This window comes from Heloderma suspectum, chromosome 1, assembly GCF_057233095.1.
Source record: "Heloderma suspectum isolate Gila_16-S chromosome 1, 16-S_ref, whole genome shotgun sequence".
Classification (NCBI taxonomy): Eukaryota; Metazoa; Chordata; class Lepidosauria; order Squamata; family Helodermatidae; genus Heloderma; species Heloderma suspectum.
The window spans coordinates 135,539,860-135,680,226 of NC_139458.1; the positions used below are offsets into that span (position 1 = coordinate 135,539,860).

Consider the following 140,367-nt stretch of genomic DNA (forward strand, 5'->3'; position numbering starts at 1 on the left):
TACGGCAGCCACAAAATGCCCCCCTCCCCCCGCTAAGTTGTACTGCTGAAATGAAGAACATTTGGGAGATAACCAGGAGTGGATTTTTGTGTGGAAGGGCTGTAACTCCCCCCCCCCCTCCACACCCACCCCAGTTCAATTCTGGTACTCAGAACAAATTCCTGAGCTCATAATGCTTTAATTCTAAGTGTATGTCTTTTGCACCTGGCTCTTTTTGTTGGATCTCCGGGTTCTACTGACAAACAAAATAGAACCTGGAAGCTTGAGGTCTGCCCTTGGTCTGCTACTTTCAAAATGTATCCTGGATGACAAACTTCTGTGGGTGGAGCTTGAGGCCGAGGGGTGGGTTGGCCTAGTTGCTAAGCACCCATTGTGATCTCAGGGCCCAGGATTCATCTCAAGTGGGCCCAGCTAGCTCTCCTAAAGAACTGGTGTTGTTCAAGCTTTAGTCATGCCCACCATGACGGTCTCCCTAGAGTTTGGCCTTGTCAATGCAGCCAACCGATACCTGACTGCCGAACCTTTCCGCTTCCAGGTGGCAGCCACAGGCAAGCAACTGAAGCCCCGCCAGGTGTGGGTACTACAGTTTGTGTCCCCACATGGAGCTGGGGCAGCTGGCCCAGGAGAAGGGGCTGGCCAGAAACTTCACCTTGTCAGTGCCCTGAAGCGCTTCTTGGCAGCTGATGCAAACGGCAAAGTCACCTGTGACCAAGATAAACCAGGGCTTCAGACCTCCTTCCTGCTGCATCAGTATCCAGATGGCAAGGTGCAGTCATTCAGGCACATGCAAAACCATCATCTCCCTGGCTGCATATCCACAGCCTAGTTATTTCCAGCGTTCTCCGGCTGGATTTCTGCAGAGACAGGGTGGATTTGGGGGAAGAGGGCAAAGAGAAATGTGAAGTTGTATAAATGGCATCCTGAGAGCTGGTCCCCATTCTCCCAAATGTGGGCCTTTCTTTTCAGCAGGCATGGGGAACCTCAGGCCCAGAGGCCAAATCCAGCCCTCCTGGAGTCCCAATTTAGGCCTTGAGGCTTCCCTACCTGGCCATGTCCCTTCCCCCGACTCTCTTTCCCCCAACTACTGATCATTTTGTGTAGTTTTCTGTCATTCTAAAAGGTTGAAATGGCCCTCCTAACAGATACTGGCAGTAAGAGCTTTACATTAAAATATGCTGTTATTTTTGGCCCCACCCCCTTTGCCTTTGGCCACACTCACCACTGGATGGGTGTGGTCATCACTGGATGACCCACCATTCCAAAGAAGCTTCTGAGAGCTTCTTTGAAATGGAATTCAGCCCTTGGGCTGAAAGAGGTGCCCCACCCATGCTCTATGGCTACGCGTGTATCTTTCCCAATTATCCTCTGCAGGAAGCAAGTGGGTGCAGGATTGTGCTGAGCTTGGAGACTAGTTTGCTGGAGCAGCGAGTAGGGTCCTTTCTCTGCTGCCATGCTAGTATCTGAACTTGAAGGTCAAATCTAGCTGGCAGCTTCTTGTGCTCTCTGTCTGATGCTGTAATGTGCAACTGGGACAAAGTGCAAAGTGTCCCAGGATTCGGCATGTACTTTCTCCCCTCTGGACAGCCCTGTGTTCTCCCTGGGGAAGTAACCATGCACCAAAACCAACATTTGTCCCTGTTGGCCAAGGGAGTGGTGATCAACTACTCTGTGCTGATGGGGAGGGATGTGTTGAAACAGCTCATCTGAGCTCCTGTGGTAGAGGTGCCTGGATCAGAATGTACCCTAGGATAATGTCACAGCTCTCTTTTCTCAGGTGAAACAACTGGGTGGGTGCGGCATAACTGGAATGATGTGACCACCCATAGCAGTTCCATAAACCACAAGGTTGTAGCGAATTCATGTTGGGATACCTGAACTGTTTTGGTGCCTCCTTCATTCTTAATGAGAACATTCCTGCTCTTCCCATCTCAGGTGATGAGGGCTGACTGGACACCTTTCCCTCCCTCCCTGGCAGGTATCTTTGCAGAACGAGCAGTCCAAGCGCTACCTGGGTGGGGCCGAGGAGAATGTCACTTGCTTCGCCCAGGCTGCCACTGAAACCGAAAAATGGACCCTGCACCTGGCAGTGCACCCCAATGTTGCAATGTACAACCCCAACAGGAAGCGTTATGTGCGCTGTGATGAGAAAGCTGGGTTGCTGCGCTGTGATCGTGACATGCCCTGGGGAGCTGAGTCAGTCATCACAATCTACTATGATTTTAGAGGTGGGTGGAGGCATTTTCCCACTTTACTCTTTTTCCCTTGCACAGGGCTTCAGTATAACAGTACAATATTAAGGGTTGTACTCACATAATCCAAGATATTACAAAATAAACAGAGTAAAATTGGTTGACTCATAAAATTTGGGAACAATGTGGTAGATAGGTAGGACTGGCTTATAGACAACTCTGTTTCCTTTCCAGTGTAGAACTCTTCAGCAAGCCAACACTTGAGCTTGAAATCAAATAGGCTGCAGTGCCTCAAGAAGCAGGTACATCTTTGAATCCCACCAAAAAACAGATTAAGGATGTAATCCTATGCATGTGTTGACCGAAAAATGCCCTACAACTCCCAGTGTTCCTCACCCAGCATAGCGTGCTGGGGAATGCTGGGAGTTACAGGACTTTTTTCCAGTCTAAACAGGCATAGAATTGTGCCTGAAATTCACAAAAGCATTTATTTTAAATGAAAAGTAAAGCCCAGAACATAAAATATAAAGGTTCAAATCCAGCTCAAGTTGGTCATAATTAAGACTGCAAGCCCAAACACATTCACTAGAGGAAAATATCCAATTGAAGGGCTTTCCTCTAAATAAACTTTCCTCAGGAAAATTTCCCAGTATTTTCCTCTAAATAAATGTGCAAGGGATTGCTCTGGAAGTCCCACTTATAATGGGCTTGAGTTAGGTGTGACTAACTAGAGCTATAGTGGAGCCTACATCTAGTGCTCTCAGCCATATTGCTGGTCTCTAGACTGCTATAAAGGAATGGGTGCAAACGAAGGTTGAGGTCTTTCTGCGCAGTTTGTTGCACACGAAATGCATTTTTTCCCACATTTGTTTTGCACATGGCCTGCACAACATCACTGAAATTGCATTTCTGTTACAGAGGAATAGCATTTTCCCTCCAAGCTGCATTTTTTTTGTGCATGGGGAAAATGCAGTCTCTCTTCCCGAAGCCACATGTCGTGGTATGCAATCGCTGTATCCAGGGTCATGGGGCATCACGACACAGATCACCTACTGAATACGTTTTATGATGCTGCTTATGTGCAATGCAACATTTTCACATACACACTAACAATGCCTACATCATTCTATGAACTCTGAAAGATGTATTTTGTGTTTGCTTTTTGGAGGCTTTATGCTTTTCTATTACAAAACTCTTAACACAAGGAGCACTCACTTAGACTTTTTTATTTTTAGTGTTCAAAATCAGGAGGGCTATTCTATCACCTTACTTCCTCCCCAGTGATAGTGCCTTGGGATTTTGTCATTTCTTGACCTGAGCTTTATGTTAACTGTGTCCTATTCTTGGCCTGAGCAGAAGCCCACGGGGATCAATTTAAAAAAAGGTAAAGGTATCCCCAACCAGTCGTGTCCGACTCTAGGGTGCGGTGCTCATCCCCGTTTCTAAGCTGAAGAGCCAGCGCTGTCCGAAGACGCTTCCGTGGCCATGTGGCCGGCATGACTGAACACCGAGGTGCACGGAACGCTGTTACCTTTCCCGCCGAGGCGGTACCTATTTATCTACTTGCAATTTCTTGCTTTCGAACTGCTAGGTTGGCAGAAGCTGGGACTGAAGACAGGAGCTCACTCCGTCACGCAGTTCAGCGTCTTAACCACTAAGCCACCGCGGCCCTAATGGGGATCAATACCAGGCAGCAAAGAGTCAAGGCACGAGTCACAGCACCCAGGACAGCTCCTAGTGAGCAACTGGCTCTGACCAAGTCTGAGGCCAGACTGAAGCCTTTTATGTTACAGTCCCAGACTCCACCCTTTCCTTCAGAATGGAAGCCTTAAAGGAGCAGGCACCTGGTTTGTAGCCTAGCACTCCTCCGTTAGCACATTAGCTTCCTGGAATGTGGGGCTCTTGTAGATGAGGGTGCTGGTCCAGTGCTGGGGCTAGGCTCAGGGGTCTCTGGAGGCTCAGGTTCAGGAGTCTCCGGCAGTTCTGCAGTGGTGTTCAAACCTGGAGTTTCCTCTGTTGGCACCACTGGATCTTCTGCTTCAGAGCCCATGTCACTCCTGGACTCTGGGTCATGACAAACTGTTCATGGGGGCATGGAAGGTTCCATGCCAGGGGAAGGGGCATGGTTGTCTAGATTTGGCCCCTGGATGGGCCGGATTTGGCTCCTGGGCTGGAGGTTCCCCACCCCTGCCTTCAGAACCTCTGCAAAAGATACTTCTGGAGCCATGGAAGTGTTTTTGTCTAGTTGCTCTTGACATGTACATGTGCATGCATACTCACAGTTCTCTTGCACTTTGGTCACTTGACAAAGTCCTTTAGTAGGTTTATACCAGGGGTGGGGAAGGTCGGGCCTTGGGCCAAGTCGAACCCTCAGGGGTTCTCTAGGTGGCCACGCCCCCTTTCCTGGCCCCACGCTTTCCTCCGACCACCAATCATTTGATGGTTTCCTGGCTTTTGTGAAGATTTTCCCCCTGTTCTAAGAAGGCTGAAATGCCTCTCCTAAGGCTCAATTACTGGCAGTAAGAGGTTTAAGCTAAAATTTGCTGGTATTTTCGGCCCCTTCCCTTTTGCCTTTGGCCTCACCCACCACTGGAATGCAGCTCCTGACAGCTTCTTCAAAACTGAATTTGTCCACCAGGCTGAAAGAGGTTCCCACCCACCCCTAGTTTATATAGTGCTGCAAGGAGTATCTGCAAAACTCCAAAATCCTGCAGAAATGCAATCAGCATGACCACACTCTCACATCCACACTTGTGCATGAGGAACTCCAGGCACTTGCAGATGGAGTAGGCGAGTGGATGGGGGTGGCTTGAGAAGATCGAAGGTGTTTGGAAAGGCAGCCGGAGTTCAAATTGTTTGAGCAGCACTGCCTTATTTACACGTTTGTGTCGAAACAGCTGTCAGGCCATCCATCCAATCACCTTCTAAAATAGTCCTCTGTTTTTGATGTGTGAAAAAGTTAAGCTTGAGTCATTTGCATCTCCTCAATAGGTCTGGAGTCAGAAGGCAATGCTGACAGAAGGCAATTTTCCCCATACGCACCAGGTGAATTCAAATTCTGTTTACCCAAGAAGTCACTGTTGATGGCACCACTTTTTATTTCCTTAAGAGCATTCATTAGCTTGGCTAACTGAGAACTACTGCTAATTATCATATGCAGAACTTTCCGATAAGACTCAAGTTAGATGCTAACTCACACGCCCTAGCGAGGCAAAAAAAGAGGAATATGTTCGCAGAAAACGCTTCCACGTACAAATTCTCTTACCTGAGTTTTTATTTATTTTGTGGATTTCTACTCCACCTTTGACCTGCAATGCATACTGAGGTGAGAGGCATCTGATGCCACCCCAATTTGTAATACATGTCTGGATAAAGGGGCACATCAATGCAGATGGGAACGCACATCCTCAACCCCTGTCTCAAGCTGCATGTGCCTTGATGCATCCAATGGTATCTAGACTGGGACCATATTGTCTAGCTCAAGGGTGGGGATGTGGCTCTCTCCCTGATGATGTTGGACTCCATCTCCCAGCATCCCTCACTATTGGCTATGATGGCCAGGGCTGGTGGGAGTTGTAAGATAAACACCTGGAGGGCCACGCATTCTCAATCCCTGGTCTAGCTATATCAAGAAGGCACACATGTAAATCCCCAAGTCAACAATGGCAGAAAAAATAGGATCTACAAGAAAACGGATGCAATGTTAGCACCAAAGTTGTGTCAAATTAAGTTCCATGGAATCTCAAGCAACATATTAAAATGAAAGACAGATCTATTACACACATTTTAAAAGGATTTAGGAGATTGTGGGTGAGGACAAAACAATGGGAAAGGTCAAGGGCAAACAGGACTAGAATGCTGGAAATTGTTTGGTACTGCAGGGTGAGCCTCTGCAGTCATTCTGCAGTGAAAGGAACATCAGCTGTGATCCTGCTCTGTAGGCATTAATTTTAAAGACTGTTTTCCAGGAGTGACCCCCCCAAGCCCTGTCAACTTCTCATATTACCTCTCCTGCCTTTGTCTCCAGTGAAGAAGTATGGATTGAGGAATGGAACTGGCAAACTGTTGGCTTCCAATGGTTCACTGGTGCCAGATGTCGCCCCACAAACTTTGTACTCCCTGGAGGTGAGCGGTGGCTTGATTGCCCTGCGGGATGATGAGGGAAAGTACTTGTCTGGGCGAGAGGGTGGCATGAAAACGGTAAAGATGGACAAACCTGGACGGGATGAACTCTTCAGCGTGGAATCCAGCCCTGCCCAGGTCTCAATGCGCTCCTCTTCTACTAACAAGTTCATCTGTTGCAGGCCAGGTGAGTCGGAGGAAGGCACTATGATCTAGATTTGTATGTATTTCACTTGTAGTGGTGACAACTCTGACACTGATTTGCTGATCTGGTCTGATGAGATGGAATGTTCATGGCCATTCCACCTGCTCAGGAAACAAGGAACAGTTGCAGTTGAGATGAAGGATGGGGAAATAGTCAGTTTTGCAGGGATTAAGTTCTTACAGGCCCTAGGGCCAGGACTAGCATGTGAGACAGGCTGAAGACTGGGTTGCAGAAGGTAGAGAAGCTAAGATTCTGGGACCCCAGAGGCAAGGTAGCTGTAGCTGGGTGCAGAATAGGCAATGGAGTAAGATGCAGGAATCGCAAGGAAGGATACATGAAGAAGTGTTGAAGGGCACATGGAATAGAACTAAGAGGGAAATAATAAAAAGCAGGATGTCTGAAGAAAAACCACAGCCTTTATGATGGGATGGGAGACAGAAGTGTAGGGGGCTGGCCGAAAGACAAGGTGGCTAACAGAAGTGGGACAAAGTAGGCTGTAAGCTGAAAAGCAAGGGCCCAAGGAGGTAAGTGGTGTAGTCATAGAGTTGGAGAATGTAGGGTTGGAACAAAACCACACTCAGGGCTTAAGAAACAAGAGAGCATGTTATTTTTTTGGCAGCAACAAGTGGACAGGAGGGGAGGGTTTGGAAAACCAGAGGTCAGGGAGTCCAGGGTATATAGGGTTGCTAGCCCTAGATCCTGAAGGACATTCCACCAGTTCTGGCCTCTGTTGCCACCAAGCAACCCTAGGAGGGTAATGAAGATCAAGACAGGAGGGTTTATTTCACATTAGTTTCACATATATTTGATATAATTAGGCTGCAGGTTTCTAGTTATAGTAACAATCCTGGGTGGGATCCAGACTTAGTCGTACTTAGAGTAGACCCACTGAAATCAATGAGACTTCAGTTCGTCATGATCAACTCCCTGTAAGATCAGATAGTTTGTGAAAGCCGCATGTGGAGATCTCCCATATCCAAACCCTGTGTTCTGCCTACCTCTCACCAGAGTTGGACTATGGCTGCACAGTACTGGCCCCATTGCATGCTGGGAGCTGCATGTGAGGGGAGCTGAGGCTGACAAATGACTTGAACAATGCAAGGCTATATGATGAATACATATCTCAACAGGGTTATGAACCCATGCTGATTTCTAACATTTTGCCCCCTTAAACCACACTGGCTTTAAAAAGAGTGTCATAAAGACAGGATCATTGGGGTCTTCCTAATGGAGTCTGTAACATGTAAGTATGGCAAACTTTGTTCCCATTCTCAGAGTATAGCCTTTCTATTGCAATACACCCAAGTACTGCAGTAAACGTGACTTCAGCCAGCAAGGGGCAGCAATGGCACGTGCAACAATTTTGAGCAGGGTGAGTTGGTGGGCTTCATTTGCTAGGCCAAAACCACTGTAAGCTTTTTCGCTGCTTTGCTGTCTTGGCAGGTGCTGACCTCTACGCCAACGCCATGGCTGTAGGCAACACGGAGATCTTCCAGCTGCTGTTTGACGACACCACAAAGAAGGTCTGCTTCCGTGGCCACTGTGGCACATACATGTCCTTGGTGAGTCTGCCTACATGTTGCACGGAATGGCGTAAACCAGGCAGGATCAGCTGTTTTGATGGGTCTCCTAACCATGTTATAGTGTTTGCCCAGTAGGAGATCGGGGCAGATGTTGCCAAGATTCCTTCTCTTCCTTTCTTTCTTGCTAGGCACAGAACTAAGGACATGTTCACACGATCAGTTTATCAGATTATATACACTGCTGTTCCCCCTGCTGGAGCATTCAGGTGAACAGCTTAGGTCAGCCTTCTCCAACTTGGTGACCTCCCCAGATGTGTTAGCCAGGTTGGCGGTGAATGATGGGTGTTGCAGTCCAACACATCTGGGGGTGCACCAGGTTGGGAAATGCTGGCTTAGGTGATGAAGTCTCCACAGATTCCAAGTGCAATTTTAGGTTGCATCAAATCATGAGCAGTAATGGTTCCATTCTACTCTGAGCTGGTCAGACCTCACCTCAGATACTGTGTTTAGTTCTTGACACCACACTCTAAGGATTCAGATAAACTGGAACCAGTTCAGAGAAGGGCAACAAAGACGATAAAGAGAGTAGACACTCTGAGGAAGTCCTGTGAGGAAAGATTGAAGAAACTGAGTATGTTTAGCCTTGAGAAGATGGGATGGGGTGGGGTGGGGTTGGCTCTGACATCACTTTTCAAGTACCTAAAGAGTTGTCACACAACTGCAGCTTATTCTCTTATCATCCAAGCCTGTAGGGCAGGAAATAATGGGTTTCAGTTACAGGAAAGCAGATTGCAGTTGAAAATCAGGAAAAACTTCAGAGCAGTCAAACAAAGAAACCAGCTGCCTAGGGATCGCCTCCCCCCCCCCCCGCGGACCCAAGGTAAGGGGGTTTCACACACCCTTACACTTACCTCCTGCTGTACAGCCCGGTTTCTAACAAGCCACGGACCGGGACCGGTCCATGGCCAGGGGGTTGGGGACCCCTGCTGTATAGGGAAAAAAGTTACTTCCTGTCTAGAAAGCAACACAAGGGGACATTATACCCAATCCTTCTTCTGGCTGAAAAAGTCAGAAATGTGTTTCTGTACATAAAACCCGTGTGAACAGTGCAGCAGTAAAGCACAACTTCCTGAGCAACCTCTTCAGAAAAGGCTAACTACTAAGGGCTATTTGGAGATGGCTTTTTTATGTCTGCAGTCCTGTACATGCTTAGCTGGGAGTAACCCTCACTGAATGAAGTGGGGCTTACTTCTGAGTAAATATGTAAAAGGTTGCACTGTAAGAGTTGGAGGCGGCCTGAGAGGGGCAGTGTTGTTCATGGGGTGCACACTTACCCGTATCTGGCTCCTGGTCAGTTTTATAGGACAAATCTGGCCCTCCGGGTTGCCCAGATGGCCATGCCTGCTTCCCTTGGCCACACCCTCTTTTACCCGACAAATAATCTTTTGATGGCTTCCTGGCTTCCACATGTTCCCCCACCCACCCTCATGCAAAAGGCGGAAATGCCTCTCCTAAAGCTTAGTTACTGGGCAGTAAGAGCTTTAAACTAAACTATCCTGGTATTTTTGGGTTTTTGGCCCTGCCCCTTTTGCCTTCAGCCTCACCCACCATGGGAATGCAGCTCCCAAGAGCTTCTCCAAAATGGAGCTTGGCCCTCGAGGTTCTGCAGTCCTGCTTCAAGACCTGTTTGTCTAGGGATGGTAGCTGAACCAAATAAACGAGAAACAATGGCACTAATGTATTAGCTTCAACCGTCTTAAAACCCATTGCCTGGCTTCAGTCTGAGCCATGGTTCACACAAACGCAGGTTGAAATGGGAAATCAGCATTCTGTAAATGCAAGCAAGTGGCTTCAGTCAATCTTCCATTCTTGCTGGTGCCAGAAATCCCCTCTTTGGAGGGAACCTCTGCTTGACTGCCCTCCTTGGCACTGGAGTGTTGGCCACTGAGAGCAGCATCTGGATGTTGCATCTGCTCTAGAGTGGCTTATGCAGTGTTATATTCTGTGTTGAAACAAGATATTTTCTGAGCCTTGATGCAGGACCAAACACCAAGTACTGAAAGATAAACATGAATTGTAAGATTAGGTTGCTAGCAGGAGGGTTCTGCCATTTATGGCAAGGTAGAAGTACTGAGTACTTTCTAGCTAATATGTTCCCTTTTTTTTGCAGGGTCCCAATGACTGTATCATCAGCAGCACCAAACAGGACAAGAATGTCTGGTTTGACCTCCTGTATCAGGACCAGAAGGTGTCACTTCGCATAGGAGACAAATATGTGTCCATGAGACCCAATGGACAGCTCCTGGCAATTCCCAAAGCAGCAGGTACAAGTTGGTGGAGGGCATAGGTGTGAACAAGCAAGCATGACTGAGTTGAAGAGGGGGGAGGCATTACCTCTGCCATCTGTGAATTAGCTTTAGATGGTTCTGGGGGTGTGAATGGGGACCCAGGGCCTTTTCTCTCTTGTTTGTCAGCCTTAGTTAAACTAAGGCTCACTTCCCTCTCGAAAGCCATCATGTTGGAAAGGTTTATAGACAGGCACACCAGGCTGGTCCTGGATTAAAAAATATTAACGCGAGAAGCCGACCCCAAGATCTTCCCATGCAGGGCCAGCCCAAGTTGTTTTGCTGCCTGAGGTGAAGGAGAAACAGGTGCATGATCCCCCTGCCATGCACAGAAACCGAACAGACTTGCAGTTGACTCATGCTTCAACGCTGGCTGCCTCTTCTGCACTTGAGGGCAGTAGGCCCACATGGGGGGTGCAGGGCAGGCTGTGTGGTGCACATGCAACTCTGTCCTCCAATGCCTCACTGCCAGTCCCCACCCGCCATGACCTGCCACACTCTGCCTAATGGCCCTGTGCCTGGGTCGTGGCTGTGGAGATCTCAGTGGCTCAAGAGACAGGGGCTTCTTGCTTGCCACCAGTAACCAGAAGTCACAGAACCCTCCCCTTGAGGGATGGGGCAAGCATCGCTTGTTTAGGTTTCTAGCACCCTCCTCCTTAGCCTTTGGAGAAGCTAACATGTATATATGTCTCATAATGAGTGTAGCGGAAATAAATAAGACACATTAAAGCTCTGTCCCTCTGTGGGGATAACCCTGCCCACAGAAGCCTGTATATTAAAGTGGGGTTAACATTGCTCTTGTAATATGATTTTTGGGGCAGCCACCAGCAACACCTCTCAAGCTGCTGTCTCCACTTGTTGATGAACAATGAACTTGAGAGACTAAATGCGGTAAATAATTATAAAAAAACAGAAGAGGCAATTTCATAGAGTTAAATCCAACGTTGCACTTGTACAAGTCTGCCAGCACAGTTCTCCCTCTCTCTTCCTTCCTGCAGTTCTCTGTGCTGCCCGAAAATCTGCTCCAGAGGGTTTCCCAGCCCTCCAGAGCAAATTTTTGAGGACACGTGGGGGAATCAGCCCCTCCAGGTTCTGCTGACGTAAGCTGTTATACCATTGGATCCAACCCATAGTATCTAAAGTCCAAGCCATTAAAGGCTCTCCAGGCCAAAACTGACACCTTGAATTGTGCCAGGAAGACTATAAGGAGTCACTGAAATATGCTCCCAGTGACTTACCCTGTTAGGGTGCTCATTCTGGCTTCTCCTTGTGGGGAGAACGTCTGTTTCTCAATCTCCTGACTTTCTCTGGAGAAATGCTTCTATCCTGTGAGCACAAGGGAGGGTTGGCGAGGCACTTCTGAGTTCTTGAAAGCTGGGTCAGATCTGCTCTGCCCTGTAGACTTGGCTGAACCTTATAAGAGGTTGCTCTTGCACCTGCAGGTAAAAGTGAAGATTTTCTGCTGCTGCTGGTGAATAGGCCGCTGTTGGTCCTGCACAGTGACGCCGGCTATGTGGGACTGTGTTCTGACATGAGGCGATTGGAAGGGAACTGTGTCACCTATGTTGCCAGCAGCCTGTCACTCACTGAGGAAGGCTACTACAATTTCCAAGTGGGTTAGTATACCTTAGACTGAACAAAGTCGCTTACAAAAGGAGGAAGACATGACATACTTGCAAATTATAGCCCCTATTCAAGGATTTTTTTTGAAAAGGATACTCTAGTTTATAGCTGTAGGACATCAAAGACTAAATCAGGGAGAAGAGGGCACCACCACTATTTCCCCAGTGAACTAAATTACTCCCATGGCCATTTGATTTGCTCCACGGCACATGGACACTGGCCTCCTAGGCCCAGTTAAAGATAAACTACTGTTCAGGTGTCATTTCTTTTCATGCTCTTCCTTTTTAAAGCCCCACTGGGCTTTTCCTAAATTATAATTTGTTAATAACATGTGCCATCACTAGTACAGCCTAATCATCTGAGATTCCTTTAATGAAGTGAATACCCTGAAAGTCAGGGAAATCCAAGAGCTTGGCTTGTCATGCCTCCATCTTCCCTGACCCTCCCATTTCCACTAACTCTAAGCTTGACCTGCAGGTAGCAAGTACTGGACCCTGGATAAAGATGGGCAAATTCTGATAACCACTGAGAATCCCGGCAATTTCACCATCCAATTTGCATCCTCCAGCTGTCTTATAATCAGAGCATCCAACAACAAGTTTTTTGTGGCTGAACAAGGAGGCAGATTCTGGGCTGGGGCTTTAGATCCATCTGGTGCAACACTGTTCCATTATTGAGGGCTGCTATCTCCACCAATAAACTTCTGCTGTGTGGGATCACTCAACACCTCCTATTACCGATGCCCAATTTGCCCTTGAGTTCTCTGCTGAATCCTTTTGCGCAGTTACTGTACATGATTTATAATGGCTGTCATCTTTCTTAGCACATGTGTATCTTTCTTAGGCTGGGCGGGGCTTATATTTCTGAAAGCACTACAGTCTTCTGCACTCCTAGCCAGTAGTGTAGTGGCAAATCCAGAAGCGCAGGGTCCCTTTGTGACAGTCACAGCCACGCCCCTTAAAGCCATGCCCCCTTCTAAGATTGTGCAACCTTGTAAGATATACCTCCTTCAACTGGGATCCAAAAACACTGCAGCTGAGAGTAAGGCAGAGCTATTTCCATTGAATGTCTGAGAAAAAAAATGCAGGGGTATTAGCTTCACCCTCTCAACTCAGCCGTCATGGACAGATCCCTTATTTAAACAGCCCCCTTGCACACTCCCTTAGTGCCCCAACATTACCCATTAGTCTTCCCTAAGCTCCTTCCTTATCTCTCTCCCATCCACAACAGAAACGTCCACACCCACCTTCTTTCTCCTCTCCCCCCAACTGATTTTTTTCTGTTTCCCTTCCCTCCACCAGGGTTTGTTTGCCCAGATACATGCCAACCTTGTTCCAAAAAGTGTAGCTGACAGAGCAGGTTGAATTTGGCAATTCTGCTTACTGTAGAAATTAATGTTCAAGAATTAACACTGCAATCCAATGGGTGTTTATTTCGAATTAAATTTACAGAGATCTTGGGAAGGCAGCTAAGGCTGCAGTCCTACGCACACTTACCTGGGAGAAAGCCCAACTGGCAATTGAACACAGTGGGATTGACTTCTGAGTAAACATGCATAGGTTTGAGTGATAAATCCTAAAAATTGGCACAAACCAGCAGCAGCAGCAGCACTGAACGGGTGGCCAGTGTTGCAGGAGACAAGGGCAGCACTGGGCGCGCAGGCAAGGAGCAGGGATGGGCGGAGAAGCCAAGAGCTTGGGGGGGGGGGCGAGAAGAGGCTTCAGAGCTCCCTCAGGCTCCCTCTCTCGCTCGCTCACTTCTTTTGTCTGGCCAGCAGCCAAGAGGCAGCCACTCGCACTCCCTCTTCCTTCCCTAGCAGACTGCGACCCGGCTGGGAGCTGGCTTCAAAAAAAGTGCCAGAGCGATGTCCTGCCACGACCCACCACCACACCACAGCTCCTAGCTAATTAGAAGCTCCACAAGGCTACAGTAGTTGAAAAATAAATATTTATTCCAAGGATACAGTAGAAAATCCAGTATTACAAATTTCCAAAACACACAACCACAACACTGTGTTAGGGAGGGGACACAAGGCCCCCTGCCCTGATACCCACCCCTTTTCAGGGATATGGCATAGGAGGTAACAACTAGTTAGGAAGGGTTAGACACAGATGGCCTAGCAAGAGTCACTGCACACATGCTAGATACTTGAGTGCACATCAGAATGCAACGCTCTGTGGAATCTGAAGGACACAGCTGCTGCAGGTAACATCTACTGATCAGGTCCACACTCTTCTGACTTGCAAGAGTCAATTTTCCAAGCTGCAAAGTTTGGAAAGATCAACCATCATCTTCTAGAAGGAATACAAGGGTGGTAGTGGGGATGTGTAGGGACATGTTTGGGCCTGTTATCTCATGATTGGAAATACTGCTGATGGCTCTCCACTTGAGCGTGTCTGAAGCAAAGAGTGTGGCTGTGTCTTCTTTCAGCTTGCCCAAGGAACTGGACCCCAAACCTCATCTTAGCCCAGCCATAGAAATGGAGGGTTCATGCAGCCTCTCTCATATGCAAAGAACACACAGTTCCACCCAGGCAGGTTCTCAGTATGAGTCCAAACTGCAGAAAATAAAGGGCATACGGAAAGTTATTAGCAATGGTAACCCCAAACACCTTACTCAAGAAAGCTGCAAGAAACTGAATCTCAGTTCTACCAGTCCCCTGCTTGAGGAAACAAACCAGGAGCCACAACAAATATATGAAAACTCATCTGGTGCCAGAGGTATACAGCTACCATTTTGAAGAACAGACAAGGAAAAGCCCAGCATGCATACAACAAAGCTAGGAATAATGCTTGGAAGCCTGTAGACTTCATTTAGTGTGTTAAAAACTACAGACTGTTTCACTTTCCCAACATTATTTTGATGAGAAAGGCTGTAGCTCAGTGGCAAGAGCACTTGCTTTGCATGCAAAAGGTCCCAGGTTCAATCTCTGGCAACTCCAGGGAGGGTTAGGAAACTGCCTGCCTGAACCCTGAAATGCCATTGCCAGTCAGTGTAGATGCTTCTGAGCTAGATGGTCTGGCATTGTATAAGGCAGTGTCCTATGTCCCTTCCTACTCTTGCTTTCACAGCACTGTAAAACTGGTCACTTGTTTGCCTCAGCCTTTTCTCCCTAGTTCCACATACTAAATGGCCTAGTCCCTCCATAATTTTGAGGTAGACTGCCTCTCCTAGATCCTGAGTACTGGAAGTATCAATCTTCCTCTTGCTTCTCAGGGCCATGGGGACGGAAAGCCAGCCACTGTCTTTAATAAACAAATCCAATGCGCACACAAAGTATTTTCCTAAAATACCAAGACGGTATGTGGGAAAAGTACCTGGAGAAGGCGGCCAGGGTGAGTATGCCCAGCAACAGCTCAACAGCATAGAAGAGAAGCAGGATAGCATTGAGGATGGCCTCTAGACGCAGCGCATAGGTCTGCAGTAGTAGATAATAGGCGGCCATCACCGCTGCTGGGAAGGTTAGTGCCAGGCTGATGACGAGTGGCACTTTCCGTTGACAGAGGTTCCCTTTTGAGCCTGCCATACACACAACAGGACAAATGAAGCACATAGGCCCATTCAGGAAGGAAGGCACAATATTCAGGGGTTTGAAGACAGGATACAAAGTGATTTACTCATCAGGAATAACCCTAGCTAAGATCAAGGAATGGGATGCTGCATTGTACAAGTTCATATACCATGACTTCCAGTCTGGTCCCAGGTAAGGAGGAATAGCCAGACTGGATGGATCTCATATTTACATCCCATTTCACCTAGTGGTGTCTTGGCTCATATCTATTTTTAAATTAGGGAGTGTAACATAGGCCCTTAGCAGGCAGGGCAGGCCTGGGGACATCATCCTCTTCCATTTCATCTAGAGCAGGGGTGGACAACTTGCACCCTCCGGATCTTTTGGCCTACAACCATCATGATCCTTCACCATTGACTATGGTGGCTAGGGCTGATGGGACTTGTAGGCCAAAACATCTGGAGGGCCACAAGTTGATCCTGATCTAGAGGCACCCATTCCAGCTCAGTGGGAAGACTAGAGAGGCCTGGAAATGATGCTGTCAGCGGCAATCACATTTACAGTCTACTCCACAGCACTACTCAGACCCCCACATATACACTGTTGTGGGAGAGGCAGAATGTATCTACTGATTGCTTGGTGAACTACATGAGGTAGGGGAAGCAGCTTATTAGTTTAAACGTCATCAAAAAACTCATACTTAAATGACAGATGAATAACATGCTCTTCCAGAGGGCATTATTCATTCTTTGATACTCACCAAAAAATATCCTGGTGACTTCAATCCCAAGGTAGAGGAAAAGCATAACTAGGTCCAAAGCCAGATTGGCAGAGGGATAGGGCAACAGGAGTCCTAAGGAGTTAGACAAATGGCTATGTGCATCAAAAGAAAAACAAAACTGGGTGCCTCTCCCACCTGCTGTGTTCCTTGAAAAAGAAAGAGTGCCTGATGTTGATTAACATCTAATGCAGCAGATAAGACTCACAACAACGATGCTGCAAAGGCCTTCAATCCTCAAGTGACTAAGGCTGGGAATAAATCAGAAAATACACCATTCACCCTGGTCTGCTTTTCAGTTTCTTCAGGTGAAAGCCACAAGATGTATACCTAAAACAAAAACTTTCTGAAGAGAAAGAACCCAGGCATACTCCCACACACTCCCCTCCCCAACTCCAGACCTGTAGCTAAGGCTCACCTTTATAAACAAATATGAAGATCTCCAGCAAGAAATATGTAGCGTAATACCAGCCATTGAGGAACAGCAGAATTTCCAGAGGGGTAGAGGAGAGTTGGCGATCTAAGAGGTGAAACCAGAATATACATACATACATACATATATATAGAGAGATGGGGTGTGCTTTTTTGTTCTACTCTCATTTTCTCTCACAGAGGAACAGAGCAAACTTACCTGAGGTGCTATATTAATAAGAAGTCATAGTTTTGTACACTGAAAACTAAATAGCAATAAACCAGTCTCTATTTAGTTCTGAACTCAGCCAACAAGAAAACATGTATAAGATTTAGCACAAGGATCTCTAAGTGGAAGCCAAGACTCTCTGAGGTGACAGCTGTTGCTAGGGGAAGCATGACAGCTTTCTGTGACCATTGCCTGCTAATGCTAGACAAGGGTACAGATTACAAGTCTCACTTACGCAAATGGACTCCTTAGCACATGGCGTGGAACTTGCTACCAGCCAATCCTTCTTTTATTTTGTCTTCCTTACTTTTGGGAGAATTTGTTTCCCATTGCCTTGGATTCCACACTAATTTAGAATGTCCTGGTTTCAAGATCACAATCAGGAACATAGATTAAAAACCTCATGCCACCACTATAAACTAGCTGAAAATGTGCAAAAATCCAGTCTTTTGCCATCTTGACAGTGACCCTAGGAGATGGTTAAAGCAGTGGTGCAGCTAGGCCTGGACCTTGGGGCTGAAGTCTAGAGCCCTGCAGCCCACCCCACCCCCCAAATTAACACCCAGAGTGGCAGGTAATCAGGGCAGCTGAAACAAACTCCATGTATTCCTGTAGTCATGAAGATGCTATGAATCACATCAGTTTAAAATGGAAAACTGCACATGCTAAGTGTTGTTTTTTTTTAAATCAGGGAGGGAAACTTTTTTTTTTTGCTCTAACATATCAGAAATGTAGAAGCTGTTGTAAAGCACGGAATGGTGACTGGGAACAAAGAGAAAGGTTAGTTGTGTGCTTCACAACTGAAGTAATACACATGGCCGTCTAAAGGGGCCGCCAGAAATCCATTAAGTCCAGGATCTAGAATGACCGAGCCGCTGCAACACTGCGTTAAAGGGGTGGGTGGGATCAGCATGAAGTGGTCTTGAGTCTACCAACCCCTGGCGTTATGATTAAGTGGGGGATCTCCAAGCTAGCTAGGCCTCGACAGGAGAACTACACCATCCGGCTCTCAGCAATTCCACTCTGATCCCTCTGCAGCAGAGCTCCCTTCGCTCCTTCTCGTGGCTGGGCAGCGCTTGGCGCGATGGATCCTGATCCCAGCAGCCACCTCCAGCGGCAGCCGGCGCCTACTGCCCCTCCACGCTCAAGGGCTCGGGGTGTCCTAGAGGTGGGGTGGTGGCGCTGGGGGCGGGGAGGAAGAGTCCAGCCTCCTGGAAGGGAGCCTGGCAGAGCTGACCGGCCGCATTCCACGGCGTTCAGCTCGGCCGCCATGTCCTTGTAGGGCCGGGAGCCACCGGGGCCCTGTAACACTCCAAGCCCCACTTACTCCGAGGCGCCATCTTCCATCTCCATGGACACCGCTACGCAGAAAATCTACTTCCGGTACAGCTCCCAAAACGGAAGTCGGGGGGGGTACAGCCTTACATCCATAGAGATAGGAAGATGGTTTTCCATCTCTATGGAGAGGCCCACACACACAGTCCAGACTTCCGACATCCGATCGAAATGGACGGAGTGGAGCCGCTCTATCCCTGGAATCTTCATGCTGAAAGCCTTATTATAATGGCAGTTAAGAGTGGCAAAAAGCTCCATGGGATACGAGAAGTGATAGTAAGGTCTGCAACGGGACTGCACCTTCTTGGGGGAGAGGCCCAGGCGCCGAGCGCTGCATGCATCGCCCTGTCTCTATAGTAACCTATAGTATTAGCCCCGCCCCTTCTCACTCCAGGTGAAGCGTGAGGGCAGGAAAGCAACGGAGGGGCTTCGCTCCCGCCCCCTCGATAAGAAACGCCCTCTTCTGGTGCCCGGGATGCCCCTTGGGCTTTGCGGCTGCTCTTTACTGGCAAGCGACGCCCCGTCTTGCAACCTGAAGAGAAGCTACCACAGAAACTGCAGGAATGGGCAGGGGGTGGTTCCATGCTGGTCCCTCACTTAGTCAACCACATCTTCGTCCCTATATTTCAACATTTCTTCCGCCCCCCCGCGCGCTTCAAAAGCATCCTCATAATCCCATCAGAGGCATGCCACTTCCATAACGTTTTATTACTTATACTGTAAAGGACTTCCTGGGTATTGTGTTTCAAAAACAAACTTGTGCCCCCCTCCCCCATCTTCTGTGATCTTGGCCATCTTAACCTGCTGCACAATGAAAGAATTTGTTTCTGTGACTAGATATAACGGAATTTTACTAAATTATAGTGTTTAGTTTAAGATCAACAGGGTTACACACATAGGGCACTGTACTGGTAATACATCAAGACTTGGGTGGGCAGTAACTCCTTACTACCAGGCATAAGAAAAAGAATAATGCAAAATAATCACACTATGGTTTCTGGAAAGAGCTGATTTATTTTCTCACAATTTATAAAAACACAAGTACAAAAGGGTAAGCTAACAAGTCAAGGAGAGTATGTTTGCCCAGGCCAAATACTGCAAAGCTAGAGCATAGTCCTTTTACACCTAGTCATACCGCCAGTGGTGCCAAGAAGGCAGGAGACCTTTTTGTCAAACAGAGGGGAACATGGGATAAGGGAATATTCCCAGGAGGAAACTGCACCATTCCTACTCATTGAGAGTTCTCAGCCGAATCCATTTGGCACTTCAGATTGTTCCTCAGTAAGGCTGCAGCCAAATCCAAAGAGTACAGTTTTCAGATCTGAAAGGAAAAATGTGGAGTGCTTGGAGGTTAAGAAGCATATAGCAGTAAACATGGAATCCACAGAACCAGAAGAGCAGTTTCATTGATGAGTAGTCTGAAGTGTATTGACCTTAGGAAAGGGATGAAGTCATCTGACAGTATAAGATTTAGAACCAGTCTATAGGAGACAAATTGTGGGAGGGCAAATTTGCTGCAAGATCCTGATAAGGTCTCCTTGACATCTTCAGACTGACCTCTGCTCCAGATAACCCCAAAGCAGTTGTCAACTACGAACGTGAGCAAACTCTTTCCGCAGCCAAAGAGAGTCCTGGTAGAAACGGGGGTCGCCCAGGTGCACAGCTGTCCTCTTATAGAAGTAATAGTAGAGCACAGCCACTGCAATCAATGAGAAACAAGTAAGAGCCAGCACAGTTCTCATCTGTGTCTACTTAATTGCTTCCACCATGTTCAGGTAAAGTTCACCCCTGCCCGTAAGGGAAGGAGCAGACTTCCAGCTTCCAAGAAGATGTCAATGCACTCTGCAAACAAAACATTTTCTTGCTCCTAGCTAACCTGTATGCAGAAGGTCCCAGGTTCAATCTCTGGCATCCCCAGGTAGGACTGGGAAAGACTCCTTTCTGAAATCCTAGAAAGGCACTGCCAGTGAGTGTAGACCAGGGGTAGGCAAACTTTTCAGGCTTGAGGGCACATTTGGCAATTTGAGAAACTGTCCTGGGCACCTCCACAAAATTGGCATGCAGAGACACCCATGGGTGTCATGTTGCCTACCCTTGGTGTAGACAATACTGAGTCAGATGGTCCAACTTTGTATAAGGCAACTTTCTAGGCTTGTAACCTTCTCCCTGTTCCATATGGGTTCTGTGGAGAAATGCAGACTGAGCAACCCTCAATGATAATTTCTATAGTTCTGCCCAGATGCCATGGCCCAAAGAAAAAAGTGAAACAACCTAACTCTTACCCAGTCTCTGGAAAACAAAGAGGGCTTGCAATCCATCTGTCCACACAAAGTAGTTGGAATTTTTCCAGCGGAGGTTCTGTGGGAAGAAGTGCATGAAACATTAAAGACAGGATATAAACTGTTCTTCCTCCAACTACACAAAACTACAGCAGCCATCTTTAAGAATTTTTTCACGCCCCATCCTTCTACCAGGCTTTCTACAAACAAGGCTCTCACTTCCCTACTCACAATATTTATTTCTGTAGTTGGGAAATAGCCACATCCATAAGACCTTCTGTGAAGAAATGCCATGTATATAACTGTTATTGTTCTGTAAATAATCTATGTGGCCTCTGAGAGGCTCTGTGTAGGCCTGAGGCCCACTGTTGTTACTGTGTTGAAGGCCTGTTTTAGTAGCAGCTGTTTGCTGACATTCCGAAACGGAAGAGAGGATCACTTGTAATATTTAGGTGGGGCCTGGATCAGGTAAATTCAATTTTGATTGGCTGGTGATTCTAGCTAGGTGGAAAAGAGCAGTTAGGAAAAGACAGTTGACAGTTAAGGATTCAGTCAATCTATTGTCAGAGTAAGGGAGACGATCTGCTGATTGGTGGGTGGTGTTATAGAAAGCCTAGGAGAAAGCTGAGAAGAAAGTGAATACCTAAGGCCTGAATAAAAAAACCTAATAAAAACATAATAAATAATTAAGCTATTCCTTGTCTGCAGAATAACTAGATGTGGCTGGTGAAGATCAGGAGTAGGGAGCAAGAGGCTATGTGATGCCAGGAGGCTGCCCTAAGATCTTACCAGAAGAAGATTACATAAGCAGGCATTAAAACCCAGATAAATGCTCCAAGCAGCCAGAAATAAAACAGGAGGAGCTTTGGGAGTCAGAGGAAGACTGTACCCAAGAGCTGGACCTGGTTGTGTGTATTTGGCTGGGGTAGAGGTTTAGGGAATTTGGCCTGAGGTAAAAGAAGTCATTGAGAGGCTTGCATTGGCAACAGTATCTCTTGAGTCCTCAAGTGTCAGCAAGCATTGTTTTGAAAACCCCAAAATAAATATTTGTATTCCCTTATGTACAAAATATCCCTTTAATAAATTAACTTGTTTAATAGTTCATTGTGTCTCTAGTGTTTGGTGCCCATCTCATGCCTAAGCCTCTTATACCAAGCTACAAGGAGGTTTTAAAGTATTATAAAAGAACTGGTGGCAGCAGAAAAGGGTCAGCTCATGGAACTATAAGTTATAGTGGCAGAGAGTTCTTTAGGCCCTGAAATATAAGCATTTGCTAAAAAGAAGAAACCCCATAGGTAGGATTGCTCAGTTTCCCCATAGGTGGTGACAGCTCTGGAGCCTCTTGAAAGTTTAGCAACGTCTATGATGTTGAATAATTAAACATCCTAGCAAACAAATGCAACAATCCAGACAAAGTTAGACATGCATAATCACCAATTATTTCCATATGACTTAAGAACTCCCAACTTTATAATACTTTGTGGCCAAACGTAAATAAAAGGGCACAATAACAGATTTTTCAGGCACCTAAGAATATTTTCTCTTGTTTTGAGACACGTAAGTGCCTTTCCCTCTTTCTGTTTCCCAAACACTTCTTATGCCAACTGTCCAAACCTCTGCGGTTTCCTAATGAAAGGAAATGTTTCAAGGCAAGCAAATGCTAAGGCTAACCTTATCTGGGAGTAAATCTCACTGAGTAAATCATATACACAGGACTGTGCTGTTAGTTTACAGATTTTGACACTGGAACATTCAGTGCTTCCAGACAAGGCTGTTATCACGCCATCGCCCTGCCTTATTCATGGAATTGTACAGGGCATCCAGATGTTGTTGTTACCATCTTGTACCCATCCCATGTTTCTCCATTGCTTCTTCCATATCTTTTTCTTCTTTCAGAAAATCTATTAAGGAGAAAAAGATGGAATAGCTGCATAATGCCTCCTTAGTAGTAGCATCAGCAGCCCACCCTCTGGAAGCATTCACTTTTGCATGGTTTCACTACTACCATAACACATTTGGTCTACTCTCACGCAACACTTTCATTTATTTTATATACTGATTCCCATACCTCCTCCCCAACTGGACATTAATTTCCCCCCACCCCAATCTTTTATTGTGAATTTTTACAAACCAAACCAAAAACATAACAAAACCTAAAAAAAAGAATAAAAATACAACATGTTCTAAAATCCTCAGTTGCAAATATTACAATATTCGAGAAAGAAAAAAAGGAAACAAAATAGGTTACGCACAAACTTCAGTAAACGCAGACCAAATATCCACATATAAGTCCATCTGCAAATTACGCCTATATATCATTCTTTCAAACATTGCTAGAGTTGTTAAGTCTTCAGTTCATTGTGTTATAGGCGGTGAGCTTTTATCCTTCCAATATCGTAGTATCAGTCTTTTAGTAACCAAAAGGGCGCAAAAAATCCATTTACGCTGACCATGTGTTATATTCCAAGAAGCAGGTAAATAATTTAAGAAAACATTTGCATCAGTAAATATTAAAGAGCTTTCCAGTACAAAATTTATCCATACAATAACTTCCTCCCAAAAGGAGGCAACCATTGGGCATTTCCAAAACATATGAATAAAAGAAGCACTGACTGCATTACACCTTCAACAATTAGTCGAATTTGACAAGCCTTTATTAAAAAGACGTTGTGGCATCCAATTGACCTGAAACAAAAGTTTCTGCTGAATAAGGTGTAACCGAAGATCCACTGAAATGTCTAATACAGATGCCAAAACGGCAGTCCATTGATTCAGCAAAACAGGACGTTCCAATTCCATTCCATTCCTACTGTAAACCACTTGTATCATATTTATTCATTAATAAATGTTTGTAAACATGAATTGTAGGTCGATATATCTGATCAGCTTCAATAAGTATTTCCAATAGTGAAGGAGACTCCGAGGCTGTAAAAGCAGCAGGACTGAATACCAACAAGTTTCCCTCTACTCAGCACTGGTTAGGCCTCATCTGGAGTACTGTGTCCAGTTCTGGGCACCACACTTTAAGAAGGATGCAGACAAACTGGAGAGGGTTCAGAGGAGGGCAACGAAGATGATTAGGGGACTGGAAACAAAGCCCTGTGAGGTGAGACTGAAAGAACTGGGCATGTTTAGCCTTGAGAAGAGAAGACTAAGGGGAGATATGATCGTGTTCTTCAAGTACTTGAGAGGTTGCCTGTCACAGAGAGGAAGGCCAGGATCTCTTCTCGGTCATCCCAGAGTGCAGGACACAGAATAATGGGCTCAAGTTACAGGTAGTCAGATTCCGGCTGAATATCAGGAAAAACATCCTGACTGTTAGAGCAATACAACAGTGGAACCAATTACCTAGGGAGGTAGTGGGCTCTCCCACACTGGAGGCATTCAAGATGAAGCTGAATGTCAGGGATGCTTTGACTTAGATTCCTGCATCGAGCAGGGGTGGGACGCGACGGTCTTATAGGTCCCTTCCAACCCTACTATTCTATGATTCTATTATCATTTTATCTGTCCAGATCTGCCATAAAAACATTTTCTTGCCAATTCTTAAATCTGGATTTCCCCATAAAGTCAATTTAGCATGGGAAAATGGATCAAACTGTAATTGACGTGAAATTATAAGCCAAACTTCCTTAACTTTCAAAATTGTGGGAGGAGTTCTGTCTACCTTAATAAGCTGAGAACCTAATGCCATCCATTTAAAGAGAGGCTCCAGAAGAAGATTCCAATACCAAGCAAGGATGAAAATCTAATCTAAGTGGAAAAGACCAAAATTTAGTAGAGGCCAGCAAAAAGGCCTGATGGTACATAGCTAGATCCAGAAAACCAAACCTGCCTTCATTAATTGGAAGTTGCATCCTTTTTAAAGTTATTCTTGGTGGAGAGGAACCCCAAAAGAAAGTATGAAACAAAGCATTAAGTTTTTGGAAATATTTGCCAGGTATAAGTATAGGGATCCCACGTACAACTGGACATTACTTAGCAAACTGTGATATTTGGTTCCTGTGTTCTTTGAAAGCTCATAGATATGCTGAACAAAATGAACTAAAATTGCCACTAAAGAGTCACTTCCCTCAAATATTCCCCACTCCACCCATTCAGGATTCATGAGATTGGAATCCTTCCTTGGGTAGTGACACATGAAAGAATGTTACTGTGGTGCAAGGAAGCAGAATTTCCCTCCTTAATTTGTTGTGAGGAGTTAATATCAGCCGATCCATATGCAGGCTTCAGGCCCCAGTTCCTAAACTTCAGTCTCAAGTTCTGAGCCTGCAGCTCTTCTTCCACTGCAGTATAAGATTTGCAGAACTCCTCATCACTGAATATTTTTGTGGCAGTATTACCTACTGAACTTCAGTTGGTACTTGCTGCTTCTGTAAAACAAAGCCCATTCTCAAATTAGGGTAGTACAGTCCTTGGCCAATCAGCTTCTGCCTTCCACAGATCCTTGCTGAGGAGGAAGGGAAGCAGTGAGGAGGACTGGAAAGTGAATACCATTTTATAGTTTACATGAGCAGTCTGACAGCAACATCTAGTTTGCTGAATGATTATTTTTAAATAGGAGCGCTGGGGACAGGAAATAATTGTTGACAGACTATTTAAGAACATAGGAAGCTGTCTTATACCAAGTCAGACCATTGGTCTATCTAGCCCAGTATTGTCGACACCGACTGGCAGCTGCTCTCCAGAGATTCAGGCAAGAATTTTTCCAGCCCTACCTGAGGAGGCTGGGAATGAAACCTGGGACCTTCTGTATGAAAAGCATGTGCTCTACCACTGAACTATGTTCCTGAGCTATGCTGATTTTCAGTGTGTGTATGTGTGTAAACAAAATAATCTTACATTAATTTTACAAAGGTGCTAGTGAGGGAGAAGAATGGATGAGAATCACAGAATCATAATACTGCAAGGGACCTGAACATTATGTAGTCCGAAATCCAGACCCAGTGTAAGACAGGATCCTCTGCATACTGGAATAAAGAATATGCTACAGATTCAGATATTGGGGGTTCTTCAATATATGTGGAGAATGTCAATAGGAAAAGGGGACAGAATTTGGAAGAGGGACAAATGGGTGGAGATAGTAAGAGCATCCGTCAGCTTTGGCTGTTATTTCCCTCGTGTTCATTTAGAGTACAACCCCTATATCCACTTATCTGGAAGTAAGCCCCTTTGAATTTAGCAGAACTTACTTCCGAATAGACAAGCACAGTATTGTACTGTTAACTGTAATGAGCATGAGTTGCACATGTTCACTAAATTGAAGCAACCAGTCATAGACCACGTAATGAAAAGCAAAACAAAAACACCACAACAGACTACTGAATCAGTGTTCAATTTCCTAGCCAATACATCTGTCTAATCAAATGGATTGTGAAAGTGGGGGGAAATCTATGTTCCACTTGTGGAAGAAAAAAAAAACAAAGGTTCCTGATATATATGTATGTCTGTATGTACCTTAGAATGGCTGAGAATTGGGAGAGAAAGATCTGACTCCTAACCAGGATACATTAATTAGGATGGGAGTAGGCAACAGAGGAAACTTGGTGGCCTCCAGATGTTTTGAGCTACCAATTCCATAATCCCTGACCGTTGGCCAAGCTGGCTAGGGCTAGCCCAAAACACCACAACAGGTGGTGCAGGAGGTTGCCTGTGTTAGGAAAATCTGCTAGAAGCTTGATGGGGCAGGGGTGACTTTGTGGTAGGAGAAGGAGCCACCTCCATGATTCATGGTCACATCCCCCCACCAACACAGCAACAAGAGAAAGCAAGAAGACCCCAAAAGTACACTAGTCCACCAGAAGTATACAAGCCCAACTGGTATGTAGAAGCTGGTCCCTATGGGTGAGGAACATGTAGCCCCAATGAGAGGGTATACTCCAGGTCACACTCAATGCCTTGCACGCCCATTTAGAAAATGTTGGGAGACCAGCCATCCTTAGAAATCGAAGGAATTGTCTGGCATTATCCTTGCCTGTGCATTATGAATTAAGCACCAATTTCAAAAGTTTTCAGAAGGAACTAGATAGGCTCTTCAATACAAACAAAACAGGAGCCACAATAGCCTCTTTACAAGAACTCACCTAAGAAACTGTTCCCACGTATTTTTTCAAGCTTAATTTAACTTATATGCAGAGTACATCATGAGAAATGCCGGGTTGGATGAATCAGAGGTCAGAATTAAGATTGCTGGGAGAATTATCAACAACCTCCGATATGCAGACGATACCACCCTAATGGCAGAAAGCGAAGAGGATCTAAAGAGCCTCTTGTTGAGGGTGAAAGAGGAGAGTGCAAAAGCTGGTTTGAAACTCAACATTACAAAAACGAAGATCATGGCATCTGGCCCCATCACTTCCTGCCATATAGAAGGGGAAGAAATGGAAGCAGTGACAGATTTTACTTTCTTGGGCTCCAAGATCACCGCAGACGGTGACTGTAGCCATGAAATTAAAAGACGCTTGCTCCTTGGGAGGAAAGCTATGGCCAACCTAGACAGCACAGTAAGAAGCAGAGACATCACCTTGCCGACAAAGGTCCGTCTAATCAAAGCTATGGTTTTCCCAGTAGTAATGTATGGCTGTGAGAGCTGGACTATAAGGAAGGCTGAGCGCCGAAGAATTGATGCTTTCAAACTGTGGTGCTGGAGAAGACTCTTACGAGTCCCCTGGACTGCAAGGAGGTCAAATCAGTCCATCCTAAAGGAAATCAACCCTGACTGCTCATTGGAAGGACAGATACTGAAGCTGAAGCTCCAATATTTTGGCCACCTAATGCGAAGAGAAAACTCCCTGGAAAAGACCCTGATGCTGGGAAAGACTGAAGGCAAAAGGAGAAGGGGACGGCAGAGGATGAGATGGCTAGATAGCATCACGGATGCAATGAATATGAACTTGAGCACGCTCCGGGAGAGAACGCAGGACAGGAAGGCCTGGCGTGCTATGGTCCATGGGGTCACGAAGAGTCGGACACGACTGAACGACTGAACAACAACAACAACAACAAAATACTTTTGCAATTATATGTATAAATAAAGTTTCCCACAGGTACAAACCACAAACTGATTCCTATTAAAATCAGTCATAACCAGGACCGTTCGTTAAGGTTACATAATGCACCTTAATTCAAAAGCACATGAGCCAAATGGGAGAAAGATGCATTGCTGATTCCATTTGGGAGTTCCTAAAAATTCATGTTCACAGTAAGAACAGGTTTCTCTCTCCTCCAAGTCTGTTGCAAAGGTTAAGTGTCCAGACACCACATGGAATGGGTGTGAGCACTAAGCAGCAGCTCAGGGAGCACAGAAAGGTTAATCGGATCAGCAGATTTATACAGAACACCCAGAGTTATTCTGGCTCCCAACAACAGGCCCCAGAAAATCCTCTTAAATCCCCTTGCCTGACCTAGCTAGGTCTAGGAAAGCAGTCAGACTCAAACATTACTCCAGACAAGACTGCTTCATTTAACTTCATCAAAGAGGAGATACTAAATCTCTGGACTCCTGAGTTCTGATCTCTAGTGAGCCATTCACTACTGATATCACAGGTCACATATTTACTTAACTACGTTATAAACCATCTTTCTGTCAATGCACGCAAGGCAGTTTACAGTTTAAAATAATGACATACAATCTAATGGATACAATACAAAAAGAAAAAGGGATGGGGATTGAAGAGAAAAATAAGCAAATATAGTTATTTGGGATGGAGACAAGGAAAAGTTGGGAGACTTATTAGGATTTGTAAAACACTCACTCCTCTAAGGGGCAGCAAAGCTTCCCGTAGGCCAGACTTCCCCAACCTGGTGCCCTCCAGATGTGTTGGACTACAACTCCCATAACCCCTAGCCAGCATGGTGTCAACCTGATACCCTCCAGATGTGTTGGGTCCTCAGCCAGCATGGCCATTGGAGGGCACCAGGTTGAGGAATGCTGCTAAAGATTCTTGAGCGGAGGAACTGGGCTGTTCTGGCTGTAATGGAGAATGGAAAGTTGGACTTAATGATGGTGTGCTTCCAGTCAGCCGTGACTGAACGCAGCAGGAAAGGATTAACTCCTCTTGTTCGAGAAGGCAGGGCCAAAACAAGTTTCTATTTCCCCCCACTGAGAAAAGGACCCCGCCCTCATTTGCAGAACCTGATGCCAGCAATAGAGCTCATACCTGAACTCCAAACATAAATGTCATCTACATGATCAATCCTCCCCCGGAAGTAGGGAGAAACAACAGCAACTGGGTAGAAGAGAGGCTAAGGCGGCCCTACCTACCTAGTGGGGCACTGCACAAATGCGAATACTGAACCTGCCCCCAAAAATCTCACACAGAACCCAAAGGGGGGACTGTTGGGTCCATGGTCCACTGATCAAAAGGACACTTCATGTTAAGTCCAACTTTCTGTTCTCGGTCAGAAGAGGCATGAAGTCAACAGGAAAGGAATGTCCAATAGCAATATCCCCTTCTATGGGTGGGCTAGGGGCCTCAAAACCTGCTGCAGCACTCCGTGACTGAAGAATGCCTCAGCTGAGGTGTATTTGTCAACCTTGTAATGTCGGACAGAAGCAGACGGGTTGGCCCAGGTGGCTGCCTGACAAATGTCCTCCAGGGTGGCATTTGTGGCCAATGCAGCAGACATCACTACCCACCTGCCATACACAGAACAGGCCGTGGTTCCCGCAGGAACTCACTCACTTGTGGACCAGTAGGCTGGGGCAATGCATTCTGTCACCCAGCAGCTGATGGTACTCCTGGACACCTGACAATCCCTCTCCCCCGCACATGACACAAAATGTCTGTGTGGACGTCTGCTGTCAAACTTAACAGGTTTTGAGTGCCCTCAAACATCTAATTTATGATGTTGGGGACAAAGGATAGGTTGGGACAAAAATCAGGGAGCACAATTTCCAGACCACAATGAAAGGCGGAGTTAATTTAAGATCAAGAGGGAACGTTTTATCATTTATGGTGGACTCGTAAAAAAGCTAAAACATTTTGGAAACGAATACAGTCTTTAGCTCAAAGTATATTAAAGACTACTATAGAATTAAAGCCAGAAACTTTTTTATTGGGACTAACTGATAAACATGTAAAAGAGAAGAGGGGAACCCTCTTTCTCTACATGACAACGGCTGCAAGGTTATTGTATGCACAAAAGTGGAAGAATGAAACAGTACCAACTATGAGCGAGTGGATCATGAAAATGATGGAGCTGGCAGAGATGGCAAAACTTACTATTATAATTAAAGAAGGATCAACAACTAAATTTATGTTAGATTGGAAACCTTTTATAGAATTTGTACAAGAAATAGAGAAAAATGATATCTGTGTGTGTGGATTTGGAACTTTGAGATGGTTCTCTTTTTTGTTGTTGTTGTTAAAATTGGGAGAGAAATGAGATAATGTGTGAACTCAATGTATGATATACAACTAAGATAAGAACTACATAATAATAATAAGCATTTGTTGTGTAAGGGGAGCCAAAGGTATATATCTTACGATCTTAAGAGATATTTTAGTGTATGTGTATTGTGTATTTATGTTGCTGTTGTTTTGTTTTTCTTTTTTAAAAAAATATAAAAAAATATTATTCAAAAAAGAAAGAAAGGTGGAGTTAATTTTTGGAATAAAGGCCAGGTCAGGGCAAAGAATTACACTCTCTGGGTAGAAGACACAGAGTTCCCCATGGACTGATAGGGCATGGAGCTCCCTAACCCTCCAAATGGAAGTGACCACCGCAAGGAAGACTACCTTCCTAGTTTGTTTATGGGAATGGACCTTATGGGTTCAAAGGCAGACTTGATGAGGGAGCAGAGTACCATGTAAAGGTCCTGTGAAGTGAATCGATGGGCAACAGGCAGGGAGATGAGGGATGTCTCCCATAGGAAACACTTGACCCACTAGGTAGGTAGTGCCTCCTTAGCCTCTCTCCTACCTAGTTGCTGTTCTTTCTCCCGGATTCTAAGGGAGAATCATTTGCAGCCTGGGGGTTCTCCTGTAGCTATCTTTGTCACTTGAGGCTCAGGTGGCCTCAGTGGCACGGAGCGCCTTCTACGGTTCTACCAACTTCAGTTGGTGGCCCAACTATGCCCCTATCTGGAAAGGGATAACCCAGCTTTAGTTTTCCATGCTCTGGTAACCTCCAAGTTAAATTATTACAATGAGCTCTCCATGGGGTTGCCTTTGAAGATGGTTCAGAAGCTGCAGTTTGTGGAAAATGTGCCAGCCAGATTGATAATGGGGACAAGAGGGTCTGAATACATAACACTGATTCTGGCCCACTTGCACTGGCTGCCTGTATATTTCTGAACCCAATTCAAGGTGCTGGTTTTGACCAATAAGCCTTATACTGTTCAAGACCACAATACCTGATGGAGCACCTCTCCTGGCATGAACCTACCCATAAACTACACTCATTTAAAGCCCTCCTCCAGGTTCCTCCTCCAAGGGAGGCTCAGAAGGTGGCAACAAGGGAGAGGGCCTCTTCGGTGGTGCCCCCTCCCCAATGAGGTCCACCTAGCATCAACATTGTTAACCTGGTGCAAAAAAGATAAGACCTTCCTCTACTCTCAGGCATTTGGCAGCATATGACAAGGTTTTAATCTGATCCTGGAGTTTCCTATTGTTGATTATTTAAAATTGTTTAGTGTGCACAGGCGTTGTCTGTTTATATGTTTGTATGTGAACAGTTTTTATACTATGTATAATACTATATTTTTAAGGTTTTTAATCTTTGTAAACCACCCAGAGAGCCTCAGCTATTGGGCGGTATAGAAATGCAATGAATTAATGAATGGTGAGACATGGGCCACAGAAGGCTGCCCAGTGCTGCTAGCTAGCGCTTCAGTGTTTTGGGGGCCAACTGCTGATGGAGTCCGGACTGCAGGAAACTCAGTAACTCTGGAAGATTTGCTTGGAGGGGAGGGATGTTATTTCCCATACATCTCCTCTGAAGACCCTCCACTTCATTTGATAGCTCTTGTTAGTGGAGGACCTCCTAGAAGCTAGGATGGTATTGACCACCCTTTCTGATAATCCACTATCTAGGACCTGTGGTTGTACAATCTCCAGGCACAGAGGTGGAGCCACTGCAGATCTGGATGGAACAGTGAATTCTGAGACAGGAGATCGGGGCATGCTAGGATTTTCCATGAAGGACATGTGCCAAGTTCCTTGTGATTGGAAAACCAAGGCTGACCAGGCCAATGTGGAGTTCCCATCAGCACCTGTGCCTTCAATGCTCTCACCTTCCATAGAACTCTGGTAAGGAGGGGGAAGGGAGGAAACATATAGAGAAAGAGAGAAACCTCATGTAGGGGGTGCAGATAGGAATATGGAAGCAGACTTCTGTTAGATTGATGGAGCTCAGGTAGTCTCCCAGAAGGATGGCCTCCACTGTAGACCTGAGCATCTCCATCCAGAACTTACGATAGTGAAGAAACCTATTCACGAATATCAGGTTCAGGATCGCCTGCCAATGTCTATTCATTTTGGACATCACGAATAAGATGGAAACACACCTGAAGATCTCTCTGCTTGAGGTATGGGCTCTATGGCACCTATGTCCAGCAGGTCTAGAATGGCTAAATGTATCTTCAGATGCTTCTCCCTGCCCTTGGAGACAGGAGCTAGGAAGAACCAGTCCCTGCGGTTAGACTGGAACTCGAGGGCATAGCCCAGTTTGATTGTCTCAAGTACTGTCCAACATGATCGGTTCCCAAGATTCCCCAAAGATGTGCAATCAACCCCCAACAAAGGGTCAACCGGCATCATGCTGTTGACTGATTTCCCTCACGACCTATCTTGGCTGAGGAGGGCTTGGAAGAATGACAGTAGGATGACAACTGGCTCTTGAAGGGCCTGCTTTGCTGGAAAGAGGAGGTCAGCCCTCTGGAATGAAAGGACTGGGAACACTTTTTCTTAGCTTTGTAGTTTTCTTTCTTTGAGACTGACAACAGCACCTTCTTTTTGTCTTTGGGTTCCATCAAATAGGGGGTGAAAAACTCATGAAATTACTTACCCCATAGAAGAGGAGTGGTAGACAGAGTGGCCTTGGACTGCTGATCCACCTCCCAGGACTTCAGCCACAGGCTGGGCTACTACATTGTGGTTATGACCCTGGCTGAAAACTGAACACAGTCCATGGCAGAACAGGTAAGGAACTCTGCCACCCTCGCCAATTTGTTAAAGTCCACCCAAAGATGTTTGGATTTGGGTGGAACTTCCAGTAACAAAGCCGATGCCCATAGGACCAATACCTGTGCAATCATGGAATTAGCTGCAGCCACTCTGATGGCCAAGGCAGAAGAAGCCTTGTAAACTCGATGGAGTGCTCCTTCACACTTCCATTCGCCAGGGTCAGTCAAGGCCTTGTTGCCTTCCTTTATGAGAACTGAGTTGGATGTAAGGGCAGCCACTGGATCATCAATGGTGGGCACCATCAAGTGGTCCATAACATCTGATAGAAGGGAATAAAGCTTCACAGCAAGTGATTGGGTAGACTTTTGTCTGGTTGATTTCTTCCATTATGCATTAAGGAGTTTGGTGCAGGATGAAGGGAAGAGAATGACCAGATCAGAAGGCGTTTCACAATGAGAAACCTCTGAGCCACCCTCCTGGGTGGGTGCTCTGAGGGGTTTTCTGCCAGATCCAAGGGCTTTCTTTAGCTTAGGGTGCAATCGTATGCATGTTTAGACAGAAAAAAAACATTCTACAACTCCCAGCATTCCCCAGCCAGCCAAAGTGGCTGGGGAATGCTGGGAATTGTAGGCCATTTTTCTGTCTAAACATGCATAGAATTATGCCCTTAAGTACCTTTAGCATTGTTCAGAATAGTAGGGAACAAGTTCTGCTTGAATAACCTTTTTTAGATTGTAAGCTTGTGGACAGGGGCTATCTTGCTTAACTGATTGTTTGTAAGCTGCTCCAGGTTTCAGGTGGAGTGTGGGAAAATACTTTACATAAATAAAATAGTCACTGCTGGGGGGAAAGGGCTGCAAGTTGTTCTCTCTCAGATAGCTCCCTCCTTTGCAGACTCAAGAGAGAAGGAGTTCCCATGAATGGGCTCTGAACCCAAATTAGAAGTTATGGCTGTCCAGGTTAGTTCCTTTTCCCATCCGCTTGGTTATTGAGGAAACAGACATGAGGGGGAAATGGGGGTCCTCCCTGACCTCAAAGTAATGGCCAAGCTTTTGCTTTATTTGATGTGGGGATTGTTGAGCTACATCATGCTGGGTCCCTTAGGGGATGATGAAGGCAGGGGGACATGCTGGACCTAGGGCAACCAGGTTCCCCCTTCAGCGGAAGGCAGAGGCTGAGACTCAGTAAGGCCACCGAGAGCCATGCTGGACTTCCACTGCTATAACAGTGATTTGAGGGTGGGGTGGGGACACACACACACCACCTGCAGAGGACGCATCACACCAAGTCTCTTTCTCTTCTCCCTATGCTGTCTAATCACTGACACAAGGGAAAGAGGTACAGGAGGAAAATGGACTGTTCTTTCTTTAAGGCCTAAGATCTCTACTCCAAGTGTTACCCAGGAGAAGCCTAGATAACCCTGCTCTTCTCCTGAAGGCAGAGCCAAGACGGAGGGGGTGTTTCTCCTCTCTGGGCTGAAATGGAAACTTTGTTTTGGCCCTGCCTTCTTGAGCAAGAGGAGTTAACTCTTTCCTATTGGCTCCACTCCTCCTCTGACCAAGGACATGGTTAATTTTGCTACAATGAATTCAGACCAATACAAGTGCTTCTTTGGAGCTTAAACTCTCTATTCCAAGAAACCAAGACAGCTGTACCTAAGATTTTTGTGAATTATGATCCTTTGGCAAAATAACCAACTACCACAATGCTAAACCATCGCCAGTACAAGGCATGCGTTCATGCAGTGGTTGCTTCAGTGTCCAAAACTTGTACAAAACTTGCGGTGATCATATTTCACTTTCTATAACTGTAAACGAGATCAGTTATGTGGATTCTTCTGAAAGGCACCTGGATAGTAACAGACACAAAGGACCATGAGCCCAGATTTTTGGTTGTCTGCAAGACAGATGATAAATCACAGTAGCTGTTGTAGTTTTAAAAATAGATCATTTCATTTTCATTTCACAGTCTACTGTAACAACACCAACAACATCTTAGCCCTTATGATGGAAAGCAATTTAGCAGCTAAAAGCTCAAAAATAACTGCTCCGGCAACTTCTGAGCAGCTTCTTGTCACTTGCAGTTACCTTGTAAACCTATAAATCAATAGGTCCAAATACATCTGCCCTCCTTCTCTTTAATTAGTCCAGATTATGTGGCTACATCCAATATTGTGTGAGTAGACTTCCACTCACATAACAGGACTTTCCCTTTCTTTCCTTCCCTGCTGCAGGCCCCAAAATCTGCTCTGGAGGGTCCCCCAACCCTATGGTGCAGATTTGGTGGGGTATAGGGCTGTGGGGGAGAGAAGAATCTGTTCTGCTGACAGCTGGATTTCACCCATGGTAACCTCTATTGAACTTCACAAGACTATCCAAAAAATCAGGGTGAATGATTTAACAGATATCAGAACTCAAGAGATGTGGGCTGTTTGTGGTATAGGACATATGCTCAGCAATACTACTCAGAAGAACAGGACAAACTTAGGAGATAACTACAGAACTTAGCAAGTATAGCCAGAACAGAGGATCCACTGTGCATCCCAGGATACTTCAGTGATCTAACAAGCCCAAATTAATCAGCTAATGCTGGAGAACAATTAAATAATGGAATGTGAAGAATGCTGCAGGCTAGAAACTTGTTTATACAAAGGATGAAACAGCCAATTATAAAAATTAGAGTGGTCATCGTTCTCTATGAAACAGTCACACCCCAACTTTGTGCCCGTAACTACAAGTACAAATCAAGTGTAAGTTGGTCATCACTGGCCCCCTGAAGCAAAACTGAAGACAAAATTTGGAAGACGAGTCAAAAGATACAAGGAGGGGCTAAGAGCATATCAACCAATATAAAGGGGACACCAGGTCTATACATTACATTGAAAAGATCACGGTATTGTACAACATGGTGATGAAGTGTATTGGAATGAAGGAACCAGAGAAGTCAGGAAATTAGGGGAAAATGCATATCAGAAGGAAGAGCTGCTGGCTATATAACTTCCAAATCAGCACAAAATAAGAGTCAATAAAGCAGGTCAAACAAAGGTTAACAACAATCCCCAAATTACTGGAAAAGAGATGCAGTCACATGTACACGCAAGGCCACCATTTAGAAAGACCAAAAAGAGGCAGACTGTGACAGAAGATGCAGTATATTAACTGAGAGTGCTTAGTATGCTGTATTATCATGTGAATTTGATATCAATGAGACCTATAACAGGCCATGTAAATGACAACTTATGCAATTATTGCAGGGCCACTCACTTTGCATGGATCTCAGACACAGATAAATGAAGAGAATTAATTAATTAAGGTCAGCAGAAGACACTCAAGGCAAGTGAAAGACATAGACCACATTGTGAACTACACCCATCAAGAATAAAACAAAAACTGTTTTATTCAAACTGTTTGTTTGAAACTGTCAAAAGAATAGGACAGAGCAGACATGGGACAAACCTTGGTCAGGGAAGATTTTAAGGAGACTGAATGAATGATCTCCTGGATCCAACTAACCACGTCAGTGGGGAATTCTAGCTTTACGGACAACATTCTGAAACGTTTGAAGCTGTTTCAGCAAGGGGGGGAGGGAGCTATGCTGCCAAGCCATACAGATATACTGGATTATAACAGGATTCTTTCCAATTTAGCTCATTTCAGACAGTTTTTTTTAATGCCAGGAGGTTTCTTTGAGTCATCTAATCAAATTCTTTTCTTATCACTAATCAAAGAACTCTCACACATAAGACTACCAAACCAGAGCATATACTCTTGTACACCTGGAGACAGGACACTAGGCCAGGAGTCTGCTATAGTACAAAAAGGATGACGTATCTGATGATCTGGTGGTTCCCGCTAGTGTGCAGAGGGGAGAATAACCAACGCTACAATTAATTCTTTATACCTGAGAACTCCCCAGCCCACCCAACAGGAAGTTTCTGGTCTACAAATTCTGCATACAATGACTGGTAGCTGGTGCAGAAACCCAAGACACTCTGCTTGTTTTAAAAAGAGATTATGGCTCTGGGGACACCTGTTCTTTTGTCGTGGCTTCCAATTTATTTGTCACTTTTCAGCCTAATAAACACTCAAAGCAACTTACAAAAATAACCCAAAATATACTTATGTTAACATTACTACCCTTCAGCAACCTCAGGTGAGAAGTTAGTTTGTTCTCCCCCATTTTTGCTCAGCATTCCTTCCATTACTATACTAGGTTTTTGCTTAGTACCAACATACACACATAGTGTCCCCACTTTAAACAGAGCTACACAGTACTGATTGGGGGCGGGGCAGGAGCATGCAAATAAAGAATGTCTCAACATGTTATATGTTTGCCTAATTATTTGTGTTCAAAATTTGGACTTCCTCAACAGCCAGTATGAACAACTCTTTTTTATGAGCCAAATGTAATCCTCTCCTGCCTTACCATGACCCAGATGTGGAAAGATATGCTCAAAGCAAGGTATGCTGCTGACAAAACGATGGTGCCTTTAAATTTGTGGAAGAGAAGATTAACCAGGCCAGCCTGGAAGACGAAGGTATTGAAGAACATGAGGAAGATGATGATGACATTGAAGAGGATGGCAATATCCTGAATGCTGTAGGAAGACAGACATTTTAATGAGACAGAGTGATGAATGCCTTATACATCCTGCAAAAAGTGGTTACCTGCTACATTAAAATAGCTGCTGAAGCCTCTTCTGCCCATCCTCCCAATGGGACATTATTCTATCACCAATCACAAAGGAAATGAGAGTCTCAAGGCTCTTGCTAGAAGAATACCATGGGAATAAGAGTCCACTCAAGCTACCAGCTTGCGTCTAGTTCTGTTTTTTCCTACTACTCATTGATTGTCATGATCTGTGCAACATATAGGCATAGAACTTTACATAAAGACCACTGAGCTACTACCCATAGGAGAAAAAATAAAATCAACGGACTATACAGCAACACCCTTGTTAACACATTGTTCAACCCAGCACTGCCTATTATCTACTGAGATTTCAGAAAGCCTCTACACATTTTAATATTAGAGAAAGAACAATCCTTTCCTTGATTTTTTGCCTTCTACTTTATCACTTCATATTAGTCAACCCCACTCTGGCTTCCTCTTCTTTCAATTTTCCTGAATGAGTTATCCAAGGAGAATAGAAATTAACAGTACAATCCTATGCAAGTGTACTTAGAAGTAAATTCCACTGTGTTCAATGCAGCATAGAATCATAGAATCAGAACAGTAGGGTTGGAAGGGGCCTACAAGGCCATTGAGTCCAACCCACCTGCTCGGTGCAGGAATCCAAGTCAGAGCATCCCTGAGAGATGGCTGTCCAGCCTCGTCTTGAATGCCTCCAGTGTGGGAGAGCCCACTACCTCCCTAGGTAGCATACTAATAAGTATGTTTAGGATTATAGAGTAAAACTGCCCTTTAAGCACACGTACTAGGGATCAAGTCCCATTACACACAGCTATACACATATTTCTAAGTGAACATCCAAGGATCTTGTTGTAAATATCTCTACTTCAAGTCAGTTATTCAGAGCACTAGTCTATAGTTCTATCCTACAAAGTATCTGGTCTCTACAACTGTTTTAAGAACTGCAGGCCTAGCTTTCACTATTTTTTTACTTTCTTCTGTTTTGGAGAAAAAGGCAAATAAGTTCTAAAAGTGAATAAAACAAGCATAACGTGTCCTGCCATACTCACATGAAGAGCACAAGCTGGATGACAGGGGCCATGCGCAGCAGTTCCGAGAAGGAGTTGACAAAAAGGTCATAGAACAGTAGTAAGAACTGCAAGGAGAGCACCAGGCTATAGTTGCTGGTCTGGAGCATCTTCCTTGCCTAGAGTTGTGGGACCTCAGTGTCTGCATCCCAAAGAGTGCCAGCTCATGCTACAGAGGGTATGCAATCACTCACCGCTCCTTATGGCCGAGACCTTAAACCTGCAGAAGTATGGTGGCGGCTGGTGGGGGAGTAAAGAGAGCAACACAATAATGGTGAAAAGGAGACAAGCCACGGCTAATTATCCATTGCCAAGTGCGCCACAAATCTGGGGCATGTCACTCACAGCCTAGTGCTGCACAGCTAAGGAAATCGATCAAGCAGAGGTTTTTTTGTAAAGGGACAAAAGAATCAGAGCCCTTTGCTCCTTTATAGAAATGAGATCCATTATTAGCCATTATAGCCTAGCACTGTCGTTACGCTTTCCAGTGCAGGACTTCATGAAAAAGACCGCCCATGAATTGCCTCCCATTTCTACACGACGAAGGCGAAATGGTCATAGGCACCTGAGGAAAAAGGCCTGAAACGCAGAATCCCAGGACAACCTCGGGGAATCAAAAGTCACGGGCCTGACCCTGCAGGTGCTCCGGGTGTGGGTCCTGCCTGCCGGAGGAGCTGCCCCCCCAAGCCAAGCGCTCTCCGCGCCTGGGATTCGATATACCCGCGCTAAGTCGGAGGAGAACATAACCCCAGCAACGGATCCCCGAAACACAGCCGCTGCCCGGTGACACCCGCGAAGAAAAGGACCCGACGCCACTCCAGCCCCCTCCGTGCGCCCCACGCTCGCCTCACTCCGCCGCCGCCCGTCACCGTGGAGACCGTGCAACCGCCGGGGGGGGGGGAGGCGTAGGAGACAGCATCCCCGGAAGCTCCGGCACTGACTGCCGCGACCGTAGACTCGCGAAGGAGAGCGAAGCGCACGATCTCATAGTTCGGGTAGGGAATTTCCGGGTTTTTGACTGGAAGCCATTTTAACAAACTTCCCCGTGGAGGAAGTGAAGGCTGCCCTTAGAAAAGACAGCAGCAGAGAGAGGAATTCACGCACTTCAGGCCTCATTTCGCGTGTGAATTTCATTGTTAGGTTTTAAGCGCTGGAAAAATCGCCCTACTAATGCAAGCGCACTCCGCTGCCCACACACAGGTGGGTGTGCGGCTTATGAGAGCCCTGCAATGTCGTCCACTGATGATATTGCAGGTCGGGGGGGGGGGGGCTGAGGTTTGGGATTCAAAAATCCCCATACAAAACACCCCTCAGAATACAGCAAATCGTCGCCTCACACAACCCCGACACGTTCTGCAGCCACGTAGCATTTTTACACGCGTAAAAACTTTTTTAAAAAATTCAGCCGAAACAAGGCCTCTTCTCTTTCCGGCCACCTTTTATTTTTCTACGGCAACACCTACCTCCCACTCTGAGCTACGGTAAAATCTTGGATTTCTCCATTAATACCTACGGGCAGCCCTCTAGGAAACCGCTCTTTATATAACGATCGTCGTCACTTCGTTTTCCTATCTCTATGGTAAGGATAGGAAAAAGACATCATTTTTTCTGTCTTTGCACTTAGCTGCTTGTCTAAATTTCCTTCTCTGTGGTGGATTAATGCTTCAGTGCGAGGAATTGCTCCCTCCTCCTCTTTCCTCCTCCTTTAAGTCCACTCAGTCAGCGCTTCCAACCGATTGTCTAATATATCCATATCTATTGCCTAAAGACAGATAGTTATGACCATTTAAAAATGCAGATGGTCGTTTAGTCCACTGTACAAAAAAGAAAGGCAGAGCAGCCGTATCCGAAACATATTTTACGTCGCAAGTTAGTTTTATTTATTTCAGTGGAGGTTATCTATTTTCCTATTATTATAGATTTTTATCCCGCCTTTCACCCTCCAAAAGCGGCTTGCGCGGCAATCGGTAAAGCAACAATTACAAACGATTAATATTACAAACTATTAAAACAATAAAATAGCAAACATTATTACTGCAGTCCTATACATGTCTACCCAGAAGTAAGCCCCATTGAGTTCAATTGACTTATTTCCAGGTAAGTGTTACACGATTACAGCCTAAATAACATTAAATAACAGCTGCAGATAAAACCAATCCCACACACCGCCCCGCCCCCGAAACAGACTGGAATAAACCAAAACCAAAGCCGCAGTCATCAAGAATTGCCTCTGGACAGACAGAGGGCTCCGATCTCGGTGCCCAAAGAGTCTTGGGGCACTTTGAAGACTAGCGAACGAACAAGGCTACTCCTCCGGCAATCGTTACAATGGAAGGCACCGGGTTTGGCAGCATGGAGTGAACTTCCATCAATCTCCGGAAAAATCTCGCCATGTGCCATAATAAATTCGTGGTTGCTGTACTGCAATAGACCGACATGGCTCCCCCCCCCCCTCCGAAAATTGGAATGCAAACGTTGTTAGGATTCTTCTCAAAGCCAACAAAGAGGGGGCCATACAGGTATCTCTGAGGAGGGTATTTCACAGATGGGGGATTACCACAGAGAAGGTCCTGTCCAAGCAAGTGCGAGTAGGATCGCAGCTACAGAATCCCACGTGGTATAGGGATATTCTGCAGCACAATTTCAGTAGGTTTAGGCACGCCTAACTGTGAGTAGCACCAGGCTGCTAATAATCCAGTAACAACAGCAACAACAACAGCGGCACAATGAGACCGCTCTTAGAATAGGTTGCCAACTTGGCAGGGCTCCTGTGCCTTCAATTAACTGCTGCGCGATGAGCAGAAATTCAGCACGTGACGCATTTCCCGTTAATGCATCGGCTCTCCCTGCTCAGTTTGGTATGCAGCGGATGCAGGAGTCCCTCTGAGGAGAAAAGTTCATATTCGAATGTGATCTTATGCGTGTCCCTGCTGGAGGGCATGTCTTTTTAAGGCAAGGGCAGGAAATAATGACCGGTGAACGTAGGCACGTAGGAAAATCATAAAGACAGAAGCAAACGAAGACCATGAAGTGTTTTCAAAGCGCCCTTGCAGGGAGAATCGATCCAATTTGTCTCCTTCCGTCTTCGCGAGGACTGGAGCAATAGACGGGCGAGGCCTCACCACGAAAACTACATTTCCCAGAAATCCATCGATGGGCAGGCCGGATGTGCTGATTGGGCGGGGCCGTGAACTGCGAGTCAGAGGGTCTTAAATGCTTAGTAAGAGCGATAGGCCGCCGTGTCGAAGGGTCTGTAGAACTTTGGGACTACTTTTCCCGGCGCTCCCCGCGTCTCAGGCGGAAGCGAGGTGTGAGATGCCGCTGGTGTGCTGCTCAGTTCTGCGGCTGTATGGTAGTAGCTGGCTTGCTAGTAGGAGGAGAGGTGGCGGTGTTTTCTCTCTGCAATCACTTTCGTAGTCGTATCTGTTTTACCGTTAACAAGCAGTAATCCCAGTAAGGGGTTATATAACGTTCCCACTGCCAATTTCGCTCGGTATCTTTACATTCTGCTTTGGAAAGCTTTCCTTACTGTATAAGCATTTGAGTAGCTTGCTGGTGAGGAGACCCTTTTCTCCATGAAACTCCCCGAGAGTTGCTAGCTGGCTTGCTGCTGTAGCACTCTGCTTTGCTAGGAAGTCTTAAATACAACTGATGAATTGTGTGTTGCTTCATAGGTAATTACATTAGATCCAGGATCTACCTTCTAAGGACAGAAATGGGTCTGCTCGTGGAAGGTGCCCCTGCCTGATTTGGGGGGTTCCCACGCACCACAGCTGGCCCCATTCAGCAGGGTTCCCTGACCCTCTGTGTAGCATTTCCAGGGGGCTGGAGGGGCTGTTGTAGGGTGGGGCGGGTGGGGAAGTCTGCTTATGCCTGCTCAGTTGCACATGCCTAAATCTGGAACCCACCCATTGTATGTCGTTGCCTATAAAAGGTGATGCCACCGTAAACCAATTTCTAAAATGCTACCACCTTTCTTCTTGGAATAGAGAGCAATGAACATCCCAGGGCTTTGTGCTTTATCATTCACTTCATGAGGCTGAAGCTGGTTCCTCGTTCAACACAGATGCATAAACAGCCTGAACAAGGAACTGAAGTTTGCACCCCATGCCTCTACAAGCTGCGATAAGCTTTGGACCACCCCAAATCACGTGCTGCTACGAGAATGTCTGCTGCAAGATGTCACAGCCCCGCATTATCTTTCACACAAAGCTTTCGTTTTTAGACTGTCATTGGGTCTACTGAACAGAGTGGCAATTAAAGTGAAAAGCAAATGGCCAAGTAGTGTACCACAGGCTAAATTTGTTCATAAGGCAATGCCAAAAACATCCTTATAAGGGTCTACTGTGTGGTGCTTATTGATTAATGGTCTCCGTGAGTGCTTCCAAATGGAGGTCTCCTAGCTGTATCAATTAGAAGGCATTGTGCAGCTATTCCATCTTTTTTTTTTCTTCACGGATTTTCTGTAGTAAGAAAAAAGACAGAAGTGGCGGGAAAACATGGGAGGGTTACAAATGGAATATGTTATCATCTGAGCCACCTGTAAAATTCTGTGAATGAGACAGGGTGATAGCACGATAAAAGGCTTGTCTGGAAGCATGTCTCTTTAGAAGCAAAGCTTGCCAAAAGCTGTAGCCTCCTATTAGTACAATAGTTCTCAAAAGGGGCTATTTTGCATGACACATGGTTTATTGTTCACAGCTTTTGCATGGTTTAATGTTCATGGGTTCTCTTATTGTTCCCATTTTCTGCTCTGAATATAACCATCAGATACCGAGCAGTAAAGTTAAGAGTCTCCTATGGGCTGTAAATAAAAAGGGCTTAACTGATGGCAAAATGATAACAGATGACAAAGAAAAGGCAGAGGTGCTCAATGCCTACTTTGACTCAGTCTTTTCCCAAAAGAGGGTCTATGACCCCCCTGGCAAAGGCAAAGTACAGGCTGAAGGGGCAGGATTGCAGCTTGAGATGGATAGGCATATGGTCAAGGAACACCTAATTACTTTGAATGAGTTCAAATCTCCAGGGCCAGATGAACTGCATCCTAGAGTCATAAAGGAACTAGCAGAAGAACTCAGAACCACTGTCTATTCTCTCTGAGAAATCATGGAGGACAGAGGAAGTGCCAGATGACTGGAGGAGGGCTAATGTTGTCCCTATCTTCAAAAGGTAAAAAGGAGGAACCTGGGAACTACAGACCAGTCAGTCTGACATCAATCCCTGGGAAAATTCTGGAGTAGATGATAAAGCAATCCATCTGTAAGCACCTTGAAACAGTGCAGTGATTACTCGAAGCCAACATGGATTTGTCAAGAACAAATCCTGCCAGACAAATCTGATCTCATTTTTTGATCCGGTAACCTCCCTTGTGGACTGTGGGAATGCTGTAGACATAATATACCTTGACTTCAGCAAAGCTTTCAACAAAGTGCCCCATGATATCCTGATGAGCAAAGTAGCTCAAAGTGGGCTAGATGAAACAACGATCCAGTGGATCCACAGTTGGCTACAGAATCGGACTCAAAGAGTGCTTATCAATGGGACCTTCTCAAACTGGGGAGAGGTAACGAGCGGAGTACCGCAGGGCTCAGTCCTGGGCCCAGTGCTCTTCAACATTTGTATTAATGACTTGGAGGAGGAGGTGCAGGGAATGCTGATCAGATTTGCAGATGACACAAAATTGGGCGGGATAGTTAACACCCTGGAAGACAGAAACAAAATTCAAAGTGATCTGGATAGACTGGAGCGCTGGGCAGAAAGCAACAGAATGACATTTCATAGGGATAAATGCCAAGTTCTGCACCTAGGAAAAAGAAACCAAATGCACAGTTACAAGATGGGGGATACATGGCTCAACAACACTACAAGCGAGAAGGATCTTGGAATTGTTGTCGATCAGAAGCTGAATCTGAGCCAACAATGTGATGTGGCTGCAAAAAAGGCAAATGCTATTTTGGGCTGCATTAATAGAAGCATAGCTTCCAAATCCCGGGAAGTACTAGTTCCCCTCTACTCAGCACTGGTTAGGCCTCACCTGGAGTACTGTGTCCAGTTCTGGGCACCACACTTTAAGAAGGATGCAGACAAGCTGGAGAGGGTTCAGAGGAGGGCAACAAAGATGATCAGGGGACTGGAAACAAAGCCCTCTGAAGAGAGACTGAAACAACTGGGCATGTTTAGCCTTGAGAAGAGAAGGCTAAATATCTCCCCTCAGTTGAGATATGATAGCGCTCTTCAAGGCCTTGAAAGGTTGTCACAGAGAGGAAGGCCAGGATGCCTTCTCCATCATCCCAGAGTGCAGGACATGGAATAATGGGCTCAAGTTACAGGAAGCCAGATTCTGTCTGAACATCAGGAGAAACTTCCAGACTGTTGGAGCAATACAACAATGGAACCAATTATCTAGGGAGGTGGTGGGCTGTCCCACATTGGAGGCGTTCAAGACGAGGCTGGACAGCCATCTGTCAGGGATGCTCTGACTTGGATTCCTGCATTGAGCAGGGGGTTGGACTCGATGGCCTTGTAGGCCCTTTCCAACCCTACTATTCTATGATTCTATGATCAAAAAAGCAAATCAACAAAATCATGTTTTATAATAATATAATTATAATAATACGACATTAGAATAGTAACTAGCATTTTCAAAGTTGCAAATAAATAGCATCAATATTTTATGTCTCCCCTCTTTCTGTCCCATCTGCTGTTGTTAAACTTCCTAAGGGGAATTTGGCAGTTGAATTCTGCTCTAGCCCAACATTTGTGATGGGTGTAGAGACAAACATTGCTTTATTTCTGTACCTGATGGTCTGGTGATCCACCCACATAGCTTCTGCAACCAATTGGTGTGACCTGATGCATCATTTTGGTATTGCCAACTTTAAATATTGTGTGGGAGGCACTGGGACAGGAAGGCAAGCACTGAGCATGTAAAATAGCATGCATCTCTTTTTAAAACATGGAATGTAATAGTTTACAGGTTTAGGTTAGCATTCTGTCTGGAACTAGAAATTCAATAATCATCCAGTTATGAACATGGATGGTCTGTGCCTACTTAAGGCAAGATTTTTCCCCTTGTGTTTTTTCCAGTGGCATTGTTGCTCTCCCATTCCAAAAAAAATTGATATGGGGGCCTTAAGGGAGCAATTCTATGCATGTTTAGACAGAAAAAAAAGTCCTACAACTCCTAGCATTCACCAGCCAGCATGGTTGGCTGGGGAATTCTGGGAATTATATGACTTTTTTCTCTCTAAACATGCATAGGATTAAACCTTAAATGGTCAAACGGTGAAATCTAGTGCAATGCAGGATGTCTTCAGTAGCGCAAGGTCAGTAACTCAGCCATAATAACTTTTTAAGGGCAGTTCTTCCTTATGCTGGAATTCAAGAGCCTGACGATAAACTGTGACATCTTTAAATATAGGAGCAGAGTTTGAGGTGATTGCTGGGAGTGTTGCTACCTGCACTTTTATAGTGTGGTGACAGTGGAAGGCTGGAAGAATGCAAGGATTGCAGAGTTGTAAACCTTCCTGACTAATTCTCATAACCTATGGCTAGGCTAGGCTCCAAGATCTTAACAGCCCTCAGGTAAGGCACTGTCTGTGGGCCCTTTAACCTGGAAGGAGCAGGTTGTATAAAACATACTTTCTCTTAAAATTTGACCTTCCTGGGTGCTCTGTGCAAAAAGCAATAATGGCAGGATGTAAGGTGGAGGCTTGGTCAGTCTTGGGGCCCCGGGTAAATGCCAGCCCTTGCCATCTGTTAAAACAGCCTCTGAGAAAATTAGTCTTGGATGATTAATCTGGCTGCACCAGAACTTTGTTATCACAGAGGGCACAGCTGCTAATTTGTTTTCACTCTGGATAAACCCTTTTGCATAAGCCTATCCTCATCTTGGTGTTGATGAGCATATATTTGGTAGTTTATGTACATCTCAATGTAGGTCTCCAGTTTCTGGGAAGATGCTAAAAGATTGGTCTTGTAGGTCAGAGAAAACAATTCTGCAATGTCTCCAGCCAGGCGTTCCAGTCTGCTGTATGGTTGAGAGAGACGAGCTGAGTTTAGGGAAAGGTTTTAAACAAAACGAGACTGTCCCCTCTTTCTCTCCAGACCAAAGGTGTGCTGGAAGTCAAGAGTGATGTTTCAGTCATTGTTGTTTCAACACACGCTCTCTGTTCATCTACTCAGTTCTGCTTTGAAAGCAGAAGTTGAGATGATCTCATGACTGTTGCCTCCCTACAGGAAGCAGTGGTTGCAGGTGCACCATCTGTGTAGGACGACTGGGTAGGTGGGAGGGGTTTGCGGTCTGCACCTTGGCTGTAGGGACAGCTTGTAAAGCAATCTGAAAACCCTAATGTGGACTGTTTCTCTTGCTCAGTTGGCTTTGGCTGGAACACATTTATGCCTCTTAGATCAAGCTGGATCCAGTAAGAGCTACTCTTAACTCCTCTTTGAGTGCCAGTGCCACTTACATAAAGGTCAGGGAAGAGCCATGGAAATCAGAATGGCAGACTTGTGTGGGCTGGTACACGTTCGCTACTTCTCTAGGTTTAATTTCACTTAAGTTGCATCCTGCCTGATCGTATAATGGATTCATTCTGGGTTCTTCTTCTTGATTGACAATTGCAAGGCTGACTGGAAACTTTGCTAAAATGGATACTAAGTATAAACTATTGACCAATGACCCTGTGGCTTGCCTTTGTGAAAGATGGAAGCAATGCCAATTACAGTCTGTTAGGTAGTTGTTGATTTTGGCTTTCGAGAGTACTGGGCTTTGGTTAGAATATGATCTGCTTTAATCAGCCCAGGGTAATCCTAGACGGGAGCTTTCTTCCTCCTAGCTGCGATGTTTGGTGTGTGTTCTGCTTGTTTGGTAATGCTCTATAAAGCAAACTCCTCTGACCCAGCCTCTGGGGCTCCTCCCCCTTCCAAAAGCTGGCAAAAACCTCACAGCAGTGCAGATAGATTCTAGGCTAGTCGGCACCTAGATAGTTTTTAGAGCTAGTCCTTGTCTTGTCTTCTCAGGTGTACTCCCTGCTAGCAGCAAGATGCCTGGCGTTCCATTCTTGCCATACTCCATTCTACTGGGAATTCTGGGGATTGTCTGTGTGGGCTTTACAGTGCATTGGAGCCAACACTGGCTTGGTGGCTTTGCCTGGGATGGTTCTTCTCATACGTTTAATTGGCACCCAGTTCTCATGGTGACAGGCATGTTGGTCTTGTATGGCATAGGTAAGTGGAAAGAGGTTCCAATTCCTTTCTGATTCTCCCCTACCCCACCCCTAAGAATCTGGGAGGGAGTAACTTGGTGGTTGTGGGGGTGCCTGAGCTGTCTTGGATCCAATGACTTCTCCCCTCCCTCCCCTGCAGCGGCCCTGGTGTATCGAATACCCTGCTCCTGGGAGGGGTCCAAGCTCCCATGGAAGCTGCTGCATGCAGCACTGACCTTGACAGCATTTATCATGGTTGTCCTCGGACTGGTGGCTGTCTTTAAGTTTCACAACAAGCAGAAGGTTCCCAACATGTACTCACTACACAGCTGGCTAGGGCTATCCACTGTGCTGCTCTTCTCCTGCCAGGTGGGTAAGAACCTCAGAACTGTATTTATTTATATATTTTAAAAACTTATATCCCCCACCTATTTTCCCGAGAGGGGGCTCATACATAATTGGTAACGTTGGAAATGATAGTTTCCAACCCCTTATCCAAAAAACAATTTGAAGTCCCAAATAAACAACTTGTGAGAACAGCAGTTAACTATCAGGGCTAAAAGAAGGGTTAGAGCTCAGTGGTAGAGCACTGGCTTTGTATGCTGAAGCTTCCTGGCATTTCCAAGAAGAGCTGGGAAAGACCCCTGACTGAACTCTAGAGAGCTGCTGCCAGTCAGTGTCAACCACGGATCAGCAGCTTGGTGCCCACAGGCTCTACTATGCCCCTAGACACACTTCTATGTGCCCTACTCCTCCCATTAAAAAAAAAATAACATTCTCACTGGCAGTTGGGATTGGTTCAAAGCAAGGTGAGGGCCTCAGCTGCTGCGCTCTTCATTTCCCATGAATGCCTCTGGGCTACACGGTGGGGCTCAGAGACATTCTAGGGAAATGAAGATGGTGGGTGACCATGGCAGCTATTTTGTGGTGGTGTTCAGGACAGATTCTTGAATTGCCAAATGTGCCCATGGGCCAAAAAAGGTTGCCCACCCCTGGTGTAGACAGCACTGAGTTAGATCGATCAGTAGTTTGACTCAGTATAAAGCTGCTTCCTACATTCTAACAATAACCAGTTAGGATACGGTCTAGTTAGCTCAGTTTTCTGTTTGTAGCAGTGGCTGGCCAGGTGTTTCTGAGCTTCTGTTGAAGCAAGACAGGAGATCTGATATTCATCCCATTTGTCCCCAACATTGGGTGGCCAGAAATCTAGAGAGAGAGAGAGAGAGAGAGAGAGAGAGAGAGAATGTGTGTGTGAACATGGACATTGTTTTCCTGCTACTGGGCAAATGACCACCTATGGGTTTAATCTCACTGAATTCATTCTAATGCTTTGAAAAACCAATTAGTCCATTGGGTCCTTTTAGTATCTTGTGGCGGTGTATTATACAGCTTGATCATGCATTGTATAAAGAGATACTTTTGTCTTAAACCTGCTGCCTGACAATTTTTTGTATTCTGAGCAGGTGAATAAGGGCACAATCATGGCTGGCTGAGGCATGTTGGGAGTTGTGGGACTTTTTTCTGCCTAAACACGCATAGGATTGCACCCTAATTTGTCTTCACAAATATTGTGGTCCCTCTTGGTCATCTGTTCTCAGTGATCCAAGCTGACCCTTCACCATGCGCGCACACAGTGTTTAAGTCTGTTTCAAACAATTTATTTCCATTTATTTAAAGTGTTATATACCCTGTTCCCCACCAAAGACCACAAAACAGAATCTTGATTTCATTTTTTAAACTGATAAGTGGTTGCTTTTTTTTGAGCTCTAGTTGCTTTGATAACATAGATTATAAAGCAGTTCTGAAATGTGAGGAATAAAATTAATGCTTCTGCAAATGCAGTTGCCATGCTACTTGCTTTGCTCTGCAGATCACATATGAATACGTTTAAAAGCTTCAGTCCCAATGTAGATACCCTGTTGCCTAATTCTTCTCTCTCCTATCCAGTGGCTAATGGGGTTTGCATCTTTCCTGTTGCCTTGGGCCCCTGCCTGGTTCCGAGCCATCTACAAGCCCATCCATGTCTTCTTTGGCTCTGCCATCCTCTCTTTGGTTGTGGCAGCCTGTATCTCGGGCATCAATGAAAAGCTGTTCCTCACACTGTGGGTATCATCATCATATTTATATCCCACCTTTTCCCCAATACTAGGACTCAAGGTGGCTTTACAACATTAAAACTTGTACAGTTAAAACCTATAAATAGAAGTTTACAAAAGTTAAAAATATAATTAAATCATCAGTAATATTAACATTGTATAAAATATCAATGTTAAAAGACAACAAGAAATATAACCATAGTATCCATGCGTTCTATTCTCACTGGTCCAGACTAGCTATCCCCAAAGGCCTTCCAGAAAAGGTTTTTACATGCCAGCAAAAGCATATCAAGGAAGGTGCCACTCTCGCCTCCCTGGGAAGGGAGTGCCAGAGCCTGGGGCAGCCACTGAGAAGGCCCTCTCCTGCATTCCCACCAGACGTGCCTGTGATGGTGGTGGGACTGTGAGAAGGGCCTCCCCTGAAGATCTCAGGGCATGAGTAGGCTCATAGGGGAGAATATGGTATTTCAGTTAACCTGTAGAGTTATCTGAGTAGAGGAACTTGGGGGTGTTGATCTGGGGAGCACATAGCCAATGGTACTAAAAGGAGCACAGAGAAAATGGTTGCTGATTTATTTAGTCTGAAGAGCATTGGTGGTCCCACGGTAACAACTAATGGGTGGGAAAAATGAGACACTAAAGGGAAAACTTAAGTGGCTTAACCCAGGGGTGGGCAGAAAGCAGCTCACCAGAAGTACAGAAGGGAAATGTCCCCAAAGGCCATTGGGCACCTAAGAAGTAGCTACAGGGATGCTACTGGGAATGTCCTTCCCACTGCAATTGATTTTCCCTGGCTCAGTTGCAACATCTAGAACTAATTACTGCCTCTGTATTTTGGGTTGCTCTAACCCTGTCAGTGACAAACAGGAATATGGAGCTGGTGTGTGGAGATCTGTAATGTGGTGCTGGAAGTCCCCACAAGAAAGAGACCTAGGTCTTATGCAGAATAGAACGTGTGCTCGAGCCCCAAGTCAAGACGGAACATCTAGGATGGCTAAAGGGCTGGTGGATCAACCCTCACTGATAAAGCAGGGGTGTGGAACCTCAGGCCAGGGGGCTGAATCCAGCTCACTTGAGGATCCAGCCTAGCCCTCCAGGGTTTCTCAAATAGCCCCACCCCCTTTCCTCTGACCATTGATCATTTGGTGGAATCCTGGCATTTGTGAAGTTCTTCTCCCATTCTAAAAGATTGAAACGTCTCTCTTAAGGCTTAATTACTGGCAGTAACAGCAAAAACAATATGCTGCTTTTTGGGCCCAACCCTTTTGTCTTCAGCCCTGTCCTGCACTGGAATTTGGCCCCTGAGTGTGTCCCTGAAACAGAATTCAGCCCCCAAGTTGAAAAAGGTTCAACATCCCTGTGGTAAAGGAAGGAAAGGGTTATATGACTTAAGAGATTCTTGGTACTGCCCAGGTATTTCCTCCTTTATTGGGTCTCTGGGGAAGTGTGTGAACTGCTGCTGGTCTCTCGTGAAATGTGCATTTTGTGTGTTCCCTTAGAACAAAGTCAGCAACACCATACTCCAAGCTTCCTGCAGAAGCTTGGTTTGCCAACATCCTGGGGATGTTGATCCTGGTCTTTGGGCTGTTGGTGTTGTGGGCTCTTGCCACACCAGCATGGAAACGTCCAGATGTGGATTCAGATGACACCCGAGAGGTGAGGAATTATGCTGCTGTGAAGCTCATGTCTGGAGAATTTGAGTGGTAGTGTGGACTAGCTTGGGCAAAGGATTTATATGTATAAAAGAGTATTTCTTTAATATGAAAGTGTTCTTCAATGGTCTGGTTCGCACATAGTGGTAACCCAGAGTATGGGTTGATGTTACATGCAAACCCAGCACTGTGGTTTAATTATGGATTGTTAACCATGAACAACCCAGGAAGAGAACCCATGGTTTGTTGTTGGTTGTGTAGTCTGGGTTGTTCATTCTTAACAACCCATACTTAAACCATAGTACAGGGTTCACACATCATGACAACCCATGATTCATACTCAACTTGTACTCTGGGTTGTCATTATGTGCAGACCAGGGGTGAGAATAGGGGATTGGGTCTAGGGATGTTGGATTCTGTCTGGCAGTGAAATCTGCTGAGCTTTCCACAGCTTGCCCCCCCCCCCCGACTCCGTTGGGCATAGCCCCAGCGGCAAGGAGGGAGGGGAGCCATGGCGCTGCCCTCTCTTCCTGCTGCTGCTGCTATTGCTACTGCTGTGAAGAATTCTCCCTGCTGGTGTTGACACCAGTGTTGACACCAGCAGGGAGAGTGGAAGAGTTGAGTGTGGCAGCAGCTTTACCTGTACAAATGGTAAAACATTTGCTTATCTTGCCATTTTTTAGGGGAAAAACAGAAGTCCAAGAGTTCCTGATGCTGGACATCCCCAGTTGGGTCCAACATTATGTGAATGGGCATCCACTCACACAACAGGATCTCCCTGTCCTCTCTTCCCCTGTGCATGCCTCCCAAATCTACTCCAGAGGGTCCATCAATCCTCCAGAGCAGATTTGGTGGCAGGGAGGGGCATGCAGGCTGGAAGAGAAATCTGTTCTGCCAGTAGTTTCCATTCTACTGCATCATTGGATCCAACCCAGTGGGCTTGAACTACTACCTTTATAAGTTGCAGCCAGCTGGACAAAGTGGGGGAGGAGTGGGAAGACTGAGAAGTCTTCTGGAGATGGAGGAAAGCTGAGGGAATTCCAAATGGATGGATATAAACCTGGTAAGGTGGTAAAAATCAGAAGCTTGGCTGGTCCCATGGAATCACTGTCCCAGTGGAACGCTTCATCATAAGCAGAACTATGCCTACTCTCTTTGTTGTTCAGTCGTTCAGTCGTGTCCAACTCTTCGTGACCCCATGGACCATAGCACGCCAGGCCTTCCTGTCCTGTGCTCTCTCCTGGAGCATGCTCAAGTTCATATTCATTGCATCAGTGATGCTATCTAGCCATCTCATCCTCTGCCGTCCCCTTCTCCTTTTGCCTTCAGTCTTTCCCAGCATCAGGGTCTTTTCCAGGGAGTTTTCTCTTCGCATTAGGTGGTCAAAATATTGGAGCTTCAGCTTCAGTATCTGTCCTTCCAATGAGCACTCAGGGTTGATTTCCTTTAGGATTGACTGATTTGACCTCCTTGCAGTCCAGGGGACTCGTAAGAGTCTTCTCCAGCACCACAGTTCGAAAGCATCAATTCTTCGGCGCTCAGCCTTCCTTATAGTCCAGCTCTCACAGCCATACATTACTAATGGGAAAACCATAGCTTTGATTAGACGGACCTACTAAACATCAAAAGGCTGCACAAAGAAAAGCTGAATTCTGCTTTAACATTATTTTGCTTCTGCTAATCATGGAACAAGGTGCTGAAACCCAGCCTGCTGACCCCCCTGGGAATCTTATTCAGTCATCCTGGCTTCTGAGACTTCACCAGGCATTGTTCACATAACTTTCAAGCCTGAAATGCTGAGCACAGTCCAGTATGTGATTGTGTTGATAGAACTGAGAAAATACAGAAGCAAAATACATAACTTCAGGTAGCCTCCAAGCAAAATGGTATAGGAGTGAATGGTGCCAGGCAGAGTGAGCTAATTATACACATTGCAATTCTGAGATTTGCAATGGGCGATGACTGCACTTACCAGGGAATGCAAATATAAATGCCAGGGGCAGGTGAATGAACAATGTCCTCCTGAGAATTCACAACTGAAGTTAATTCAGAAGGGAGCTTGAGCCACATACCTTTTAATAAATTGGAACTGGAGTGTTTGTTTGGGTGGCAAAGAACTGAAATGCCCCCAATCACCTTCTGTAGCTTGCAAAGATCTGACTGCTGTGAACAGATACTAAAAGAGGACAGAGCTGAGAAATGGGGTGAATACTTGAGAAAAACAGTTTGCTTTCCCTCTGCATCCCTTCTGGGGATTATATTGCAAGGACCATCTGTTGAAGAAACAGGGTGTTCATGGAAACCATGGGGCAGTTGTAAGGATAACAGAGGGATACTGAGTTCAAGCCTGGCAAAAGGAACCACCTATATTGGAGTGTTATGAGGGCACATGTGAGCTAAGTCCTGCAGGCCTGACCCCCACAGCTTGATGGCAGCCTTCCCCCAACCTCGCACCCTGCTGCTATGTTGGACAGAAATCCCCATAATCTCCCAGCCTGATTATAGGAATTGCAGTTCAACACAGCTGGAGGGTGCCAGAGTGGGGAAGGCTGACATATGGAATGAGCTATGAATGTTAACATCTAAACAGAGAAATGGTAAGCTTACAGAAGCAAGTTTTATTGAGATTTTTCTCCTGGTCCTCTTCATCTACAGCCTTTGCTACAGCAAGCCCAATGAAGTGTTATGAAGCAGCTGTGTGGAGTTGCCAAGATGTGGTGTGATGGCCACTTCTCCAGAGATCTGCAGCCTAGCTTGCTGGTGTCTTCAACATGGGAGTTTGCATCTTGCATTGGTGCAGCTCTTCTGGCAAGAAGCAGTTGGCGTCTGTTCTCTTGGGTCTGCTTGATAGCTTTGCTTTTGCTGGCTTGAAATGCTCTTGCTACTGTGGGCTGCTGGGCATCTAGCCACCTCCAAACAACCTATACCCTATTGGCTGCTGTGCCATCATAACAGATTCCTAGATTTGTATGCTTTTATGACTCACTGGAAACTTAAATTATTGACTAAAATAAATGACTCTCTGTAACTTGTCTGGTGTTTGGGTTTATGGAGGCTTCTGCACTAGCTATTTTGTCTCTCCCCCTCCTGGGTCATGATGCCTTGCCATCCAGTCATTGTCCTCCTGTATTGTCCCTCTGAGTTTAGGGAAAACACTTCTTTCCTGCAGTCCAAGGAAATACATCTTCCCCAGATTGCAGGAAGCCTAACTTGTTTTTTTAAGAAGTAAAAGTAACACAGCTTCTGTAGGTGAAAACAACCTTGCATTACCTTCGTCATCTTCCTTTAAGGGGCCAGGGTTTCAACAAAGGACCAGTGATGTATTCAGGCAAGTGAATCTATTGCCACTCAGCACACCTTCACTACCTGCCTTTCTTGTTGGTGCCATTTTATCATTCCTGTTGTTTACTTATTTTTAAATTAGTGCCAAGATATTTTCCTTGTTTTTTTAATGCTAAAATATGTACACAATAGCACTTAAATAAAAGCCATGTAGTGCTCCTTAAAAAATGTTCTCAATTGATTTGCCTATGGGCACAGATGGTACATAGCAAGGTTTACACACTGAAAAAAATGCAAAATCTTTGATCATGCAGAAAGTCAATTGCACTTCTGATTGTGGCGGAAGAGCAATTAGTAGTAGTGCCAAGAGCCACCAGTCTAGAAACAGCCAACTTCTGCAGTGGATTATTCCTGAAACTTCACCCTAGCAGCAGCAAGCTCAGTTTATACATACAGCAAGCCAGGGCATGAGCGTACAACATAGATGTTGTTTGTAACTAGCTTCACTTTGACCTGACTGGTATCTGTGCAGCTGCCACCTGATAACTTTTAGCCATCTTTTATTAGAGTGGGTGTGTGCACGTGTATATCTATGATACATAATATGTCTAGATTTTCTTACAAGTGTGAGCAGGATGCCTACTGCTTTTCAAGATGTCCTGAATCCTATTTTTTATTGAAGTTGTCACTTGCAGCATTCAAATGGAACTCCTTTAATAGGACTTTCAAGTTAACATGTGCTACTGCCTGCTTCTAGTTTCTTTCTGAACATTGGTTGATACCTTTCCCCCACCCCTTCCATTGTTAAACATTTAGATAAATTATTTTTAATAGACTGGAAGTGGTTCTGAATGGGGAACCAACTTTCATTTTATTGATACTGGGGGCTGTTTTCTCTTAAATGCTTGTTTCACTTTAACCTCTTGGTTCTGTGTTATTGGGGGTTTCTTTAGAAAGATATGCAGTACAATCCTATACATACTTACTCAGATATAAATCCCTTTAGGTTCAATGGGACTTACTGCCAGGAAATGTCTATGATTGCAGCTATAGTTTACTTCTTTTCAGTAGCAAACTAACTTAGCCCTCTCTTGAGTGGATGGGGACAAACCATGTCTTCATTCACTAGAAATCCAGTGCAGCATGATACACAGATGTGCAGGTTTATGGATGGTATATAGGAGAATATTCCGATTATTTTAAGCTCTTTATCATAGCCCCTTCTCCAGCATTCTTACATATGCTGTCACAGCAGCCAAACAGCTCACCTTCAGCTAGCCTGACATAAGCACTAATGAGATGGACATTTAATGTAGTGCCAGGGTATGAGACTAGTTCATGTAGCTTAAGTCCAATCACGTATAGGAACCTTATGATCTTTGCTTGTACATGTCTTTTATCTGGTGACCCAATTTGATTGCTTTTGTATCTTGGTTCGCTATTGTTCCTGTAACTACAACCACATTGGCAGAAGCATTTAAGGATAAAAAACAGGCACCTTTCTCCATAATTAACCACATAAGAGATTTTGATATTGAAGCAAGCCATGTCATCTGATTTCTTGGTTAAGGATTAGCCCTTGGCATGAAATTAAATTTGTGGCTGAATAATACTTAAATGTCAAATAATTGAGAAAGCTATGGTTTGTGGCACAGCTGTTCCAAGCATATAGTGACTGATGTTTTTTGTAAGCACTAGTCTTGATGCCATGAACTAGTAATGTAAGCCACTACAAGATACTTGGTGAAATAAAACACATATAACATAACATTCTGTAGAAGAAATTGGTGGATTTTGTGTCTAATTGGTTGACAGTTGTCTGGTTCAGACTTTCATATCTGGCTTGCTAAACCATAGTTTAGTAAGCCAGGAAGTATGTTGGGCCCACACCCTCCCACACAAAAATCTGGAAGTCCTCCCTTTGTATGATGATCATAGTTTGTTTAAATGGCAGTTCTGTTTACATCTGAAACCTGTGGCTTAATATGACATTTATTAATTAGTGGTGGCTGGTGTCCACTGAGGCTGTAACATAATTCCTTTTCACAGAAGGGGGAACCTGAGGCTCAGGTACTTTAAGGTCATGCCTGCAGCACAGAGCATGTGGTGGTGGTGGTGAGATCTGCACAGTAACTCATAAAAGCAGTCTTTGACTCCACAGCAGCCAGCAACCCGTATCACAGAAACCCATATAGTACTGAAGCACTCCATGTTTTTCTGCTTCACCAGCAACCCACTGCACAGGAAAGGGAAATTGAGGCATGCATGTTAATATAAAGATCAGGAGTGCAAAGCAAATTTTGGGGGGTATTTAAAAACAAAACCTCAAAGTGAAAAAATAGCCAAAACCACAAAGCAAGGTTTTAAAAATAGCACAAGCAACAAACATTAAATAGCCAAAATTTTAAAAATCCAAAATGATTTTTAAAATAGGCAAAAAAGCATTACTTGCTTTACCAGTCCAGATTCAAGGACATGACTGGTGCCTAGCTGATGGATGCTACTGGCAGGCCAATCTCTCTCTCTCTCTCTCTCTCTCTCTCTCACACACACACACACGCACACACACACACACACACGAATGAGCTCTCATTCTCTGCTGGCCTGGTCACTGAATTAAATAAATTGCTATTATTTATGCAGAAAAATCAACTAGAGGCTCATCTCTCCACTATTGATGCAATGTGCTGTGCTGCACTGTTCTCTCACTGAGGCTTAAAGGAGTGAATAGCTGCACTGGTTTGCTTTCTCTGTGCATGATAGTAAACAGTTGGGGGGAGGCCACATGGTAATTGGCTGTAGGCATTGGACTTCATGCCCATTTCTTCCATTGTTCTCTGCCAGTCCCCTGATTGCCTAGGGAAGCTGAGCACACCCATGTATGGCATCAAGGCAGGTCAAGGTTTCCATATATCCTGCTGGACTTGTTTGGAGGTCTTTTCACACCTTTCCTCCCCATCCCCTCCACAGTATCCAAGCAAGGTCTCATCAGTCAGTCACCAGGTTGACAAATTCCAACAGGCTCATTCTTGGTCCTTGCCTTAGGATGGATCTGTTTCTTATCACTGAGAGTGCTCTGCTGTACTCAGTACTGCAAAATCTCACAGCACAGGTGCACAGTGCTCTCTTTCAGGGCTACATTCAATTTCCCCTCTACCACCACCGCAGTGCACTGCTGCAGCTAGCCAATCACATTGCCTTTTGCCACCTGGGCTTCTCCCCCACCACAACTGACAGGCTGATTGCTCTTGTGTTCCCCTGCCTCCTACACCTTACAGCTGACAAGCAGCAGGTCTCCTCACCCCTGAAGCCTCCTCCAGCAACTCAGATCAGAGCAACCAGCCCACTGCTAAAGCAAACAAGGCAAAACTGGAACCCCTGCTTCAAGGGAGCAAAGAGAGAGAGAAGCAAAGAGATTAGAGGTGATTGGGAGCTGCCAGTGGCCCTCAGGCTTTGCAGCGAAGAACACTGTGTTACAGTATTTTTTAAATATGCCAGTACCCAGCTTTAAGCAAAGATATTCAACCGCTCCCATAAATAGGAAGATACTGTTACAGGTTAGGATGTAAGAGGGAGACATACAAGCAACTCCATAAAGGTAGGACCATATTATAGCCAAAATTCACAAAGCATGAGGAAAATATTGATCCCCAAACCAAGAATATAAAACACAGGCCTGTTCTCATCAAAGAGGTTACAGAAATAACACCAAATGCCATTCACTACAAGGAGGCCCTTAGGCAGGTAGTGTTAAGAGTTAAGTTACCGTTGGAACACCTTGCCATTTTGAAGGTACTGTGATTCAAGTAGAGAGCCCTGCACAGAGGAGGAAGAATCGTGGTGACATTTTAGCAAGTACTGAATTACAGTCCAAACTGGGGAAAGTGGGGCCACCATGTTACACTGTTTTAGCCTGTAATCCTTCCAATACTGCACGAAGAATGGCTGCAGCTGCTACAGCACCAGGGTCTGGCTGCTCTAGCCGGGCTGAGCTGATGTAACTGGCTCTGCCTGCACCAGCTTCCATGTTCTTTGTAGATTCAGCAGCAGTCTCTGCCTCCTGCAGAAAAGAACACAAAATGAGTGTAGTACAAATAGGTATGTTCTCATCACCTGTAAGGATGTAGGAGGACATAGGGATTAGCAAAAGCTTTCACATGCTTCTCAGTTTGAAACCAGAAGCCATCATTTGGATTCTAGACCTCCCCCTTTCTGCTGCTATACCCTTTAGCCTTCATGCTGTGAAAAAGCCACTGTAGGATTGTTTCTAATGGTGTTAAGTGTTTGGGGATTTTATCAGATACCCAAAGCAAAACTCTCCAACAGTTGCAAATGGCTGAAATCCTAACTCAGAGACCCAATGACTTGCCAGTGAGAGAACTACAGGTTCTGGATACCCAATACATGTATATAGCTTCAGAAAACTTACTTAACAAGCTCACCTCATTTCCCCCAAATGTACAAAAGTTATTAGTTTTGTGTTACATAAACTCACTTGTACAGCTTTGGCCAGAACTTGCAATGGATTAGCCTTAGGGTTCTTCAAGGCTCTGAGCTCTTCAGCAGCAGCGCAGAGTGAATCCAGCTAGCCAAGAGACAAGAATTAAGTAGACAATGTTATTTATTTGAAAATGTTATAAACTGTGCCTTCATCCCAAAAGGTATTTCATGGTGTACATAAAACGCCCTAATACAATACAATACAATAGCAATCTAAAATTTAACTATTAAAAAAATGAGACACATAACTATTTCAGCCAAGTAAAAAGATACAAATTTAAATCTAAAAATATAAAAATTTGAAAGTTTTAAAACGTCTATGCAAAAAAAAAAAAAAAGGTTTTCACCTGGCACCGAAAAGAGTGCAGTGGTGGGACCAGGCAGATCTCCCATGAGAGGCATTCCAGAGTCAGGGCACCACCACAGAAGGCACTCTCTTTTATAAATGTTCAATATACTTCTCTTATGGAAGGAGTACAGAGAAGGGCCTCCTCTGATTATCTTAATGCACAGGTAGGTTGATAATGGGACGAGGTGCTCCTTCAGATATTTGGGCCCCATGCTGGTTAGGGCTTTAAAGGTACACACCAGCACCATGAATTGGGCTTGGTAGTAAATAGGCAGCCAATGTAGCTCCTTGACAACTAATGTAATATGGCTTCACCTACGCAAAACAGCCAGAATTCTAGCAGTCAAATTCTGTACTACTTGAAACTTCCAAACTGTTTTCAAGGGCAGTCCTATGTATAACACATTACAATAATCCAACCTGAAGGTTACTAGACCATGGATCACTGTAGCCAGACTATCCCTATCCCAGAAAGGCTGATGAACCAGAAGGAGCTGGTAAAAGGTGCTCCAAGCCACTGAGGGCAGATGGGCATCAAGAGACAATGTTGGATTCAAAAATACCATCAAGCTGTACACCTGCTCCTTCAAGGAGAATGCAACCCCATCCAGAATAGGTTGTACACCAACATCCAGGACCCACCTACCCACAGTGCCTCTGTCGTGTCAGGATTCAGCTTCAATGTATTGTTTCTTATCCATCCCATTATTGAGTCCAGACAACAGTTCAGCACCTCCATAGCCTCACCTGAATCTGATGAAATAGAGGAGTTGGGTGTCATCAGCATACGGATGACACTTCACTCCAGATCCCTGGATGACCTCACCCAGTAGCTTATGTTAAAGAGCAAGGGGGATAAGATGGAACCTTGAAGGACTCCACAACTCAAATGCCATGGAGTTTAGCAATAATCCCTAGTGCTACCTTCTGAAACTGTCCCTGCAAGTACGAGTGGAACCGCTGTAACACTATAGCCCCCAATCCTAACCCACAGAGTCAGTATAACAAGATACTATGTCTGATAGTATCAAAAGAGATCAAGAAGAATCAAAACATTTTCTCTCCCAGTAGGTCATCCATCATGGTGACCAAGGCTGTTTCAGTGCCAAACCCTGGCCTAAACCCAGACTGAAATGCGTCTAGATTTATTTATAAAATTTATACACTGCTATACATCCAACAGAATTCCTGAGCAGTGTATAATAAAAAAGAAATAGAATCAAATGCAGAAAATATTTAAAGTCAGGTTATAATAATAAAACATGGCTGGTCAATCAGGGAAGTGTTATTTAAATAAATATGTCTTCTTAACAGGCACCAGAAAAAATAGTTGGTGTCTGCTTGACATCAACAAGTAGAGTTCAATAGATAGGAAGCCAATACGCTGAAGGCTCTACTCCGAGTGGACCACCAGGAATGCCTCATTTGATGGCCTCAGTGATTGGGCAGGCTGGTAAGGGAGAAGGCGCTCTCTTAAATATCTGGTCCCAAGTTGTTTAGGGCTTTATTCACCAATAAAAATAACTTAAACCTGGCCCGCCAGTTGATAGGCAGCCAATGCACTTCCCTCAGTAAAGGTGTTACATGCTGAAAAGGCGCAGCTCCTGACAACAGCAGAGCTGCTGCATTCTGCACTAGCTGCAGTTTCTGGACCAACCTTAAGGGCAGTCCCACATGGACCACATTGCAGTAATCCAGTTACTAGTGCCTATACTAAACGGTGCTAACGGATGACACTGATTACCAAATAGATAATCCATTTCATCCAACAGTGCTTGGAGTTGGACTACCATCACCCTCTCAAGCACCTTTTCCAAAAAGGGGATATTCATAACTGGGCGATACTTATTGCAATCTTCTGGGTCTAGTGAAGATTTCTTATGAAGTGGCCTCATAACTGGCTTGTTCAGGGAGGATGGCACCACTCCCTCCCACGATGAGGCAGTGATAACCGCCTAAATCAATCAGTCTCCTTCAGCTTGATATATTTAGCCAAGAAGAGCATGGGTCAAGAATACAGCAGTTGGACAAACCTCTCCAAGCACCTTGTCTACATCCTTAGGCCACATCAATTGAAACTGATCCTACAAAACTGAACCAGATGGTGCTCTAGCCACCTCCACAGGAACTGTATCAATAATGGCACCAAGGTCAGAGCAAATACAAACAACTTGATTCTCAAAAGTGCCTAGCAAAACTGTCACAACAGGCCTTTGTAGGTACCAACATAACCTTCCCAGGGTCCAGATGTAATAAACCATAACCACTTAAAAAAACTCTGATAGGTGGCTAGCAAAGGATGCAATGAAAGTGGAAAAGTAAAGTTGCTTTACTGCCTTCACCACTACAAAGCAGGCATGATAATGTGTTCTTACTGTGTCCACTTGTACTTGCTGAGACTTGCACCATTTGCATTCTAATCATTGTCCAACTTCTTTCATTGCCTTCAGCTCTCTAGTGAACCAGGGAACTGGCCAGGCTCTACAATGCTGGAGAGAATGCTTAGAAGCTATAATAACAACAGGGCTGTAACAGGAGCACTAGCTATGTCAACCAGAAAATCCCACAGAGGATTCCAGAATCCATCCATTTCCGTAAGTGTCTGGGGGTGGACCAACAATAATGGGCCTCACCACCCATGCAGAGGGGGAAAGCTACCATCCATCTAAACTTCACTAGGAAGTGGTTCGACTATGACAATGCAGTTAAAAAGACACCACCCCCACCACCCCCAATTCCAGACCACCAGCCTCCTGCTTGGTTGAAAATGCCAGTTCAAAAGTTTGTCCTGCAATGTGTGTTGGGTCTATGACATATTGAGACAGCTCTGTGGTTGTTGTCATGGCAGCCATGATGTCCCGATCAGGCCCTCCTATGGTGGCCTGAATGTGATATTGAAATTCCCCAGGACAAGTGTTTTCCAGCACCATACCCAAGGCCACCTCTGGCAGGGAGACTGATGGGTAGTGAGTTGGCTGGTACACCAGCTGAATCCCTGGCCTGTCTCTTTGGCACAGCGCCAGGTACAGTCAAACCTAGAACTTGACAGACCTGGTGTCCTGGTAAAGAAGATGGAATCCTTATAGATGACAGCAACACTTCCTCCCTGGCCCTCTAGCTGACGCTGGTGCTGCACCATATGCCTAGGTGGGCAAAGCTGGGAAATATCTGCTCCTCCCAGTCCATGCCAAGCACCTGGCATATGCAGTTGCATGAAGCATTCTAAAGTAGCCATTGTATGGTTTGCAAGCCATGGTGCTAAGTGAAAATAGGAGTGTCATCGCTTTTGCCTAGCATCATGGTAGTAGCAGAAGGAATCCAATGAAGGTCAATGCTAGGGTACATTACTCACCATGGTCCTGTCTCCAGGTGCAGCTCCTCCATACCTGTCAGAGGAAACAGTTGTTAGCATAGGCTGTGGGCGCGCATCCCATCCCAAAACTTGCAGACACTAATTGCATTCACAAAGCATCCTGACATACCTGTTTGCTCAACCTTGGCTCCTCCTCCTAGCACGAATGGCTAGAAAAACTAGAATTAAAAAGCTTACCATGAAGTTTGAACCCAAGATCCTGGTTTGTTGTGTCCTTTACAAACCAGGTTCACCCGTCAGTTTGTTCTTGGCTTACGAATTGTGTCTTGTTTGGGAGCAACAAACCAAGATCCCAGGTTCAGGCATCACAGTAAGCTTTCAGTTTCTGGTCAGTTTGGCCACTTGCACTAGCAGGAGGAGCCAAGAGGGAGTGAACAAGCTGCGTGCACCAACATGTTTCTCATTCACAGTAAGTCAGGAATCATAAGAATCCCAGCTTACTGTTCTGCAATAACAGAATAACTGTTCTACAAATGTGGCCACTCTCTCTCATGCAGCAAGGACAGAAGTAGTAAGGGAGCACACATCACTTTAAATGACTGTGCTACAGCCATGTGAGGGTCCCACTCACCGCATCATGGCATTAATGCCAGCGTCCATGGCTACTGACCAGGCTGCCACATCATCATCAATCTGTAGGGGCTGAGCAGCTGCTGTCAGAAACAGTCCATAGAGCTGTAAGGAAATATGAAGGTATTCCATCTCTGACTGAGTCTAGGGTAGTAATACAAGTATCTAATGTAGCACTTGTCTTTAATGTATCAGCATTTTCTCTCCCACCCACTCCTAGGCATGAGACAGATAATATTTTAGCCAGGAGTGTCAAAGTGGATTGGATACAAGGGCCAAAATGGCCCCTCCAAACTAACCCAGTGGGTGGGATGACATCAGGGGAGGGGCTTTGGGCAGAGCCCTGCACCCTGACCTCATCCACCCCTGCCCTGCCCTGCCCATTTTTCCTTTCTCCGTGCTGAGAGGGGGATGAAGAAAGGGACTTGGATGGTGCCTGGAGGAGTAGCTCCTCCAGGTGCCAACTGAGTCAGGTGCCTCCTTCATGCGCCGCAGGGAAAGGCAGCAAAATTTCCATGGAGTAAGAAATTGCCCTCTGCCTCCATGGTCAGTTCGCTTCTCTCTATGTGTATAATGGGGTGAATGTTTGTGTGTTTGTGTGTGTGTGTGTGTGTGCGTGCGCACGCATGTGTGTACGCGTGTGTGAGAGAGTGGCAGGGAAAAGAATGGGGTAAATGTTGTGTGTATGCATGCGTCTGTGTGGACAAACTTGCCAGGGGTCTACATGCCAGCAGTGCAGATGGACCTGCCTATTTGGGCTGTGGATCCGCCCACTGCCAGCATGCAGCACCCAATGTGCTTGCCCCAAGTCAATGTGGCCCTTGGGCTGAAAAATGTTTTCCACCCCAGTATACACTTAACCGGGAGTAAGCCCCACGGAACTCTGTGGGGCTTATCTCTGAGTACAGATTTATAGGATTGCACCGTACGTTTTTCAGTGAAAATTATTCCATTGTAGTTTGAAACTACCACATGTATCTAATTCCCTACTACAGCATTTCCTCCAAGTTACTAACTCTTCATTCCACTATATTTAGAGTAACTGCTGACTCTGTACATTACATGGCATAAATATGAAACTTAAAACCTGAACATTTTTCAGGAAGGAGCACTTCCTAATGATAACAAAGAATACTATTGCAGTATAAAGACTCTTTCAACCCTAAGTCCAGTGCCATTCTCACAGCTAGGAAGCTCCCAGTTGTGTTTGTAAAGTGTATATTGGGTCTCAGATGGTTTAACTAGCTGTAAATCAGAATGTTTTTATCTTACACCCTCTCCCTAACAAGAGCCATATTCTTACATTTTCATACTCTCACATATTTAGACACATCTGAAACCAGCAATAAAAACACTTATTCACCACATATTCCTAACTCATTGCTCCCTCCCCGACTACACACACCAAATCTAGCAGTACCATTTGCTTCAACTAATGGCCAGTGAGGAACATCTTAAGCAAGGTGCCCAAATCCACCTGTCTAACACTCACCGCCCCCGAGGAGCCCCCCATCTTCTCCAGCAACAACTTCGCTAGGGCAGAAAGCAGCTGAGATGGGTGCGCCGGTAAAGGTCTTGCATCCAGCCATTCCTGGATTGCTGCAGAAACAATATTCACTAGTTAGAGATGACAATTTCCTAGCTAGCACACATTAATAATTCTATAACAAATTACATTTTTTCAGCAGCATAAGTACAGGAAAGAGCTAATAAAAAGGAGAAGTTTGTTTGTGACTTTGAAAAAATTTGGTTTTCCATAGGAATGTTTAAGATTAAGATTAGAATTTTATCTCTCTCTCTTGTATCACAAGTGATAAGAAAGGGAATCCTTTCAAGTTTCGTTTAGTGAGGAGCACAAGGCAGGGCTGTCCTCGTTCTCACTTGGTATTTGATTTCTGCTTGGAATCCTTGGTGTGTGCAATTAGGCAGAGCAGAGAAATTTATGGTGTTGTGCATGAACAGGTTGAATATGAAATGGTTTATATGCAGATGATTTGTTGTTATTTATCAGTAGGTTAGAATCTTCTATGCCAACATTAATAACGTTGATAACGTTGGTATATTTTCGGGTTATACTATCAATGGGTTAAAAGCTGAATTAATGCCAGGAGGTGGTATTAAGTTACCCGATGCTAGTACTAAATAGCAATTCCACTGGAGTCCAGAAATTGTAACTTATCTTGGATTACTTGTGCTTAGAGATATTTCTCAAATGATTACACTGAATTTAATTGTATTGCTGGCAGAAATATCTCTTGATTTGGAAAAATGTGTATCCCTTCATTTAAGTACTTAGGGAAAGGGTAATATACTTAAGATGAATGTCTTACCACTGGTAATTTATGTATTGTATAATATTCCTTTATAAAGTCCCCAACTGCATTTTCAAAATACCCTGTGCAGCATTTTGGTTTATTTAGGAGGGTCCTCCTCATCAGTTTTCGCTTAAGAGGATGCAGTTGCCAATTAGGGAGGGAAGGTTTGATTTTCTAAATTTTAGTTTATACTATAACGCTCATCTGTTATCTCCTGACTAGTACAACGGGCACCAGGAATACTAAACTGAAATGCTAAAACCCAGCAATGCTGAACTGCACACAACTGGAACACACAAGTATAAATTATATAATATTGTAATATAAGGGGACGAAGAACAGTGTGTGTACAAAAAAGGGCCACAAAATGATCAGCACGATACAAATAACAGAATTACAAAATGTAGATAAAAGTGGCAAACAGTAATTAATAGCGGCTGAAAGAACTGTGCTGTGGAAGTTTTTGGTATGCCTGGACTATCGCATGTAAGGGGCTGGGAGTTGGGGGGAATCTTTTTTTTTTTTTTTTTAAAGAAAGCTAACACTACAACAGTTTATTACATTCCAAAAGACATTTATAAACAAGTGGAAGTTCAGTATGTTAGAATGGAATAGGAAACGGGAATGCTCTATACAGCCTAATCAATGGAAAGTTACTTTAGCTTCCAAATGTATTATTTCTGTAGATTTAAAATTGAGTTTGATTCAACAAAACATGTTTGGTATATATTGGGCACCACAGAGGCTGGTTAAGAAGAAGCTGGATAGCTTTGGTAGATGCTGGCATTGTAATGCAGACAATGTGTCACTACGGTATATAATGTAGGCATGCCCTAGAGTGGCTTTTTTCTGGTTGAAAGTTACTGCCCACATAAATGTTGTTCTTGGAAAATCTGTGATATTGCAGACAGCCCACTACCTCCCTAGGTAATTGGTTCCATTGTCGTATTGCTTTAACAGTCAGGACTTTTTTCCTGATGTTCAGGCGGAATCTGGCTTCCTGTAACTTGAGCCCATTATTCCATTGTTACAAATGCAAATAAAATAATAAAAAAAGAAGAAAGAGGTACAGTCTGAGCCTGTTTTGTAAAGCAATTGCGCTGACATATCTGAATTGTATGGTAGTTTGTAGCACCAAGGAAAAAGATCAACATTTTCCAGTTCAGGAGTGTACAGCTTTACACACATGAGCGCACACACATCATATTCAGTCACTGGCATCCCTGAGCAATTTAGCAAAACAGAAGTAAGATCAGAAAGCCATTTCACATAGGTCAGTGAGTCTGGTCTTCCTCTCCTGAACAGGAATTTAATACCTTTCAGAACATTCTCTGCTCTATTTGAGCCCAACATGTTATTAACAGAGTATTAAGAACATACGTATGTAATCCTTCCACACAAAGGTAGCGAGAAGAGTATCTCAGTGCTTTCTGCAAGCCAGTGCTGAACTTCTTATGGAACAGCGGGGGAGTTGCTGGAAGAGAACTAACCTCTGGCAGCTCGTGCGTGCGTGCTGCCACAGTCCCCATCACCTGCAGCACGATCCAGATCATTGAGCTTCTCCTGTAGGCTCAGCAACATACTACACACCCTCTCTAGAACTAGTCTCATCCGCGGGGAGGCTGACACTAAAAATAACAGAAACCAACAGCTATTTTATTTCAATATATGGTGAAACTTCCAGTTCCATGTGTTTTGTCTTGTAGAGCAAGTACTGATGTTGCCATGCATTTCCCTTCCATACTAATGTGTGTACAAGAGAGTAAACTCTAACCAAACACATCACTTTATGAGAAGGCCCTTTCATAAATGTATGTCTACATTGGATTACTTGACACCTGGTGAAGCAGCTGAATGCTTGAAATGATTCAGATGAAGAATTCTGTGTTTGAAGTGAATGAAGTAATATAAAAATTCTGTATGTGCTGTTTGTTCCATGATGGCCTGGTGCACTCCATCACATTCTTTCCCAGAAAGGCCAGCTCACAGATTGGCATGTCAAACTGGTCTCTTGCCCATTCATACCTAAATATCTTAAGTGTTGCTATGTAAGAATGTTTTAGCAATATCAAACAGATGGAGAAACTGAGGTACAAAATGGTTTTTGTTTTATGTGGTTGTGAGAGGGCAAAAGTCAAAAAGAGGCTGAAGACAGAAGCCAATGCTTCTGTCCCACTGGCTCAAAGCCATACATTGCCCTGGCCAAACCCTCTACTTGTCTAGTCCTCCAAACAGGACACAATGGGCCCTACTGGCGCTGATTATCCCTCCAGATCTTTTTCACTCTTACACTGTCTCTTGAGGGAAGGACATCCTGCTATCATTGGGAGCCAGGAGCAGACAGTCAATCTCAGTGGAAGGAATAAATCAGGCCACTACCACAGCAGTGATAGGAGATGCCTTAACTTGTACCTCCTGCTGAAAAAGACTCCTTTTCCTCAGGACCTTCCTTGGGTGCCATCCTCTCTCTTTTCTGGCCTGACACAGGTACCTTGGCAGGCTGTGACCAGGCAACAGCTGTAGTGTCTGCATCTAGGAATTGGAATACAACCATGAACTGCAATTGTAAACAGTTTCACAATACTACTAGCTCACATTCACCATGGAGACATCAAATGGACTCTTGAGAATCCACAGCATTTTCTCAGCAGAAATGACAAAAGTCTGGATAAGAACCCCAAATAACCAAACCTAGCATAACAGAATTCATGAGCCAGCCAAGAAGGAGCTCACTGTGTTGTATGTCCCCAGTTAGCTTATATCCAGTTCTAGACACCTGTCCAAAGCATCAAGAATGTAATTTTAGCTAAATTATCTATTGTAATGATATTGGACAATAGAAATCTACTCATTATCACAAGGAAAATGAAACTAACACATCATATGTATTTTTGACACATATGCTCCATACATACACTGATCAATTAAGTCACAAATTATCTTCCAAGTTTCAAAGTTGGAAAGAAAGCAGACATCTGAAGAGCTCACCAAGGAGACTCAAGAGCTCATCATCCACAAGCAGAAGAGTAATCGAGACACCTGCCATCTCCAGTGCAGTCATAAAGGAGCCAACAAAAGCCCGGGCAACATGAATGCCCCTACTCTCTGCAAAGATGAAGGAAAGACAGTGTTAATATTCTTTATGAGGAACCAGAGTGAGGGGGTCACTGAGCTGATTTAAGAGAAATGGGAAAGGAAAGAGGCTGGTGTGCACCTTGGCATAGGAACCCTCCACATCTCCATTGATCTTCGCAAACCAGCATGGTTTCCCTTTGCACCTGAACAAAGGTTTGCGTTATTAAGTGAATGTGAGAGCTAAACCAGCACTAAATGCGGTGACTTGGCTGCCTGAGCAGGTTCCCTCTGTGCTTCAAAAGTGTTCCCCCGCAATCAGCAGTCACCCGACCTACCCACTGCCTTCCTGCCATGAGCATGATTCTGCAGCTGGATCCCAAGCCTCTTTCCTCTCCAGAGCTGATTCAAATGGTGCTGGCTATTCTGCCTGGAATTGGAGAGCTAGCGAGGGAGGAAAGGTAGACAGGCTGGCTTTCTCTGGCTTGTAATTAAGTTAATCATGTGCTGCTCCATCCTACAGTTCTTTGTATTGCTTTTATTGTTATTGTAATTTAAATATACTATTAAGAACAATTTCAACTGATTTTAATATTTATTTGTAACCCACTTAGGAGATTTTATTTTATGAAGCAGTATATAAATACTATTAATAAAATAAATAAGTGGCGGCGGTGGCACAACTAAAGATGGCTGGCTGAGGCTAGTTTTGGGGTAGCCAGCAGGCTCCTGCTGATGGGTGGGGGAGGGAGGAAAGATTGGGTAGCAATAGCCCCCTCCTTTTCTGACCAAAAATGGCACCAGTTTCTAGGGATCTTCCTTGCTTTTTGCAAAATGGTTCATTGTACCCAAGCAGGCAGGGAGAAAACAACAGTTCAGAGCTCCAAACACAGCAAGAGAAGGCTGGAGGGCGGCATCAGCTTTAGCCCTCATCAACTCTAGCAGGCTCCTTTTGGTAAACCCCACCCCCGCCTTATTTAGACAATCACCCCTTCCTTAGAACAAAAATTTACCTAGACAATGCACAGCAGATCCAGCCACTACACCCAGCTCAAGGTAGGATAATCCACCCAAGTTGTTCACTACCAAGACTACTGAAACACCTGAAAGCCAAAACAGAGCAGTTAAGATTGAAAGCTGCTCCCAGGGACAGTGAAGTTTGAGCTAAGTACTAACCTGTATATTATACTTATTATGCAAGAGGGTGCTGTAAATGGACTCCACATGGCTGCTTTTCCACATCTGGGCTAACACATGGAACCAACTCACCACAATGCCTTCCCAATCCCATAGTGAATTCAATAACTCCAGGAATTACTGGTGTTGAGATAGAAATTCACCACATGACTGATCTGTTCATTATTTTTCTTTGTTTCTTTCTTTCTACAGCTCAGTTGTAAAAAAGCGGCCACAAAGAAATGGTTTCCAGTGTCCTTTGGACAGTAGGAATAATATGTTGTCAGCCCCAAGATGGTTACTTACCAGGCTTGAGTTGCACACACGAGGCACTGGCGGGGTTGGTCATGTGATCCAGCATTATTTTTACTATCTGATCTGCCGATGTCATCTGTGAAGAGGGCATGTGTAAGAGGGTAGGCTTGTACTTCTGGACCTCCAAGAGGTGACAGCCAACTTACCTTCATCCTGCGCACACCTGCTTCACCATGGATTCCTGCAGAAAGAGCAGAATTTTAGCAAAGGCATCGTCCATGGCTAGCTTCTTTCTAAAAAGAAGATAATTTAGTTGAGGGGTGCTAGGTGATGAAATCCTAGTTTTCCTTGAATTAAGATACAGAAAGATATAGCCGGTAAACTACATCAGTCACAAAATAGCTTTGCTTTGTGCGTGCCTGACTCCATGATGGATACTCATGCACCATAGACAACAGCACCACAGATTCAGTCAAAATCGAGGTGCATAGATATGGTTTCCCAAGGCAAAGGGTATGTATACAGTCTCAAAGTGCTCATCAGGCCATTTCAAGGAAGTGGATGGACCAAAGTGGAAAACACATCCTCACCTAAGCCTAGCTCAAATTCATCATCAGCAAGCTGGAAAGTAGGTCTGGATCCAGGGACACTGCAAGGGGACAGACTCACCCCAAGGGTGCCTGTGAAAATAAAAGGAGTCAAAAGAAAACTCCACCTATCATATAGACATTTCAGCATCAGGATAAGAAAACAGGCACACAAACAAAAAAAGTTTGCCCATGTCCTAGGTTACAGTGCAGAACTCTAAATGATACTAGACTATCATGGCATGGGATAGAGGAAAAGTGCCAAGTTGGAAAAATACCTGCTATATAATACGTAGAGAATATAATTTTTATTTATTTATAATTATTACATCTATATCCCACCTTTTCTTCCAAGGAGCTCAAGGCACTGTACACAGTTCTCCCACTATTTCACGCTCACAGCCCTGTCAGGTATGTTAGACTAAGAGATAGTGACTAACCCCAATTCACTCAGTTTTGTGGCTGTTGGGATTTGAACTTGGGTCTCTCTCCAGACCTAGTCAACACTCTAACCACTACATTGGCTATCAAGAAGAGCAGAGGCTTGGCCATTGAACGTGGGCATTCTTTCTTGCAGGGATCACCAATTTTAAATTGTCACACACTGCAGTGAAAAAGGCTATGCATTCCAGATAAGAACCTAAGCCATCATGCCCTTCCTACAATACTTTCTCTACCAGGTGGAAATGAATTACTTTCAGAAGAGTGAGGTACTTAAACACTTACCCATTGCTCCTGCAACAGCTGTAACTCTTCGAAAAATTTCATTCAAACCGACACCTGCCTCAGCCAGAGCCCCAGCCACCTAAACATAAACAACTGTAAGGAAAAACTCTACATTGATTCTTCAACACAAGGATTACAACAGATCACCATCCAGTCCCTCACCTCATGTTACAGGGACATGGCCAGATACTTCAGTCCTAAAGGAGAAGCAAAATAGTTGTGGATAGGGTGTTTGGCTGTGGTTGTGGATAGGGAGTTAGTAGCACAGCCAGTCTTTCACCTCGAGCAAGTCACCTGTATACACTGTGCTCCATATCTCCAGCTAGTCTCTCACCCCATGTCTGTAAAAACACCCATAGCTTGCACAGCTGTTAATTCAAAGACATCACACTGCCAGTACAATACTAGGTTTATTCTGAAGTTAAGTCAAATTGGTTTTAATGGGACTTACTTCCAAGTACATACCCATAGGATTACAGCTGTGCAGCTCAATCCTATCTAGGCTTACTCAGAAATAAATCCATTTACTTCAATGCAGGTTACTTCCAAATATATTTGCACTTATTTGCAGCCTAAGGGTAGTGCGCACTGGTCAAAATATTTTATAATCTACAAATATTAAAGATATTTTGAAATGTAGAAAGGTTAAAACTCAATGCAATCAAATTTTATATTGGCTAAGAGAGCTGACTCCTATCAAAAGATGGACAAGATTCTAACAGAAAAAAAGGCCTGCTCTCAAAAATGTATGAATTAATAACAATCAATTACAAGGAAGATCAACATAAAGGAACACAGTGGCGACTAAAATCATTTTCACTAAATATTGAAAATCCATCAAGCTACCAACTAATATCATGGTTGAGGAAGGTATTGAACATCAGGGCAAGGAGGGGGGAGATGGGGTGAGGAAAAAGACATCCAGACTTACACATACACATGTACATGAATAACATGCTTGCAATGTTATAATAGCAAAATTGTGATTTCATCTTCTGCTATTCACCTTCTGCTATTCTTCCTAAGCAGAATTTTATGTCAAATCTGCATTCTCAGTTTCTTTTTAAAAAGTAAAAAAATGTTTCTAGCTCCCAGTTGGAAACAGACAGCTCCTAAACCTTTCAAAACATTTAAAGCTTTAAGCCTACTGGATTGTCTAAGAAAAAAATCACACTTTTAAGGGAGCAATCCTATGCAGATAGATGGCCGCCTCCAAACTCAAGAGGTGACCCCCTATCCAATGCACAGAACGAGAGCAGAGGGGATCCTCTCCTCCGCACCCCAGCCACCCTGCATTTGTGGCTAGACAGCTGGTTTCGGCTGTCTAGTTGTGGGATGTCAGAGCATGGGGTGGGGAGGCTGGACAACACGTAGGAACTGTCGTATCGGCACTTACAAACTTCCTGCTCCCAGGAACACCCCCTTCCCACCACTCCGCGCTGTTCTTACGAGCACAGAGACGATCCATGCCGCCTACGAAGTGGCAGGGGAGGGGGTGGGGAGGTGGTTGTCCAGGAATCGACGAATCCTATTGCCGCTAGCTGCTGTCTAGCAGCCATAGTATTGCGCCTTAAAGGGCTTTTTAGACTTGCCCCATTTCCATCTTGTCATATTGCCCCATTTTAACCAAATAGCAATCCTCCGCACTTGTCAAATTTCTTCCCCCATTCTCACATCTTGATATGTTTATTATGAATGGACCCTACAGCTTTATGGTGGGTTTCATATTTACAAAAATAGTCTAGGAAAAACAGAATACAGCAACCTTCCCCCACACCCCCAGAATTAGATCAGCCACCAAATCCTGATGCTGAATCATGTCTTAAGTAACTGGGCAAAATCAGAAGGGAGGATGGGCATAATGTTCAACAAGCAATGTTGATGGGCACCTCACAGCATCCAAATGTTCTTAGGACTCAAAGCAGCATTTGTGCTTTGAGAGTACTACCCTGTACCCTCAAAGTGGGGCCCTTGTTAATGAGGAAGCTGGCCTTGGAGTTGTAGACAGATGATTCCTACCTTATGTATGAGCACTGTACCACACAGCCCTCTCCTGCCAGCCTTCTTCTGCGTAGTAAAGGCAGAGTCATCACCAACCACCACCATCTGCACAGCAGTCCTTTCTGCCTGTGCCTGTTCCAATGCCAGCCCAAAGTTCAGACGGTCCCCAGTATAGTTCTTCACTATTAACAGTGTCCCAACTGTAGAAGAGAGGAGTAGTGAGTTTCCTTCTACCCCTCATTCAGAAGAATTGTCAATCCACCAGAAATGAAGTCATACCTGCTCCAGCTTGTTTCACAGCCCGAATTGCTGCTAAAATGCTACCCACTGCAGGAGATGTGAATACTGGACCAGCCACTACTCCAGTGAGCATCCCCCTTCCAATATATCCTGAAGAAAGAAGATAGACAGGGTTGTATTGCCTCTTAACTGGGAGCATCTCACATCTGGCTTACACTAAAATTCTGCTGCTGTTCAACATAGCTCTAGCCACTGAATCCCACTTCAGCCCAAAGAACTGAGTTAAGGCCTTTTTCATCTTATGCTGTCCATAAACATGGGCTCACATAATGCCCTCTTCTCTTTGTATTGATGAAATGGGGGGGGGGGGAGAGAAACATCCTCCCACATGCCCAATGCTCCCATTACCTTCATCCCACTAACCTGCATGTGCAGGCTCATGTCCTGATCCACCTCCAGAAATAAGTGCCACTTTGCCCTGCACATTCTCCAAGTCAGAACGCAGTGCCACTCTGTGTCCTTGCAGGAGCTGGAGATTAGGATTACAAGCCACGATTCCAGCCAGTGAATCATCTGCACAACCCATAACTGTGTTCACTAACTTCTTTGAGCCCTAAAAGAAACAAAACAAGATGGTTTGTGTACGCACACACACACACAACTTTTCTACATGGAGGTACTTCCAAATTTACGACTGTTGAATCAGCTTTGGACATTACACCAAGTGCTTATAACCAAATATACACATGAATTATTGATTTGTCATCGTAGCATCTGAAAAGGAATCCTTACAGGAGACATATGCCAGTTGTATTCACTAAGAAAGTGAATCTCCTTTGGAATTACGGAGTGGAAGTGTAAAACAAAAAACAACCACTTGCACATTGGCTTGTTAGTGCTCGCATTAACACCTGAAATTGCTTTCAGGGAAAGATCCAGACCTCTTAAAGAGTCTCCAATTCTATTAACCAGTCCTCATATCTTAGGGCTTGACTGAAACCACAGTTCAAGAGGCAATCCAGTCCCTTGAACTTTGTTTTCAGTCAAGCCCCAAGATATAAGTACTGATTAATAGATAGTAGAAAACCCAATCATTAAATTGTCAGGACCTGCCTGTTTAATTATCCACATAGCAGCTGCTCCTCCACTACCAGAGGGAGAGGTAGGGGAACAAGTAGGCTGCAATGTGAGGAGGAGCCAGTCCAGGGGGACCTTGTCAGTGGGTCTGAGGGGTGTGGACCCTGAGCAGGTGCCTAACCATGCCCTCCACTGACATTGGCCCTGCCAGAGCAGGTAACAATTGTATTAGATAGCTTTTTAACTGTTTTGTAATCTAGTAGTCACTTGGCAACAAAAATTGCCTCCAGGTAATCAGGCATAGAGAGCGGAGGACAGGAAGGCCTGGCGTGCTATGGTCCATGGGGTCACGAAGGGTCGGACACGACTGAATGACTGAACAACAACAAATCAGGCATATTTTCTTCTGCCACCAAGACAGAGTTGGGCACATAGCTGCAACAGTATTACTCTATGACAGGTTCAAATGATGCCTCTCATGCGCCTTCTTAGTCCAAAAGAACCACAGATGCTTAATGGTTGAGAAGGACCCATGCCTAGCCTTCAGAATATGATAGAAGTTGACCTTGCTGCTCTTTTGGTTGTCCCTTTCCCTTTAGGCTAAAAGAGAGAATAAACAGTGTGTGCAGCTTTCATAGTGTTGCTCCGTGGTCATGTAGGTGGCTCATTCTGCCTTCTAGTTTAAGAACCAGTCATTCCAAGGCTAGAAGGAAGGCGATAAGCATTCTGTATGTAGTCTCCATAGCACTGCTGTATTACTGGAGCTGTATAGTAAATCTTTCCCTGAAGTTCCTAACCCTAAACATAACTCTTTTAGAAGCAAATATATGATCAGAGATAAACAACTCCACTACTGGTGCTAGTTCCTTGTCACTAGTGTTATTTGATCTAGTTTGATAATGTCAAAAGGTTTCAAATGGTGACAACTGAGGCATGAACCACCAACATGGGCAACGAATCTTACTGAATTTGTTGACCTGAAACATAGAATCATAGAATAGTAGGGTTGGAAGAGGCCTATAAGACCATCGAATCCAAGCCCCTGCTCAGTGCAGGAATCCAGGTCAAAGCATCCCTGACAGATGGCTGTCCAGCTTCATCTTGAATGCCTCTAGTGTGGGACAGCCCACTACCTCCCTATGTAATTGGTTCCACTGTCGTATTGCTCTAACAGTCAGGAAGTTTTTCCTGATGTTCAGCCGGAATCTGGCTTCCTGTAACTTGAGCCCATTATTCCATTGTTACAAATGAAAATAAAATAATAAAAAAGAAAGAGGTACAGACTGAGCCTGTTTTGTAAAGCAATTGCGCTGACATATCTGAATTGTATGGTAGTTTGTAGCACCAAGGAAAAAGATCAACATTTTCCAGTTCAGGAGTGTACAGCTTTACACACATGAGCACACACACATCATATTAAGTCACTGGCATCCCTGAGGAGCCAACCTTTCAAGTACTTGAAGTGCGCTATCATATCTCCCCTCAGTCTTCTCTTCTCAAGGCTAAACATGCCCAGTTCTTTCAGTCTCTCTTCATAGGGCTTTGTTTCCAGTCCTCTAATCATCTTCATTGCCAGGGCCTGCAGGAGAGGCCACCACCACCACCAGGGAAGAGGCGGGCCTGCTGCTGCTGGGCCTGCTGCTGCCGCCACCAGACCTTCCCTGGAGACTTCTGCCTGGCAGACCGCCAGTCCCTGCAGGACCAGGCCCCCAGGTACCGAGCCAGCTGTGCTACTCCACCTGCCCTCCCTGAAGGGGCTACATAAGCTGGCTGGCTGAGGTGGCCTGGGAGAGCCAGGGCCTGCAGGAGAGGCCACCACCACCATGGGGGAAGAGGCAGGCCTGCTGCTGCCGCCTCCACCACCACCACCACCTAGCCTTCCCTGTGGAATCCGGCCTGGCATTATTTTTAAGGGGATTTTTAATTGTTGTGTATGTGTGTGTGTGTGTGTTTCTTTTTCTGGGAGATTTTGTTGTGTTTTTAGGGGTGGGTAGCCTGCCTGATAGGCAGGAGCAAGGGGGCATGTGTCCACCTGATGGAGGCAGTGGGGGGAGTGTTGGGGGCCAGAACATACCGAGGCTGGGCGGCAGGCGCTGGCAGAGCGCTAGGGGCAGGCCATGCCAGGTAAGGGGAACAAGGGAGAGATGTGTAATATCTGTCCCCTGTGCCGGGCCTGTCCAGAGCCAAAGGATGGCTGGGGGAGGTGTGACCCCATCTTCTGGCCTTCGTTTGCTGCTCTGCAATGCCAGGTCTGTTACCCAGAAAACCTCCCTCATCCATGACACGATTCTGGATGAGGGTGCAGACCTGGCATGTATTACGGAGACCTGGCTGGCCGAGGCTGCTGCTCCAACCCTTGCAGCCATGTGTCCAGCTGGATTTTCGTATGCACAGCAGCCGAGGGCTGGGGATCAGGGAGGGGGAGTGGCTGTTATCTACAGAGAGTCCTTGGTCTTCACCAGGCCCCCTCTCCAGGAGACCAAGGTTGCTGAGTGCATGTACTGGAGGTTGGGCCCGAAGGGCAGTCTGGGGATTCTGCTCATGTACCGTCCACCCCGCTGCACGACTGACTCCCTGGCCGAGGTGCTTGAGGTGGTCTCTGATGTGCGTGTGCAGTCGCCTAACTTACTGGTGTTGGAGGACTTCAACGTACATTCGGAGGCCATCCTCACAGGAGCACCTCGGGACTTCATAGAGACCATGGCCTCCTGGGAGCTGCACCATATTCCAACTGGGCCCACCCATGTAGCCGGTCATGCACTAGACCTTGTGCTTGTTTCTGGAGAAGTGGGGAGTGATAGGGAAGTCGGGGGTATATCCACCACCCCCTTGTCATGGTCAGATCACTATCTGGTGACGTTGGACTTCTCGGTTCCACAACCCCTCCGCAGGGATGGAGGACCCATTAAAATGGTCCGCCCCAGGCGTCTTATGGATCCAAATGGATTCCTGAATGCGCTTGGGGATTCTCTGGGGCACGCCAACGGCCACTCAGTCGAGACCCTGGTGGGTGGCTGGAATGCCGCAATCAGTGGGGCATTAGATCAGGTGGCTCCGAAACGCCCTCTCCCCCTGAACAGGGCTCAGACTGCACCATGGTTCAATCCGCGGTTACGAGCTCTGAAACAGGAGGTGAGACAGCTAGAGCGCCGGTGGCAGAAGTCTCTCTCCAAAGACGATCAGACACGGGCTAGAGCTGTATCTTCAGCCTATCACGTGGTGGTGAAGGCAGCAAAAAAGGAATATTATGCTGCCTCCATCGTGTCTGCAGAGTGCTGTCCCAGGAGGCTGTTCCAAGTGGTCCGGAGCCTGGTCGGTCCTGTGGCTCCGGAACCACTGGAGCATTCTAAGGCCTCCTGTGAGGCCTTGGCAAGGCACTTCGCAGATAAAATTGATCAGATTAGGTGTGTTACTCTGCACGCTGTGGATAGTTAGTGAGCAAGAGGCGGCCTGTGGCAAACCGGTTTTGTGGGATTGGTTCCAGCTTCTTCCTCCTGATGAAGTGGACAAGGTGCTTTCATCTGTAAGGCCGACCACCTGCTTACTTGATCCTTGCCCATCTTGGCTCATTATGAGCTGCAGAGAGAGACTGGGTGAGGGGATCAAGGCGGTGGTGAACGCCTCCCTTGAGGAGGGATGCCATCAGCCCTCAAGGAGGCAGTGATAAGACCGCTCTTAAAGAAGCCCTCCTTGGTTCCCCAAGTTCTGAACAACTTTCGCCCAGTCTCAAATCTGCCATTTTTGGGCAAGGTGATTGAGCGGGTGGTGGCGGTGCAGTTGAAGGCACACTTGGAAGAAATTATCTAGACCCATTTCAGTCGGGCTTCAGGCTTGGGCATGGGACAGAAACGGCCTTGGTAGATGATATGAGGAGGGCTCTGGATAGGGGTGAATGCTCCTTCCTTGTTCTCCTCGACCTCTCAGCAGCTTTTGATACCGTTGACCACGGTATCCTCCTGGACCGCCTGGAGGGGTTGGGCATTGGAGACACCGTATTGCAGTGGTTCCGGTCCTTCCTCTCCGGCAGGTACCAGAGGGTAGCACTGGGAGAGGAGGTTTCGGACCCGTGGCCACTCACTTGTGGGGTGTCACAGGGTTCCATCCTCTCCCCGATGCTATTTAACATCTATGTGAAGCCGCTGGGGGCTATCATCAGGAGGTTTGGGGTGCAGTGTCATCAATATGCGGATGACACGCAGCTCTACCTCTCATTCAAATCTTCACCAAGGTTGGCCGTAGAATCCCTGTCCAAGTGTCTGGAGACAGTGAGTGGCTGGATGGGGAGGAATAGGCTGAAGCTGAACCCTGACAAGACCGAGGTACTTTTAGTGGGAGACAAGAGGAGGCTGGGGGATGTTGACCTGGTGTTGAATGGGGTACGGCTACCCTTGAAAGACCAGGTCCGCAGCCTGGGGGTCATTTTGGACTCCCAGCTGTCCATGGAGGCTCAGGTGTCAGCTGTGAGCCAGACAGCGCTGTATCAACTCCATCTGATACGGCGGCTGTGCCCCTTCCTTCTGACCATCTGCTCCCATCAGTAGTACATGCCCTGGTCTCCTCTCGTTTAGACTACTGTAATGCGCTCTACGTGGGGTTACCCTTGAAGACGTTTCGGAAACTGCATCTGGTACAGAATGCGGCGGCCCGCCTGATTAAAGGCAGCCGCCGGCAAGATCACATCACTCCAGTGCTGAAGGAGTTGCACTGGTTACCAGTTGTTTTCAGGGCCAAATTCAAGGTGTTGGTTTTGACCTTTAAAACCCTATATGGTTCCGGCCCAGCCTATCTTAAGGAGCGCCTCCAGCAGCACCAGACAGGCCGCTTAACAAGATCAGCCTCAGATGGCCTTCTCTCTGTCCCATCAGCCAGGACAGCTAGACTGGTGGGGACGAGGGAGAGGGCCTTTTCTGTGGTGGCCCCCACTCTGTGGAACTCCCTCCCTAGGGAACTCCGCCATGCCCCCTCTTTAATGAGCTTCCACCATGCATTAAAAACGTTGTTGTTCAGGCAGGCATTTGGGGTGGGTTAGGGTATTTTAGAAAATGTTTTTATTGTAGAATTTTATTGTTTTAAACTGTTTTTATTGTATGTTGTACATTGCCCAGAGTGGCTGGGTGACCAGCCAGATGGGCGATTAACAAATTTAATAATAAAAATATAATATTGCCCTCCTCTGAACCCTCTCCAGTTTGTCTGCATCCTTCTTAAAGTATGGTGCCCAGAACTGGACACAGTACTCCGGATGAGTCCTAACCAGTGCTGAATAGAGGAGAACTAGTACTTCACGTGATTTGGAAGCTATCCTTCTATTAATGCAGCCCCAAAGAGCATTTGCCTTTTTTGCAGCCACATCACATTGTTGGCTCATATTCAGCTTGTGATGGACAATTCCAGGATCCTTCTCGCTTGTAGTGTGGTTGAGCCACATATCCCCCATCTTGTAACTGTGCATTTGGTTTCTTTTTCCTAGGTGCAGAACTTGGCATTTATCCTATTAAATGTCATTCTGTTGTTTTCTGCCCAGCACTCCAGCCTATCAAGATCACTTTGAATTCTGTTTCTGTCTTCCAGGATATCAGCTATCCCACCCAATTTGGTGTCATCTTCAAATCAGATAAGCATTCCCTGCACCTCATCCAAGTCATTAATAAAAATGTTGACATGTCTAGCTCTCTCCTTGCTCACTTTTAAGCACAAGGCCAAAATGCTAGTTCAAGCAAACATACAACTTGGATACTAGATGACAATTTGAGCTCTGGTACTGTGTTTTTGGTTCAAAGCTATTATCTTTCTTAAAACTGCTGCTAACTCTTTTGATTGTGTTGTTGTTGGCTAGTGAGCCTTTTAGATATGTATCAGTGGAACATGTACCAAAATGTTGCAGTATGGAGTGTTCCTGTTCATTATTCCAGCTAAACACACCTCCTTTCAGAATACTCCATTCCCACTCATTTTCCATTCCCTCCAAAAGGTGTGTTCAGCCCCTTTAAGATTTTTAAAAAATATTTAAAAACTTCTGCAACCTTTTTTTTTTTAACTTCCCGCAAACATACTGATATGTCTCCTTTGTCAGCAAGTCCCATTTTGGCTACATAGCCAAAACACAGCACCTAGGTTCACCATTGGCATATATTACTTTATTTTTGATCACTTTGTATTGTACACCACCCTGAATATCCTTTAGCAGACAGGAAGGCAAAACACAAATATTTTAAATAAAATAAATGTTGCTGGAGAATATGGGGTAGCCAGCACCAAGTGCATCTTACAAAGAGGCTTATGTTCCAAACCGCATTGTAACAAAAATTCTGGTTAGAAACAGGGTTGTTTAAGGCTTAGAGTCAGAGGGCTGGATGCTGAAACAACCCTTCCCATTATTTTCCAGGGAAAATAACTCCATAATAAGCGGCCTAGAAACTGATATTGGCAGGAACTGTGGACGAGGTAGCACCGTGCAAATAGAGAGCGGAGGATGAGGACTAGAAGACCTACTCAGCCACAGACCTCGCTGGGTGAACTGGGGCCAGTCACTGACACCCTGGCCAGCCTAATTCACAGGACTGTTCAGGGGATACAACTGGGATACCCACTGAACACCCCACCCGAGCTCATTGGGAGGAAGGGTAGGATAAACATGCGCTGGTGAGGTCTAAGGGTCCGCACATTCTTTCCCACCGCGAAGACCAGAGATACCTGGGCCTCACCTGCATGCTGCCAGGAGCTGCGGCTGTGGGCTATCGGCGCGGGGTCCAGCAGGATGACCCGAGAGCCTATCGCCGAGGGAGGCCACCGCCGGCTCTGAGAGAAAAAGCGGGCCCGCTCAGAGATTGGGGGCAGAGGGCTGCTCTGGGGCCACTGCAGGGCTGTTACTGCCTCATACTTGCGCCCCTTCGAAGCGAGCAGAGGGCGGGCTGGAGCCCACCACGGACTTTGCCCTGGACTCCAAGCTCCGCCTGGCTGAAGAACAAAACACGCGCGAGCGGCCTGGCAGGGGCGGGAGGACGAAGCTGATTGGCAGAGAAGAGCTCGAGCGCCGGCAGTTGACTGCGGTACGGCCCAAGTCACGCGCCATGAGGGGGAGGAAAGGAGGACGCACGCGTCGCTCGGCCTGCACAAAGTGCGCTTGCGTTAATCTATTCCACGTGACTCCTCGCTCTCCTCGACACAGCCTCTCCCCTCCTTCTCTAGCGGGCGCGTAGAGTGGCTCTTTCAAACAGACCTTTAGCTCTACGCATGCGCGTCAGGGAAAGCTCCCTCCCCTTTGGAGTCGCTGGAGTCTTCCTATCGGCTTCCGCTTCCTCTGGTGTCCCGCGCATAGCGGGCGCTCTAGCGTTGGCGGCGAGGCTGTGTGCCCCCCCAGCAGCCGTCCCTTTCCGTGGCTCTTCGCCTGCCCCGCTCCCGCCATGTCGTGCAACTACGTGGTGACGGCACAGAAGCCCACGGCCGTCAACAGCTGCGTCACCGGTAATGGCGGGGGGAGGGGCCTTCCGAAGACGGGGGGAGTCGTGCGTGGGGGGCAACTGTCAGTGGCGGGGCGGGGGGAGGGGAGGGAGGGAGCAGGCCGCGTGCAGGAGGCGGAGGTGGGCGAGGAGCTGCGTGCCCTGCGGCTCCCATCCGCGGCTCCTGCAACTTCGCGCTGTTTTCTCTCCGCTACCCCACCCCACCCCACCCCACCCAGGGCACTTCACCTCCGCGGAGGACCTCAACTTGTTGATTGCCAAGAACACCCGCCTGGAGATCTATGTGGTCACCGCCGAAGGGCTGCGGCCCGTCAAGGAGGTGGGCATGTACGGCAAGATCGCGGTCATGGAGCTCTTCCGGCCCAAAGTGAGTATTTTCCTTCTCTCGCCCCCCCCCCCCGCGTAATGATGAGCAGTGGTGCCTTTCTGCACCCGAAGCGTCTCCCTGGGGGTAGATTCAGTGGGTGGCTTTTCCTTGGACCCAGGGCCTCTGTGCTCAGGCAGGAGTTCTCTCTGCTGGCCTGTGATTGGGGTGATTTTGCCCTTCTCTCTATAGTACACCCTTCCCCAGCCTGATACCCTTCAGATGCAGTGGACTGCAACGCTCATTATTCGCAGCCAGCCAAAGGCCATGCTGGCTGGGAATAATGGGAGATGCAGTCCAATACATCTGGAGGCCAGGTTGGGGAAGGCTGCTATAGCATATTTGGCCTACCTTGGTACTTGGTGTTCGTGCTTAGCAATCTGTTGCTGTGTACCTGCTCTTCATGTGGTTCATTAGACTCCCACAGTGTAATGGAAGCATGGGCTTGTCTCTTGCTAGGTGGCTGACTATATAGTTCTTCCTTGAATACACCCTTGAAAAGCACTTCCACTTTAGTGGTATAAAGGCTTTGGCCTCACGACTAGTGATCAGGCCAAATTTGGCATGTAGTGGTGACATGCATGCATCAACTTCGCCATGAGTGAGCATGTCGGCCCTTGGCATCGGCTGAGTGTTTTTCTCTGGCCTGTTACATTTTATATGGTCATGACTGGATTTGGAACATTGCCACCTCCCCAGTATATTTCTCCCTTTTGCTGCTGTTGCTGAGAACAGAGCTGAGAGACAGGACCAGCTAGGACTGGTCCCTGGAGGAAGGGAGGAGATGGGCTTGGCTCTGTCAGCTTGTCAAAGGCTTCAACAACTACCCTGAGTCTACTCAGTCTCCCAACCACCCCATGCCACTCCATCTTAAAAGAGCAATGTCCTGTGGACTGTTCTCCTCATTTGACATAAGATGTATTTAATCCATCTGCTCCAATTGTTCTAGAGCTTATTACTAATGATGGAGTGTATAATGCTTTTGTGGTTTGTGATGAATTAATGTGATATTCGCATCAAAGTGATGAGGCTGGACTCTGAATCTCTGGAGGTGCTTAAACCAAAACAACTGAAGCTGACAGCCATTCCAAAAAGTAGGTGAGAACCAAATGAAAGATATGAAGAGCTTCAAAGTATCAATTTACATAAGAAGATCCTGATTTGCATTATTGTAAACCTTTAAATCTTTGTGCGAAAAGTGGGGTATAAATCTTCTAAATAAAACAATAGCCAGTAGGTATTTTATGTTGCTGTGTTGGGGTTAGGAAGTCCAAGGTGTTTTTTTTTTCTAATTAGAACGTCTATTAACCGTTTTTGTATTGCATTGTTTTTCCTAAGGGGGAGAGCAAGGATTTGCTCTTTATTCTGACAGCAAAATATAATGCCTGCATCCTTGAGTACAAACAAAGTGGGGAGAGCATTGACATCATCACCCGAGCCCATGGCAATGTGCAGGTAAGGAGGGGGGGAATTGGATGTAGTTGGTAGAGTGTGACTCAGGACTGCATAACAATTCATATTTTTGTGTAACTTAGATCCTCTAGAAAAGACAGCAGTACAAGTTAAGACCAAGGAACAGTACATTTCAAGTAGTAATGCTTGTCTTGCTGCATGTGCCGAGCTGTCAGATAGATATTTGTTGTATGCTCACCTGTTAAGTTCTTTTCCACTGAACTTTGAGTCTTGGTTTCCCGCCAGAGCTGTGTTGGTTAGCCGTGTATCTTCTCTTTCGATTATTAGTAAGTGTAGCTCTGGTTGTGCAGAGCACCAATCTATGTCCTATTCATATACATCTGTGCCTTTATATGCCCCATTGAATATTTTTTTTCATGCTATTCATTTGTTATGAAGCTGTGCTATATAGTTGCCTTCTATTCTGCAGAAAGCTGATCTGTGCCCAAGAAATGTGTGTGCAGGGGGGAGAGCTGAAGAGGACTGTTACCTTCATCCCCTGTTTGTGGACTTCCCAATGGTATCTGACTGGCCACTGTGGAAAATGAATGGTTGGAGGAGGTGGACCCCTGGTCTGATCTAGCAGGGTGTTCTCATGATTCAGCCAGGGTCTGAAGGATACCTTTGTGGTCAAGAGTTCCCAAATGCTGGCTGCTCTTGATAGCCAGTCAAAAGTGGGTGGTCACCAGAATCTTGCCATTCACTTAGGCCTTGTTTCTGACCTTGTACTATGCTTTCAAATCTCGGCACAAGGTTGGAACCCTTAGCTTGGACCAGTTCAAGTAGTGCTTGGGGCGCCATGGAAGTGCACCACAAAAACCACAAACCCCAGTGCTTCTCTCAGGCGTGAGGCTGGAAAAGTGGGACAGGCATCTTAACCACAGTTGTATTATTCTTCTGAGGCCCTCTGGACATCTGCTGGGCACTTCAATCTCGGCTCCAGTGCAACTACCAGGACAACTCTCAACCCCAACTCCACAAGCTCAGGATGAGGCTGGGACTTATGTTTGTCACATTGTGCTACTGAGGCATTTAGAGCACCTTGGAAGCTCACTGCAACGACTATGGGGATGATACCCCACCCCATCTCCAAGGTTGGGAGGAAGGTGGTGGCTTGTCACAGTTGCCAGACGGTGACACGTGAGTGGAATTGTGGGACTCTGGTGATGTGTATTAAGTGCACTTATTGCAGGGTTTGGCCATGCAGCACCTGCAGGTGCACCACCGAAAGCCCCAAAATGTGTCAGGGGGCTTGTGCACCCCTCCATTCACTCATGCTGCCCCCATCACCTCCACTTTTGCTTCTTGTATGCATTTGCCTCACTAGGAAGATGTTGGGAGAATGTGGAGCTGCTGCAACAGTAAGCCCTCTTGGTTCTGGTTTGGCAGCAGCAAGGAGCACCTTTCCTGGACGCTGCTGGATTGAGCAGGGAGGCAGGCAGCAGAAGCGGCACTGCAGAGGCAGGCATGCATCCAGAGTTGGGGGAATCCTACATTGTATTTCGGGGTGTATTTTGGTGTGCTGGTTCAGCAGCAGCTGCTAAGGTGAATGTGGAGGATGACAGCAGAAGCTGTACTGCTGAGATGGGCAGAGGGAGGCAGGCAGGCAGCCAGAGTAGGGTTGGGAGAATCTCAGTCATTGCTGCCAGTCCACATGCCTCATGGTTTTGTTTGCTGGTTGATAAGGAGGGCTGTCCTCCAGGTGAGAAAAATGCTGCTGAGCAGTGGGATGGAGGCAGCTAGAGCAGCGGAGGGGAATCCCCACTCGCATATCTCATGGTGGTGGTTAGTGTGGTGGCGCCAGGACGGCTTTCCTCAAGCATATGTATGTGTGCATGAGAGAGTGAGTGGAGGAATAATTCTATAGCTCTCCCCCTCCCCAAATAGATCAGTGGGGCTGATTAAAAAAACAACCACCTCATAGATTAAAGCAGTATTAGCACAGGAAAATCAAGCATTCTCCCTCTCCCCCTTTGGTTTGCATGTGCAAGCACCGAGTCACTGCTGACTCCTAGAGGGACGCCGCTTTCGCTGGCGTTTTCATGGCAGACTGTAGCGGGGTGGTTTGCCATTGCCTTCCCTAGTCGTGACTACCTTTCCCCCAGCAAGCTGGGTACTCATTTTACCGACCTCGGAAGGATGGAAGGCTGAGTCAGCCTGAGCTGGCTACCTGGGACCCAGCTTCTACCGGGATCGAACTCAGGTCGTGGGGAGAGTTTCAGTTGCAATACTGCCGCCTACCACTCTGCACCACACGAGGCTCTTTGGTTTGCATACCTAGTACATATAAGCTCAATTATCTTACAACAATAGCTATTCAGAAAGTAGAACCTGCGAGCTTGCCAGAACTGTCAGTGCTCCTAAGGCATAGTCACATGTGGCCTGAAAACATGGGGGGGCGGGGGGCTACTGTATATATACACCACCTTGTCTAAAAATCTCATTCCTGCTGATTTGTGTATTTGAGATCATAAGCATATGCTATATAAAAGCAGTAATTGTATGAAATGCAATTAGACAGTATTTGCTTTGCAGTGGTATCTCTGAGTTACTTTTGTTTGCCTTTGAAGGTGTGCAAAGGAGAGAAAACATCTATATTTCTTATATCGCATTTGGACAACCTTTACTATTAGCTGATAAACTGCAAAGACCAAACTGGTGCACTTATCAAGTGTAACTGCTACAATGTGGTACAGAATTGAAAGTCGAGGACTGAGTGTGCGGATTCATGAACTTGCTATATAAAACATTTGGTTTAGCGACCTAGCCATGATTCACTTGTCACATCTTTAAAGTTGCAAGGGTGGATTGATACTGATTATAAGGCACAAAGGTACCAACTGAGAAAATATTACTCCTGGTGGAAGTGCAGTATAGCTGCATAGTGTATGCCACAATAAATAAAAACATGCTTTTTCAGACATGAAGTAGCGCACAAAAGTCCATTTGATGGGTTTCAGGGGGCTCAGTCTTTCAAGTTTCTTTGAAACTGCAACTTACTAAGAGGTGTAGCTTGCTGAGAACTTTTGTTTTTTCTCTTACCTTTTAGGATCGTATTGGTCGCCCCTCAGAAACTGGTATAATTGGCATAATTGACCCAGAGTGCCGGATGATTGGACTGCGACTCTATGATGGCCTCTTCAAAGTGATTCCTCTGGAACGGGAAAATAAGGAATTAAAGGCATTTAACATCCGACTGGAGGAGCTGCAGGTCATTGATGTCAAGTTCCTGTATGGATGCCAGGCCCCAACCATCTGTTTCGTATACCAGGTACCCATATTGGGGTTGTGTGTTGGAATGGAAATTGCTGGGCGGGGCCTGTGGTGGCCACTAGTCTCTGAACACTGTTTGAATATGAATAAGTATGGAATGTGACTCGTTCTTTCAGGGCTATTGCTGATACCTTGGTTTCCGTATTGCTTAAAGCACAATTGCAGTCAGCAAAACTTTTTTTGTATTTAACCATTTTTATCATTTGTAGACAGCAGCACTTGCTCCTGTGTTTGTCTTTTGTTTTGTCTAATGGTGCCCTATATCATCATAGATTTCCCTCCAAACTGAGTGGCCTGGTTGTCTGATAATCCTGTTCTAAAAGCTTCAATTGTGGTATTGATGTTCATCCTATCTCGAGTTGGCTCCCAGCATTGTTGCTCAGACAACTTTCCATTCATCTAAGGCCTCTAAAATGGCAGCAGGGTGGTGGGAAGAACCTTCCATGATATGTAGCCATCCTGGGATAGGGGTTATTAATAAAGAAGTGACTTTATTCAGATCCAGACCCAAGTTTGTATCAGGTTGTTCCCTGTTCCATATTGAATAAAACATTCTTACATAAGTAGTGATGGCTGTTAATAGGCATGTCTCCCAACAAACTGCCTAACATATAGCCACTGTTTTCTATATAGTAATGAGAGTGAAGCATTTTCTCTTGTTCATTCTTGTATAAACTGTTTTAACCTAGTTTTCAAATATGAGATGGGTTTTTCTGCTGCCTTATAACTGTATTAAATATTCAGATCTTAATCTATACGAATACTCCTCATACATTTATTATGAAAAGTCTGGTCATTTGTGCAGTGTGCATTTTCCTGGACATTATGTATTTTTCAAGTCATGCTTTCCTCAGATTTGCTCCTCATTACAATTTCTATTCCTTCATTGGCTCCTTTAACTTTCCTGCTAATATAACTGCACCAGTCTCTAGCTAAGAGAGAGTCATCTGGTTCAGATGTAATATTCTTGGTCCAGCAAACTACTTTGGTGGAGCTGCAGTGAGCAATGTGTTCAAGTATTCCTTCCCCGTCTTGCACACATAGCAGCGAAGGAGTCTTCCTGGTTTGTTAAAACACAGTTTCCCTGTGATGGCCAAACCAGGAAACTGGTTTAAACTTTCCCCATGTTTTGATCCTGGTTTGCAACCCTGGGTGAAAGCACAGTTTCCTGGTTCAGACTCCACTGGGAAACTTGCTTTACAAACCAGGTATTCTCCCCTGCCATTCGGTATGCAAGCACTCCTTCTCTCCACAGTCAGCCTGCTGTGTTAAAGCTGGATTGCATAGGAACATGGGCTGGTGGCGAAGGGACATCTGTGCATTTTCCACCAGCCCACATGTTTTCTGTGGTAGATGTAAAGGGGGGTAAAGCCCTGTCATGTCTGTTCAGCACCGAAACACAGCAGGCTGACAGTGGAGGGATGTGGTGAACTATGCCTCTGCTGCTAGCCAGCTTGGCTTCTAAACTACAGGGTTCACCTCCTGCACATCAAGCATTGTGATGCGCAAGATGGGGGTGAAGAGGCAGAACGGTCTGTGCTTTTGCCAGCAGCCTATTAAGCTTCCATGCTTGATGTGCAGGAGGTGAAACCCCTTCCTGTGCATTTACTATAGAAATCAAGTAGGCTGGCAGTGGAGGCATGAATCACTTCATCCCTCTGCTGCCAGTCCGCTGTCCTTCTAAGCTGGATGCACAGTAGGCAAAGCCTCTTCCTGCACGTTCAGCATAGAAACCAAGTGGGCTGACAGAGGAGGGAGGGGGTGCTCATTTCTAGGCTGCAAAATTGTTTATTCGTCTGCTTTTTGCTCACAAGAGCACCTGGTAAAGGAGGAACAGAGTACTCCATCTATCCTCCTCCATCTCCCCTTTTGAGTAAAAAGCAGGTGAGTAAGACTTCTTGCAGGCTACTAACTTTATACAACTAATTTACAAGCCTGCCTTAGTTAGTGCAAGGTACCTGCCACTTCCAGGTTCTATAGTTATATTCATGAATGTGGATTTGAAAAAAATCTTTCCTCAGATTCAAAAGCATTTTGCCATGCAATGTGGGAGGGGGAATGCTGTTTAAGAAACACCAGTCCAAAGCTCCCTTGGATGGATGGAATTACTTGTGTTGTTCTTTGATTCCAGGCCAGTGTATTTTTCATTTCAATTTTGAAAATAGGGCTACATCTGCACATTTTAGGGAGCAGTCCTATGGCCCCTGGACAGCATCTGGTGGGCCATAGGATATTTCAGATTCCTGGATCCAAGGTCAGAGACAGGGTTCTGAGCTCAGAGCCAGTGACCTTGGAGAAGAGGTAAAGGAGGGCGTGTCTGGGCGGGGAGGGGACTAGAGAGGCTGGCTTACGAAGTATCCCCAGGCCTCTGGTCTCCTTCCCTTCCCCTCTGCAGCGTCTGAGCTAGTTGGGCGAAAAAGCCAGTATAGCGAAAATGCAGAGTGGGAGGAGCGTAGAGGTGAAGATCGCCTCCGCTGGTCCTCCTACTCTGCATTGGATGCCCATAAGCCTCCAAGTTCGGAGGCTTATTAGCATCGGGATAGGATTGCGCCCTAGTCAGTGTTTTAACCAAAAAATTGTAGTCCCTTCAGTGATACAAAAGGCATTGAAATTATATCAGTGATATGTACCTAGAAATAGAAGGCTTTGATTAAAATTAGGAGGTCAAATTTGGGATTTTGGATTAGGAGTCAAGTTTACTCATTCATTTTACTCAGAAATAAAAACTCGTTCCATAGGTTTGAAAATAATATTCCAAGTTACTTCATAACTCCTGCCAGCTGCATCAGTCCAGGAATAGCATTGTTCAGGGTCAGGGAAGGCCCCTATTTTGCTAGGCAAAGGTCTTCTTTTTGGATTTTCAAATTATTTTAGTTAAGGAATAGTAGCGCAGGGTATCCTTTGCTGTAAGCATGGCTATTGCCTTGCCAGCGTTATGTTAAAGGGTCTAGATAATTTTTCACCTTTAAAAATGTCAATTATCTTTAAAGCGGAGGGGGGAAAGTTTCATGTGGGTACAATCTTGTTAGTTTTTGTTGTTGTTGTTAAATGCAACTGTAAAATGCCATGCTTTTCCAGCGATTACGATATCTGTTTCCATCTCTCTAGGATCCACAGGGCCGGCACGTTAAAACATACGAAGTGTCTTTACGTGAGAAAGAGTTCAACAAGGGACCCTGGAAACAGGAGAATGTGGAGGCTGAAGCTTCTATGGTAATCGCAGGTTAGTTCATGTTCGTAAAAGATCTCTACTGGCAGCTGCGAAAAGGTACGTTTGCAGCTATCTAGACATAAAAAGCAGCAGTTGTTTTTTCTTATCTAGCAAGCCAGTTGTTTTTATCTCTTTACCAGATGTTGGCTATATCGTCTTCTTCAGTCATCTTGTAGTATTCCCTTCTCATCTTGCTGGCTGGCATTCGTGTTACAGCTGAGGGTCTTACTTCCTTACGCTCACTCATTCCTCACTCTTTTGCAGTGGTTGGCTGTATGCATGTTGCTCCTAAAATATTTTTATTTAATTCCTAGAGCATTATCTCTAGCTAGTGCTTAAACATAGGCTTGCAGCTTCCTAGAAATAAAAGCTGCAGTTGATTCTTGGTATAGCAATCATAGGCCACAGTATAATATTTATTTAAATAGCTTATATACCGCCTATTTCCCTAAAATGGAACTTAAAGCAGCAAACAAAGCAAGATCAACAATATTTAAAACAACAATAAAGTTATAAAACACCTTCTCTGAAGTAATAAAACATCACTCAAAGGCTATTAGAACTTCTTAACCAAATGCCTTTTTAAAGTGCCCTGTGCACCAGGCTCTCTGGTTTGCTCGATTGTGCTGTTTTATCATTGTACTTCAGCTTATATGAAATAGTATAAATCTAGCAATCCACTTGGGTGAGGAGAAGATGTTTACAAGTTACACTGTTCTAAGACAGTGCACAGCACTCTGCTGATGGTGGTGTAGGAGCATTAGTCACCTGTGTTGCTGCTCCTCTCTCAAGCTGGTTCCATGACACCATGTAATAGCTTTGCTTCTCTTATTAACAAGAAACCCCAAGGGCTACCATACTTTGAGACTAAAAGAGGGAGAGAGAAACTGAGCCATATGTATATCTTGGTCAGCACAGCGCAGAACAGAGGCAGCTGCGTGCATCGCTCAAGTTTTCCTTGTAACTTTAACATATCCACCCAAATGTTGCATTATGTTAATGCAGCATGGTGAAGCTTGCACAGACCTCATTAAAACAGAGTGTACCCAAGTTTGCCTGAGTCAAGCAGATAAGTGGCAGATTACAAGGCTGCACTTGTGTAGTGCAAATATGCCGGCTTTGATAGTTCATGAATCATCATTTTTAAGGTGATCTATACTCCATATCTTTTAAGTCAGAGAAAAATGGAAAAGTGGGTTAGACAGAAAAGCTTAGGGCATAGAAGTTGCAAGTTGATCAGTATTGTAAGGACAGGTAAGGGTATAGGTTCTCCTGGTAGTTTTGTGAGAGGCGTAGTCCAAAATCTGTTCAAGACATTAATTTGTTTTCCTACTGGCCTTTATATACTTTGGAGCTATCCAAAAGCAAATTCAGTTGCAGGATGAGAAACTGAATGGGAACTCTACTTGCTTCTGCTAATTAAGGATTGAGAAGTGATATCATTTACATTATATGGTCAGCATGCTGACTTCGTAAATTCCTCTGTTGGTTGGTTGGTTGGTTGGTTGGTTGGTTTCTTCATCATCATCATCATCATCATCATCACATTTCTATACTGCCCCATATCCGAAGCTCTCTGGGCGGGTTACAAAACCTTTTGCTTAGTCATTGGTGTGTGTTCACTCTACTTACAAACTGCTTTGTTCCTTTGAAAAGGTGGCTGTCTTTCTGTGGTGAACAGGAGATTCTGTGTGTATCAATCAGCCATTAGGTGAGGATATAATTAACTATACAAAAAGCAGAGATGGGAGGATCCCACACAGAACATGAAGAAAGAGGGAAGGGAGTTCATTCTTTTTCACTTGTTAGAATTGGTTTACCTGCTGTATATTCCTTTTCTGTGTTGGTGATCCTTTATACTTCTCATGTGTGTGGTCCCAACATTTTCCTTTCAGTGCCTGAACCATTTGGAGGGGCTATCATTATTGGACAAGAATCCATCACCTACCACAATGGTGATAAATACCTGGCTATAGCCCCACCCATCATCAAGGTGAGTGCATGTTTTGAAAGGTATTTGTTTAAAACTGGGACTGTTGTCCACTTTTCAGTTTCACACATACTTAGGGTATTCTAGGTGATATGGTTTACAGATTGTATTAGAGCTGAACCAAAATTGGGGTGGGTGGCATTTTCCTGAACACTTTTGTCTGTGTTGAGAGCCCTTCCCTGTTATTTTGGCAGGGAGGGGATTGCTGTAGAAAGGAACACGTTTTTGCCTATTCAGGAAGCATTGTCCTCTGAGAGCAAACAAGGCTTATTTGGTGACCCCTGATTGTCTAGGATCACACATGTGACCAGACCAGGAAGCAGTGCTGTCCCTCCAATCAGCTTTGTTTGTCTGCTGTGACATCAGTGTGTAGCTAATCTGGTTGACTGCATAATATGCCATGTTGGCACAATCACTCTGCAATTCCTAGGGTCATTGTAGGGAAGAAAAAGGAGCCCTAGCTAAGCAGCAGATAGGGGAAAGAATGGCAGCAAGCAGCTTTGAGAAAAGGTAAACATTTGTACATTTTAAGTTCTTCTGAGGGCAATATGTCTGTTCCCTCTCTACAAAGCACTATTTTCCACACTTAAACATTTGGTGCACTCTGGATTGTATAATTTTAGAGTAAAGTCCCTGGCTGTATCGAACTTTCCTTTGTGGCAGCACAGGGCAAATAGTGAGCATCTGATGTACTGGTTGTTGAAAGGATATTACCTTTAGGTAAACGCAGCAAATATTTATTGGAACAACAGTTGAGAGGTAAAATGTAATGGCCAATCAGTAATACAAAGGGTCAACACTGCTATAGTTAAAAGTGCTGTTTACCAGAAGAGGCTGTGGCACACAGTGATAAAATCTATAATTATAAAAGAGGATGTGTCTGTTTGTCTGTCCATCTGCCTGTCAACACCATAGTGCCAAGAATGTAAATTGTAGATACCTGAAACCTGACATGCATACTAAGAGGCTCCTAGGGCTGTGCACCTCAGGGTTATTTTGTTTTTAAAACACATGAATTACGTTTAATTTAAATGGGCCAGTTCACACAATCAAATAAGCCATGGTGCCACGCCACTTATTTAAGCCACAGTGGCTTGTTTTAATCCCCCGCATGTGCTGAATGCTATTTCCATAATTACCGGCTCAGGAACTTGTCCTGTCATCCAAACCTGGGTGGCATGGCTTGTTTGAGGGGGAAACAACCCTCAAATAACCCTACAACAGCCCATGAGTTATTTGAGGGCTGTTTCCCCCCAAACAAGCCACACAACCTGGGTTCAGATGACACGACAAGCTGCCCTGGGGTGAGCAATTAGGGAAATGGCACCTGGCAGATGGCCGGGATTAAAACAAGCCACCATGGGGTTTGAAGCCAGGCCAGTTGAGTAGGCCAAGGGACAGCGTTATATGCCTGCCCCTCCCCCCTGCTATAGGGCAGCCCCCCTGCAGGGAAATGGAGTGGACAGACACATTTTCTAGTGCAAGGGGCGGGAATCAAAGTATTCAGAAAGCTCAGATGCTAATGGCATCTTGCCTCTCAGTTCTGAATAATGCTTCTTTTGTGAAACAGCAAAGTACAATCGTGTGTCACAACCGTGTGGATCCAAATGGGTCCCGTTACCTTTTGGGGGACATGGAGGGCCGCCTATTCATGCTGCTATTGGAGAAGGAGGAGCAGATGGATGGTGGTGTCAGTCTGAAGGATTTGCGTGTGGAGCTGCTTGGAGAGGTAGTTCTTATTCCTCCTTGTTTCTGGTGTGTTTGGTGGTGATGTGAGCTGGAAGAGGCAAGTGGAAGCTAACGAGATGGTGGGGAAAGAGTCCCCAGCAGAGACTGGAAGACATTGAGTCCTTTCCCACTGCTCTCCTATAAAGCATTTGAACCTGGGTGGCATTAAGAGAGCCAAGCACAGTCATGTTCAGCAGTCTTTTGTTATCTAGGGAATTGTCTTTGGGAACCCATACACAGAGGATTCCCCTCAGAGTTATGGCTGTTGCGCTCTCTCGCTCTCGCTCTCTCTCTCTCTCTCTCTCTCAATCTCTTGATTTTCTCACAGAACAGGTTGGGCTTTCTTTAAAAAAAATCAAAATATTTATTTGTAACATTCATATCCTGGGCCCTCATCAAAGGTGCTTGGAGGAGTGTGTTAGCCTCATGACAATCCTGTAAGCTAGATCAGGCTGAGAGAGAGTGGTTTGTCAGACTGCCCACCATGTTTTATACGCAGAAGGATTTGAATCTTGGTTCCCTGTTTCAGACCTCTTGGTTCTATCTGCTGCCCCGCTCTTATGTAAGGCTTGACTTATTTCAGAACTTTATGACTAGTAGTCTTTTTCTTCACTCTTAATATAAGAAGATTGTGTACTCTGAAAAGTATTTTTTTAAAAACCTTGACATATCTCTGTCTTTGCCTTGCCCACATCTAGACATCCATTGCAGAATGCCTGACTTACCTCGACAATGGTGTAGTGTTTGTTGGCTCACGGCTTGGGGACTCCCAACTAGTGAAGGTAAAGGGTAGCCCTCAGCGAACTCGTTAACTTTGGCAAGCAACCATTTATGGCTGCAATCTTCTGCCCATGATAAATATTGGTAATAAACAAGTATTTAAATGGCATAGGTGGGGGAATTCTCAATGCATTTTCACCACCCCTTAGATCAGGACTGCAGACTCTCAGGCCCAGTGGCCAAATCCAGCCCTCCAGGGTTCCCCAGAAAGCCACACCTCTTTCCCTGGTCACATCCCCTTTCTCTATCCACTGAGATCCAGTTGGGTGGTTTCCCAGCTTTTGTGCAGGGTTTTCCCCATTCTAAAAGGTTGAAATACCTCTCCTAAGGGTTAGTTCCTGGCAGTAAGAGCGTTAAGCTAAAATACGCTGGTATTTTTGTAGTTTTGGTCCTGCCCCTTTTGCCTTCAGCTCCACCCGCCACTGGAATGCGGCCACTGAAAGGTTCCTCAAAATGAAATTCAGTTCTCGGGCTGAGAGAGGTTCTGTATCCCTTGCCTTAGAGCTTTTGCTCTCTCATGCTTGTGGCAGTCTCCTGTTTTTCTTTTCTGAGAAGCTTAGTAACCTTATTTTCATTCCTAGCTCAATGTGGACAGTAATGAACAAGGCTCATACGTTGTGGCCATGGAAACCTTCACCAACCTCGGTCCCATTGTGGACATGTGCGTGGTAGATCTTGAGAGACAGGGCCAAGGGCAGGTAAATTTGGCTGTTCCTTCCATATGCTTACAATGCTTAATCTTACTAGGACAGTTGCTTAGTGTGCCTTTTCAGCTAATACTGCATTTTCATTCTAGCTTGCTTCCATGTTGCTCTGAGCTGTATATATGGTTCTCTTTTCCTGAAATGCACACATGTTACCCTCACAACAGCCCTGTGAGTTAGGTTAGGCTGACAAACAGTGACTGACCCATGGTCATCCAACAATAGATGTCATGGCTGAGCACAGCTTTGAACCCAGATCTCTCCTTTCCAAGTATGACGCACTATCCACTATACTACACTGTCTCTAGTTCACCTGATGACAAATTGAAAATGATTATTTGTTTAGCTGTGTGTGTGATAAGATGGAGAGGCTGTTTCAGGGAACGTTGACTAGAGTAAAGACTATTTCTGCTGTCATATACTGCTCCTGAGTGATTGGTGGGTCTTTTCTGGAAAGCTCTTGCTTTCCCACAGGGTTAGAGCTGTCTTAGGATCTTGCCTCCCTTGAGACTTTTGCCTAGGTGACTCTGAAAGGTTGTAGGAAAAGCTTCCCTATCTTCAAGAATTTAATTAGATGATTGGTGTCCATGATTATATTACATGTTCATTATTAATGTCCATTAGAGGAAGGTAATGGCTGTCTCTCCTTTCCACAGCTGGTTACATGTTCTGGTGCCTTTAAGGAAGGCTCTCTGAGGATCATCCGGAATGGGATTGGGATTCATGAACATGCCAGCATTGATCTGCCAGGAATTAAAGGTGTGTTGTCCTGATATAAATAGATGACTTGTGGCACTCTCTTCAGTGATTTTGGTGCATATTGCAAACTGTTCTGATTTTGATCTACTGCCAAGATTCTTGCGTATGAAACTTTGTGAATGGACTTTTTTCTAGCCCTTATAGTTACGTAGAACAGTTTAGAAAAGGTAGTGTCTGAAGGCTTAAAGACGAGGCCAAGCAGGTTTTCCGAAGATAAGATTGCAAGATTTCAGTATCTCATATTTTTCTGCTCCTCCAGCTCCTACATCAGGGCTGGAGAACCTGTGGTCCTCCAGATGTTGCTGCACTTGTTCCCATCAGCCCTAGTGAGCCTGGCCAGTGGTGAGGGATGATGGGAAGTCAGAGTAAATTACACAGGATAAGTATATGCGTAGTTGTTAGAATAGACTATGCAAAGCAACTTCCGGTTGGAACCAATGTCCCATGGAGCTGCCCATGGGAGCTTTCTCAAACAGCTTTTTAAAGGGTTGAAAACCCTTTTCATGCCCCCCTGGAATTAAATGGGGGGCAAGGCAGCATCTGGATAACATCTTGGAGAAAAGTATCCCCCTCGAGATAGTGGGGGGGTTGGATTCCAGGATTATCTCTCCAGAGCTTTACCAACACAAAAAGCTGTACTGAGACTCCTATTCCATAGGAGAAAACAGGGCTGACGTGTTCCATAATAATATATGCTTTAAGAAATATCAACAACTTCTGAGGGATGATTTAAGAAATGTTAACAATATTTGAGAACATCTGAGGACCTGCAAGATCTGTTTGAGAGAAACATGACTGTGCCGAGGAGAAAAAAGGAGCTGGCATCAACTCCCCCCGCACCCCCTGTGTCAAAAGTTTCAAGAACAGAAGATATAAGGGAATTATTTACTCTGATAAAGACTTTATCGTCACAATTTATGGAGCAAGCCAAAAGGTTGGATTTAATCCGAAATTCCATCACTGCCTTGCAAGGAGCGGTAGATTTAATTAATGTGTCATGGCAAAAAATGGAGACGAAAACTAATGAGCTAGAAGACCAAATGGCAGGAAATGAAACTACGACACAAATTTGTTTTAAAAATGCCTCTGATAGAAATTCTCAACTGGAGGCCTTCACGAGGAGATCCAGTATACGTATTATTGGGATTAAAAATCTGTCTAATGATGTAAAATTGCCTATTTCTGTGGACAAACTTTTGCATGAGATACTTCCTATCCCATCTGATTATTTACTTGATATTGAGCAGGCATTTTGTGTGCCAAATGCTAAAGGGACTGATTACACAATCATAGTCCAATTTGCAAAAGTCTCCACAAAGAATTATATCCTGCATTTGTCAAGAGAGGGTGGAAGCCTTTCCTGGAAGCAAGATAAAGTTATGTTATTTCCAGACTACATCAAAGAGGTGGCGAATAAAAGAAGGCAATTTATCAAAGCAAAAAATATGGCAAAACAAATGAACTTACAATATTACTTAAAATATCCTGCTCCACTTTGTATTGTGTCTGAAGGTCAGATGAAGAAGTTTCTAAATCATGAAATGGTGGAGGCATGGCTGAACGTAAAAATGCGTGAGATTGCTGTTACAACCCCATGAGCTGGAATCTTTAAACAAGCTTTGTTAAATGTTTGTGTTTAGTCTACATGATCCGGGCTAGCTCAGAAGATAAACGATTATACATATATTCGTTTATTCTTTCATCTTTCATTTTTTCTTGCTTTTCTTTATATTTTCTATTTCAAAATAGATAATATATATAGTATAAAATATATTACTGACTGTTGAAGGTTTATATTAAGTTTTATTATTATATAACACTATATATATATATATATTTATTATTAATAATAATATAGGCTTCTGGGAATGAATTGTAGACCTGTTTCTTTGATATAAGATTGATGATATGATATTGAAATGTAAGGTTGTTTATTAAACTGTAAGATTGTTAAGGTTATATATATATAGTTTAAAATAGAATGGCATCGGAGGCCGGGGGGTGGGGGGTATTGGAGTTCAAACTTAATTCTTTAAAGGAGAGGGGGAGTGGGAGGGAAGGGGAAAGAATCTTCTTTTTTCTTCACTTCCTTTCCTCCTCCCTTTTCCTTTTTCTTTTCCTTTTTTTTCTTTTTCCTTTTTGTTATTGTGGTGTCCTCATCAGAATATTGTTTTGTTGGGAAATTGTAGTATTGATCAGGTTGTTGGTAATTTTGGTATTGTTTATTTCATTTATAAAGATAAAATTAATAAAAATATATTTTTTTTAAAAAAAGAATAGACTATGCAAAGCCTAGAACTGAGAATTATTGGCACAAACACTTGTCCATTGCTTCAGAAGAAATGGAGCGGGATATGTGCTTGGTTGGCATTTTTGTGGGTTGAGTTACGAGATCCCTTGGTCTTTGGGGGATATTTAATTTAAAATATTCTTTCTCTTTGCACTGCAGGATTGTGGCCCCTGAGGTCAGATTCTCACCGTGAAACTGACAACACCTTAGTACTGTCCTTTGTGGGACAAACCAGGTAGGAAAATGATGATCCATTGTAGGATTGAGTGTGGCCTTGAGGATTAGTGTGTGTTCTCTGCTAAGTTTGATGGGGCCTTCCTACCTTTTGCAGGGTTTTGATGTTGAATGGGGAGGAAGTGGAGGAAACTGAATTGACAGGATTTGTGGATGATCAACAAACTTTCTTCTGTGGCAATGTGGCCCATCAGCAGTTAATCCAGGTAATGTCCAAGCTTATCTTAATGATAAACCTTAAAAGCATAGCATCCTGTCAAGACTGAGATACAGAGATCCTGGCATATATGGACAGAGGCCCTAAGGAATACACTGCCTTTGAGCTGGGAAGAAATATCAATGTGTTTCTCTCTTTAGATAACATCCGGCTCAGTACGACTTGTCACTCAGGAGCCCAAGGCCCTTGTAAGTGAATGGAAAGAGCCGAATGGGAAGAACATCAGTGTGGCTTCCTGCAACAGCAGTCAAGTGGTGGTGGCTGTGGGGAGAGTGCTGTACTACCTAGAGATCCACCCTCAGGAACTCAAGCAGATAAGGTAAGCCTGAGCCACCTTGTGCTGTGACATCTTATGCTAAAACTTAGTCCTGCTGTAGTATTGACATGTTACCTCTTTTTCAGCTGCACAGAGATGGAGCATGAGGTTGCCTGCCTGGACATCACTCCCCTTGGAGACATCGGTGGCATGTCCCCTCTGTGTGCTATTGGCCTTTGGACTGACATCTCAGCCCGCATTCTTAAACTGCCCTCTTTTGATCTGCTACACAAGGAGATGTTAGGAGGAGGTAGGAGTTACTTGTGTGTGTTCTGTGTTGGGAAGGTTGATTATTGTGAGGAGTGATGCTGACAAACGTTGTTCCTCTCTCTGCAGAGATTATCCCACGTTCCATTCTGATGACCACCTTTGAGAGTAGCCATTATCTGCTTTGTGCCCTGGGGGATGGGGCTCTCTTCTACTTTGGGCTGAATGTTGAGACAGGTGAGGTGTGGGCTCCTTGACTTCAGACTTCCTTTCTCTATACTGGTCTAGCAGAGGGCCAAGCCAGACATGGTGTCAGGAAATTCATGATCAGATCTCTTTGTTTTGTTTTGTAAAGGTAAAAGCAGCTTGCAGGGGACGTTTTCCCTTGCACCCTTTTTCTGATCTAAAACCCACACATACATCCCAAAACTGCTGTTTGCCCCATAGATGAAAGCATGTAAGTACCCATATGCTACTTGTGAGTTCTCCCCCAGTGTCCAAAGAATAAAGTTGTATGTGGATGGAGTTCAACTGGAAAAACAGCAGCACGTAGGAAAAGGGTTAAAACACAAATACACGCACATATGCACACACTGTGGCACTTTGCCTATCCTCCCCCCCCCCATTTATTTTATCTTCTAATGGGATATCTGATTGCAGCTCTCCCATCCTCACACATCTGATTGGTCCCTGAGATAGAACAATCATTTGGACATTTCTGAAAGTTCAGTGAGTCCAAAGAAGAGTTAAAATCTAATCTGGATTTCTGTGCTGATGGACAGCTGTCTCCTTCCTTCTTTGGGATAGCTCTTTAAGGGAAGTTTTCTGCTGTCTTATCTGGGATGAATTTTTGTGGGAAGTGAACTGACAAAGGGATGATGATGTCCTGCAGAAGAGTGATCATTTCACTGCTGTTCATGTGGTGGACAAGCAGCAGTCATGCTGCAGCACATGTCCTTATTGCGCCTACTTTCTCTCAATGGGTAGTCTCTAATACTGTACTTTCCCACAACAGGTTTGCTGAGTGATCGTAAGAAAGTGACTCTGGGAACGCAGCCCACTGTTTTAAGGACATTTCGCTCCCTCTCCACCACCAATGTATTTGCCTGCTCCGACCGCCCAACTGTGATATACAGCAGCAACCACAAACTGGTCTTTTCCAATGTCAATCTTAAGGAGGTGAACTACATGTGCCCTCTCAACTCAGATGGGTACCCTGACAGGTAGGTGTGCACTGCTCCTCCTCTTTAAGTGATCTGCTCTCCACTGAGCACATCCTGCTCCTTCCTGCTCAGTCCTGCTTGATGTGGGGGATGCTTCAGTTTTCCCATGGCCCTTTCAGGGTAGCTATGGGGTGGCAGTATATGTTGGGGATAGTTGTCCAATCTTCTGGATCTGACACTTTAAATTATGCAGTCTACTCAGGCCATATAGAGATCACAAAAATAAACAATTCATTTTCAAAACCACAATAGCAGCAAAGCAGCAGAGAATTCCAAGGGCAAATGGTAATCCTTTACAGCAAGGTTCTTCTCCTTCCTTTTGCTGTTTGCGATGGTCCTTTTTAAGTGGAAAGGAAAAACCTTCTTAAGCTTCCTATTCCTTCTCTACTCCTTAAACACCTGATAGGCCACTCCTGCTTCAAGATTAACCCTGGTTGCAATCCCCAATACCACCACTATAAATCTTCAGAAAACAGCACAAATTATGCATTCTGCTTCTTCACAGTAAATAGTCTTCCTATCATGTTGTTTCTTCCCTGTTAGAGGAACCTTGGGTTTTGATCAATTTGCCCCATGCTGGGAAAAATGATCTGCATTTTCATGGTAAATCTTTTGTCCTCCCTTCGTGTCCATCCAAGCAGACAGATGAGTCATAACTAGAATAATTGAAGCTCCCAAGAAATAACGTCTCAGTCTTTCCAGAAATCCCGATATTGGCGCATTTCTTGAACTGTATGTTCTTCCCTTGATTTAGTTATGTGAAGAGGAACCCTGGAGGCACTTGTGTAGTGGATTGGGAGAGAACTTTTTTTCCTCTTTAAAATGAAATACTTTAATTTGTCCTAATTTTGCAGCCTGGCTTTAGCCAACAACAGCACTTTGACAATCGGCACCATTGATGAAATTCAGAAGCTGCACATCCGCACCGTTCCCCTTTATGAGTCCCCCAGGTGAGCAGAGCAAGAAGCCGTTGCTATGGTTTCTTTAGGCCAATAACCTCAGAGGAGGCTTCATTGATCATTCTGCAACCAACAGAATGTTACCATGCAGCATCACAAAAAATGGGCCTTCTCAGTAGCGGCACCCTCCCATGCACAGTTTGAGAGGCAGAAACTGTGGCAAGCTTCAGATGGCTTTTGAAAAAGTGTTTGTTTACAGAGGTTTTCCCTGATTTGTGATTGGCTGTGGCACTGCTCTATTTTACTGTTTTTCGTGCTTGCTGTAAGTTGTTTATTATTGTTATATTTTAAATATGGTTTTATAGTATTTTATGTGTAAACCACATAGAGATTCTGTTATATTAAGCATTATGTAAGTAAGTGTTACGCATAAATAAACTTTTTAAACTACAGGAGGTTGATAGAAAAGATATACTGCCTTTCTCATTGTTCAAGGAAGCACACTCTTCCCTTTGCTCTTTCTGGAGTGCAGAATTGCATGGGCTGATGAAGTGGTGCAATGATGGATGCTGAGGGTAGGGTAAGGTGTTATTTATCAGTGCATTGCTGAGACGAAGTTGACCAAAGAGCACACTGGTATGAGTCTCATTTACTGTGTTGGATACTTGTGTGCATGTTCCTTTCTCTCCTTGCCCATGTGTTCCATTTTGTCACGCAGGAAGATCTGCTATCAGGAAGTATCTCAGTGTTTTGGTGTGCTCTCCAGTCGCATTGAGGTCCAGGATGCCAGTGGAGGCACAACTGCACTAAGGCCCAGTGCAAGCACCCAGGTGAAAGGAATCCGCATGAAGATATGTAGGTTCAGGATGCCAGGCAAGCAGCTGGCTTCAGTAACATGATTGTTGTAACTACATCAGGGGAATATATTTTGCTTAGCATTTTGTTCTTCCCTGCTTTCATGTGATTGAGCATTTTGGGTAGAGTTGTCTCCTCCTTCTCTTGCCTGACAGCCTGGACTTGGGTAGAGAGTTATGTGGCCCTTCGATTTGCGGGTTTAGATATTTCTATGATAGAAATAAACATTTCAGTTCGACCCATACATTCAGGCCTTTCCAGTTATTCACATCTTTGTTCTCCTAGTTTTTTTAGTGTTTACTTAAGTTTCTCCCTCTCCTCTTCTGAGGAGGTCCACAGGACATTTTGGCATTTCTTTTCTTCTAGGCTAATTTCCAAGCACCTCTTCAATAAACATGAAACCTGGCAGTATTGATATACTGCTGCTTAATGGTGCCATAACATAAACACTCTTCCTGACCTTTTCCATTGCCTCCTTCCCCTCGATCCAAATATGGTCTTAGTCGTTACAAGCTTGGCACATCTTGATCTCTGATGCAGGCACTCCCCTTCCTCTAGTACATTTTGACCATGAACTTGCTTCATTCATTGGGGTTAGGTTCTTGCTTTCACCTAGCTGTATGTCCCCGTTTTCTTCCTGTTTCCATGGCCCATAACTTAAAGGAGTTACTCTTCTCTCCATGTTCCAGGCCCTCTCCAGCAGTGTGAGTTCCAGCAAGTTGTTCTCTAGCAGCACAGCCCCACATGAGACATCATTTGGTGAGGAGGTTGAGGTGCACAACCTGCTTATCATAGATCAACACACATTTGAAGGTACAACTCCCTATGCTAGATTTCACTATTTATGAGAGATCCGCCTTTTGAGTGGCATGCAAAGATGTGAGAAGAGAGTTTGCGGAGGAGTAACTGGGGACACAAGCTGGCATGTAGACCCATGAGGTCTAAGTTGGCATGTTAGGGTTACTTTAATTTCTGTAGGTCCTAAGAGTTGCATATTTCACACAGGATGCTCTAGCCAGTACATTGAAAAATATCTTTTGCTGAGCTCTAACTCATTTTTTTCACTTTTTATCTGTAGTGCTTCATGCTCACCAGTTTCTGCAGAATGAGTACGCACTAAGCTTGGTCTCCTGCAAATTGGGCAAAGATCCCAACACGTATTTTATTGTGGGCACAGCCATGGTGTATCCTGATGAGGCTGAACCCAAGCAGGGTCGTATTGTGGTGTTCCACTATTCTGATGGTAAGAATTGGAGATTTGAATACATTTCCACATTCCCACTAGAGACCTGCTGACATTTATGAACATTATTGCAATCTCTGGTTTTGCTTCCTTTTAAGGCCCTCTGGCCATTATGATTTTGCCAAGAGAATTGTCCTGTGCTCATGAGAGAGCTTTTCTCCTAGGTTCTTCTACTTAGGAAGTCTTGGAACTTGTTCTCAGTGTTTAAAGAACTGCCGTCTGCATATCAGGAAAACTCTTTTTATCACAGCTTAAAAAAAAATTACAATATTTATAAGCTGCCCAATAACAATGTTATCTTGCATACAATAGCAATAAAACAATACAATTCAACAATAAACAATAAAACATAATGCATAAAAAGTTCCAGCAGCAGAGAATAAAGTCAGTGTAATAAACTCTCAAGCAACACAAAGAAATAAAACAGATCTTAGATTTAAATATGAGAGATTAAAATAAACCCTTAGAAAATAAAAGGGTCTTCACTTGGCACCCAGAAGACCATAAAGCAAGCACCAAATAAATATCTCTGGGGAGACCTCGGTTGCCACCACCAAAGAAACCCTTTCCCCTGGAGCCACCCACCACATATTTGGTGGGCCACCCAGAGAAAGGTCTGTGAGGATGACCTCAGGGTCCAAGTAGGAGGAGGTGGCCCTCCAGGTAAAGAGACGCAAATTAATTGCAACTTATCCCCATTTTCAAGGGCAGCCATAAGCTTCTGGCCCATCCCCTTGGTTCAGCCTTCCCTAAGCTCTGGTGCCCCCCAGATGTGTTGGACTGCAACACCTCGGATTCCAACACATCTGGAGGACATCGGCTTGGGAAAGGCTGCCTTGGCTCCTGTTTGTCCCTGTCTTCAGTAGTGAATAGTAGTTTGCTAATTGGCCCCCAAAAGGATTCCTTCTTACCAGGAAAGTGGAAAGTTTGGATGGAAGTATCCTGAAGGTCTTATGCTTGTGAAGATGAATAAAATATTATATAACAGCTGAAAAACACTCTTGGTGAACTTGAAAAGTGACATTTTTTCAGTGTTCCAGGCATGGGGAAAGCCTTCAGGTGACAAAGAGACACAGGGCCAGTTTGCACATCACGCTAAGCCATTGGGGACTAATTAATCTGTGGGGCTTAGCAGCATGTGCAGTCGGCCATTTTGATTATTCAAGCCTTAACCGTGGTTTGTTGTGCCATATGAACCCAGTGAGGATGGGTTAGCGTGGTTAACCACCACCCAGAACCCATGGGCTGTTTTAGGATTCTGAGTGGCTTGTTAACCACGTCAACAACACACCCCAGCAGGTTCGTGTGACACGATAAGCTGCAGTGATGGCTTGAATATTCCAAAGCCACCTGGCAGGCACTGGAACCCACAGTTGCTTAAATAAGCCACAGTGGACTGCAGTGATTATGTGAACTGAGTCAGTAACAGCTGTAGTAGAATAACTCTATGCCAGGCATTATTATACAACATGTTCTTGCCACAACACCTCAGGGGTAGGGCTTAGCACAAAACCCATACAGGTCTAGATCTCTGGATGTAACTCTTCCCACTTTGGTAGCCTCGTGCATTTTATGTAACAGGATGCTCTGATGGTATGTGACATGGGAGGGGCTTAGCATAAACAGTCAGGGAGGATATTACTGGCATGCATCTGCTTACTTACAACACTAAACTGTGCCCACAGTGAAACATTAAGCACAGGCAGCACTGTCATAAGGATGTTTGGGCTGTAGCTATTTCTAGCTACTCTATGAGATGGGAAGAGCACATGCATTTTTCAAGTACTGTTGTATTGATGTGTATCCTAGGTAAATTGCAGAGTCTGGCTGAGAAAGAAGTGAAAGGGGCTGTCTATTCCATGGTGGAATTCAATGGAAAACTCTTAGCCAGCATAAACAGCACGGTAAGGCTTCCAAGAGCTCTCACATCAGTGTTCTCCAGAAATGGGGTGATAAGTTAATTTAGGAGACAGAGGAGGAGGAATGTATCTGACCCTGTAGTATTGTCCCTGACTCTTTCAGTTTTGGCCTTACAAGTCTGTCTTGTTTTGTCAGGTGCGGCTGTATGAGTGGACAGCAGAGAAGGAGCTTCGCACAGAATGCAATCATTACAACAACATCATGGCACTGTATGTAAAGACGAAGGGCGACTTCATCTTAGTTGGAGATCTAATGCGCTCTGTCCTTTTGCTTGCCTACAAGCCCATGGAAGGGAACTTTGAAGAGGTATTGATTCTGCTTTTACCTTAACGTTCAGTTCAAATTGATAATACAGTCACAGACCAGTTCATCTTAATGGATGCAGTGGCCAGGAAGGCCCCAGTTAAAGTGCTTCAGAAAAGAGGATAGCATTTGGTGGGAGAAGAGAGCTGTTTTCTATGTCTCTTGCCCATGATGATCTCATCACAGCATGTTAGGGCAAGGACTTTAAACATGATTTGTCAAACCAACTTCCAGGGCTGTCCCTACCATTAGGCAGAGTGAAGAGTGCCTCAAATGGCAGATTTGGGGTTGTAGCTCTGAAGGGCTGGCAAATTGTCCTTTCTGTGTGTTGTTCTGACTTGGAGGTGGGGCATCATATGAATTTTCCATTTCAGACACCAGATACCTTGAGCTAGCTGGCCTTATCCACTTCACCCTATATTCTAGACTGTTTGGATTCTGGTACTAATCAGAAAAACGGGATCTTCATGGAGAAGGGAGTGATTCACTAGGTTAACTGACTTTGCAAAGTACTCATCCTTTAAAATGTTTGAGGTGTGAATGTTTGTTTAAGGAAGTTGCTTAGAATTCCCACTTAGAGGCAAGGATTGGAACTATACACATTTTTTTGCTGAAGTGCTCTTGTTTGTGCTATTCTTTTCCACTAGCTTTGTCCTGCCTTTTCATCCCTTTATGATTAGTTGGCCTTTTGGGGTGCAAAAGACCCCAACACTGCAGTGCATTTTGGATTGAGGTAGCAAAATATGAATGCTCTTGCAGTGAGAACTTCAAAGCACAATAGCAAATGATATCTTCCTCTTTCTAGATAGCTCGTGACTTTAATCCAAATTGGATGAGTGCTGTGGAGATTTTGGATGATGATAATTTCCTTGGGGCAGAGAATGCGTTTAACTTGTTTGTGTGCCAGAAGGACAGGTGAGATGTCTCCTTGGGAAGAGATGGGCTGAAGCAGGCAGATGGTATCTGCAACTGGGAGTCCGGATGAGGTGTTTGCCCTGTCCTTTATCCTAGCTGGTTTTCTGTATTGCAGTGCTGCCACAACTGACGAGGAACGCCAGCATCTACAGGAGTTTGGCCTGTTCCATTTGGGCGAGTTTGTCAACGTCTTCTGTCATGGTTCCCTGGTCATGCAGAATCTGGGCGAAACATCCACACCAACGCAGGGCTCTGTGCTCTTTGGCACAGTCAATGGAATGATTGGTAAGGTTAGAGCCAGTCAGGGACATCTGCCATCTCCCCCTGTAGTATAAGGAAAACAACCCTGTCACTTTTTGTAGACACTGGAATATGAGGCTTGAGGAGCAGGGGACTGCAATATTGGGGCTAAGCTGTTGAAAGAATTGGAGTAATAGAGACCTTGGGAAAGAGTATATGGATGAGAAGCTGTACCTTGAAGTTCAACTTCAGATAAAGGCAGCATCCTCCAAGTCCTTCTGGGCCAAAGTGAACACCAAAATGTAACTACTGAATGTTCTTTTGGAAATTGTAACAATTGTCCTTCCCCCTTCATAGGGCTGGTGACTTCGCTGTCAGAAAGCTGGTATAACCTCCTGCTGGATGTGCAAAACAGGCTTAACAAAGTCATTAAGAGCGTAGGAAAGATTGAACACTCCTTATATCCTTTCTTTTTCCTATGATTGGCCTATGTAATGTTTAAAGTGCTGAAAAAATATTAGGCACTCTATATGGATGTTTTTAAAAACGGGTCCCTGCCCACAGGTTGCTAACAAAGGGGATGAGGGAGAGACATTACTACAAACTTGAAGTGAATGATTGAACAGGACAAAATCCTGACGTTCAAGGTTGTCCAAAATTGAAGAAAGGGGTGGTTAATTGTGTCAAAGGCAGCAGGAGATCAAGAAGGATGACGGATAAATCAGTATGTATTGGAATTTTGAAATTTCTGTGCAATGAATTTTATGAAAGCCAGGCTGAAGTGGAACGGTAGCAGAAGCGGCAGACAGAAATTGTAGATGGTGGGCATCGACATGCTCTTTACATAAAATAATTTCTTTTTAAAAAAAACAACCACCAAGAGGGAAACAAGCAAGAAATAATATATTTTTTTACAAAAAGAGAAGGAAAGAGGAAGAAGAAAAGAACTTTACTTTCATTGTTACCTGTTCTAAAGTCTGCAAGCTCTAAACAATTCACTGACAATAGCCATTAATATGGTACACTGAGACTGCAGTCTTATGCACACCTGGGCATAAGTCCTATTGAACTCAGTGAGGCTTACTCCTAAATAGACATGCATGGGATTGCGCTGTGAGTAAAGTAGAAAATAGTACTTGAGGTGCATACAAAGTTTTATCAGTCCTTGGATTTACTTTGAAACACCTCTCCCTTTATAAACTGTTTACTGTATCCCATGCATACTGTTACTGGGCATGGAAGGATCCAAGCATGGTTGCCAATTCTATTTTGATAATAAGGGATCTTTGATGGGATATGAACAGGAGTTACCAGTGCTCTCCCTCTCAAGTCTGTACTCTTCTGTGTGTGCTATCCATCTCTTGGACCTAGTTCACACAATCAAATAGCCCACCATGGTTGTTAAACAACTGTTGTATAACCCATGGTCTGTTGTAGGATTATGCGAGAGTTGTTTAACCCTTGCATAACCCACGGTGGATGGGTTCAGACACAATCACAACCCCTAGTCGGGGGCTGAATGTGCAAAATGCCAGCCAGCCCACACCACAGGTCGCTGTGGCTTAAACAACCCATGGTGAACTTGGTCTTTTAGCTCGACAACTTGGGATGAATGGAAAATAAGCAGCCTTTAATCTGAATATATGGAAGATATATTGTAAAATGTACCATAGAAGTTGCTTTGAAATGGTCCCATATAAAGGGAGCCTTTACATGACACATGTATGACTACCCTCATTTAAGCACGCATACAATTTAAAGAGATCTTTCAGAGCTGTTCTTTGCTAGATTTAATAACCCAGATCTGAACCCAGGTCTTTTAGTATTTCCATTGGATTGTAGTAAACTTCCTTGTTAACATAATAGGAGTAAACAGGAAGTTTCTGTAGTTTGGCAGCATGATAATGTTGTGCTGCTTCACAAACATTACAAAATCCAAATTTGAGGCTTACAGTGAAGAGGCATTTTTCATTAAATATCTGGTTTAGTTATTGCACAGCCTCTGGGTCAGGTTGTGTCAGAAATCTTCTATTCTACCCTTCATTAGTTTACCAGATCAGGTGCTGTTTTCCCCCTTAGTGATGAAATCTACAAAAAATATAGTTAGAAAGAAAACTCTCACCAGAAATTGTGATACCATGAATTACAGACAGTAGCTACATGTATCTGTTAAAGCTGTTAAGAACTGGTAGCTTCATTGGCAAGAGAGGGTTATTATATTCTATGAAACACCTGGAGCCAGAATTTCTTGTTGAATGTTATTTTGCATCTCCAGAAGACAGGTATCTTAACCACCTTGAAAGGGTTCCCTTCTGAATTCAAGAACAGTTTTTAACATAAGATTGCTGTCTTACATTCTTCTGTTCCAGACAAAGCACTACTATTTCTGTTTACTGTGCACTAGACAGATGTAATTCCTGCCTTAAAATCCGACTCTCTAATTATATAGGAAGGTCAGTGGATGTTGTTATACTGCACCACTGTTTGATGGTGCCATTTCTGTGTATGAAAAACATGAGAACCAGTGCTAGTGATAGATTTTTATTCTTAGTAGGAAAATGTAAGGCTGGTGTTGCTGAGAGTTTTATTTCCTTGATTCTTGATTGCACCTGGAGATCATTTCATACAGAACGTAAGACGGAGCCAGCTACAGGGTTTATTGATGGAGATTTAATTGAAAGCTTTCTGGACATCAGCCGACCCAAGATGCAAGAGGTGGTGGCTAACCTACAGGTGAGCTGGGAAAACTAACCATGCAGTAGACGTACTTTAGACAGCCCTTCTCATTCTTGAGAGAATCTGCAGTCCTATGCACACATGTGGGAGCAAGTGCCATTAAACTTTGTGGGGCTTTGGGGTAAACATATATGGGATTGTACTGAGAGGTAACTTAGGTGCAATCCTAACTAGATAGGTGGTCGCCTCTGAGGTCAGAGGTGGCCACCTATCCAAAGCAAGGCAGGAGGGGCACAGGAGGATCATTCCCTCCGCACCTCTCCTGCCTTGCTATTCTTTTTTGCTAGACAGCCGTTTTCGGCTGTCTAGCGGCGGGGGGCCGACCAGGAGAGGAAGCTGCCATATGACACATTGGATGTGTTGTATGTGCAGCTCCGCTCTCCCAGCCCCAGAACGCCCCCAGCCCCACCCCTTTTCAGTCACTCTGCGCTCCTCTTGCGCTGCCTCCGAGGCAGCATGGACAAGGGGAGCGGTCAGTTTTCCAGGAACTGACCTAGGAGCACGGGCTCCGAGGTCGGTGCCCAGAAATGAGCATGTGCTGTGGCCCTCTAGACAGTGTCTAGCAGCCATAGGATTGCTCTCTCAGAAGAATGCACTCTCACCATTGTTTCCGCAGAATAGCTATGTTTCTCCTGATGCTTCTTGCCTCCTTGTTTTCAGATTGATGATGGCAGCGGTATGAAGAGGGAGGCCACAGTGGATGACTTGATCAAGATTGTGGAGGAGCTCACCCGTATCCACTAGCTGGATGAGGAGATATTTCCTAGCACCTTCCTCCATGCTAGCACATGGAGTCTTTCCCACCTGCAGCTGGGTCCCCTAGCCAGTTGCAGTGTAATACTAGAGGCAGTAGCAATGTGCCTGGGTGCAAGTGGGGAATCCCTGAACTGAAGCCATCCCACTAGGGTCTTGCGGATGCAATATTGGCTGTTGATGACATCACATTCTGCTTGGATTCACCAGTCCTGTGGCTCTCATCTGCCAACTCGGTCCCAGACAGTTGTTCCAATTGAGTAACTGCTAGCAGTTGGCAAAGGTGCACCCCCTACCTAGACTTTTCCCACAACTCATTCACGGTTGTCTTTTAGTATCTTTCTGGATTTTTTTGTTTTTGTTTTGTCCTTGTGTTTTGAAGTGGGAGTCTTCTTTTTTTCTCTTCATCAGTTTGGATGAGATGTGGCTAGATGGCTGTATCTGGTGTTGGGGAGATGGAAATGGTCCCTACTGTGGCTTACGGAGATGCCTGTCTTTGTAAGGAAACCCAAGTGTGGAAGATCTCTCTACCCCCAGGCCTGGCTCATTCAGGGAGAATGGGCTGGAAAATTAATTTTCTGTTGTTGGTTTTGGAATTTTACCAAATAAAAGTAGTCCAAGAGGAAAAATTTGGCTACTGTTTTACAGTTGTCCCCTGCTCTGCTGTACTCCTTTGCTGAGGAGGATTTGGTACCTTTATATATATTACAGCATTCCATTTATTCCATCTGTTAAACTGGATGCTTTTTAACCTTGCTTCACTTTTAGTATTTAATTTCCTCCCAAAATCTTTCTGCTAAATAAGCTTTCAGAAGAAGTGTGAAGAGTCTGACAGTTTAAAAGCAGAAGGCATGGATCAGTGACTGTTTCTTGGCTCTTTGTTTGGTGATCTTGACATGGGGTTCTTTTCCTTTCTAGCCAATAGGAGGCAGACTACCAAGAAACAGAGGGTGGCCCTGAGTTTGACTGGAAAGAACCATCCTTTCCTTCTGAAAACTAGAAGTCACTCTTGTCTCTACAAGTGAAAGAGAGAACTTCAGTAGCTTTGGTCTGCTGGCACATGCTGGGATATTTTTTCCTTCGGCATGATGGAGAAAGGAGCGCTTAGCACAAGAGGTTTTCCTCTCAAGAGGAATTGTACCCAGTCCCTTCTAAAATGAGCTTGTGGTCTGAGGGGGAAGTGCTGTTCATACCCACCTCACACGTTCGTTTGCAACTTCTCTCTACTACCCTGTAGAGCACGAAGAGCAGTAACAAGGGCCTGAACAGCCAACCCTGGCTGTTCTATATAGAAAGGTGGGATAAACATTTTTTTAATGACTATAAAGTCAAACCACTGGGTTTTGTAACAAAGCAAATGCACAGGAGATCATAGGTACCCTCCTAGGTCTGTTCTGCCCCCCACCCCCAGCTTCAGTTGTCCTTCAGCTATTCTCGAAAACCATGGCCTCATTCTCTCACCCCACCTCATACTTTGAAAAAGCTAAGTACAGAGGGAGGAAAGCTTTATGTTTACTGGGCTTGTGATTCTGTCAAAGGATCCTGCACGCTCATTTGAGTTATAGAGGGGATGTGGTATCTCTCATTTGCTTTTCAGGGTCTTACTCTTCAGTGTTTTGGTTAATCTTCAGTGCACAGTTCCCTGTAATGCCCAGCAGAAGGCAGATCACTCATTAAATAAAATGTCTCAAAGCTTTTAAGTAGGGTTGTATAAGACATTTATTTCAGTTTTTGACCAGAATTGACCCAGTTCACACCTCTGAGAACTGAACATGGACCTGAACAGTCTGTGGTCAAAATCCATACATTTCCAAGCTTGCGATGCAAGTCGGTGAACAAAAATGCATTTGAAAAATGTGTACATCTAAAAAATGCACATGAAAAAATATGTAGCTTTAAAAAAATGCACACAAGCATGCTTTGTAGGAGAAAAATATGTACATTTTTAAAATGTGCATGATTGATGCATACATTTGAGGAAATGCACACGAAAATATGCATACATTTTCATGCTAAAAGAAAATAAGTAGAAAGCTCACAATCTGATAATGGACATGAGTTGGAGCGAGCTTCAAGGTGGAATTCGCAGGACCTTGATGATCTCAGGTTTTGCTGATTTGCACATCCCTACTTCTAAGCCCTCGCCTCCTAGCACCTGCAATATCTGTAGCATCAAGTCATGTCCTGTCCAAAGCCTAGATGATTGTGCTGTCCCTTCTAAAGTGATTCCAAGACATCATCACTGGCAGTGTTAATTCCACAGTGTTAATGCTGCTAGTGCCAAAGACATCAAGCTTCTTGTAAAACCTTTTATCCTTAAAATGTTTTCTCTTGGAGCAAAGTGTTTTGGAAACATTTGTTTTGTAAGAAATGCAGGCCATATAATCTATCACAGGGCTGCAAACCTTCCTATGTAGCTAGTGGCCAAGTTGCTTTATAGTAGAAGCATTCTCAAAGAAGCCTGGCTGCCCTCCCAGAAGGAATGATTAAGAGATCTGAGACTTCAGAGATGTTAAGACTACTGCATTCTGTTCCCTGCAGTTCTTTGAGTTTGGCCTTAAATAAACTTACAAGATCTCACTGCTTTCATTAGGGTGGCCACTTCAGATGTGTACTGCCTGAGGAAATCTATGTTCCTATATCACATGCATATTCACAAGTGAATAAGTTTATCAGTGATCTCACATGAGCTTCACAGAGTGAAGCTTCAAGTGCTTCCCATCATTTTTCATGTTTTTATTTTCTTGTGAAATCAGAGTTGGGAATAGTGAAAACACACATCCAATGGAATGGGCCCAGAGTGCTACCCCCAGGCCAAAAGCCAAAACTGGTGTGTGTGTTAGAGGAGAGGGCTGCAACTATATTTGGAGGGCCTCATCAAGTCAATGCAAGTTATGCTTGCTAATATTTCCAAATACTTGTAGTAGGCACATGTATTGTTAAGTATTTAGAAACGTATTTAATACACAGAAATACAATATACTTTCCTAATGTACAGGTTTTAGCACAATGGGAGTGTAATTGATACAGAATATATTCCCCCCTTTTTATAGCATGCTTTTGCAAGTGGGGGTGGAAAAAAGAGAATTTACTTTTCTTGGGAACATATCAGATGCGTGAGACATGAGGGATATACTGTGACATGGCATAGCTGAACTGTCTTAGGGAAGGACTGTAGCTCAGTGGTAGTGTCTCTGCTTTGAGCCCTGGCATCTCCAGGTAAGGCTGAGAGAAAGCTCTCTGGAAGCCTGGAGAGCTCTTGCCGCTCAGCGTATACTCAGTGAGCTAGGTAGACCAGTGGTCTGACTTGTTATAAGGCAGCTTTCTATATTCCTAAAAGCGAAGATGTAATACTGCTACACATTAGTCTTGGTAAAACGTCAGTTTGATTTATGTTTAGTACATAGGGTAATCCAGCTGCAGTGAAATACAACAACCATGTAGTATAGTCTCCCGTATAGTATAGTATAGTAATGGGTATAGTGGCGAAGTTCAGTGCCACTCTCCATATTCAAAGACCAACATGTTATAGCTAACCTGGGCGTTAACACAAACAGCAAAATAAAACACTAGAAAGGCTGCAGTCCTATACCTATTTATTTGGGAGTAAGTCCAATTGAATCCAGTGGAGCTTACTTCTGAGTCGACATGTATAGGATTGCACTGAAAGCCTCCCTGCTTGTGGAAAACTACCACGTAAAGGAAGAAGGTTCTAGTCTTATACAGGCAGTTGTTTTGTTTAATATGTGAATCCCATACCTGTATTCTGAAGCAGTATAGTCACAGAATCATAGAATTTTAGAGTTGGAAAGGACCTGGGCATTCAGTTAGTCCAACTTCCTGTTCAGCGCAGCAGGGCTCTTCTGAATGTTTCATTCAGCTCCCCATCAGTAAGATTTTTAGATGTCATTATGGTAGAAGGAGGAACATTGACGGTAGAAAGGATTTAGTAAGGAGATGAATTGTGGAGAGAGGTGTGCCCATCAAGTTGGGCTTTTTCTGCATGATCAGGGCTTATTTTTAGCTTTGAAAGTGCTGTCATTCTCTGGCTGTGACACAATCCAGATATCAGCACTGTAAGCACAGTAGACGGTTCCTACCTGATGATGCCAGAATGATGGCCTCTGACTTGGACGGCTTTTTAAAAAAGGGTTGAGACAAATTTGTGGAGGATAAATCTATCAACGGATATTACTAGTGATAGCTAACCGGAACCTCCATGTTCAGAGGCAGCGTACCTGTGAGCATCTGGTGCTATACTAGGGACAAAAAACCACGGGGAAGGCCTGTTGCTTGGAGGCTTCCCAAGAAGCATCTGGCTGACCACAGCTGGAAAGAGAGTGTTGAACTACATGGGGCCCTAGTCTGAATCAACAGCGCTCTTCTTGTGTTTTCTACCTACTGCCGTTTGTTCCTTCAACTCTCATAACCAGCCTGCCCTACTTCTCACAGAGGTACAAAAGGTGCTCGGAGCTGGGGTGGGTGAGCAGGGTCAAAATTTGCCCAGCTGTAAAACTTTAATTGCCTTGCCTTCAACTGGAGCTGCTCTTTGTCATCTAGAAAACAGCCCAATTGGAAGGGGCACAGCTGCAGCTTTATGAAGGGGAGCTTTGTTTTGTTTGTTTGTTTGTTTGTTTCCCTCCCTCAGGACAACATGGACTTGGCAGGATGCACAAGGGCCAGTGCAGTCAAAGTATAAAGAAAGGGACTCAGTCCATTGTTTATCTCTCTTAAGGGCAGGTGCGACCTAGACAGCCAGGGTTGTGGCAAACTCCTCTCTTCTGGGGTTCAGTCCTTTTTGTCTGTTGCCGCAGGCTCCATTCTGTACATGTGTTTGGTTGAGATGTAAAACAACTTTACATCTCAACCAATATAAAGGCCGGCTCCATCATCCTTTCCCTTGTAGTAATCTGAATGTTTCCATTGCCACAACGCTACACTAGCCCTGATCCTTTACGTATAGTAAGGAACACAGGAAGGTCTCTTATACTGAGCCAGACCACTGGTCCATAGAGCCTGGTATTGTCAACATTGACTGGCAGCGGCTCTCCAAGATTTCAAGCAGGATTCTTTCCTAGCCCTAACTTTGAAATGCCAGGGATTGAGCCTGGGACCTTCTGAATGCAAAGCAGGTGCTGCTCTGCCACTAAGCTATGGGCCTTCTAAATGTTTACCTTTCCCTCCTAAATGGATGTGAGTGAAGATAGCCTTGATGTGTAGGATGGTTGTATGGGTACTCCAGGTGAAACGTGTACTGAAGCAAGGGAGTGCACAGCATGCGTAAGCATATAAAAGCAAGGCTTTTACATAATGGTGGGTCACAGCTAGAGAAGGGGAGTAACCTTACAGTGCAATCCTAGAGATGTCTACTCAGATGTAAGCCCCCACTGAGTTCAATGGGACTTACTCCCAGGTATATGTATATAGGATTGCAGGCTTTCTAGTGTTGGCTGCTATTTAGAAAATCTTTAAGAACGTAAGAAGAGCCCTGCTAGATCAGGCCAAGCGTCCATCTTGTCCATTATTCTGTTTACACAGTGGCCAACCAGCTGCCTAGGGGAAGCCTGCAAGCAGGACATGAGGAGATGGCAGTTTACAAGTTTTAGTGCTATGATGCAGGAGTGCTGCTTAGCCTCTAAATATAAAACATAAAAATGAAACTTTTTAAAGTTCATGCTCCTGTATGGTCAGGATGGATGGAACTGAACATAGGTAATTGTTCATTACCTATGATGTCACAGTGCTGCCTCTGACACTTGTTCAACAATGCACCACACAGCATTCACAATCACACGTGTTTTGCTAGCAGGGAGGAAAACCATGTTTCTCCATTATTAGAGTCAATAATAGGTCTTTATTAGCGTGCTGGGGAAATCTAGCCCCTCAAGAAAAGAGGCTGTGGATCCTAGGCATCAACAAGATAATTACTGAGCCAATACCATGAATACCACATCAGGTTGCAGACCGGCCTCCTCTTTGCATTTGGAATGTGCGTTAGCGCTCCTGAGTCCTGTCATTGGTGTCTGACCCTTTCCTCTTCACTTGGTTAGGATCTGATTTCACTTTTTGGACCTTTCTCTCTGATGGGAGAGCCCATTACAGAATCGTTCTGAACTGGATTGTTAGTAGGAACCGATCCTAACAGCTGCAACTATTTCAGCCTTGTGTTTGGTGTACCACTTGTGTTAATGATGGTTCTTAATGGTGACTACCAATTAGCCTATGCAATGGGCAAGAGGAAGTGTGTGTGTACATACAGGTATGTACATGTGCTGCTGGCCAATCTCAGCCAAAGTCTCCATGGGCTACCCATATTACATATAGGGCTTTTCTACATGGGGCTTTTAACCTGCCACTTTACCAAGGCTTTTGTTTCCAGATTCTTTGCAGGATTAAGCTCAGCTCCTTTACATGTGTTTTTTTTCCTGGGGGTTTTGTTCTCTTCCTTTCCTTATGTTCCATTACAAAAGCACTAGGTGGTGCTGTAGCATAACGGAATTGTGCAATTACAATGGGCTTTATCCCAGCATTCACAAATAATACCAGACTTTCCTCAAAAAATCCTGCTAAAATGGTTGCAAAGCATGGGACAGGCCCTAGGTGATGACAATGTCATGTAAAGTACTTGCAAACTACTGGGAGAAATCACAAGTGCACAATAATGTAGAATAGTAGAAAGTAGAAATAATGTAGAAAGGCTCATAATGTTTTGGGGTGATTTCAGATGAGGCTTTTATTGTGCCATCGCCCTAACTCATTCATGGAATTGTAATGGGGTGTGTGTGTCCAAACATCGTATTTCATTCATCACCCTCCTGTGTTTTCCCACCTCTTCTTCCATCATTTTTCTTACCTTAAGTTGCTTCCAGATGGAGGGGTCCCATCCTAGTGCTGCAAACAGAAGGCATTGTGCAGCTATTTCATCTTTTCTTTCTTAATGAATTTTCCATGTCAAGAAAAAAAGATGGAAGAAGCAGTGGGAAAATATGGGAGGGCTATGAGAGCAAGACAAGGATCTCTGTCACCTTCCATCCCGTACAATTCCATGAATGTGGCAGGGTGATGGTGCCATAAAAGCCTCATCTGGAAGGACCCACAGAAAATCCATTAAGGAGAAAGAGATGGACTAGTTTGCATAATGCCTTTTGATAGGTAGCCCTAGGAATCCTCCATTTGGCAGCACCCTTGGTCAAATTCTGAGACACCTGTTTTTTTCAGGCATGGAAGTGAAAACGCGAGTGACAGCTAGGGAAAACAAAGGTCTTTTGGTCTGTGCCTACTCTCGCCCCTTCTTGGTTTGCAGCGCCTCTCTGGAACAGGGCACCTGCTTTATCATAAGTGGCACGCACCCCTCTCCCCTTCATATCGGACATGTGCCTCGTGTTGTCAACCCCACTGGCTCTAGCTTGGAACACTTTATCTGCTTCAGCTTCTCTTTGGTACAGCTGGGAAAGCAGCCCAGGGAGGGGAAAGGGGAGGGGGGATTCTTGAGCCTTGCCAGATGTGGAAAAGGAGACTCCTGCAAGGGGTGGGGTGGGATGGGGAGGGGAGCGGCTGAGCCTCTTCCCAGTCAAACAACAGAGTGGCTGTGTTTGGAACGCTGGGATCCTCCCACCGCATCTCCTCTCATGGTGCCTCTGCCCCTATGGGGAGAGGGGAAAGCAAGCATACTCCTGCGCGCGCATGCACTCGCAGGCAGACACGCGCGCGCGCGCGGCGCGCACAGAGATTTTCCACTCCTCACACATGGGCTGGGGGAGCTGAGCAATCTGAGCCTGGCTGTGGGGAGGAGTCTGTTCCCAATGCTGCCCCCAGCCTGAGATCATTGATCCCAGCTCCCCTCCTCTGCCCAGAAGGAGCCCCCAGCCTCATCCTTCGCGGGCAGGAGAGAGTCCAGACAGTTCAAGCCATGCTCTAGGCGCCTGTGGGAGAGGAGGGAGGGCAAGGAAGGCAGGCGCTCTGAAGGGAGCATCTCTGTGGACGGCGAGACGCCTGTCATGTTCGCCGAGCTGCTCTTCCAGGCTGCTTGTGTGTCTGTGTTCCTTCAAGGGGCCCAGGGGAGAGTCTACACAGGAAGGAAGAAGCTTGCCAACTTCGCCGTGGAGAGGTACCCCCATATCCATCCCCATGCAGGGGCAGCCAAGTCCCAGACCTACTCCCCTCCCCTTCTACCCCTTTGGAGTTTGGCTGGGGACCTAGAGACACCCCCCCCCAACTGGGCCACAGATTGCAGTGTTCCCACTTATGTCAATCTGAGCAGGGGGCACCTCTGGCGAGCCTGTAGCCTGCAGGGCTTTCTTTGCATCATTTGTGCATGCGTAGAGAGACAGGGGTGCCTTACTGGAGGAATATTTTCTCACCTTCAGGATGACCATCACCTCTTTCTATCTGTTTTGTTCTGTTCCAAAGTCTGCAGTGCTGTCTACCTGCCCTCTTCATTCTTAGCCTCTCCAAAATGTGCAAACTGCTTAGCCATAGGCTGCGTGATCTGAAGCATTATTAATCACAGTTACTTTCAAGTTAGAATCAGTTTGCACAACCACTGGAGTGGGCTGAAATGTTGGGCTGCACACCTGAGGAGGTGTGTTTGGGCACATAATAGGATGGAGCGACGGGGTACTTGCTTCACTGGGTGCCCAAGCCTGGGGTGGGTGGGTGATGTAGGCCAATGCATTCTCTGCACCATCACTGACCACCTCCCAGAGTTGAGGTTTTGCCCATTAGAAAAGTGTGGGGCAGCATGCAAAATTACAACAGGAGCTCATGGCAAATGATTTAGACAACCTGTTCCCACAAATGTGCTTCAATACAGACAAGAAAAATACCCAATCTATGGGTGCAGTGATTGTGTAGATTACCTCCAAATAATGTTGATAGTGCTTTCTATGCCTGCCTTTCTGCATGTCCAGGATGCAGCTTTTTCTCCACGGTTCTGTACGCGTACCTTTTATTCCAATGCACCAGTCCTGTTTGCCCTTGTCAGCATTTCTGTCTCCGTCCTGTTGTCTCGATACAAACCTAAGACTGTTGCTACATTCTGCATCACATCAGCCAGCCTTCCACAACCTAGTGCCCTCAAGATATTTTGGACTTCAATTCCCACCAGCCCCAGCCAGCATGGTCAATAATCAAGGATTACAGGAGCTGTAGTCCAAAACATCTGGAGGGTACCTTGTTGCCTATCCCTCTTCTACAGTGGGTACTGGAACTATGCAGTGAGAGAAATAAGAACTACTATTAAACATCAGACCTAGTCCTGTTCACACATAACAGTGACAAATCCAATGATTAAACCACGATTTGCCACCATTACATGCAAACCAGGTCATTGCCTTCCTGTGCTACGGTCTGTGGTCCCCAAATGATTGATCTGTGCAGTTTCATTTGGGCTCCCTCTGCTTCTGTGGCTCTGCCAATTCAGCACAGTATTAGTTTGATTTTTGCTTTAATCTTCCTTCTACTGCTACTTAAATCATAGAATCATAGAATAGTAGGGTTGGAAGGGGCCTACAAGGCCATCGAGTCCAACCCCCTGCTCAATGCAGGAATCCAAGTCAGAGCATCCCTGACAGACAGCTGTCCAGCCTCGTCTTGAATGCCTCCAGTGTGGGAGAGCCCACCACCTCCCTAGGTAACTGGTTCCATTGTTGTATTGCTCTAACAGTCAGGAAATTTTTCCTGATGTTCAGACGGAATCTGACTTCCTGTCACTTGAGCCCATTATTCCGTGTCCTGCACTCTGGGATGATCAAGAAGAGATCCTGGCCCTCCTCTCTGTGACAACCTTTCAAGTACTTGAAGAGCACTATCATATCTCCCCTCAGTCTTCTCAAGGCTAAACATGTCCAGTTCTTTCAGTCTCTCTTCAGAGGGCTTTGTTTCCAGTCCCCTGACCATCTTCGTTGCCCTCCTCTGAACCCTCTCCAGTTTGTCTGCATCCTTCTTAAAGTGTGGTGCCCAGAACTGGACACAGTACTCCAGATGAGGCCTAACCAGTGCTGAGTAGAGGGGAACTAGTACTTCCCAGGATTTGGAAGCTATGCTTCTATTAATGCAGCCCAAAATAGCATTTGCCTTTTTTGCAGCCATATCACATTGTTGGCTCATATTCAGCTTGTGATCGACAACAATTCCAAGATCCTTCTTGCTTGTAGTGTTGTTGAGCCACGTATCCCCCATCTTGTAACTGTGCATTTGCTTTCTTTTTCCTAGGTGCAGAACTTGGCATTTATCCCTATTCAATATCATTCTGTTATTTTCTGCCCAGCGCTCCAGTCTATCCAGATCAATTTGAATTATGTTTCTATCTTCCAAAGTATTAGCTATCCCGCCCAATTTTGTGTCATCTGCAGATTTGATCAGCATTCCCTGCACCTCCTCCTCCAAGTCATTAATACAAATGTTGAAGAGCACTGGGCCCAGGACAGAGCCCTGCAGTACCCCACTCGTTACCTCTCCCCAGTTTGAGAAGATCCCATTGATAAGCACTCTTTGAATCTGATTCTGTAGCCAACTGTGGATCCACCGGATCGTTGTTTCATGTAGCCCACTTCGAGCTAGTTTGCTCATCAGGATATCATGGGGCACTTTGTCGAAAGCTTTGCTGAAGTCGAGGTATATTATGTCCACAGCATTCCCACAGTGCACAAGGGAGGTTACCTGATAAAAAAAAAATGAGATCAGATTCGTCTGGCAGGACTTGTTTTTGACAAATCCATGTTGGCTTCGAGTAATCACTGCATTGTTTTCAAGGTGCTTCGAGATGGATTGCTTTATCATCTGCTCCAGAATGTTCCCAGGGATTGATGTCAGACTGACTCGTCTGTAGTTCTCAGGTTCCTCCTTTTTACCCTTTTTGAAGATAGGGACAACATTAGCCCTCCTCCAGTCATCTGGCACTTACCCTGTCCTCCATGATTTCTCAAAGAGAATAGACAGTGGTTCTGAGAGTTCTTCTGCTAGTTCCTTTATGACTCTAGGATGCAGTTCATCTGGCCCTGGAGATTTGAACTCATTCAAAGTAATTAGGTGTTCCTTGACCATATGCCTATCGATCTCAAGCTGCAATCCTGCCCCTTCAGCCTGTACTTTGCCTTTGCCAGGGGGGTCATAGACCCTCTTTTGGGAGAAGACTGAGTCGAAGTAGGAATTGAGCACCTCTGCCTTTTCTTTGTCCTCTGTTATCATTTTGCCATCCTTATTTAATAGCTGAACCACCATTTCTTTCCTCTGCCTTTTACTATGCACGTAGCTGAAGAAAGCCTTTTTGTTGTTTTTAGCATCCCTTGCTAACCTCAGCTCGTTCTCAGCTTTAGCCTTCCTGACACCATCCCTGCAATTCTGTGCTACCTGCATGTAGTCTTCCTTTGTTACTTGGCCTTCTTTCCACTTCCTATGTTGTTGTTATTCAGTTGTTAAGTCGTGTCCGACTCTTCATGACCCCATGGACCATAGCACGCCAGGCCTTCCTGTCCTCCGCTCTCTCCCGGAGTGTGCTCAAGTTCATATTCATTGCATCGGTGATGCTATCTAGCCATCTCATCCTCTGCCGTCCCCTTCTCCTTTTGCCTTCAATCTTTCTCAGCATCAGGGTCTTTTCCAGGGAGTTTTCTCTTCGCATTAGGTGGCCAAAATATTTGAGCTTCAACTTTGGTATCTGTCCTTCCAATGAGCACTCAGGGTTGATTTCCTTTAGGATGGCTGATTTGACCCCCTTGCAGTCCAGGGGACTCGTAAGAGTCTTCTCCAGCAACACAGTTTGAAGGCATCAATTCTTCGCCACTCAGCCTTCCTTATAGTCCAGCTCTCACAGCCATACATGTCACTTACCCACTCACATACTAGACAGCAATTTTTTTAAAAGGCGAAGGTCTGGCTAGCTAGGGAAAGGCTTGCATGTTTCAAACAATAATAAATTGCAGTTAAAGTCCTGAGGAAATGTGATATCCCTGAAACAGCAACCCTTCTTTGCAAAACTGTGAGGATCTTTGCCACAACAGAACACCAATTGCACATTTGTCGTATGATGCACACATAAGCTGGAAAGACCCTAACCCGTTCTTTCATTTCTGTGATCAGCTCCATACATCTCCCCAAAAGGGTTAATTAAAACCAATTTTGCCAAGCCAGCCACAATATACTGCAAACTCACTTTCCTCCTCCAAATGTTTCAGCCTGATTTTGAAAGTCGCCCCCCACCCTGAGATATTTTTTTTTAAGGTTGTGTGAGGACAAAGCAACTGGTTACTTATAGTGATGGATGTTCTTGAAAAGCAGTTGATTTTTTTTCATGGGTAGTACACTCTGTTTCAGTACAAAAGAGCTTTGGCTGTATATCAAATATGAACAGAGGCTAATTGTCTTATTACATGGCCTTCCTGCACTGAGCTGCACATGGAGACACACGTCTCACGGAGTATGATGAAATTAACATCTAATGCAAGAACACCCACCTAGACAACACCTATACCAAGCCTCATTTTTGAGGCACAGTGTTTTCCTTTGGCTCCAGCTATAACTTTTATTTCCCCAGAGGGGGTGGGGTGAGGAACTCGTAAGAGTCTTCTCCAGCACCACAGTTCGAAGGTATCAATTCTTCGGCGCTCAGCCTTCCTTATAGGCCAGCTCTCAAAGCCATACGTTGCTACTGGGAAAACCATAGCTTTGATTATACGAATCTTTGTTGGCAAGGTGATGTCTCTGCTTCTTACTATGCTGTCTAGGTTTGCCATAGCTTTCCTCCCAAGGAGCAAGCGTCTTTTAATTTCATGGCTACAGTCACCGTCTGCGGTGATCTTGGAGCCCAAGAAAGTAAAATCTGTCACTGCTTCCATTTCTTCCCCTTCTATATGCCAGGAAGTGATAGGGCCAGATGACATGATCTTAGTTTTTTTAATGTTGAGTTTCAAACCAGCTTTTGCACTCTCCACTTCCACCCTCAACAAGAGGCTCTTGAGATCCTCTTCGCTTTCTGCCATTAGGGTGGTATCGTCTGCGTATCTGAGGTTGCTGATAATTCCCCTGGCAATCTTAATTCTGATCTGTGATTCATCCAACCCGGTGTTTCTCATGATGTACTCTGCATATAAATTAAATAAGCAGGGCGACAATATACAGCCTTGTCGTACTCCTTTCCCAATTTGGAACCAATCCGTTGTTCCATGTCCGGTTCTTACTGTTGCTTCTTGTCCCTCGTACAGGTTTGTCAGGAGACAGGTAAGGTGGTCTGGTACTCCCATCTCTTGAAGAATTTGCCACAGTTTGTTGTGATCCACACAATCAAAGGCTTTAGCGTAGTCAATGAAGCAGAAATAGATGTTTTTCTGGAATTCTCTTGCTTTCTCCATGATCCAGCGGATGTTGGCGATTTGATCTCTAGTTCCTCTGCCTCTTCGGAACCCAGCTTGTACTTCCGGTAGTTCTCGGTTCACAAACTGCTGAAGCCTAGCTTGTAGGATTTTGAGCATAACTTTGCTGGCATATGAAATCAGCGCAATTGTACAGTAGTTTGAACACTCTTTGGCATTGCCCTTCTTTGGAATTGGGATGTTAACTGACCTTTTCCAGTCTTGTGGCCCCTGTTGAGTGTTCCAAATTGGTTGGCATATTGAATGCAGCACTTTAACAGCATCCTCTTTTAGGATTTTAAATAGCTCAGCTGGAATACTGTCATATCCGCTAGCTTTGTTGTTAGTAATGCTTCCGAAGGCCCACTTGATTTCACTCTCTAGGATGTCCGGCTCAAGTTCAGTGACCACACTATCATGGTTATCAGGGACATTAAGATGTTTCCTGTATAGTTTTTCTGTGTATTCTTTCCACCTCTTCTTAATCTCATCTGCTTCTGTTAGGTCCCTGCCTTCTTTGTCCTTTATCATGCCCGTCTTTGCACAAAACGTTCCCTTGAGATCTCTGATTTTCTTGAAAAGATCTCTAGTCTTTCCCATTCTATTGTTTTCCTTGATTTCTTTGCATTGTTCATTTAAGAAGGCCTTCTTGTCTCTCCTTGCTATTCTCTGGAACTCTGCATTCAGTTGGATATATCTTCCCCTTTCTCCCTTGCTTTTCGCTTCCCTTCTTTCCTCAGGTACTTGTAAAGCCTCCTCAGACAGCCACTTTGCTTTCTTGCATTTCTTTTTCTTTGGGATGGATTTAGTTGCTGCCTCCTGAACAATGTTACGGACCTCCGTCCATAGTTCCTCAGGCACTCTGTCTATCACGTCTAATCCCTGAAATCTATTCCTCACCTCCACTGTATATTCATAAGGGATATGATTTAGGTCATACCTGAATGGTTTAGTGGTTTTCCCTACGTTCTTCAATTTAAGCCGAAATTTTGCAAGAAGCAGCTCATGTTCTGAGCCACAGTCAGCTCCAGGTCTTGTTCTTACTGACTGTATGGAGCTTCTCCATCTTTGGCTGCAAAGTACATAATCAATCTGATTTCAATATTGACCATCTGGTGATGTCCATGTGTAGAGTCGCCTCTTGTGCTGTTGGAAAAGAGTGTTCTCTTGGCAAAACTCTATTAGCCTTTGTCCTGCTTCATTTTGTACACCAAGGCCATGCTTGCCTGTCATCCCAGTTATTTCTTGACTTCCTACTTTAGCATTCCAATCCCCTATGATGAAGAGGTCATCTTTTTTTGGTGTTAGTTCTAGAAGGAGTTGTAGGTCTTCATAGAACCGATCAACCTCAGCTTCTTCGGCCTCAGTGGTTGGGGCATAGAGTTGAATTACTGTGATGTTGAATGGTTTGCCTTGGATTCGTACTGAGATCATTCTATCGTTTTTGAGATTGTACCCCAGTACTGCTTTTCCCACCCTTTTACTGACTATGAGTGCTACTCCATTTCTTCTAAGGGACTCTTGCCCACAGTAGAAGATATGATGGTCACCTGAATTAAATTCGCCCATGCTTGTCCATTTTAGTTCGCTGATTCCCAAGATGTCGATGTTCAATCTTGCCATCTCATGTTTGACCACCTCCAGCTTACCTTGATTCATTGATCTGACATTCGAAGTTCCTAAACAATATTGTTCTTTACAGCATCGGATTTTCTTTTCACTACCAGACACATCCACAGCTGAGTGTCCTTTTGGCTTTGGCCCAGCCGCTTCACTCTTTCTGGCGCTATTTGGAAATTCCCTCTGCTCTTCTCCAGTAGTATATTGGACACCTTCCAACCTGAGGGTCTCATCTTCCGGCATCATATAGCCTTGTGATAAGTTCCATGGGGTTTTCTTGGCAAGAATACTGGAATGGGTTGCCATTTCCTTCTCCAGTGGACCACATTTTGTCAGAACTCTCCACCATGTCCTGTCCATCTTGGGTGGCCCTGCACGGCATAGCTTATGGCTTCACTGAGTTACGCAAGCCCCTTCGCCACAACAAGGCAGTGATCCATGAAGGGGGCCACTTCCTATATGTGTATTTTTTTGTTTTCAGGTCGTCCCTAAGCTTTTTGTGAAGCCACATTGGCTTCTTCTGTTGTCTTCCACCTTTTCTTCTTGTTGGAATTGTTTGTAATTGTGCCTTGAGAATTTCCTTTTTTAAAAGCTCCCACCCATCTTGGACTCCTTTTCTCGTTAGCGGTGCTTGCCATAGGACCTTACTGATCATTGTTCTGAGTTTATTAAAATCAGCTTTCCTAAAATCCAGGGTAGACATTTGACTACACTCAGCTTTTGCTTCCCTTAGAACCAAGAACTCAAGTATAACATGGTTGCTTTCCCCCAGAGTTCCTGTAATTGCTACTTGATCCACTAAGTCATCTCTGTTGGTTAGTATCAAGTCAAGGATAGCCGATCCTCTAGTTCCTTCCTCTGCTTTCTGTAGGAGGAAGTTATCCGCCACACAAGTCAGGAATTTCCTGGAGGGGCCATGTTTTGCAGAATTTGTCTCCCAACAAATATTGGGGAAAGTGAAGTCCCCCATTACTACTACATCATGCTTCCTTAAAACATTGGCTATTTGCTTTTCACAAGTTTCATCCTCGTCTTCTCCTTGGTTGGGTGGCCGGTAGTAGACTCCGACCACCAGGTCCCTTTTATTCTTTGCTCCATTTATTTTGATCCAGATGCTCTCGATGGGGCTACCAAGCTCATCCTCCTGTATTTCTGTGCAGAGATATGTATTTTTCACATACAGTGCAACCCCACCTCCCTTTCTGTTCCTCCTGTTCTTTTTGAACAAGTTATATCCTTCAATTGCTGTATTCCAGTCATGAGAGTCATCCCACCAAGTCTCAGTTACACCTATCAAGTCATAATTTCCCTCCTGTATTAAGAGTTCAAGTTTGTTCTGTTTGTTTCCCATACTCTGGGCATTAGTATATAGACATTGAAGACCATGTGCTTCATAGTCTGGCTTTCTTCCTACATGTGTCGGAAGGCTATTATTGGGCGCTATCAGAGCTGTTCTCCCCGTTGCAGTGCATGCACCTACGTCCATTGTTACCCCCAACTTTACATCTCCCTTCCCTGTAGGATTCAGTTTAAAGCCCTCCTGATGAAGTTCTTCATGCTGTGGCTAAACACATTCTTCCCATCCTTTGTGAGGTGCAACCTGTCCCTTGCCAACAGCCCGTCTTCCAGGAAGTATAGGCCATGGTCCCAGAATTCAAATCTCTCTCGTCGGCACCACCTTCGTAGCCAGTCATTCACTCGGAGTATTTTTCGTTCCCTTTCTATCCCTCTTCTAACTACTGGAAGTATGGATGAGAAAACTATCTGGGCCCCAAAGTTCTTGAGTTTCCTTTCCAAAGCTTCAAAGTCTGACGTGATCTCTTTGTAGCTCCACTTGGCAGTATCATTTGTTTCCACATGGATGAGAAGAAAGGGATACCTGTCAGTGGGCTTTATGAGTGCAGGCAACCTTTCAGTCACGTCTCTAATCTGTCCTCCTGGGAGACAACATACCTGGCGAGTCCACAGGTCTTTGCGGCATACTTGGGTCTCGATCCCACGCAGCAAGGAGTCTCCCACTACTACCACTCTTCTCTTCTTGTTGTTGTAGGCCTGGGTTTCATCGTCTCTGTTTGACTGACCTTCAGCCTCTTGCTCACTCTCATGTAGGTTCCCCTGTGATTCTTCCTCTGCAGGCTGTCCTCCAGTCTTATCCGCAAGTACCTGGAATCAGTTCCACAGCTCCACTGCTTCCACTGGTGGAGAGTGGCGTCTAGCCTTCTTGCTTGGGGCCAATAATTGAGGCTAGTTTGTACATGGCCAGCCTGAATTGCTCCATGTGTGGGGTGAAACAGTTGCATCATGTCAAATTGCAATTTGTGCTTGTGTCATATAATCTGGACAACCTTGTGCATACACAGGTGCTAATCCCAGCCTGCTGTATGCAGAAAAGGCATGTGAATGAGCCCTCGGGCAGAGCAAAGCTTGGGTGGTTATCTCTTATTCCTGGAAATGCTCATCCTGTCTCTCTTCTGTTCCCAGACGGCGCATTGGACCACATGTTTGCCTCTCTGGTTTTGGAAGTGGATGCTGTCCTGGGTGGATACAAGCTCCAGGCAGCGGACAGTGCACCCTACGTAAGTACCTGGAACTCGCTAGAAGATATCAGCTTGCTCATCTTCTGTCATACGAAAAGAAGAGGTAGCTGTGTTGACCATAAGAAAATATCCCAAATCCATATTAGCATATTACCTTTATTAGGCCAACCAAATGGTCATTAAAATGTGCAGGTTCTGAGATTTATGGATCTCTTCATCAGGCAAGGTGTTCTAAAAAGTGAGGGGCGGGGAAGGCTGACTTGATGTCGAAGTCATGGCATCTGAATGAACCCAGTCTTGTGATGGAAAGGGGGGGAAGGGTCTGCAGACATTCGAATAAGGCTCTAGCAGGTGACGTGATCTCCTAAGAGCAAATTCCAAACAGGATGAGATGTGTAACAACAGCAGTGAAAGCATCCACTGTGAGGCCAGTAAGACTGGTCTGTCCTGTCAAGCTATGTGGCAGTTTGGTGTGCAGCTTTTTATTCATTTGACAATTATTGCCTTATCCCAGGGAACTCTGGGAACTGTAATTTTTGTGAATGGAGTGGGTAGATAAAGTGAGATATCTCTTATAGAATTATCAGCACCTTCCCAGGCTACAATTTCCAGCCAAAGTGTTATATTTTGTAGCATAGATATACCCTGGCAGCTGCCATTGCGAAGGTCAAAAAGGGTATAGGTAATGGGGTATAGGTGAGTCATCCTACATCACACACAGTGACACACATTCCTATACCATGATTGTGCATACCAGACTTCCCGAACCTGGTGCCCTCCAGAGGCCAATGGTCAGGAATTCTGGGAGTTATCATCCAAAACATCTGGAGGGCACCAGGCCGGGGAAGAGTGGTCTATATTGTGCTTGATGCCATGGTACAACATCTGGCAATGCTGAATTGTAGCAGTGCTGCTGACTCCCACAGCCCTGTTCCAATGTAATGTCCTGCCACATCTGTTCACAGTGCTGGTGCTCCCTATTTTAGCTGCTTGTTTGTTGGCACAGTGACACACACAATCCAGCTGTTGGGTCCTTGATGGCTACTACCAGCTGCTCCTGTTCACTTCCACCATCTGGCAATTGGAGATGATGCACCAACCATTTTTGTAAGACATCATGGATGGCCTGAGTGGCCAAGCCCAGACCTAGATGGTGACTTCTGTACTTCCTGTGTGGCAAGGCAGATTTCACAATGCCCACGCAGAAAGTGTGAGGCAAAGTGATCATTTTGTGGCAGAAATACTGATATAATTTTATGATTGATTGATCGCATTTATATCCCGCCTTTTTTCCTCTTGCAAGGAACCCAAGGCGGCTTGCATTCTCCCCTCCTCCTCTCCATTTTATCCTCACAACAACAACCCTGTGAGGTAGGTTGGGCCGAGAGTCTGTGACTGGCCCAAAGTCACCCAGTGAGCTTCCATGGCCAAGTGGGGACTAGAACCCAGATCTCCCAGCTCCCAGTCCAACACTCTCACCACTACATATTAGTCACTGAAGGGATCCTTTAAAAAAAAGTATTTATATTTATAAAGGTATGAGTTGCCTTTTGGCTGGAATGGGAAAATCAACAATTGTCTCCATGTCATCTCAAGACTCTGACTATGCAGACATCCTGACTACAATATCCAGTCAGTCTTCCCTCCTCCCATTCCACCTTCCCCCAGCCTGCTTTTTGTAACACTTTTCCTGATGAAGAGATCCAGAGATCTAAAAAGCTTGTATATTTTTGGTGGTCTTTGAAATGGCCTAATAAATGTATTACACAATAAATATATTACACATTACATGTAAATGTATGGATTTTGGAATTACATTTAAAATAAATAAATTTTCAGCTGAGTTTTGTTTACAAAAAGTGTATCAGTAACATCTTTCTGCAGCTGTAAGCTGAAGGAGAGTGGCTGTAACTAAGTAGGTATTAACAACTTTTACAATGAACATGTTGAATTTCAATAGAAAGGTGAGACGTGTGTTCCTATCAAGCAATGAAAGGCACACCACACACACACACACACACACACACACACAGGCACACACACACACACAAAGTGGGGGTGGAAGAGAATTAACAGAACAGTACTACAGTATTTTAGAAAATGCAGTCTGGGCTTTGGGGACACAAACCACGTGTCTGACCACATTGGCAACTGGAATGTAACATCCACTTGAGCTTGCTTTGCTAAGGTCACTATTTCAGAGACTTTCAGAACCATTTTAGCTCCTTCATCCAAGTCATCACAGGTAAGTATTTACAGACCACTGTCTGTTATCAAAGCTTTGACATCATCAACTCATGTACCTTCTAGCCACACAACGATCCGTAACTGTACAACAAGATGTACATGGATATTCTGAGGACACTTCCAGATGCTCTAACTTGCTCTTAAAAAACAAAACAAGGCAGCCTGGATTTTCATGCTGCAATAAATCCTGGTATCCAGACTGTGCAGGCTTTGAATGGGATGGGAGTCGTAGTTCTGTAAAGGAACTAGGGAGTTTTACCAGAGAATTTTCAGTACCTTCACAAAACTATGATCTGTACAGTTCCTTGGAGGGAGCCATGAATGATATATGATTATGGTAGTGTAGAATTGTCTACAGAGTAAAAGAAGACCGTGTTCTGTTTTTTCAAAAAAGGGGTGGTGGTGGAGGGACAGTTAAGGCTGCAATCCTATGTGTTTTTACTTGGGAGAAAGCATCATCGGACACAGGGGGGCTCCCTCCTGATTAAACGTATGTAGGTAGGGTAACCATGTGTACTACTTTACAGAGGACATTCCTCTGTTTCAAGGGCTTTCAGAGGACAGTCCTCTGTTTGATGGTGTACTCTGTTTGAAGGGCTGTCCTGTCCAGTTCTGTTTTCAAGATAAAGACTCATAAGGAGCCCAGATTGCCCATCAACAGTTAACACCTGAACAACAGGCTGGGCAGGCAAGCACACTGGTCACCTAGTCATAGTCCTCCCTGCTATCATACAGTGTACTTCTAGTTAAGTTATAGTAATTCTTTCTAAATTTGCATCTGTTTATACCAGCGTGTGCAAATTTTATGCAAACTGATGTCCTCTTTTGTTCCGTCTTTTGGTGATGCGTGTCCTCTGTTTTGGAGATGTGTAAGTGGCCACCCTTTACATAGGACTGTGCTGTAAGTCACCCTATCCCTTTCAGATGGAGGGGACATCATTAATGTCCCATCTCTCAGCATAGGATATTTCCAGCGCCGACTCACAAGATTTTTTTTAAATTTCCAAATTAGTTTCTCCTTCCATCTAACCCAGGAGGTAGGCAATGTGGTGCTCGCGGGCACCAAATGTGCCCCCGCCACCTTTCTTGCTTCCCTACCCCTTCCACTTTTTTTTTTAAATTAACACATTTTCTTACCAACAGCTGGGATTGCTGTGAAATAGATTTCTGTTTGTGCTGAAAACTGTGCATTCAAAGGGCTTGTTTAGTATGTTAGGGCTCAAATCCCACCTCTGCTTGTAGAGACACTCTTTTTGGACAGGTTACTTGTCTTTTGCCACACCTCCCATGACAGCCCTTTATTTGTGGAGGTGCCCAGGACAATTTCTCAAATTGCCAAATATGGCCACAGCCCCAAAAGGTGGCCTACCCTTGAGCTAACCTATTCTTTCATTGTTAAAGACTTTCCAGAAACACCTTATTCCCAGCCTTCGGAGAATGCTGTAATTCTGCTCTTAGTACAGCTAGGTCTCCTAACTGGGCTTCTATGTCCTTGGAATGGGAGCAGTTCTCTTCCACTGGGGTGAGGGAAGACTGTCACTCTTTCCTGGCCTGATCAGTGCTTTCTTGGCCCCTCTCACAGCGCTTTGCTCCTTTGGCTGTGGCAGTGGCTTGTGCATCGCTCCCAATGTCTGTTCGTGCAGGGACGGAAGGCAGGGCATTACATGCCAAGGTAAGGAGAACTTTGTGGAAAGCTACATGATTTTGTTTGCCATGGGGACTTGTCTGAGAGTCTGCCTAGTGTCAACAGCCAGTAGTTTCCTATTTCTGGGTTTGGGAAGCGTTAAAGTCTGGTGGTTAAAACACAGAGGTGACAGCCTGACGATTTTGCAAACTTCCATACCATCTAGTCCTTCTGCACCTTTAGTAATGGCTGTGTAGAAAGAATTTCTTCTGGTGCAAATTCTCCCACCACTGAAGCACTATAACTGGAGAAACTATATTGGCCAAAATCCTCAAATGGCAGCTGTAGAAAAAAGATGGGGTGGGGGAGGGTGGATGGATGGATGGAAAGAGACAGTTCTGTATCCAATCTTAGTCTAATTTAAATTCCATTCTTTTCAATGGGTCTACTCTAAATAGGACTAACATTGCTTACAGGCCTTATTACAAACTGATAGTGAAATGCTGTTCTGCGGTGTGTGTGTGAGACAGAGAGAGAACTTGCCCCACCATTGCTCTCCTGAAATACTACCTATAAGATTCTCTTTTCTACACAAAGGTTAGTCTGGCTGATATGGAATCTCTGAAAAAACTAGGCAGAGGTGGGGAACTGGTGCTCCTCCAGATGTTATTGGACTCCAACTCCCATCAGCCTCAGGCAGCTTGGCCAAAAGTCAGGGGTGATGGGTACTGTAGTACAACAATAGCTTGGAGACCCACAGTTTCCCCACCCCTATCCTAGAGTCAGCACTAGGCAGGGTCTAATCTCAGTTCTTTCAGTCTATGGGCTCTAGTGAGCTTGAGCTTCAGTTTCCACCTTCTGTAATATGAAGATAAATCTAAGTCTCCCTGAGAAAGCAATACGGTATTTTGAATTTCCTTGCTAGGGGAAGTGAAATTGTAAAAGGGGTATTTCTTCTTCTTCTTGTTATTATTGTCATTAGCTGGAGATAGCCTAAAGCTGTTTTTCTCTCAGAGTAGCTGGACCAGAATGCTGGCTGGCTTCCTGCTGGAGCCTGTGTGTGCTACGCATGGGGCAATTGAACAATAACCAACATCTGTCTCTGGAGGGCTGATCATTGCTTTGGAAGAGCCTCTATCTTGCCATAAGGAACCAAGCCAGCAGTAGCTCTGCCTCTCATCTCCCCACAGGCAGCCTTATACATTTTGGTGCTCCAGACAAATGACTGAAATGGTCTCCCTCCAGACCTACAAAAGAGGGCCAAAGTCCTCAAATGGCAGCACTAGAAAAAAGACTGTGTGTGTATCGGGGTGGGAGTGGGGGAGTAAATTCTGGGGGAGGGAATAATGGGTGGGTTCTATCTGAGTTAGGAGATTTGACTGGGGAGGCTAAATGAATATCATTCTAATGGATCAGACAGTGGTGGAAGAAAGCTGATAGCCTTTAAAGAAAATGACCCCATATTATTAGCTATATGAAGAAAAACAATTTATGCCATGGGATTTTGAAAACATGTTGTAACATTCTGGCTGAGTTTCAATTATGTAATCAGAGGTTTTGCAATGATGCGCATGTGAAGTTTGTTACTTTCTCCTATTTTTGTATTCTGTGTTAATATGCAGTGGTGTAATAGGCAAGCAATGTCTTTTTTCACTGAAAATAAACTGAATAACAAGACTATTAGAAACCCAAGCATTAGGCCCTCTCCCTGTTGGGCCTGCTCACATGGGATGCTGCCTGCAGCTCTTGGGCCTGGTGGTTCCTCCTCAGCCATCTGGGTTGTCCCTGAGGCTTCTGAACTCCAGCAGGGCCTCTGGCATTTTCCCTAAAACCTCAACAGGCATCTATACTTCTTGCTGAAGTATCTAGCTCAGGCCCACCTCTCCTTGCCTTTCAGTGAGCCCTTGCCTGGCCCACGATGCCAAGAGGCTGCACACTGCTTGCCTTCTTTCACCACTTTGGGGAGCCTTTACCTTTCTGGCTTGTTCTTGTCTGCCTTTGGCGCAGGGCCTTCGATCCTTCCTTCTCACTCTGCTCTTCCTGAGCAACAGGTACCCAGGTACGGGGATAGTGGTGGGTAGGGCTTCTCTCAGCTTCTGGTGCATTAGTGCTACATTAGGTTAACGATCTCTCAGGCCCAGCTCCATTATGCAGCATCCTTGGACAGCTTCTGAGGTCCCAGAGAGGCACACAGCTCTGCTGATGCCTGCCTGCTGGATTGCCCCCCTTTCCCAGGCCATTTGGAGCCACATCATTTTAACTTCCCACAATTCCCTGAGGCATTGTGGGAAATTAAAATGGCAGCGTCTGAACCCAGCTGCCTGCCGCTGCCCACCGTCAAGAAATGGCTCCACCAGACCACATTGTGCCCTGGGCCCCCTCAAACCCAGGGCCAACCCTGCTACCTATCAGTAAGTTGACCCTTGCAGTGAAATCACACAATCCAGGCAGACGTCCTGGGCCTCACTCAGAATGAGCACATTACCATCTAAAGAGCACCCCCACACACACCCGCCCTGGCCCATAAGTCCATATTCTAAAGTTACCTACATGGATCACTGAAGGGCAGAGCTGTTCCAAGACATTTTGCTCCCTGAGGCAAAAAGGACAAGATGGCACCCCCTCCCATTACACGTACAAAAGCTGACCAGACTGGTAGTTGAATATTACTTTGACACTGGCAATGGGCCAGTGTCTTCCATTGCACCTAGGGGTGGCTGGCTAGCTTAGGGGGTGCAGGCCACATCCCACACACAGCTCTGGCCTCCCACATCTCGCCACCACTCTCTACCTCCCAACGTCTGCCGCCTGAGGTGGCTGCCTCACTCTGCCCAATGGTAAGGCTGGCCCTGCTGAAGACAGCTCCGCCTTTCTCCCCCCCTGCCCTGCCTAATAGCACGGGTACACTCTTGCTTTCTCATCCCGATTCAGTGGAGTCGTCCCATTCCCTGTCTTGAGAAACAGCCTTGAAATCTGCCCTTCTTGTCTTTTCAGACCCTCCAGGGGCCTGTGGAGAATATGGCTGTGACCTTGCCTGCAATCATGGGGGCTGCCAGGAGGTGGCACGGGTGTGCCCCTTGGGATTCTCCATGACTGAAACAGCCAATGGTGTACGTTGTGCAGGTAAACCAGAATACGAGGTGTCTTCCTTGCAGTGGCTCGGCAGAGCCAAAACTTCAACACTGTTCCCAGGCATACAGGGAGCTTCCAGACTTTTAGCACTGCGCAGTCATTGCCCGTCCTCTGTAAGCTACGGGCGGAAGTGCCTACTTACTTTGTTGGCCATAGTGCTTCTTATGTATGTACATCATGTTATATTCTATCCACGCTAGTGGGCATAACATAGCTGTGTGGGTGGGGAGGGGACCATACACTTGAAGCATGCCATTTTAGCAGTGTGTTTATTTTTTTATTTAAAATATTTTTTTAAATGTGCACTAGAATCTTTTTCACTTAGGCGCTATTGCGTGCACACACACACACACAAACACACACACATTTAATGTTGCCGAAATCATATGTTAGTGGAAATGTTAAAATCAGCTTAAAACAACAACACACTGCTAAAATGGAGCTGACCACAAAGATAATACTGACGGTGTGCGGATAGGGTTCAACTAAACAAAACAACACCGCACATGTCAGAACCATGCCTCTTAAACAAAATGGAAGAGTAGTGCTAGGGCAATTATGCTTGCAGAGACTGCAGTGCTGTGCTGTTGTTTTCAAAAAAAGGTCTTACTTTGTGAGCTCTCCTTCTCCCCCCACCAAATAAAAGAAGCATGGGGGAAACACAGGAAAAAGACTACGTGGTGATGACATTGTGTAGGTGCCCTTTAAAAAGGGAGTGAACCAGTGGCAATTCCAGAGTAAATATCTAGTGTTGAGGCACCCATAATCACAGGTAATGGTTCCTGTCTGTGTCCCCCCATTTTGAGGAACACAGTGACTTGTGTTTGAGTGACTTAAATCATAGGACCTTTCTCATTGCAGCTGAATATTGCACCTCTTCTGGGATTCTCTGCAGGAATTGCTTCTGAGACACTTAAGGACACACAATATGTCTGCCACACAGAGGCTACTGTAAATTGTTTCCAGCATTAGTTGTCAGCTTACGGCAAACCTTTCATGTCAATTGCCTTTTCATGCATAGTGGGTATCTTTCTCAGTGCTGCTACAGACCGACGGTGAGAAAGTGTGAAGAAAATTGCCTGATCCACATGGCAAGCCTTGGTATGAGATTGTAAAGTTGCTGGTTGAGTTACTGCCAGCAGTGTAAGCAGGAAGGGGTCAAAATATCTTGCAGATATTGCTGGCTGGGGTTTAATAGCCCCATCACCTCCTCCATCAACTATGGTCATTTAGCACCCATCTTTATGAAATTGTCCTCTTTTGTGTTACTGCTGTCCGGCCTTTGGTTGAGCCTGTCTCTTCCCACTTCGCTTTCATCAGTGACGTCTTTCCCCCAGACATTGATGAGTGCCTGAGTGACTCCTGTGAGGGGCTTTGCGTAAACACAGAAGGTGGCTTTGTGTGTGAATGTGGCCCAGGGATGCAACTCTCTGCTGACCGCCACAGCTGTCAAGGTGCGTCTGACTGGGACTGTAGGAGGAAAGTGGAGGGTGGAGATGGAGCTCAAAAAAAATATTAGGGAGGGTGGTGGAAGAAGCTTTAGTAGGGTTGTTTTTTTGTGGGACAAATGATATTAACAAATGCCGTCATCCGTTTTGTTCCCAGACACTGATGAGTGCCTAGCAACACCCTGTCAGCACCACTGCAAGAACAGTATAGGCAGCTATCGATGTTCCTGCTATCCTGGCTTCCACCTGCATGGCAATCGGCACTCTTGCGTAGGTAAGTGTCCCTTTTCTTATTGGGAAGCTAAGCAGAAATGGTTTCTCCCCTGTGTCAGAGGTACCAATCTAGCCTTGGTGTTATCCCACGAGAACCCACTTCCTCCTGCCTCCAGATTAAATGAAAACTAAAATGGATAGTTAAATAAAATCCATAGTAATCTGCCAGTCTCTGAGGCAGTGACTGCAATGGTTATCTGGAGAACAATTTGAAAATGAAACTGACATTATTCATTTCACTTCATTTCCAAAATGTTATCCAGACAGCTGATGCATTCAGTGCCTTGTGGGTTGGTAGGGAACAGGTAAACAACCTTCCTTAGGTCAGACCAAAGCTTCATAGCTTAAAGTGGGAACATAACCCAGAAGGAAGCAGGATTATTTGTCCATGGCAGGATGTTATGTGGTGGCAGCTATTTGCAGGGCCGGCCCACAACATTTTTCTGCCTGAGGCAAAAAGGACAAAATGGTAGCCTCTCGCATTACTTGTACAGAAGCTGGTAGTTTACTTTGACACTAGCAATGGGCCAGCATCTTCTATTGCAGATGGGAACAGCAGGCTAGCTTAAGGGGGGCACGGCAGACCATGTGGCACCCCCCCCATCCTCCAACATCTTGCTGCCACTCCTTATCTCCTAACATCTGCTGCCTGGGGCGGCTGCATCACTCTGCCTAATTGTAGGATCAGCCCTAGTTCTTTGGGCACTCCAGAGCTACAAATTTGATAGACGGGCTGACACTCTATTGTTTTATCTAACAGAATTCTTTTACCAACAACATGACAGATTTCTATTTGTATACTGCCCAATAACCAAAGCCCTCTGACCAGTTCACAAAAGAGAGCTAAAACCATAACATATAAAAACATAAAAATACCATAAAAGCCTTAAAAAAAAAACAGCTACAGAACAGAACCAAATGATATAGAGCTTTTCTACATGGCTATTAATCTCTGTATTGACTTTTGGTTTCATCAGAGAATTGAGATCCGAGCTCTATGCAAAGAGCTTTTCCTTTCTTGCTTTTCTGCTACATAACCTCTAGGTGGTGCTGTGCTATAGTGGAATAGTGCAAATACACAAGTAGTTCTTTTGCTTTCAGAAATAATACCCACTTTCCCCGACTAAAAGCACCCACTTAAAAAACAGAAGTTAAAGTGGAGGATCACAACGTTGTCTAAAGAACCTGTAAACAACCATAAGTAAGGAATCATGAGTGCACAATAAATGCCTTGTGTAGAAAAGCTCATCATAAAATGATTATATAGTATAATACAGATGTACGTAAGTTGTGATGTGAATGCAAAAGAACACAAAACCCTGAATTCAACAGAGACAGCTTTTCAGTTTTCACAGTGTAATGATGGAAAAGCTCCTTGGCTGAATTTCAGCTTGTCACAGAGCTGTTAAGAGCACAGGAACTCAACCAGAAAAAAGTGGTTTCTTACCATAACCGCCCCCCCCCCAACTTTGTGACATATAGTAGGCTCCATAATTACTGTGATTCTTGATCCAAGAGCATTGTTCTGTACACATTATGGAATGTCTTCTAGACTGGTGACTGCAGGTATGCTCATGAACAATGATTATGGAGAAGGAATATCTTGTGGTGAAAAACTCCTTTGGTTTTCAAGAAAAGAGCCATCACAGTCACATGTGTATGGTTGAGGCTGTGCTAGGTTGCAGCCTGGAGATGGCTGTCCACGGCCTCTGGTTAAGATCATCTATGCTGACATCTTGCTGCATAGATGTTCTCCAAAGTCCATTCTAACTCTACGATTCTATAACCAGTGAATGCGCATCACATAAAAGGGGTGTCAAGACTGCTCCAAGCCCAGTTTTGGTTGCTTGAAAAATGCACAGGAGGGCCCCTTGTTTTCCAACCCCCCTTTTCTGACCTTGTATGGCTAAGCAACAGGAATGCCTGTAGAGCCACAAGCTTGAGCCGACCCAGCTCTGATGTAAGTCTCTAGCACCCTGTGCTTCTGGTGCAGATGTGAATGAATGTCGCCGACCCAGTGAGAAGCGAACCTGCCAGCACTCCTGTCACAACACACTGGGAAGTTTTATGTGCAGCTGTCGCCCTGGCTACCGGCTCAGTGTGGACAGGGTGTCCTGTGAAGGTAAGAGCCGTTTCCCTTCGGAGGTACGTGTAGAGATTTCTAGCAGTATAGTAATTCAGTAGCGGTTGAAAGAAGGTCTGTGGACTATTGTGCAGATTCTCAGCCAGGTACAGAGTAGAACAGCTTCAGGCTTATGTATTTATTTAATGTGTATTCTGCCTTTCTGTCGAAAATTGGTGCTCAGGGAGCTGCAGAGCAATGGGGTAATCCAACTGGTCTTTCCCACTTTTTTTTAAAGTAATACATAAGTCCTCCTGCTTCTTGTGTGGGAGTGCTCAGCCTCTAAAGAGGTTTTAAACCAGGGTTGTGCAACTTGTGGCCCTCCAGATATTTTGGGCTACAATTCCCATGACCTTTGGCTATGCTGGCTAGAGCTGATGGAAGTTGTAGATCAAAACATCTGGAGGGCCACAAGTTGCCCACCCCTGTAAAACAATGAAAAAGGTTGCTGCTCCTGGCAACTTTTTAAAATTTCACTAAACTTGACAGGCATGAGCAGGAGTTGTCTCTCTTATCCTTATTAATGTCACAGGAACGATCCTGTAAGTAATCATGACACTTTGGACAGCCACATTCCGCACACCACTTGGTTGTTCTTGCGGTCAGGTGGAGGCCAAATTCCATGTTTCTAAAAGCAAATGATTGCCATTCGGCTGCTGGGAAAATACAACACACTGCACCAGAAGCGCTACATAGAAGAAAGACATCTGGATCCCTTGCGTCAACTGAGTAACAACTGTGCATTTGTTGTGGTATAAAATGATTGTCTGGAAAGACCCCAAAACTAGGAGGGATATGCATTCAGCTGTTAGGAAATGCTTGGGAAAATGTGTGAGGAGGTGAGTGAGGTGACTGGGGCACAAGTCGACATTCAAAGATTAGGATGTGAGGGAGGTCGTGTTCCTGCAGGAATGGAAGGCTTGGTCGAGGATCCAGCTGAGGGGGAGGTCAGTGTAAGAACTACTGTGGACAGTGGCTCTTTTCCGAGTTGTAGGAATCCTTCACAACACTGGCTATAAAGGTGCAGTGCAGCCAAAGCAGCCTTCCCCAACCTGGTGCTCTGCAGGTGTG

At 45.1% G+C, this 140,367-nt stretch overlaps 7 protein-coding genes across 39 annotated transcripts in view; 4 read left to right on the forward strand and 3 right to left on the reverse strand.

Moving 5' to 3' along the window:
• Window positions 1-376: 376 nt before the first annotated feature.
• On the forward strand, window positions 377-12,739 carry LOC146357945 (fascin-like). The gene is made up of 8 exons (XM_084858741.1): window positions 377-766; window positions 1,976-2,225; window positions 5,181-5,234; window positions 6,217-6,498; window positions 7,960-8,078; window positions 10,210-10,363; window positions 11,827-12,000; window positions 12,485-12,739. Exons 1-8 carry the CDS (start codon window positions 452-454, stop codon window positions 12,682-12,684), a joined length of 1,548 nt encoding a protein of 515 aa, XP_084714867.1. The 5' UTR covers window positions 377-451; the 3' UTR covers window positions 12,685-12,739.
• Window positions 12,740-13,420: 681 nt separating this feature from the next.
• On the reverse strand, window positions 13,421-18,301 carry TMEM216 (transmembrane protein 216). Of its 3 annotated transcripts, XM_084859067.1 has the most exons (5): window positions 18,264-18,301; window positions 16,715-16,816; window positions 16,279-16,371; window positions 15,325-15,526; window positions 13,421-14,564 (listed from the first exon to the last, which is right to left on the reverse strand). In XM_084859067.1, the coding sequence occupies exons 1-5, from the start codon at window positions 18,274-18,276 to the stop codon at window positions 14,549-14,551; spliced, it is 426 nt and encodes a 141-aa protein (XP_084715193.1). In that variant the 5' UTR covers window positions 18,277-18,301; the 3' UTR covers window positions 13,421-14,548. The 3 variants fall into 3 exon arrangements, with proteins under 3 accessions (XP_084715193.1, XP_084715186.1, XP_084715203.1); XM_084859060.1 differs by lacking the exon at window positions 18,264-18,301 and having other exon boundaries at window positions 16,715-16,940; XM_084859077.1 differs by lacking the exons at window positions 16,279-16,371; window positions 18,264-18,301 and having other exon boundaries at window positions 16,715-16,940.
• Window positions 18,302-19,265: 964 nt separating this feature from the next.
• TMEM138 (transmembrane protein 138) lies at window positions 19,266-41,319 on the reverse strand. 22 transcript variants are annotated; one of them, XR_014792416.1, is made up of 6 exons: window positions 39,912-40,069; window positions 38,381-38,638; window positions 37,104-37,275; window positions 20,554-20,629; window positions 19,705-19,970; window positions 19,266-19,592 (listed from the first exon to the last, which is right to left on the reverse strand). XR_014792416.1 is itself a non-coding variant. In XM_084859021.1 (6 exons), the coding sequence occupies exons 2-5, from the start codon at window positions 38,506-38,508 to the stop codon at window positions 19,858-19,860; spliced, it is 489 nt and encodes a 162-aa protein (XP_084715147.1). In that variant the 5' UTR covers window positions 38,509-38,638; window positions 40,956-41,319; the 3' UTR covers window positions 19,266-19,592; window positions 19,829-19,857. The 22 variants fall into 22 exon arrangements, 17 of the variants coding, with proteins under 17 accessions (XP_084715147.1, XP_084715116.1, XP_084715136.1 ...); XR_014792411.1 differs by lacking the exon at window positions 39,912-40,069 and adding an exon at window positions 39,245-39,357; XR_014792409.1 differs by lacking the exon at window positions 39,912-40,069 and adding an exon at window positions 39,119-39,265.
• CYB561A3 (cytochrome b561 family member A3) lies at window positions 38,934-54,380 on the forward strand. Of its 7 annotated transcripts, none has more exons than XM_084858858.1 (6): window positions 38,934-39,393; window positions 47,420-47,626; window positions 47,765-47,973; window positions 49,552-49,706; window positions 51,200-51,356; window positions 54,008-54,380. In XM_084858858.1, the coding sequence occupies exons 2-6, from the start codon at window positions 47,443-47,445 to the stop codon at window positions 54,029-54,031; spliced, it is 729 nt and encodes a 242-aa protein (XP_084714984.1). In that variant the 5' UTR covers window positions 38,934-39,393; window positions 47,420-47,442; the 3' UTR covers window positions 54,032-54,380. The 7 variants fall into 7 exon arrangements, with proteins under 7 accessions (XP_084714984.1, XP_084714993.1, XP_084714945.1 ...); XM_084858867.1 differs by lacking the exon at window positions 38,934-39,393 and adding an exon at window positions 40,611-40,917; XM_084858819.1 differs by lacking the exon at window positions 38,934-39,393 and adding an exon at window positions 41,572-41,780.
• A 647-nt stretch (window positions 54,381-55,027) lies between these two features.
• Window positions 55,028-81,861, reverse strand: TKFC (triokinase and FMN cyclase). Of its 4 annotated transcripts, none has more exons than XM_084858774.1 (17): window positions 81,580-81,861; window positions 74,222-74,411; window positions 73,838-73,948; window positions 73,577-73,758; window positions 71,558-71,636; window positions 70,835-70,924; window positions 70,451-70,485; window positions 70,296-70,380; window positions 69,827-69,916; window positions 68,730-68,846; window positions 68,154-68,267; window positions 67,232-67,369; window positions 64,919-65,025; window positions 63,428-63,531; window positions 62,836-62,869; window positions 59,130-59,219; window positions 55,028-58,694 (listed from the first exon to the last, which is right to left on the reverse strand). In XM_084858774.1, the coding sequence occupies exons 1-17, from the start codon at window positions 81,583-81,585 to the stop codon at window positions 58,533-58,535; spliced, it is 1,734 nt and encodes a 577-aa protein (XP_084714900.1). In that variant the 5' UTR covers window positions 81,586-81,861; the 3' UTR covers window positions 55,028-58,532. The 4 variants fall into 4 exon arrangements, with proteins under 4 accessions (XP_084714900.1, XP_084714892.1, XP_084714919.1 ...); XM_084858766.1 differs by having other exon boundaries at window positions 68,154-68,273; XM_084858793.1 differs by having other exon boundaries at window positions 68,154-68,273; window positions 74,207-74,411.
• Window positions 81,862-82,185: 324 nt separating this feature from the next.
• Window positions 82,186-112,647, forward strand: DDB1 (damage specific DNA binding protein 1). Its single transcript, XM_084858753.1, has 27 exons — window positions 82,186-82,339; window positions 82,554-82,702; window positions 84,038-84,154; window positions 87,201-87,422; window positions 90,533-90,647; window positions 92,531-92,628; window positions 94,196-94,354; window positions 95,052-95,135; window positions 95,715-95,831; window positions 96,494-96,596; window positions 99,046-99,121; window positions 99,218-99,326; window positions 99,478-99,656; window positions 99,740-99,903; window positions 99,990-100,097; window positions 100,876-101,083; window positions 101,938-102,033; window positions 102,701-102,812; window positions 103,527-103,650; window positions 103,916-104,080; window positions 105,890-105,984; window positions 106,136-106,306; window positions 107,109-107,218; window positions 107,334-107,503; window positions 107,816-107,918; window positions 110,068-110,191; window positions 110,855-112,647. Exons 1-27 carry the CDS (start codon window positions 82,279-82,281, stop codon window positions 110,936-110,938), a joined length of 3,423 nt encoding a protein of 1,140 aa, XP_084714879.1. The 5' UTR covers window positions 82,186-82,278; the 3' UTR covers window positions 110,939-112,647.
• Window positions 112,648-118,467: 5,820 nt separating this feature from the next.
• Window positions 118,468-140,367, forward strand: part of VWCE (von Willebrand factor C and EGF domains) — a 45,207-nt gene continuing 23,307 nt past the window's right edge. Inside the window, exons 1-7 of the mRNA XM_084859092.1 lie at window positions 118,468-119,054; window positions 128,395-128,489; window positions 132,280-132,369; window positions 135,316-135,444; window positions 136,791-136,907; window positions 137,059-137,175; window positions 139,168-139,296. Of these exons, the coding sequence (XP_084715218.1) occupies window positions 118,945-119,054; window positions 128,395-128,489; window positions 132,280-132,369; window positions 135,316-135,444; window positions 136,791-136,907; window positions 137,059-137,175; window positions 139,168-139,296 (787 nt within the window). The 5' untranslated portion in view covers window positions 118,468-118,944. The remainder of the gene's footprint in view (window positions 119,055-128,394; window positions 128,490-132,279; window positions 132,370-135,315; window positions 135,445-136,790; window positions 136,908-137,058; window positions 137,176-139,167; window positions 139,297-140,367) is intronic.

Coding starts and splice junctions, on each gene's coding strand:
- LOC146357945 (XM_084858741.1), top strand. CDS start 452: ATGCCCACCATGACGGTCTCCCTAGAGTTTGGCCTTGTCAATGCAGCC. Junction 5,235..6,216: donor ATTTTCCCCATACGCACCAG/GTGAATTCAAAT, acceptor CTTTGTCTCCAG/TGAAGAAGTATGGATTGAGG. Junction 10,364..11,826: donor GGCAATTCCCAAAGCAGCAG/GTACAAGTTGGT, acceptor TTGCACCTGCAG/GTAAAAGTGAAGATTTTCTG.
- TMEM216 (XM_084859060.1), bottom strand. CDS start 16,850: ATGTATGTATGTATATTCTGGTTTCACCTCTTAGATCGCCAACTCTCC. Junction 16,372..16,714: donor CTTCATATTTGTTTATAAAG/GTGAGCCTTAGC, acceptor CTAACTCCTTAG/GACTCCTGTTGCCCTATCCC. Junction 15,527..16,278: donor AGTCACCAGGATATTTTTTG/GTGAGTATCAAA, acceptor TGTGTATGGCAG/GCTCAAAAGGGAACCTCTGT.
- TMEM138 (XM_084859021.1), bottom strand. CDS start 38,508: ATGCTCCAGACCAGCAACTATAGCCTGGTGCTCTCCTTGCAGTTCTTA. Junction 20,630..37,103: donor CTTTCCACATCTGGGTCATG/GTAAGGCAGGAG, acceptor TTCTTCCCACAG/AACCTCCGCTGGAAAAATTC. Junction 19,971..20,553: donor CTTTGTTTTCCAGAGACTGG/GTAAGAGTTAGG, acceptor CATTGATTGCAG/TGGCTGTGCTCTACTATTAC.
- CYB561A3 (XM_084858819.1), top strand. CDS start 41,612: ATGCTTAGTAAGAGCGATAGGCCGCCGTGTCGAAGGGTCTGTAGAACT. Junction 49,707..51,199: donor GAAAAGCTGTTCCTCACACT/GTGGGTATCATC, acceptor GTGTTCCCTTAG/AACAAAGTCAGCAACACCAT. Junction 51,357..54,007: donor ATTCAGATGACACCCGAGAG/GTGAGGAATTAT, acceptor CTTCATCTACAG/CCTTTGCTACAGCAAGCCCA.
- TKFC (XM_084858766.1), bottom strand. Junction 73,759..73,837: donor TGTGAAACAAGCTGGAGCAG/GTATGACTTCAT, acceptor TCTCTTCTACAG/TTGGGACACTGTTAATAGTG. Junction 67,370..68,153: donor GGAGTCTTTTTCAGCAGGAG/GTACAAGTTAAG, acceptor TGTTATTTTTAG/TGTCAGCCTCCCCGCGGATG.
- DDB1 (XM_084858753.1), top strand. CDS start 82,279: ATGTCGTGCAACTACGTGGTGACGGCACAGAAGCCCACGGCCGTCAAC. Junction 84,155..87,200: donor GAGCCCATGGCAATGTGCAG/GTAAGGAGGGGG, acceptor CTTACCTTTTAG/GATCGTATTGGTCGCCCCTC. Junction 99,327..99,477: donor CCCATCAGCAGTTAATCCAG/GTAATGTCCAAG, acceptor TTCTCTCTTTAG/ATAACATCCGGCTCAGTACG.